This window comes from Entelurus aequoreus, linkage group LG21, assembly GCF_033978785.1.
Source record: "Entelurus aequoreus isolate RoL-2023_Sb linkage group LG21, RoL_Eaeq_v1.1, whole genome shotgun sequence".
NCBI lineage: Eukaryota > Metazoa > Chordata > Actinopteri > Syngnathiformes > Syngnathidae > Entelurus > Entelurus aequoreus.
The window spans coordinates 37,295,606-37,428,299 of NC_084751.1; the positions used below are offsets into that span (position 1 = coordinate 37,295,606).

General features: G+C 38.8%; 4 protein-coding genes across 5 annotated transcripts in view; 3 read left to right on the forward strand and 1 right to left on the reverse strand.

Annotated features, from left to right (window-relative positions):
- sh3bp2 (SH3-domain binding protein 2) overlaps nucleotides 1-39,675 on the forward strand; it is a 63,868-nt gene extending 24,193 nt beyond the window's left edge. The window contains 12 exon segments of the mRNA XM_062031612.1: nucleotides 20,312-20,451; nucleotides 20,604-20,706; nucleotides 22,262-22,379; nucleotides 22,461-22,528; nucleotides 22,638-22,763; nucleotides 22,765-22,868; nucleotides 28,106-28,820; nucleotides 33,837-33,960; nucleotides 35,825-35,880; nucleotides 37,602-37,677; nucleotides 37,846-37,905; nucleotides 38,024-39,675. Of these exon segments, the coding sequence (XP_061887596.1) occupies nucleotides 20,312-20,451; nucleotides 20,604-20,706; nucleotides 22,262-22,379; nucleotides 22,461-22,528; nucleotides 22,638-22,763; nucleotides 22,765-22,868; nucleotides 28,106-28,820; nucleotides 33,837-33,960; nucleotides 35,825-35,880; nucleotides 37,602-37,677; nucleotides 37,846-37,905; nucleotides 38,024-38,146 (1,813 nt within the window). The 3' untranslated portion in view covers nucleotides 38,147-39,675.
- A 15,523-nt stretch (nucleotides 39,676-55,198) lies between these two features.
- Nucleotides 55,199-101,504, forward strand: vldlr (very low density lipoprotein receptor). The gene is made up of 19 exons (XM_062031613.1): nucleotides 55,199-55,355; nucleotides 65,040-65,159; nucleotides 65,327-65,449; nucleotides 68,204-68,326; nucleotides 74,560-74,768; nucleotides 76,815-76,977; nucleotides 77,212-77,334; nucleotides 78,252-78,374; nucleotides 80,347-80,466; nucleotides 80,817-80,942; nucleotides 81,231-81,402; nucleotides 83,997-84,221; nucleotides 84,317-84,435; nucleotides 87,088-87,227; nucleotides 87,426-87,567; nucleotides 90,845-90,994; nucleotides 96,851-96,928; nucleotides 97,401-97,570; nucleotides 100,605-101,504. The coding sequence occupies exons 1-19, from the start codon at nucleotides 55,280-55,282 to the stop codon at nucleotides 100,638-100,640; spliced, it is 2,538 nt and encodes an 845-aa protein (XP_061887597.1). The 5' UTR covers nucleotides 55,199-55,279; the 3' UTR covers nucleotides 100,641-101,504.
- Nucleotides 101,505-108,669: 7,165 nt separating this feature from the next.
- Nucleotides 108,670-121,612, forward strand: kcnv2a (potassium channel, subfamily V, member 2a). The gene is given in 10 exon segments (XM_062032075.1): nucleotides 108,670-108,953; nucleotides 109,069-109,194; nucleotides 114,192-114,341; nucleotides 114,343-114,371; nucleotides 114,441-114,612; nucleotides 118,701-118,901; nucleotides 119,306-119,560; nucleotides 120,959-121,075; nucleotides 121,145-121,270; nucleotides 121,338-121,612. Coding segments are annotated over 10 exon segments (1,584 nt in total). The 5' UTR covers nucleotides 108,670-108,815; the 3' UTR covers nucleotides 121,608-121,612.
- A 7,238-nt stretch (nucleotides 121,613-128,850) lies between these two features.
- Nucleotides 128,851-132,694, reverse strand: part of pum3 (pumilio RNA-binding family member 3) — a 35,489-nt gene continuing 31,645 nt past the window's right edge. Inside the window, exons 16-18 of one of the 2 annotated variants that reach the window (XM_062031615.1) lie at nucleotides 131,718-131,805; nucleotides 129,417-129,507; nucleotides 128,851-129,316 (exon numbers count right to left, since the gene is read on the reverse strand). In XM_062031615.1, coding sequence (XP_061887599.1) covers nucleotides 129,166-129,316; nucleotides 129,417-129,507; nucleotides 131,718-131,805 — 330 coding nt within the window. In that variant the 3' untranslated portion in view covers nucleotides 128,851-129,165. The remainder of the gene's footprint in view (nucleotides 129,317-129,416; nucleotides 129,508-131,717; nucleotides 131,806-132,694) is intronic. The other variant, XM_062031614.1, reaches the window with a different exon arrangement.

Here is a 132,694-nt window from a genome sequence, read left to right on the forward strand (position 1 = left end):
CTTAAAAAAATAAAAATAAAAACTTTGCCCAACACTTGCTTAATCAATGTTTTAATCTTTATTCTTGTATTCATTTTAGAATGAGACACGAGTCTGCTGTTAGATGGCACCGATGCTCAATCTAATCAACAGGCTCCCTGTTCTACCCAGTAGAAGTAGTAAGTGCATAGGGACACATGTGCATAGAGAAAGAGATGGAGAAGCTTGTGACAAGAATAAAAACAAAAAGGGAGCTGTTGTCAGCGGCACTCATTAAGAATGTCACTCACAGTGCGTTGTACTGATAAATAAATACATATTATCAAGTTGTCAATGGTACTTCAATTCTGTCTGAAATGAAATGATTAGAATACCTCAAGTTGAGGGCTTTTGTCAGCATTTTTAGGTGAGATTAAAGAAGACACTATAGATCAGGGGTGGGCAATTAATTTTTACCGGGGGCCGCATGAGCAACCCGAGCACTGCTGGAGGGCCACATCGACAATATTTCAATTACATTTTATTCAATATTATTTTTGATATATACCGTAAGATAAATAATAATAATAATTAATAATAATAGTAATACTTCAACATAGTGTGTGTAACAGCATTTCTTGACTAATATAAATAAATTAACATTAATAATAAATGACAGTAAAATAAGCACACGTATGACTGAGGAGTCATAGTGTAACTTTGTGTGGTGTTTGAGTTGTCCGACTTTTTGTGTGGCCATAAACGCACCAGTGGTTTAGTGCTATGCGTGTTGGTGACAGATGACAAGTTGGTTTTGGCCTGGTTTGTACGGCAGAAAATGACTAGTTTTTCGAGATAGAAGTGTGAAAACTCATGTTTTTGGTGTGATTATGGCCGAATATAAACAGTTTTGCTCAATAAAGTGATCGATATAATTCCTGTCCTCGAAGCATCTCGATAGACGTTACAATAATTGAACGGTGTTCAATTGAACGGTGTTGACGAACACCGTTAGGGCCGCTTGTTGTCACTGTCACTCAAAGTTGCATTACAAAATTACATAGAATAAATATGTTTATTTTGTTTAGAATTCAGATGGGATTTGATTTGGTGCGCGGCATATATTTGCTGCGCGCAGCGGACGCTTGAGCAGTGCGCAATTGCGCAGGCACGCACCTTAGAGGGAACGTTGCTTTGCAGTCCATGTCTTGTTGGAAACACGCCATTCTTCATCAACTTTTCTCTTTTTAGCGTCTCGGGTGTAAACCGTGCATCACTTGTCGCTGCATGTGCACCTTCACTCGCAGGTTACACACGGACACACGCCCATAAATAATACTTTTCAAAATAAAAGCAGCACAGTTGTATTTCGCGCACGACATAGATGTTTTTTCAACTTTATTTTGTAATTTGTGATTGCAGCTGTTCACATTCACTCACAATCACGCACACGCATACGTCCACACGGAAGTAATACAAATAACGATTTTCAAAACAAAAGCAGCACCGTTGTATTGCACACTCGACATAGATACTTTTTTAAATTTATTTTTTAATTTATAATTGGCCTCACGCGGGCCGGACAGGGACGCACAAAGGGCCGGATGCGGCCCGCGGGCCGCAGAATGCCCAGGTCTGCTATAGATGAATTACCGATCACAATTGATTAATTGCTAATTTTTTTCATCACTCAACAGCACTGAACATACTGGGATGTCAAAGTATACTTTGCATAATTGGCCATGACGCATTTGCAAAAAGTGAGTGAAAATAAAACATGAAAAGCAAAACACGTTTTGAAATACAAACAAATAGAGATGTCCGATAATGGCTTTTTTGCCGATATTCCGATATTGTCCAACTCTTAATTACCGATACAGATTTCAACCGATACCGATATATACAGTTGTGGAATTAACACATTATTATGCCTAATTTTGTTGTGATGCCCCGCTGGATTCCTTAAACAATGTAACAAGGTTTTCCAAAATAAATCAACTCAAATTATGGAAAAAAAATGCCAACATGGCACTGCCATATTTATTATTGAAGTCACAAAGTGCATCATTTTTTTTAATATGCCTCAAAACAGCAGCTTGGAATTTGGGACATGCTCTCCTTGAGAGAGCATGAGGAGGTTGAGGTGGGCGGGGTTGGGGGGGCGGGGTTGAGGTGGGGGGATAGGGGGTAGCGGGGGGTGTATATTGTAGCGTCCCGGAAGAGTTAGTGCTGCAAGGGGTTCTGGGTATTTGTTATGTTGTGTTACGGTTCGGCTGTTCTCCCGAAATGTGTTTGTCATTCTTGTTTGGTGTGGGTTCACAGTGTGGCGCATATTTGTAACAGTGTTAAAGTTGTTTATATTTGTACCCTCAGTGTGACCTGTATGGCTGTTGACCAAGTATGGCTTGCATTCACTTGTGTGTGTGAACAACCGTAGATATTATGTGATTGGGCCGGCATGCAAAGGCAGTGCCTTTAAGGTTTATTGCCGCTCTGTACTTCTCCCTACGTCCGTGTACCACTACGTACAGCTGCGTTTTAAAAAGTCATGAATTGTACTTTATGAAACCCATATCGATAATTTCCGAACCGACACCGATAATTTCTGATATTACATTTTAAAGCATTTATCGGCCGATAATATCTGCAACCCGATATTATCAGACATCTCTAGTAATTAATCTATAGTGTCTTCTTTAATCTCACTTAACGGACATCTCCATATATGGTAAAGATTTACCCAAAGACCTTTGCGCGAGTCCACCATTGTAGTCCAACATTTTATTCAAGAAGTTCAATATTTTCTTTTGTTGTGGGACAGATTGGCTCGTACATGCACATGCATCCTCCACTGTTGCTATTTCTAATACAATTTAGCATATATTTATAATTTATATCTGTCAGTAGACTCATGTGGAAGCGTGAAAAATTACAGGAGGCACGTAAATAAGATCCTGAAGAGACGGTCGGAAAGCGGTTTGAAGATGGTCTGTAAAACATCATCTAAAAGATTTTGACCAGAGAACAACCATTCCATGTTATCTAGACCACAATGAAGTGTTTGAATTATAGAAATATCATAATGTAACCCTTTAAGTATGACTGCAGTTGAAATATTAGTTGAAGATGGCGGTGGCGATCACACTTCATATCTACACAATTATGGTGCGTCGCCGCGCAGCATCTCCACCCTGATGATTGATTGCTTTTTCATCTTTTTATCAGTGTTCCGGCTCATCCTCCGTTAGGTCCGATGCCGGTCATTCCTGAGGGTTGACTCACTCTTGCACTTTTAGCTAGAAAGGCCTGAACAAGTTCCCATCAAAATATGGCTCACAGTCCAGCTATGCTCTCTTGGCATTTCAATTGAGTCTCTGATGCAGCTCGATTAGTATCCACTGATTGTTTTCAAATAGTTTGAGGCTCGATCGCCCACCTCGTGTGTTTTTTTACAAAACAAATCTCTGGAATGTGTACCCCACGCCTTGAGGCATGGAGTGGGGTTATCTCTATAAAGTAAACATGCTTTACATTAAGGTGGAACCGCCATCTCCACGAAAACATCTGGGGATTTATTCATTTCGGGAATGTAAAAAAATTAGGATGGCATTAAAAAAATTTCGAATGACTGTGAATGATATTTGTCACCTATAAGGTGTGCTCAAAATGCTTTGGCAGACATGCTACCATACACGTAACATGGGAAGCTCTGGTGCTTTGTTGGTAAAAGTACTCCTTTTTTTTAGTTTTGAAAGTCTGTATGCCACTTTGTGGTATTGTTTTGCAACTCCCAGCCACCGAAGCGGTGCCTCGTTGCAGAAAGACAGCATAAATACATTATTATCACAGTTTAATTACAAAATATTAATATCTATTTTATTGTATGATTAGGGCTGTCAAAATAACAAGTTAACTCATTTGATTAATCACAAAAAAATGTACATTAATTATCTACACCAGGGGTCCCCAAACTTTTTGACTTGGGGGCCGCTGTATATATATAATATATTCCGAGCGCGATGATGTCTCGTTATTGATAAGAAAATGCATTTTTAGACAATATGATTTGCCTCAGCCGCAAGGAGACACAGAGAGTAACAAGCGGTAGAAAATAGATTATAAAGGCCAGATTTTAAAAAAGCTTTTATAATTGTAAAGGACAATGTTTTATCAACTGATTGCAATAATGTAAATTTGTTTTAACTATTAAATGAACCAAAAACATGACTTATTTTATCTTTGTGAAAATATTGGACACAGTGTGTTGTCAAGCTTATGAGATGCGATGCAAGTGTAAGCCACTGTGACACTATTGTTCTTTTTTTTTATTTTTATAAATGTCTAATGATAATGTCAATGAGGGATTTTTAATCACTGCTATGTTGAAATTGTAACTAATATTGATACTGTTGTTGATAATATTCATTTTTGTTTCACTCCTTTTGGTTTGTTCTGTGTCGTGTTTGTGTCTCTTCTCAAATGCTCTGTTTATTGCAGTTCTGAGTGTTGCTGGGTCGGGTTTGGTTTTGGAATTGGATTGCATTGTTATGGTATTGCTGTGTATTGTTTTGTTGGATTGATTAATTTAAAAAAAAAAAAAAATTTAAAAAAAAAAATTAAAATAAAGAAGAAAAAAAATCGATTTTTTAAAAATGAGAATCGATTCAATTGAGTCGCACAACGTGAGAATCGCGATTCGAATTCGAAACAATTTTTTCCCACACCCCTAATATATATATATATATACATATATATATATATATATATACACACACGTGTATGTATATATATATATATATATATATATATATTTATATATATATATATATTTATATATATATATAGAAATATACACGTGTGTGTGTGTATATATATATATATATATATATATATATATATATATATATATATATATATATATATATATATATATATATATATATATATATATATATATATATATATATATATATATATATATATATATATGTATACATATATATATATATATATATATATATACATATGTGTGTATATATATATATATATTTCTTTTCTTTTTTTTTTTTATTTAACTTGGGGCTTCCCGCGGGCCGTAGTTTGGGGACCCCCGATCTACACGCTTGAATTATTAAGCAGTTTATTTTGATCGTACAAGCTCTTTTACTTTAAATGGGAACTGCATTTTTTTGGGAGTTTTGCCTATCGTTTACAATCCTTATGAAAGACATGACGACGAAAAGATTTTTTAAAATGCATTCTAACTCGTACATGAATGTAAATAACAGCACGCTTTTGCGAAGCCAATGTAAGGCCCTCTATTCCGCCCATAAAATCCAATAAAAAAAAAACATCCAAAAAGCGCCAACAATACTCCATTTACATTTTGTGATTTGAATATTAACCAAGTATTAGTGATATTGTTATTACAAGCGCTAGCGCAGACAGATCGGCTGCTTCCTCGCTTCTTTGCTAGTCAGACTTTATTGTAGATTATAAATCATGCATTTCACCTGGATAGAAGAAAAACAAGGGCGTATTCTGACAAGTTGGTACACTTTGACAGCCAATTTAGACCCGGTAATGGCGAGAACGATACGAAAAGACGCTTGGTTTCACCCCGTTTCTTCGCGAGGATTATGAGTACTTCATCTAAACGGGAATATATGAACATCCTAGCAGTTGGCATCCTAATTCAATCTTTGTCTCATCAGACCAGATTAATTTGTTTCTCATGGTGTGAGAGTCTTTCAGGTGCATGTTGGCAAACTGTTTACTTTAAAATGGCTTTCGTCTGGCTACTATACCATACAGGCCTGATTGGTGGATTGCTACAGAGATGGTTGTCCTTGTGAAAGGTTCTCCTCTCTCCGCAGAGGAATGCTGTAGCTCTGACAGAGTGACCATCAGGTTCTTGGTCACCTCCCTGACTAGACTAAGAGGAATGTAGTAATTTACAGAGACATCCTGGATTAAAACCAGCCCTTCCCATCCAACCTGATGGAGCTTGAGAGGCGCTGCAAAGAGGAATGGGTCAAACTACCCAAAGATAGGTGTGCCAAGCATGTGGCATCATATTCAAAATGACTTGAGGCTGTAATTGCTGCCAAAGGTGCATCAACAAAGTATTGAGCAAAGGATGTGAATACTTATGTACATGTGATTTTTTTAGTTTTAATAAATGTACCTTAATATACTCCAAGGTCACATTGTAATGGGAGACGCACTTCATCCTGTCAGTAAGATAGGAGGTAAACCAAGAAAAGGCTAAGTCTCACATACCAATACGTGTTTTGATTAAAGATGTCCGATAATATCGGACTGCCGATATTGTCGGCCGATAAATGCTTTAAAATGTAATATCGGAAATTATCGGTATCAGTTCCAAATTTATCGGTATCGGTTTCAAAAAGTAAAATTGATGACTTTTTAAAACGCCGCTGTGTACACGGACGTAGGGAGAAGTACAGAGCGCCAATAAACATTAAAGGCACTGCCTTTGCATGCCGGCCCAGTCACATAATATCTACAGCTTTTCACACACATAAGTGAATGCAAAGCATACTTGGTCAACAGCCATACAGGTCACACTGAGGGCGGTCGTATAAACAACTTTAACACTGTTACAAATATGCGCCACACTGTGAACACACACCAAACAAGAATGACAAACACATTTCGGGAGAACATCCGCACCGTAACACAACATAAACACAACAGAACAAATACCCATAAGCCCTTGCAGCACTAACTCAAGTTAGTGCTGCAACCCCGCCCACCTCAACCTCTTCATGCTCTCTCAGGGAGAGCATGTCCCAAATTCCAAGCTGCTGTTTTGAGGTATGTTAAAAAAAATAATGCACTTTGTGACTTCAATAATAAATATGGCAGTGCCATGTTGGCATTTTTTTCCATAACTTGAGTTGATTTATTTTGGAAAACCTTGTTACATTGTTTAATGCATCCAGCGGGGCATCACAACAAAATTAGGCGTAATAATGTGTTAATTCCACTACTGTATATATCGGTATCGGTTGATATTGGAATCGGTAATTAAGAGTTGGACAATATCGAAATATCGGATATCGGCAAAAAAGCCATTATCGGACATCTCTAGTTTTGATACGTGCTAATAGAATGTTATAATCGACGGTATCAAAAGCAGCACAGAGATCAAGTAGCATCATGTAAAAGTAGAATAATATGTGCAATCCATTTTGCGTCTCTGTCCTATCTACTATGCAGAATGTATGCTGATCATTAAAACGGCCAAAATACTGGGAGGAGAAAATGCAAATATATTATACAGCACGCGCAATGTGAGTTATCAACAATCGGGAGCATTAGTTTGCGTTTTATTTGGCATGTGTCAGAAGGATGTGCCAAATTCCACACACGGTTGTGAGAGAGAAGTGCTTGCGCTGCAAAGAGACATGATGGACAAAGAATCCTCTGTCGTAAATGTACGTTTCAACATATTTGGACTATCAGAAATATTAGATATATTATATTATATTATCCATCCATAGCCTATCTCAGCTACAATCGGGTGGAAGGCGGGGTACACCCTGGACAAGTCGCCACTTCATCACAGGGCCAACACAGCTACACAGACAACATTCACACTCACATTCACACACTAGGGACCATTTAGTGTTGCCAATCAACCTATCCCCAGGTGCATGTCTTTGGAAGTGGGAGGAAGCCGGAGTACCCGGAGGGACACATTGTCTAATCAGCAACATCCTTTTATGACTTCGTAGCGGTTGGATGACTTAAAGATGAAAACAAATTAAATTGATGCGTTTTGGTGTCATTTAATATTCTTGTAATGGGGCGGTATAGCTCGGTTGGTAGAGTGGCCGTGCCAGCAACTTGAGGGTTCCAGGTTCGATCCCCGCTTCCGCCATCCTAGTCACTGCCGTTGTGTCCTTGGGCAAGACACTTTACCCACCTGCTCCCAGTGCCACCCACACTGGTTTAAATGTAACTTAGATATTGGGTTTCACTATGTAAAAGCACTTTGAGTCACTTGAGAAAAGCGCTACATAATTCACTTCACTAATGACTTTTGTTTTGTCACATAGAGTACGACTTATTGACATCAGCCTATATGATAAAAACTGTTTGAAGTGTGTATTTTTTGCGTATTGAGCACAGCAGTGCAGCCTCCCTCCTATGCACCTTCAGTGGTAAAACAAATTAGTTTCATTGTAGATGCACTGCACGACTGCTTCTAAAATGCCCATAAAAAGTGATACATGTCTGAAAACATAGCAACACACCCACTAATAGTTCACACAATTTTATAGATTGCACACATGGTTTAGTTTGTGGTATTTGGATCTTAGTAAATCAGACCCTTCGTGTCCTATTGTTTACAATAACTGGAGACTATTGGCTGAACTCGACGTTCTCTGAGCACCAGCTGTTTGAAACTTAGATTCGCACAGTCTTACCAACAAAAGAGGCTTCATCAAAACTCTGCCTTTACAAAGATAGCAAAGCTGTGTTAATTCCTGATTTGTATTTGTGGCATGTGGTATGTTGGTTGTGTTGCATCTGACCCATTTTGAGTTCAAAAGTGTATTTGCACCACAGAAGTACGGCAAAATTCAGTGCTGGGTCAGCACCCGAAGGGGGAGTGTGCAGTGCTCGACCCCAACCACCCTCAATCTTGGCTATAAAGGCGGAAGGGGCAGGACTAACTCACAATTAAAAAGGAGAGGAGAAGAAAAAAAAGTGAAGTGAATTATATTTATATAGCGCTTTTCTCTAGTGACTCAAAGCGCTTTACATAGTGAAACTCAATATCTAAGTTACATTTAAACCGGTGTGGGTGGCACTGGGAGCAGGTGGGTAAAGTGTCTTGCCCAATCCTCAGTGCCATGCAGTGTTTTGCTATTGTCAGTCATGTTTGTGTGTGTGTGTGTGTGTGTGTGTGTGTGTGTGTGTGTGTGTGTGTGTGTGTGTGTGTGTGTGTGTGTGTGTGTGTGTGTGTGTGTGTGTGTGTGTGTGTGTGTGTGCGTGTGCGTGTGCGTGTGTGTGTCTGTGTGTGTGTGTATTGAAGTGTTCGCATGCACAAATCCAAGCACATTTCTTAGTTACATACACAGGCGGAAATACATTTAAAAAAAGAACTGGTCCTGTCAGGAAGAAAGTGAAGATCTTTTTTACATTGTTAAAATCAAAAGTGGCCGAGCCAGAATGTCAGGGGAGGGGGGGGGGGTGTTTGCATTTGGTATGACCTTTCTCGACCCCCGTAGGTATCTGCCATTTTTGGTTTGATGACTCCACAGACAGACAGACAGACAGTTTTAACGTTTACTGTTAGGATCCGCTGCTCGGATCACAGTTTGGTTACAGTTTAGTGTCACATGTGTTTTGTTTCTGTTGCCATGACGGCAGATTTTGCTCACCTGCCTCTGGTTAGCGTTTCGGGACGCGCACCTGTTGCCCGAGCGCTAATCAGAGGGCTATTTAGTCTTCGCCCAGGCAGCACTCTGCCTGGCTTCCTAGTTTGTTCTCATGCAACAGCTGACGACCACTTTGCTTCCTGCTAGCTCTCATGCTAGATTATTTTTGCTTGCTAGCTCCCATGCTAGTCGTTTTTGTTTTTCTCTTGTCTGATTTAGTTCTAAAATAAATCATTTTCCTACCTGCAAGCTGTGTCCGAGCCCGTCTGCATCCTTGGGAGAACACCTCGCACCACGATGCGACCAGGTCGTCACAGTAGGAAGCCAGCAAGAAGAAGTTCTCCCGCAGCGAGCACGTCGGAGGAGCTGGACGAAGGTACGTGGGAGGTGTTGCGAGCGATGGAAGCCGAGACGCTTCGCTATTCGACGGAGGAGAGGTCGACTCTCATGTGGGGAGCTGGAGGCTCTCTTATCCCCATCGACTCCCTCTGGTCGGAAGACATCGCCGCTACACCGCAGTACCGGGCGCGCCGGCAAAGACGGAAGCCGGCCAGAAGGTCCTTCCCTCGCCGTCAAGACGCGCCGCTCCCGCAAGCTCCTCCCCCGGACCGAAGCAAGCTACAAGCTTCCCAAGCTTCCCCTCAAATGTTTGGCAACCCAATTGACCACTTTGCCAAACATTTCACCGATTGGGCTGTCAGTCAGCTAGAGACCCACACGGATGACGTCATCCCGCCCACTTTGGATGACGTCATAGACAAAGACTTTTTTAGACATCATGTCAATTCTTCCTGCCAGCCATTTTCAAGTAACCTTAACTCTGCGATTAATCATTATCAGGACATTTTTTTAAGGACTAAATCTAGTCAGTCCCAGTCTCAAGTGTGGGGTGACAATAGACAGTTTGGACAATTTAGAGGAGAGGATTCAGCCCTCCCCCCGACCTCCCTCCACCCACCCTTGAAGACGGTTCCAATCCGCAAGGAGCGCGTCTGGGATCCGCTTTTTGAGGGGGGGGCTAGTACTGGGAGCTGTGCGAGTGGGGTGGCACAACGGCGTGCTAAGCCGCAACCTCCTGCTCGGCCACCACCACCTGTCCTACGGCGTGCTAAGCCGCAACCTCCTGCTCGGCCACCGCCACCTGTCCTTCGGCGGGCTAAGCCACAACCTCCTGCCCGGCCGCCACCACCGGTTTTTCGGCCTGCTAAGCCGCAACCGCCAGCTAGGCCACCTGCACCTCGACTGGTTCTCACACCAGTACCTGCACCTCGGCTGGTTCCCGCACCAGTACCTGCACCTCGGCTGGTTCCCACACCAGTACCTGCACCTCGGCTGGTTCCCGCACCAGTACCTGCACCTCGGCTGGTTCCCGCACCAGTACCTGCTCCACGGCTGGTTCCCGCACCAGTACCTGCACCACGACTGGTCCTCGCACCAGTACCTGCACCACGACTGGTTCTCGCACCAGTACCTGCACCACGACTGGTTCTCGCACCAGTACCTGCACCACGACTGGTTCTCGCACCAGTACCTGCACCACGACTGGTTCTCGCACCAGTACCTGCACCACGACTGGTTCTCGCACCAGTACCTGCACCACGACTGGTTCTCGCACCAGTACCTGCACCACGACTGGTTCTCGCACCAGTACCTGCACCACGGCTGGTTCTCGCACCAGTACCTGCACCACGGCTGGTTCTCGCACCAGCTCCGGCTGCCACGACAGCGACTCCGGCTGCCACGACAGCGACTCCGGCTGCCACGACAGCGACTCCGGCTGCCGTGACTCCGGCTGCCACGACAGCGACTCCGGCTGCCACGACAGCGACTCCGGCTGCCACGACAGCGACTCCGGCTGCCACGACAGCGACACCTGCTGCCACGACAGCGACACCTGCTGCCACGACAGCGACTCCGGCTGCCACGACAGCGACTCCGGCTGCCACGACAGCGACTCCGGCTGCCACGACAGCGACTCCGGCTGCCACGACAGCGACTCCGGCTGCCACGACAGCGACTCCGGCTGCCACGACAGCGACTCCGGCTGCCACGACAACGGCGACGTCGACACCTACCGCTTCCACGGCGACGTCTCAGCGACCTCGAGTGGTCCGGCTGCGCAAGCAGCTCTCTCAGAGGTCAGGTAATGGACGCCAGTGGCGCAAACAGCAGCGACATCTAAGACTTTGTTGCAGGACTCAGAGGCTGCTGAACTTCTGGCGCCACTCACGCCCACCTTCTCAGCGGCCACGAATGTGGCCTTTCCGTGGTCGCCCGCCTCGGCGTTCCATTCGCCGCCGCCACTTGACCCTTCCCCGGTGGATTCGGGGACACGTGGCCTGGCGACCCACCACCAAGTCACCCCCCCGCCCGCCCTTGACTCGTGAACTTTTTGCTTTTTTTTGGGGGGTTCCAGTTGTTTTTTTTGTTTTCAAGGGACATCTGGAATCTGTCCTTTTAGGGGGGGGTACTGTTAGGATCCGCTGCTCGGATCACAGTTTGGTTACAGTTTAGTGTCACGTGTGTTTTGTTTCTGTTGCCATGACGGCAGATTTTGCTCACCTGCCTCTGGTTAGCGTTTCGGGACGCGCACCTGTTGCCCGAGCGCTAATCAGAGGGCTATTTAGTCTTCGCCCAGGCAGCACTCTGCCTGGCTTCCTAGTTTGTTCTCATGCAACAGCTGACGACCACTTTGCTTCCTGCTAGCTCTCATGCTAGATTATTTTTGCTTGCTAGCTCCCATGCTAGTCGTTTTTGTTTTTCTCTTGTCTGATTTAGTTCTAAAATAAATCATTTTCCTACCTGCAAGCTGTGTCCGAGCCCGTCTGCATCCTTGGGAGAACACCTCGCACCACGATGCGACCAGGTCGTCACAGTTTACATCCTTTTCATTAAAAGTGCTAAATTTCATATAAAGTCTGCCGTTCTTAAATCCAATGTTTATTTTTTTCTAGTATTGATCAAATCGATATATTGCCTTTTAAATCAATTTTGGATCAAGGGCCAACTTGCCGATATACAAACCCCAAAACCAGTGAAGTTGGCACAATGTTTTAAATGGTAAATAAAAACAGAATACAATGATTTTCAAATCCTTTTCAAGCTATATTCAATTGAATAGACTGCAAAGACAAGATACTCGACGTTCGAACTGGTCAGCTTTGTTATTTTTTGCAAATATTAGCTCATTTGGAATTTGATGCATGCAACATGTTTCAAAAAAGCTGGCACAAGTGGCAAAAAAGACTGACAAAGTTGAGCAATGCTCATCAAACACTTATTTGGAACATCCTACAGGTGAACAGGCTAATTGGGAACAGATGGGTGCCATGATTGGGTATAAAAGCAGATACAGTCCGTAATATCATCAAAAGGTTCAGGGAATCTGTAGGGATTAACTGCACGTAAACGGCAAGGCCTTGACCTTCGATCCCTAAGGCGATACTGCATCAGAAAGTGACATCAGTGTGTAAAGGATATCACCACATGGCTTAGGAACACTTCATAAAACCACTGTCGGTAACTATAGTTCGTTGCTGCATCTGTAAGTGAAAGTTAAAACTCTACTACGCAAAGCGAAAGCCATTTATCAACAACACCCAGAAATGCCACCGGCTTCGCTGGGCCCGAGCTCATCTAAAATTGACTGATACAAAGTGGAAAAGTGTTCTGTGGTCTGACGAGTCCACATTTCAAATTTTTTGGGGGAAACTGGACGTCGTGTCCTCCGAACCAAAGAAGAAGAGAACCATTCGGACTTGTAGAGGCGCAAAGTTCAAAAGCCAGCATTTGTGATGGTATGGGGGTGTATTATCGCCCAAGGCATGGGTAACTTACACATCTGTGAAGGCACCATTATTGCTGAAAGGTACATACAGGTTTTGGAGCAACATATGTGCCATCCAATCAACTTCTTTTTCATGGACGCCCCTGCTTATTTCAGCAAGACAATGCCAAGCCACATTCTGCACGTGTTACAACAGCGTGGCTTCGTAGTAAAAGAGTGCGGGTACTAGACTGGCCTGCCTGTAGTCCAGACCTGTCTCCCATTGAAGAAGTGTGGCGCATTATAAAGCGTAATATACGACAACGGAGACCCCGGACTGTTGAACAACTTAAGCTGTACATCAAGCAAGAATGGGAAATAATTCCAACTGAAAAGCTTCAAAAATTTGTCTCGTTCCCAAACGTTTACTGAGTGTTGTTAAAAGGAAAGGCCATGTAACACAGTGGTAAAAATGCCCATGTGCTAACTTTTTTGCAATGTGTTGCTGCCACTAAATTCTAAGTTAATGATTATTTTCAAAAAAAAAAATGTTTCTCAGTTCGAACATTAAATATATTGTATTTGCAGTCTATTCAATTGAATATAAGTTGAAAAGGATTGGCAAATCATTGTATTCTGTTTTTATTTACCATTTAAAACAACGTGCCAACTTCACTGGTTTTGGGTTTTGTAATTAATGTGAGCGTGTTTGTAACCATTAAACGTCATAACACGGAACATCGTAAAACGAGGACCGCTTGTACTTACGATCAAGATACAACCAGTGCAACATGTGAATTTTACCTTCATGTTCAGGAGTATATTTTTGTATTTTAGACAGACACACAAAACCATATCTTTTCTAATGCAATGCTATCAAGTTATCATGTAAGAATTCAGCTGGATTGCAACATTCCAAGATGTAAAACATGTCAGTTCTGTACTTTATCAGTGAAAGAAAGTCGATGCCTTCATTCTTTAGACTACACACACATCCCTCCTCCTTCCTCTGGGGTCGCTTGATGCTGCTGATATACTGGAAATTGGTCACGAGCTCATTTCAGGATGAAGGGCTTCACTTAGGATGTTTATTTTGACACAAACACACCCACTTTAACGCAGCGACTCTGAGTTATCCATAGTTTTTTTTTAAATTCAGTTTAAAAGTGTGCTAATGTGAAGACACTAACTTGAGTGGGCAGGGGTTTATGTGTGGGGGGAGAAAAGCGTGCCAGTCAGAGAGGAATAGATTACCTCAGCGGAGCGTAAGAAAACCTCAGAGAGGAAAAAGGAAGAAAGGAGACTGGTTGTGGTTTTGTGATGGACCCCCTGCCAGCATCGGTGTCTACTGTGAGTCTTCTGAGCGACGTCGTCCGAAGCGTAAAAAGAAAGCTTGACAAGAGGTAGGCTGCACCTGGACGGGGTCACACACAGGGGCGTCACTAATTTTGAAGAACAGGGAGGGCTTAGTTTCCTTGAAAACATTTTTGCACTTTTAAGATCTTTTTGCTCACAACTTTTTGGCACTGTATTAGGATTACAAAACAAACACTGAATATATCTAAATGGTTGAAAGTGGAAGTAATCTTTAGTAAGCATGAGATGGCCGAAACTAGGGTTGTACGGTATACTAATGAATCATATTCGGTACTATACCGCCTCTGAAAAGTACCGGTCCGCACCCCCCCCTCCCCCCCCCCCCCCCCCCCCTGCACCCCCGTCGTCGTCACGTCGTGTCATTGCTGGTTTACGAGCAGAGGAGCATGTTCGGCAGCGCACAATCACGGAGTACTTACAAGCAGACACAGTGTGTAGACAGAAAAGGGAGAACGGACGCATTTTGGTTTAAAAACCGACGATAAAGGTGAAGTTATAACACTGAAACGCCCACCGGAAGAGGTGCTTTAAGACATGGCGGCTACCTAGCCATGAGGATTAGTGATTTAGCTACTTCTAAATCACTAATCCTCGCCTCCACAGCGACAAATAAAGTATGTTTCTTACAAGTATCATCCGTGCAGGACGAGGAATAGCTAAACATGCTTCACTACACACCGTAGTTCACCGGCAAAATAAATAAACAAACGCAATGGGTGGATCTACACCTGACAACCACTGTAATGATACCAAGTACAATAGCGTATCTAGTCGATACTACTATGATTATGATATTTTTTGGCATCACAACATCTTCTTTCGTTGTTTTTTTTATGTATATTATGTTTATAAACTCAGGAAATATGTCCCTGGACACATGAGGACTTTGAATATGACCAATGTATGATCCTGTAACGACTTGGTATCGGATTGATACCCAAATTTGTGGTATCATCCAAAACTAATGTAAAGCATCCAAACAACAGAAGAATAAATGATTATTACATTTTAACAGAAGTGTAGATTGAACATGTTAAAAGAGAAAGTAAGCAGATATTAACAGTAAATGAACAAGTAGATTAATAATTAATTTTCTACCACTTGTCCTTAATAATTTTGACAAAATAATAGAATGGAAAATGACAATATGTCACTGCATATGTCAGCAGACTATATTAGTGTCATGATCTGTGGTCTGGATTATGTTTTTGTTAGTTTTGGACTCTTTTAGTTCCTGTTTGCGCTCCCTTGTTTGTTTAGTTACCATGGCGACTTATTAGTTTCACCTGCCTCTGGTGTTCGGGACACGCACCTGCTCTAATCAAGAAGACCATTATTTAAGCCTGTCTTTGCCAGTCAGTGGTCCTGGCGTCATTGCTTAGTTCATGCTGCTCGTTCCATGTCTGATTCCACAGTTATGCTAGTTGCTCCATGCCATAGTTTGGTTAGTTGTTTTCATGTCTATAGTTTCATGTTTCATGTCCTAAGTTTTTTGCCTTAGCTTCCGCGTGCGATAGGCACGCTTGCCTTTGGATTGTTTTCTGTTTTTTTGTACTTCGTTGAATGTGTTAGTTTAATAATTAAATATGTTCCTACCTTCACGCCTTGTCCGGAATAGTCCGATTGCTTCCCGGGAGAACAAACCTTGCAGTTAGCTGCAACCCCCCGTCATGACAATTAGGAGCCTTTGTTTGCTTACTTACTAATAAAAGACAAGTTGTCTTGTATGTTCACTATTTTATTTAAGGACTAAATTGCAATAAGAAACATATGTTAATGTACCGAACGATTTTTGGTTAAAATAAAGCTTATAATGCAATTTTTTGTGGTACCCTTTATTTAAAAAAGTATCGAAAAGTATCGAAATAATTTTGGTACCGGTACCAAAATATTGGTATCGGGACAACACTAGCCCAAACACAATAGGACAGTGTTGTTGCATTGAAAATCTAGCAGTCAACTTGCCAACAGGTAAATGTTGCACAGATGATAGCAGTATAAACACAGCACCACAGAGTTAACCTGAAAAACAGAGGCGGTTCTGGTGAAAAGCAACTTTCTTGCCTGGAAATCGTAGGCTGGATGTCCCCTAAAATAGGCCTATTGACACCAATGGCCACACCTGCAAATGTGGTGCAAAGGAATGTGTGAGATCATTCTTTCAGCGCTCACATAGAGCTAAGAAGGATGAAGCATTTGACACTTGATGTTTGAGATGTGGTCACGATAGGAAGTGGGTTGAAACGTGTGAATAGTGTCTGTCAGCGGATGCAGTCCGACCTTTGTAATTTTTTGATGACACCTGGCTTTACTTGAAATAGTGCATGCCTGCATCGGTGCTTGGAGAGGTGAAATAAGCTACCTCTCTTTGTGTATTATGTATATTTTCTGCTGGATCTACTCTCTATTTTATGCTGCCCTTTTTTTGCTGCAGCTGTTACATATACTGTAATATTGTACATGGTGATTGGGATTTGTTATATATTGTATATAATATATAAAAATATAATATAATATATCAGTATATATTATATACTGTATATATAATATGTAAATACTACATATGTTATATTTATATTGCTACTATGGTACATTTTTAGTCTACTTAATACCTGCATTATCTTCAATCAATCAATCAATCAATCAATGTTTATTTATATAGCCCTAAATCACAAGTGTCTCAAAGGGCTGCACAAGCCACAACGACATCCTCGGTACAGAGCCCACTTAAGGGCAAGGAAAAACTCACCCCAGTGGGACGTCGATGTGAATGACTATGAGAAACCTCGGAGAGGACCGCATATGTGGGTAACCCCCCCTCTAGGGGAGACCGAAAGCAATGGATGTTGAGTGGGTCTGACATAATATTGTGAAAGTCCAGTCCATAGTGGATCCAACATATCAGCGAAAGTCCAGCCCATAGTGGATCCAACATAATAGTAAGAGTCCAGTCCATAGTGGGGCCAGCAGGAAACCATCTCGAGCAGAGACGGGTCAGCAGCGCAGAGATCTCCCCAACCGATGCACAGGCTAGCGGTCCACACCGGGTCCCGACTCTGGACAGCCAGCACTTCTGTGTAACTCCCCCTCCACAAGGGAGAGGGGGGCAGAGGATAAAAGAAAAGAAACAGCAGATCAACTGGTCTAAAAAGGGGGTCTATTTAAAGGCTAGAGTATACAAATGTGTTTTAAGATGGGACTTAAATGCTTCTACTGAGGTAGCATCTCTAACTGTTACCGGGAGGGCATTCCATAGTACTGGAGCCCGAATAGAAAACGCTCTATAGCCCGCAGACTTTTTTTGGGCTCTGGGAATCACTAATAAACCAGAGTTCTTTGAACACAGATTTCTTGCCGGGACATATGGTACAATACAATCGGCAAGATAGGCAGGAGCTAGACCGTGTAGTATTTTATACGTAAGTAGTAAAACCTTAAAGTCAAATCTTAAGTGCACAGGAAGCCAGTGCATATAGGCGTAATATGATCAAACTTTCTTGTTCTTGTCAAAAGTCTAGCAGCCGCATTTTGTACCAACTGTAATCTTTTAATGGTAGATATAGGGAGACCCGAAAATAACATGTTACAGTAATCGAGACGAGACGTAACGAACGCAATAATGATGTCAGCGTCGCTAGTGGACAAAATGGAACGAATTTTAGCGATATTACGGAGATGAAAGAAGGCCGTTTTAGTAACACTCTTAATGTGTGACTCAAACGAGAGAGTTGGGTCGAAGATAATACCCAGATTCTTTACCGAGTCGCCTTGTGTAATTGTTTGGTTGTCAAATGTTAAGGTGGTATTATTAAATAGATGTCGGTGTCTAGCAGGACCGATAATCAGCATTTCCGTTTTCTTAGCGTTGAGTTGCAAAAAGTTAGCGGACATCCATTGTTTAATTTAATTAAGACACGCCTCCAGCTGACTACAATCCGGCGTGTTGATCCTCGAACAATTTTTTCGAAGATTTTCGAAATAAACGGAAGGTGGGACACCGGTCAGTAGTTTACCATGATATCTTTTCCATCCTTTGAAACTGAGCTACTGTGTGGAACAATTTCCCTTGTGGATCATTATATTTTGTCTAAGTCTAAGAAGGAGTGAAATAGTTTATTTGCATGTTGTCCGTAAAATTAATTAGAATTTACTTTTTAAGGGGGTCTGAAAGCTCAACTGCACTTTCTGGGGAATTTTGCTAAAATCTGGTGAATGAAGAGGAAACACAGAAACTATTGCTAGCGACGTACAGCGCATATTGTACAGTGACGTTACCATATAAAAACCTACAATAATACATTGTTTGTGGCTGATTTACTGCAACAAAAACTAATCAGAAGTGCTAATAAAAGATATTATAGAAGCAGACATCATTGTTCACATCCAGAGCAGCCATCTTTGGAACAAACCCGGGGGTGGTGAGAATGCTTTTTTGATTGATTGATTGAAACTTTTATTAGTAGATTGCACAGTTCAGTACATATTCCGTACAATTGACCACTAAATGGTAACACCCGAATAAGTTTTTCAACTTGTTTAAGTCGGGGTCCACGTAATCAATTCATGGACTTTCCGAGCCGGATTGCCGACCTCAAGGGGCGTTCCATTGAAATTGAAATTCCGACTTCCCAGTACAAATGGAACGCACCATCAGTCTGTCACTGCACGCCTTCATCCAAGATGTGCGCTTTGTGTGGAGCAAGCATTAAATGTAGGCATTCCCTGTCGTTCTTGTGATTTTCCCATCGACTTCAATACTATTGTTTTTACGCGCTTCTGAGGCTGGAATGAGTCCAGCACCCCTAGAAGGTGAAACATTGTATTGCAAGTTTGAACGCAGTGTACACCACACGACACTAAATAAAATGGTCAAAGAAACTTACAGAAAACTATCAAATCTATTATGATCGCTTTGATTGAAGCCACGTGGAAACATCCATTGATATGAGGATAAAAGGACCATAATGCCAATCTATATTAACTATCAAAATGCACATTGTTGTCTCGTGAGTGCGGTAGGGGACCGCACGTATATCGGGCATGTTTGAAAATCCTGGTACTAACGGACAGATTGTTATCTACATCTAGCCAGGAAGAAGAAGCTGTTGTATTGTGCATACACACACTACATCACCATAGCCTGAATTGAAATAGCCTTTTCATATTTAAAGTGTAACCTTTTTAATGGAATTCAATCACATTCTTTATCATGCGTAACTTTAAGAGCGTAAAAAACACTTATTCAATTCATTTAAAAATTCAAAAAACCGTATTTGTCCGCGAGGGGGCAATTTGTTTTCAGTACAACCGGTCGAAATAGAACAGGAAAACTGATGAGTCAGCACTAACCAGCGCTCTGTTAAGCGCAAACGGGAGAATAGAGCCTAAAGTGAAGACCACTTGAATAGTCCATCACTATTTTGGCAATATTCACTTAATCGACTATGGGGGAAATTAACTGTCAATTATTATTTTAAGATATTTTCAATAGGAGTATCTGTTGAATGTTCTGATCTCCTGTTTCGCTGCCAGTGTCATAATGAGCAGAATGGTAATCATTATTTTATCTTATTGTTATTGTTGTATTACATTGTTGTACATTAGATTTGATGTTTGTTTGTGAGATTCTGCAAAAACTGCATTATTATCTAAATTTGTGCTACACTCAAACTTGGCTGTGCTGTTAAAAGGAATTTATTGTCACGTTTTTCTCTATATGTGCATTCTCTTCTCCGGTGTTTGATGTCTGTGGCTGACATTCTCCCTCCTATTGGTCTTGTCCTCTTTCCCACAGAACCATGTCATCTCTTCAAATGAGTTGGCCGGTGCCGATGCGAGCCATTGGAGCGCAGAATCTCCTCACTATGCCTGGAGGAGTTGCCATTGCAGGGTACCTCCACAAGAAGGGAGGCAGCCAGTTTAGCCTTTTGAGATGTGAGTAAATGATGACACACTCACGAGACACCCGATTACATACAGTTAGATAAGCGAATGAATTCCAATGCATTCATATTTAATATCTCTTAGTGGGGTTCAATGCAATTCTGCGCAACTTCTAACCACGTTCTATTGTTACTTTTTCGCAGGGCCACTGAGGTACATTATCATCCACAAAGGTTGTGTGTACTATTTCAGGAGTAGTACTTCTCCTGCACCACAGGGGGCGTTTTCTCTGAATGGGTACAACAGGTATGTGGCAGAGTCCTCGCTTTCGTGCGCAGACGTGGGCATAGAAAATGTTTCTTATGAACAAAAATTGTCACATTAAAGTATTGTATTTTTCGGACAATAAGGCTTTTAAATGATTGATTGAAACTTTTATTAGTAGATTGCACAGTACAGTACATATTCCGTACAATTGACCATTAAATGGTAACACCAGAATAAGTTTTTCAACTTGTTTAGGTCGGGGTCCACGTAAATCAATTCATGGTACAAATATATACTATCAGCATAATACAGTCATCACACAAGATAATCATCAGAGTATATACATTAAATTATTTACATTATTTACAATCCGAGGGGTGGGATGTCACCCACTTTTATAGTGAAGTCACTGACTTTCTTAAGGTTGATTTGGGACCCAAATAGGATGGATTCCGTTTTACCTAATTGTATGGATAGTTTATTGTCAGCGAGCCAGGTGCAAATACTACGGAGTTCAGCACTGAGGATTTTTTCCACCTGTGACTTGTCCTTGCCGGATACCAGCAGGGCCGAGTCATCTGCAAACAGGGACAATTCACAGTCGCATGCTGATGACATATCATTGATGTATTATAGGAACAGTAAAGGCCCTAATATACTGCCTTGGGGGACTCCACAGCTTACTGAGAGGGGGGGACACGGTACCGTTCACCTCTACCACCTGTTTCCTCCCCTCCAAGTAAGATTGCATCCAGCTCGATGAGGTTTTATCAAATCCGATTGCTCTGAGCTTATCCAACAGTATAGCGTGGGTATAGGCACACTTAAAATCCTTTTCATTTTCTCAAAAATAATTTTTTCCTGTTTGCGTGAAAAACAGGGAACATTACGTTTTGGCAACTCTTGTGAATGTCGTAAAAAATAATTTGTAGATCAAACTTTGTTTGGTCTGTTATTATAGACACCCTGATGTCATTTGTATTGTCAAGAATTCTGTTTAGTGCAAATGTTTGTGAAGCCGTGATGCATCAGAGGGATTTAATAGACAGCTGTTTATGTATGTATGTATAAGTTTGATATTAAATGTAAAAAAAAAAAAATCAATTGATAGGTGTTACATAAGACAAGATAACATCAATGAGCTTCAGCACACCTGTGAAGTGAAAAACATTTCAGATGACTACCTCTTGTAGCTCATCGAGAGAATGCCAAGAGTGTGCAAAGCAGTAATCAGAGCAAAGGGTGGCTATTTTGAAGAAACTAGAATATAAAACATGTTTTCAGTAATTTCACCTTTTTTTGTTAAGTACATAACTCCACATGTGTTCATTTATAGTTTTGATGCCTTCAGTGACAATCTACAATGTAAATAGTCATGAAAATAAAGAAAACGCATTGAAATAAGCAGGTGTGTCCAAACTTTTGACCTGTACTGTATCTATATATGCATAGATTTATACATACAGTATATATGTATACTGTATACAAACTATACCTTGTATGTGTACGGTGAAATACCATTAAGCTACTGGCTTTGGAGGATGAGTAGCCCTAATATTTGGAATGCTAACTTAGTGTTCCTCCTCTCCCACAGAGTGATGAGAGCAGCAGAGGAGACAACATCCAACAATGTTTTCCCATTCAAGATCATCCACATCAGTAAGAAACACAGGACGTGGCTTTTCTCCGCAGCGAGCGAAGATGAGAGAAGGGTAGGCACAATTACACACACACCGTACGGACGAAGCAGTCACATTAATGTAACGCTCTTAATATTAAATGCCGTCACTCAGAGTTGGATGCGATCCCTGCGGTGCGAGATAAGTCGTTACAATGACAGACAAGAGTCCCATGTTCCAAGGTAACCTGATTTCAATCCACCCAAAGCATATTTGTGTTTCGTTTTACCATGTTTCATTCGCTCTATGTGTATAATCACTGAACGAGAACATCGTTGTTTGTTGCCATAGCGACTCAGATTCCGATGCAGACAGTTTCTACGGGACGATAGAGAGGCCCTTGGAGATTAAAGACCCAATCAATAATGCGGAGAACGGTAAGACTGGGCTTGAATACATGAATAAGAAAATGTATTTACATTTTCCTATCTTCTCTGCATGTAGATTTTTGTGACGATGATGACGATGAAGACGACGAGGACTACGTGAAGCCGGACAGTGAGTGTTTGCCGACATGCTCAGGTAATCACACTGTACTCTTACTCAAGTATGGACACTGTTAGAATTCATATCGGCTTTCTGGCTTTCGCCATGTTGGCAGGAGTAGGAGCAGCTAAAATGAATGGCACAAAGCCTTCAGAGTTTAATGCATATTTTAATAAACACAAAACTTAAGTTAACAGGTTAAACATCCATCCATCCATCCATTTTCTACCGCTTATCCATTTCGGGGTCGCGGGGGGTGCTGGAGCCTATCTCATAACTGACCCATATAATGCATCCAGCATGCTTTTTATGTCTATCTGTGACCCCAACGCAAAGCAGGAAAAAAAATTATAATAATAACAAAAAGAGCACTCAAAAAGGAGTGAGGGCAAAATAACTAAGGAAGCACACTTAAAGTGTGAGGAACAGAAATAGCTCACTTAGTGTGTGACGAAGTAATAATAAACACAACACAGCAACGCCGAGACTGGAGCGATTACGCAGTCAGGAGGGAAATGACTATCAGGTGTGCATGCAGGTGGCCATTCCCCATGACCCAGAAAGCAGGCACTGAAACATAAAGAAAATAGGCTGTCAGTGCTGCTAGATCATGATAGTATCGAGTCAGCCATAATAAAGGACAAAGGTCCAGATCTACGGGATCCAATTTTCCGTCATTCTACAATCCTTAGTGGATCAGATATTGCCCCCTTTCATCCTATAAACACAGCAACTTGCAGCATTCTAGCATTAAAGCAACAATTTAATTTGTTTTACACTGTTAATTGCACCTAGCTGAGTGACCAACACATTTTTAGCTTCTGTGTTTCAGCTGGTTAACTTTACCAAATCAGTCATATGTTAGTTCTAACTCACATTAATAAACAAAAATAAACGCCAGAAATCATAAGGACAGTAAATCAAATATATGATATAAAAGTGTAGAAAGCGTTATATTACCTACCTCAGGACCAGGGTTGGGTTAGTTATGAAAACCAGTAACTAGTTACAGTTACTAGTTACTTTATTTCAAAAGTAACTCAGTTACTAACTCAGTTACTTACACCAAAAAGTAATGCGTTACTGTGAAAAGTAACTATTTAGTTACTTCTTTTTTCCCCCTTTTTTTTAAGGCTCCCATTAATGCCCTTTTAGCCTTCATTTCAGTACTGTTATTGCACTGGAGAATAATACAATCTGTTGATCAACTTGACATGCATTTGCATCACTGAACTCTGCTAAGCAATGTGGTCTACATACAACACACAAAGACAAAGATATGTTTCAAAGGGCCAATTTATTTTAGGCCAGAAAAAATTGACAAAACTATTTTAAATAGCTGCAACATAATGGCACTTTAACTTTAACTTTAAGTAGATAGGATCTTTGATCCAAGACACAACTTACATTTAACTAAAATGTTATTTTCTTTGTGCTCGACAAAAGAAAAGTATTGAGAATGTCTCCATGTTAAAAAACTCGACTTCTGGCTTCGCCATGATGTCTTGTTAGTTGTTATGAGAGTAGCGTATGTGTGTGTGTGTGTGTGTGGCCCTTTAAGATATGACAGCATGTGAGGTGAGTGACGTCAGTGAGTGAGTGGGCGAGAGAGGTGAGGGAGCGGCGACAGTGAGTGCGTGCAGGTGCTCTAGCTTGGTGCATGGCTGCGTGCAATAAAGTCACAAAGTTGCAACAAACCGCCGGGCTCGTCATTCACCCTCAGCTGTAAAGACCCTCTTCCGGGTAAAGTGAAGGTTGTTAGCTCCGAAGTACGGCTCTGGAGGAACTCTCCCCTGCGGGGAGGCGTGCTTTCTGTGGGTGGGGGAAAGCACGCCTCTTCTTTTCCACCGCAGCGCTCCAATAAAACATTGTAACGCGTCAGTCCCAACACTGCTCAGGACTGGGCAATTATTTTGACTCGGGGCCAAATTTAGGAAAAAAAATCTGTCTGGGGGCCAATATATCTATTTTTAGGAACACTAATACAAAACCTCACAATAATGTCTGATTGAATGCTAAAACCGTAATGACAGACCGCCATTTTTTTTATTGAATGAGACACCCAGAATGTACATGAAAATAAAGAATGTGGGATTTACAATATTAACTATGAACAATAAAACACTGAATATTGACAACATATGAACGTTGAATGTAAATAATTCAATGTGATTATCTTGTGGGATGACTGTATTATGATGATAGTATATATCTGATAGTATATATCTGTATCATGAATCAATTTAAGTGGACCCCGACTTAAACAAGTTGAAAAACTTATTCGGGTGTTACCATTTAGTGGTCAATTGTACGGAATATGTACTTCACTGTGCAACCTACTAATAAAAGTCTCAATCAATCAATCAAAACACCCCCTCTCGATCGAATATTTTACAGTCAAGCAATGCGAAGGGTTAAAAAAAAACACCTACGATCTGATAAATCACTAAGCTTTTGAACTTTGTAGTAAAAATCTCCTTCTGCGTCTGTCCCTGACACCCACATTTCAGGCTGGTTGCTCTGGAAACATTCTGTGGAAACGCTCCCCACCCACACTGCTTGGTGCCTCGTCTGAACTGCTGTGACTTACCGTATTTTTCGGACTATAAGTCGCTCCGGAGTATAAATCGCACCGGCCGAAAATGCATAATAAAGAAGGAAAAAAACATATATAAGTCGCACTGGAGTATAAGTCGCATTTTTGGGGAAATTTATTTGATAAAACCCAACACCAAGAATAGACATTTGAAAGGCAATTTAAAATAAATAAAGAATAGTGAACAACAGGCTGAATAAGTGTACGTTATATGACGCATAAATAACCAACTGAGAACGTGCCTGGTATGTTAACGTAACATATTATGGTAAGAGTCATTCAAATAACTATAACATATAGAACATGCTATACGTTTACCAAACAATCTGTCACTCCTAATCGCTAAATCCCATGAAATCTTATACGTCTAGTCTCTTACGTGAATGAGCTAAATAATATTATTTTATATTTTACGGTAATGTGTTAATCATTTCACACATAAGTCGCTCCTGAGTATAAGTCGCACCCCTGGCCAAACTATGAAAAAAACTGCGACTTATAGTACCAAAAATACGGTAGATTACCATAGTAACTAGTATATTATGCAAAAGCACAGATTCCAACCATTGAAATACTTTGCATAGTTCAAGACATACGGTCATTTGAAAACATCACTGCACATCATAATGGCAGCTACAGTTTCCATCTTGAAGATCAAAAAAAATTATTTGGGAATGTCCCGCGGGCCAGATTGAAAATCTTAATGGGCCGCATGCCGCCCCTGGGCCTTAATTTTCCAGGTCTGACCTATCTAATGTGAAGGGTTTCTACAATCCGCGGTTTGAGGGATCCCAGTGCTCAGTTTTTTGCTCGCTTCTAGCATGTTTTATGGTTGTAATCCACCTTTGACATCTTTTGGGATTACGTATGCCTACCACAGTGGCGAAGCTTATCGCGTTTTTTTTCTGTTTTGATTTCGGGTGTTGTCCAGTATGCCGTCTCGGGCCTCTAAGAATATTGCAGTTAGTTTTTTGTCAATTTGTTTCCAATCCATCCTAATCATTGTATTAATAATTTTGTTTTCATAGGTTTACAAACAATAGTTCTTGCTAAGCGAGAAACCACGATAGGCCCTATTGCACCAAAAGTTTAGGACCTCTAGCGCTGCTTTACAGAGAGCCCAGTGAGAAGGCCATTACAGTAGTCCAACCTGCTGGAGACAAAGGCATAAATCTGATTAGTACTCTATGCCTTTGATTTTGGCAAAGTTTTTCAGGTGGTAAAAGCTGCTGATGTTATTGACTCAATGTGATCTGAGGCCATTATTACCTATAGGTTTCTAATCTGACCATTAGGTTTCAGGGAGAGGGTCTCAAGGTAACTAAAAAATAGTTTATATTTGCTTCTGTGGCGACAGAATAATTTTAGTTTTGTCTGAGATTAGCTGAAAAAAAATGTTTTGATCCACACACTTTGATAAGTTTACATCCTATGTGTCAAAGTCAAGAAATTATCGATATTTGATTAGTATCAGAACCGGTCCGCAGGCCACAGCCACTGCTGCTGTTTTGCACGCACCAATACTCCATCAGTGTTGGCGCTAGGAATTTTCAATATGGGGTCCCCGGGACCCCATCAAGTCATAAAAATGGGGTCCCACAGTAAATTTTTGCGGTCCCACTTTTTTGTAAACGTTTTGAAAACAAATGATAAATATATGCATTATCTTGTTATATCTCACATTCTATATTGTGTTTTGGAAAAAGGTTGTCATAAACATTACTTAATTCATAAAAATAAAAATAGATGTTTTATGTATATGTATATGTAAATGTATTCAGTTATAAACATTCATTCACTCTCTTCTTTCCTTCATGGATCTAAACTTTACCGCTGCCAGTATTTTTTTCTATATTTTTATTGTAATATTTTCAGAATGTGTTTGTTCTATTTTTGGCCAAAGTAAGACAAACAAAACAATCCGAAGTTGTCTTTATTTTTTAGTTTTAATGCCATGATTTTAATAGTCCGGCCCGCGTGTGCACAGAGTTTCCTCCCTGCGGCCCCTGAGCTAAAATGAGTTCGACACCCCTGCTCTAAATAATGCTTAAAATGACCAAAGTACTGTAAAAATTACATGACATGATGAATGTTATCATAAATGTGCCTGTTACTAAATTACATACTGTATATACTTACAGTATATATATATATAATACATTGGAGGTTTTCTGGATGTTTTTAGAGGACTTTCTAGGCGGAATAGATTCTATCTCCATTATCTGCGTACTTAGCTGCCTCTTGTGAGCATTGTTCGAGTATTGATTGATTGATTGATTGAGACTTTTATTAGTAGATTGCACAGTACAGTACATATTCTGTACAATTGACCACTAAATGGTAACACCCGAATAAGTTTTTCAACTTGTTTAAGTCGGGGTCCACGTTAATCAATTCATGGTATGCGTATTCTTGTCTCACATAAGGATCATAAGGATTGTGACTGACAGGCAAAATTACAAAAAAATAAAATACAGTTCCCCTTTAAAGCATAACAATTAACCGAGAGACAGCTCTTATCTTAAAATACTCTTAAGTTGAGGTACCACTGTACTATTGCATCAGTCAAATTATTTCTCACAAAAAGAGAAAATAGGTAAAAAACAAAAAACAAACATGCAGAAACATGTGTGATTCATCTAAAACTAAAATAAGCATGTTGATTTTGCCACCCCAGGCAGACCCACTGGACCGCCACCTACCTACCCGCCTCCCCCCGTGCCCATGGTGTCCCAGCGCCACCAAGGCTTCTGTCCAAGCAACCGTAAAGGCAGGCCACCTCCAGTTCCGTCACACAGCAGAATCCCAACAAGACAAAAAAACCTTCCCTTGAAGCCCCCTCCCATTCTTAAAGATACAAACAAAGGTCCGCCACCTCCTCCCCCCTTTGTCCGCCAACTGCACAAGCCATTCTCTGATATCCCGCCGCCCCTTCCTCCCCCCAACATACAGCAGCGACCTCTTAGAAGCATGGCACAGTCAGTGGTTGGGACTGAGACTAATAGAAGCGGCTGGAGGTCTCTACCTCTCCCGTCCCCAACCACCCTGCCCATCTGTGAACGACTGCAGACCAGGATGGTCCTCGATGGTTCAGACCACTGCCCTCCTAATATTGGGGCCAACCGGTCTCTTAGCGACAACCACCTCGGAGCACCTGTGAGCAACCTTCACAGCAAACCAAGCCTATCTGGAACAAACGCTACAGTTTCTGAAGGCCGAATGCCCAAACCTCACAAGCCATACCCTCAGGCATCTTCCAGTCACCCACCGCTGCCCTGTAAACCGCCTCAAGCGCCTCATCTTCAAACTGGACTGAGTATGCCTAAAGTTCCACCAGCAGTCAAGCCTCCACTGCCAGTCACCAGACCCAGACTGTCAGGCGCCCCCCTTCAGTAAGTGGGACTCACAAATACAATTTACACTGCACACCAAATCTGATTTGAATTTTTCTCAATTGACACAATCGGATTGTTTTTGCCAGGCTAAACTCTAAAGAGCTTCAAATCTGATCTTTTAGAATCAGATTCAGGTCAGTCCTGAATCCGATTGGAATCCGATCTTTTCAAATGTGACTTCAGTCTAAACGCAATGTGACCCGAATGTTATGGTTTGACTAAGGGAGATGACGGCTCACACACCAGGAGGCAGTAATGTTCAAGGATTTATTATATATATATACACTACCGTTCAAAAGTTTGGGGTCACCCAAACAATTTTGTGGAATAGCCTTCATTTCTAAGAACAAGAATAGACTGTCGAGTTTCAGATGAAAGTTCTCTTTTTCTGGCCATTTTGAGCGTTAATTGACCCCACAAATGTGATGCTCCAGAAACTCAATCTGCTCAAAGGAAGGTCAGTTTTGTAGCTTCTGTAACGAGCTAAACTGTTTTCAGATGTGTGAACATGATTGCACAAGGGTTTTCTAATCATCAATTAGCCTTCTGAGCCAATGAGCAAACACATTGTACCATTAGAACACTGGAGTGATAGTTGCTGGAAATGGGCCTCTATACACCTATGTAGATATTGCACCAAAAACCAGACATTTGCAGCTAGAATAGTCATTTACCACATTAGCAATGTATAGAGTGTATTTCTTTAAAGTTAAGACTAGTTTAAAGTTATCTTCATTGAAAAGTACAGTGCTTTTCCTTCAAAAATAAGGACATTTCAATGTGACCCCAAACTTTTGAACGGTAGTGTGTACGTATATACATCAATATATATATATATATATATATATACATATATATATATATATATATATATATATATATATATATATATATATATATATATATATATATATATATATATATATATATATATATATATATATATATATATATATATATATATATATATATATATATATATATATATACCATATATAAATAACAAAACAATAATAATATAAACTAAGGAAATGGAGTGTGAACTAGATCCAAAAGTGTATGTGGTGTGTGAGGCTATGTGTGTAGTTAGCTGAAGTGTGTGTTACCAAGTGTTGAACGAGAGACGAGGAAGTCCAGGGGAGAGGGAAGTCTACAGGTCAGAGTCCAAAGCGGGGGAAGTCAAGGATCGAGGGAGGCAGTCAGAGTCCAGAGGGAGATCTGGACTCTGTAGAGCAGGGGTGTCAAAGTCAAATGGACGGAGGGCCAAATAAAAAATTTAGCTACAAGCCGAGGGCCGGACTGTTCGAATGTTCATTGAAAAATTTTTAAATGACGCATATAGTCTAGTGAACCTAATTGAATCTACTGAAAACCTAACAAATATATTCCAATATGATCAGATAAATAAAGCAATATTTTCTTATGGCTCTGTCAGTAATCTTTAATTTTCAACAGACACAAAAGACAAATTTCCTTTATATAAAAATCCCCATAACATGAACATTAAATGAAAGAAACCGGTATTCAAGGCACCATCAGTAGCCTATATTTTCTATTTTAGCAAAAGTGGGCTAAATTTACTTCAAAGAAAAAAACAATAATAGCAATTTTCTATCATCCACTCAACTGAAATATTTTTAAAATATAATTAAATTGAAATACAATAAAATAAAGTGCAAAAATCTATAAATCAAAAACAACACTTTGTTTAAGGAGAAGTAACATGCAGTGAAAACAAATATTAAACTTTAACTTTTAAACTTGAATTGAGTAAAAACTCTTAAATATGTGATTGCACAGTAATGTTCACATTAAACCCCCCTCCTCCCTCCGTGGGAGGGAGGCGAGTTGGGTGCCCGAAACCCCCCGCTGGTTTCGGCCCGCCCCTTGGCGCGCGTGGCACGGCGGGCTCCGCGACCCGACGGCTGGCCCTCGTGGCTTGACGGCGGGCGCGTCCCGACGGGCCGCGCGTAGGGGTCAAACGCAGAAGTCTCAGGGCCTCGTGGTGAGGGGGTGGCCTGCGGGTTTCGGCCCGCTTGACCCCCCGCTCCGCTTGGCGCGCGCGGCACATGACGGGTTCCGCCACCGACGCTCGGGCTGCAGCCCGACGGTGGTGCGGGCCCGGCGGTGACGCGCGGTTTGGGGAAACAAAGCAGAAGTCTCAGGGCCTCGGGGCCGGGTTTCGGCCCGCCCCCTTGGCGCGCGTGGCACGGCGGGCTCCGCGACTGACGGCCGGGCTGCAGGCCTTCGGCCGGCAGGCGCGTCCCGGCGGGCCGCTCGCCCCCTTTCGGAACCTTGGACCGGCATCCGCTTGGTGCGTGTAAAAGATCTGCGGTCTAAAAAGAAAAAAAAAAAAAAAAAAAAGATCTGCGGTCTGCGGGCCGGTTCTAATAATAAATCAAGATCATCCCAAGGGCCGTAAAAAACCTTCTCGCGGGCCGGATATGGCCCGCGGGCCTTGACTCTGACATATGTGCTGTAGAGTAAAGAAGACAAAAGTTCCTATGACATGATGACATTAATTCACTCATTCACTCCTGGCCTCGCTGACAACAGGAAGTGTCCGTGTGATTTCATTCGCCGGTGGGCGACGCACAGCTCACTTTCCAGGCGACGGAGGATACTGCGGGGACGACACAAGAAAACACACACTGAAAACACGGAGGGGCAAAACACAGAGAGAGCAGGATTGCATCAAGCAGGACGTGGTTTACTGTACGCGAACAGAAGGTTATATTCCGGCACAGCATGGCAGGTTGTGCGGGCTTATAAAGGCAGCTCGTTTATCCCAGGCAGGTGCGCTGATTGCAGATCTCCTGCAGCCGTGCGGAGGTGCGCCCGCAGCGGAGAGGGAACGCCCGTGGGCGTGGCCCGCGGTGCTCTCACTGGAGCGCACAGATGGATGAGCGCCGGTGGCAGGAGTCTGAGCTGTAACACCGAATGTGACTTTTTCGTCAGCTTGTGGCGAGCTACGTCACTCGTGTGCGCCAGAAAGATGCAGTCGCCGGCGGAAATTTTCAGTGCATCACTTGTCAATAGTGCGCAAATAATAGGCTATATGTAATACAGTGGCGGGGAGTGCGTTTCCCACCTAGGCCTTCAGTGATGTCTGACTTCAATGGTTACCTCTCAAAATACCATCATTACTGGAGAAATACTATCCAGGAACACATTTACGCACTACTATTGAATCACCTCAACAGTGTACAAAACTGGTTATTTTCTGGCGCATTTAAAAATCAATCAACGTTGTCCCAATTTACAAATACAACTATTTTGCAATGTTGTTTCAGAGTCAGTTTTAAAGACATTTATGTACAAAACCCAAAACCAGTGAAGTTGGCACGTTGTGTAACTCGTAAATAAAAACAGAATACAATGATAGACTGCAAAGACAAGATATTTAATGTTCAAACTGAGAAACTTAATTTTTTTTTCTAAATAATCATTAACTTACAATTTAATGGCAGCAACACATTGCAAAAAAGTTGGCACAGGGGCATTTTTACCACTGTGTTACATGGCCTTTCCTTTTAACAACACTCAGTAAACGTTTGGGAACTGAGGAGACCAATTTTTGAAGCTTTACAGGTGGAATTATTTCCCATTCTTGCTTGATGTACAGCTTAAGTTGTTCAACAGTCCGGAGTCTCCGTTAATGTGCTACCCATTTTCAATGGGAGACAGGTCTGGACTACAGGCAGGCCAGTCTAGTACCCGCACTCTTTTACTACGAAGCCACGCTGTTTTAACATGTGCAGAATGTGGCTTGGCATGTCTTGCTGAAATAAGCAGGGGCGTCCATGAAAAAGACGTTGCTTGGATGGCAACATACGTTGCTCCAAAACCTGTATGTACCTTTCAGCATTACTGGTGCCTTCACAGATGTGTAAGTTACCCATGCCTTGGGCACTAATACACCCCCATACCATCACAGATGCTGGCTTTTGAACTTTGCGCCTCTAACAGTCCGGATGGTTCTTTTCCTCTTCGGTCCGGAGGACACGACGCCCACAGTTTCCAAAAACATTTTGGAATGTGGACTTGTCAGACCACAGAACACTTTTCCACTTTGCATCAGTCCATCTTAGGTGAGCTCAGGCCCAGCAAAGCCGGCAGCGTTTCTGGGTGTTGTTGATAAATGGCTTTCGCTTTGCACAGTAGAGTTTTAACTTGCACTTACAGATGTAGCAACGAACTGTAGTTACTGACAGTGGTTTTCTGTAGTGTTCGTGAGCCCATGTGGTGATATCCTTTACACACTGATGTCGTTTTTTGATGCAGTACCGCCTGAGGGATCAAAAGTCATCGGCTTGCCACTTACTTGCAGTGATTTTTCCAGATTCTCTGAATCTTTTGATGGTATTACAGACCGTAGATAATGAAATCCCTAAATTCCTTGCAACAGCTCGTTGAGAAATGTTGTTCTTAAACTGTTCGACAATTTGCTCACGCATTTGTTCTCAAAGTGGTGACCCTCGCCTCATCCTTGTTTGTGAATGACTGAGCATTTAATGAAAACTGCTTTTATACACAATCATGGCACATTCTCAGTCTTTTTGCCACTTTTGCCAGCTTTTTTGAAACATGCTGCAGGCGTCAAAGTCCAAAAGAGCTAATAATTGCAAAAAATAACACATTTTCTCAGTTCAAACTTTAAGTATCTTGTCTTTGCAGTCTATTCAATTGAATATAGGTTGAAAAGGATTTGCAAATCATTTTATTCTGTTTTTATTTACGATTTACACAAAGTGCCAACTTCACTGGTTTTGGGTGAAGATGCATGAAGATAGTTTGACAATACATGTTGCGTAAAAGCACATTATTGTAAGTACGACGTTGTAAACTGTATAAATATAATTTTTTTTAAAGTTTAAAATTTAATTCAAAAATGTTCATTAACTGTGAGAGGGAATTTTTATGGGTGTGTCAGTTGTTCTTATGTATGAATTTACATAAGGTTTACTTTCTTGTGGAAGCAGACCGACTATGTGTGATGTGTTTTCCCACCAGAAGAGCATCTCCAGAAGGTCAAAGCTTCCGTTCATCCAGAGATGAGACAGATGTGGCAATCAAGAAGAAACAAGACTTGACCAAATGCAAAGAAGGAGACGTTTCGGACGACGATTATGATAATGTAAGGAAAAACATTCACTTATTTTTTTGCTTACTTAGTACAGTACAGGCCTATAAATTACTATCAAAGGTCTGCCTGTTTTATAGGATGATAAATTGGAGTATTGTACAGTATCAATATGTCACATCAATGACATGATGACACACTAATCCAGGGGTGTCAAACGTATCAGGCCCGCGGCCCGGATGAGTTTGCTAAGTATAAAAATTAGCCGAAATTTTTGAATGAAATAAATTCATTCTTTCTAGTGTCCACTAGATGTCGCAATAGCAATTCTCTGTATTTTTGTAGATGATGCTACATATGTAAAAAAAAACATATGTTAGTGCACCAGTCGAGGAAAATGAGCAAACTACTTAAATAACATCCTGTAATTTGATTTTGATATTATTTTTTAATCTTGATAGATTGAAAATGAACGCCAGTCATCATCATTAATCGTTATTGCAGACCTTAAGATCCATTAAACATATAAAAACACAATACAAAACATTAAAAATAAAACATTAAAAACAAAACAATAAAACATAAAGCCCAAATGTCAGTTTCTGACATACAAACATGTGTGCCAATGGTTCCACAGTCCAGATGAGTACCTAACAGAACTGCGGCCAGGGTTCGTTATCACAGTGATTATGTCATTTTCAGACTCAGATGCCCTACACATAAACTTATACATAAGGTTGCGTAGCAACGCTGAGAAAGTGGGCACCCCAACACTAACAAACATCTTGCTTGCACTGGAGATCCTTGGAATTCCCAGGAGCAGCCTCATACAATCATTATAAGCAACCTGCAGCTTCTGTATGCTTTTCTGCTTATACTTTACCCACAGGGGGGCAGTATACAGACGAGTGCAATAGGCTCTGAATAAGTTTATCTTTACATCATCCGTACAAAAATAACATTTATTTCTCAACATGTTGGCTTGGGCATACAGCATACGCCAATGTCTGTATAGGTCATCATCATCACCCAATAGGTCAGTAATGATGTGCCCCAGATACTTAGTTGTACCAGTGAGTTGACTGAAGAACATTATCACATAAATTATTCAGAAAGTATAAATAACGACAAATAAAGATATATTAACCGCAACATATAAGTGTAAAAAAAAAAAAAACATTATGATTTGTACATTTTCAGAATGTGCTTGTTCTATTTTTAAACAAAGAAAACAATCTGAAGTTGTCTTTGTTTTTAAGTTATCGTGCCATGATTTTACCAGTCCGGCCCCACTTTGGAGTAGATTTTTCTCCATGTGGCCCCCGATCTAAAAGGAGTTTGACACCCCTGCACTAATCTAATTAAATATAATCGTTTTTGAAATGGAGGTGATATTTGATTTGGCTTTGTTGGTTCAGTATTTAGGCAGCACGGTGTTACAGTGGTTAATGCTTGTGCACCACAATAACATGGTCTTTCTGTGTGGAGTTTGCATGTTCTCCCCGTGACTGTGTGGGTTCCCTCCGGATCCTCCGGCTTCCTCCCACCTTCAAAGACATGCACCTGGGGATAGGTTGATTGGCAACACTAAATTGGCCCTAGTATGTGAATGTGAGTGTGAATGTTGTCTGTCTATATGTGTTGGCCCTGCCATGAGGTGGCGAGGCGACTTGTCCAAGGTTTACCCTGCCTTCCGGCCGAATGCAGCTGGGATAGGCTCCGGCCACCCTCCGCGACCCTGAAAGGAACAAGGGGTATAAAAATGGATGGATGGATGGATGTTAGGTATTTGCTTTTAGCATTTTTGTAGAAATAATGTTTGATTCCCGAATAAACAATGCATTGTACTGTCACGATAAACCCCAATGTAAACCATGGTCAGTGCATTTGGTTTTTAATTAAGTGTTTCTCTTTGCAGGTGCTTCTGCCAGACTCTGTGTACATTGACACAACGGAAACAAGCATTGTAGAGAAGTACGGGATTCTTTATTCTCTATTGTGTTAAGCTGTTCATGGAGAAGAGCGATATCTGCTTTCATGTAAAAGTCTCCAATAAGACCAGAAAATTACTCGAGATTTGTCGCTCGTCACTTTTTTTTTTTAATTGAGTGATCTGAATAATTGCTAAGTTGGCAACACTGATCTCTCATTCTGCTATGTCTTCTTATTCTCTGGCAGAGAAGGTGCATATGAGATGTGTTAAGCAGAGTTATTATACAATGCCATCTTCTGTACGGAGTTGTAATGGCAGGCTGCATTCACAGACAGTCCCATAAAATGTGTTTTTGAGCATAGCCAGGAGCACCAAATCAAATTGTGGCAGTCCAAATGTAATGTTTGGGAAACACTGAATACACTTTTTAATAAGGTGTACGATATTGATAGTTCATGCGTAACATTGGTTAATATACAATACCCAAAACCAGTGAAGTTGGCACGTTGTGTAAATAAAAACAGAATACAATGATTTGCAAATCCTTTTCAACCCATATTCATTTCAACCTATAGCCGTTTATCAACAACACCCAGAAACGCCACCGGCTTGGCTGGGCCCGAGCTCATTTAAGATGGACTGAAGCAAAGTGTAAAAGTGTTCTGTGGTCTGGCGAGTCAACATTTCAAATTGTTTTTGGAAACTGTGGACGTCGTGTCCTCCGGATCAAAGAGGAAAAGAACCATCCGGACTGTTATAGGCGCAAAGTTGAAAAGCCAGCATCTGTGATGGTATAAGGGTGTATTAGTGCCCAAGACATGGGTAACTTACACACCTGTGAAGGCGCCATTAATGCTGAAAGGTACAGACAGGTTTTGGAGCAACATATGTTGCCATCCAAGCAACGTTATCATGGACGCCCCTGCTTATTTCAGCAAGACAATGCCAAGCCACGTGTTACAACAGGGTGGCTTCATAGTAAAAGAGTGCGGGTACTAGACTGGCCTGCCTGTAGTCCAGACCTGTCTCCCATTGAAAATGTGTGGCACATTATGAAGCCTAAAATACCACAACAGAGACCCTGGATTGTTGAACAACTTAAGCTGTACATCAAGCAAGAATGGGAAAGAATTCCACCTGAAAAGCGTCAAAAATTGGTCTCCTCAGTTCCCAAACGTTTACTGAGTGTTGTTAAAAGGAAAGGCCATGTAACACTTGTAACTTTTTTGCAATGAGTTGCTGCCATTAAATTCTAAGTTAATAATTAGTTGCAAAAAAAAAGTGTTTCTTAGTACAAACATTAAATATCTTGTCTTTGCAGTCTATTCAATTGAATATAAGTTGAAAAGGATTCGCAAATCATTGTAATCTGTTTTTATTTACCATTTACACAACGTGCCAACTTCACTGGTTTTGGGTTTTGTAGTTAGATAATCACAAGTAGTAGACAATTACTCAAAAGTCGTATTTACTGTAATTTTCGGGCTATGGAGAGCACCAATATTTAAGCCGCACCCACCAAATTTTGAAATAAATAAATATTTTTACTACGACTGTCAAGTGATAATTTTTTTAATTAGATTAATTACACTCTTGAACTGTGATTAATAATGATTAATCACAGGTTATTACTTGATTACCGGTACATGATTAATGCGATATTTTAAGACATGGGTTTTTTTTATGTGGTGTATTTTTTTCATGCATCTTTTATCACTTCTACTGCAAAAACCTTTGTTGACATTTGCTCCATCTGCTGCAGGTTATTCAAGGAGTGCTCCAACCTTCCACAAGATGGCCTTTATGGAATCAGAAACTCAGGAACCAAAACCTCAAAGGTAGAAATAATTAAAAAGTTGTAGAAAGTTTAAGCTAAAAAAAAAAAAAAAAGGAAATATTCCCCAAAATATTGAATGTTATGTAAAATATTGCCCATCTCAATGTTTTGCCAATAGTTACCACTTTCAGATGATGTAAATGTCTAACAGACATACTGTGTTGTGCAGGTGCTGGTGGTGTGGGATGTGGCCATAAGCAAAGCCAGAAACTACCGTTTGTTTGAAGAGGTACACAAAACATAAAGTCTCTTTTTTTTATCAATATAAAATACAAACATATAATTGTTTCATGGTGAACTATTTATTGCACAGTGACATTAGAGATTCGCTCGAATTGTTTCAACAGGCTGACCGGGTGTATCTGGACTCGGATGTAACCTTTCCCAGTCTGTCATCTATGGTGGAACACTACTACAACCATCCTCTGCCTCACCATGGCTCCCTTTGCCTGCAGAGACCATACTCGTGAACACTAGGGATGGGCGATACTGCAAATGTTGGTGCTGATTTGATGCCTCGTAAAGACAGGGCCGGTATCGCCAATACCAATTACTTGAAAACCTCTCAATTTGATTTGCCTTTAATTTTTTAATCATGAATATTATGAGAATAAAAAAACAGGGCAAAGATTTTAGGCCCAAAATTATTGATAAAATATGTAAATAATTTAACAATATGTAAATACACTATAAGACAATGTAATATATCACATATTATTTGTATTTTAAATGTATATATATTAAAAAATGTACATAGATTATTTATTTATAATTTTTTTAAATAATACTTTTAGAATAATACAATTGGCTCTCATTTAGATCCCAACCCAAGAGTGTCAAACGTACGACCCGGTCCGCGAACAGGTTTTATCTGGCCCGCGGGATGAGTTTGCAAAGTATAAAAATGAGCCAAAATTTTTGAATGAAAGAAACTGCTGTTCTAAATGTGTCCACTAGATGTCGCAATAACAATTATTTGTATCTTTGTAGATTATGCTGCATATGAAAAAATAAATAAATAAACCACATGATGTTAGTCCACCAGTCGAGGAAAATGAGCAAATTACATAAATAATTATCCTGTAATTTGATTTTGATATCATTTTTTTAATCTTGATAGATTAAAAATGAACACCAACGAGTTGACTGATGAACATTATCACATAATTTAATCAGAAAGCATAAATAACGACAAATAAAGACAGAATACTATTAATCGCAACATGTAAGTGTAAAAAAAAAAAAACAACAACATTATGATTTGTACAATTTTAGAATGTGCTTGGTCTGTTTTTATACAAAGAAAACAATCTGAAGTTGTCTTTATTTTTAAGTTATCGTGCCGTGATTTTACCAGTCTTGCCCACTTGGGGGTAGATTTTTCTCCTTGTGGCCCCCCATCTAAAATGAGTTTGACACCCCTGTCCTAACCCAAAGTCCTCCTGTGGCCTAAGAATGTATTACCTGAGTTTGTAAACAACATAATAATATATCAATATCAACAATGTAACAAACAATACAACAAAAAAAACATTTGTGGAAAAAAATCGAAAAAAACTACAAATTATAGACCCTTGGTATCAATACCGTTGTTCTGTTACAACTAAAAGTTGTAAACTCTTGTTGTTGAAGTGTGTTGTGCTTATTGCTTGTTATTTAATAAACATTATTACATGTGTATTTGTCGCCATCATGTGGTCAGGGCAGTTACTACATCTTTGAGATGTCTGTACTTTAAAATCAAACTTTACTAATCGGAAGTTGCATAAGCCAAGCAGATAAATCTATGGTGCCAGCACGTACTTTATGGTGGTTATTTTCGAAGAAATACTGCATATATCTTTTGTTCAAGGCTGCATCGCCGGTATGTATCATAAGTTGAACTTTGAAACTTGGTTTTTGTCTAAAATATTTCTAGCTAAATTTACGATTTGTATTGAGATCTTTGTCATGCTCATTATCGATAATTTGCGATGTCATCTAAGATGGCGTCGTAGTACAAATTCACTTTTGTTTACCTTCTCATGCCTTGTAAGGCAGCATTACAGCATATACAAACCCCGTTTCCATATGAGTTGGGAAATTGTGTTAGATGTAAATATAAACGGAATACAATGATTTGCAAATCCTTTTCAACCCATATTCAATTGAATGCACTACAAAGACAAGATATTTGATGTTCACACTCATAAACTTTATTTTTTTTTGCAAATAATCAATAACTTAGAATTTCATGGCTGCAACACGTGCCAAAGTAGTTGGGAAAGGGCATGTTCACCACTGTGTTACATGGCCTTTCCTTTTAACAACACTCAGTAAACGTTTGGGAACTGAGGAGACACATTTTTGAAGCTTCTCAGGTGGAATTATTTCCCATTCTTGCTTGATGTACAGCTTAAGTTGTTCAACAGTCCGGGGTCTCCGTTGTGGTATTTTATTCTTCATAAAGCGCCACACATTTTCAATGGGAGACAGGTCTGGACTACAGGCAGGCAAGTCTAGTACCCGCACTCTTTTACTATGAAGCCATGTTGATGTAACACGTGGCTATGGCATTGTCTTGCTGAAATAAGCAGGGGCGTCCATGGTAACGTTGCTTGGATGGCAACATATGTTGCTCCAAAACCTGTATGTACCTTTCAGCATTAATGGTGCCTTCACAGATGTGTAAGTTACCCATGTCTTGTGCACTAATACACCCCCATACCATCACACATGCTGGCTTTTGAACTTTGTGCCTATAACAATCCGGATGGTTCTTTTCCTCTTTGGTCCGGAGGACACAATGTCCACAGTTTCCAAAAACAATTTGAAATATGGACTCGTCAGACCACAGAACACTTTTCCACTTTGTATCAGTCCATCTTAGATGAGCTCAGGCCCAGCGAAGCCGACGGCGTTTCTGGGTGTTGTTGATAAACGGTTTTCGCCTTGCATAGGAGAGTTTTAACTTGCACTTACAGATGTAGCGATGAACTGTAGTTACTGACAGTGGGTTTGTGAAGTGTTCCTGAGCCCATGTGGTGATATCCTTTACACACTGATGTCGCTTGTTGATGCAGTACAGCCTGAGGGATCGAAGGTCACGGGCTTACCTGCTTACATGCAGTGATTTCTCCAGATTCTCTGAACCCTTTGATGATATTACGGACCGTAGATGGTGAAATCCCTAAATTCCTTGCAATAGCTGGTTGAGAAAGGTTTTTCTTAAACTGTTCAACAATTTGCCCACGCATTTGTTGACAAAGTGGTGACCCTCGCCCCATCCTTGTTTGTGAATGACTGAGCATTTCATGGAATCTACTTTTATACCCAATCATGGCACCCACCTGTTCCCAATTTGCCTGTTCACCTGTGGGATGTTCCAAATAAGTGTTTGATGAGCATTCCTCAACTTTATCAGTATTTATTGCCACCTTTCCCAACTTCTTTGTCACGTGTTGCTGGCATCAAATTCTAAAGTTAATGATTATTTGCACAAAAAAAAAATGTTTATCAGTTTGAACATCAAATATGTTGTCTTTGTAGCATATTCAACTGAATATGGGTCGACAATGATTTGCAAATCATTGTATTCCGTTTATATTTACATCTAACACAATTTCCCAACTCATATGGAAACGGGGTTTGTATATATGAATACATTTGCATAACATATGTATATATTGACTGTATTGTTCGTCTTTTTAGTTTCCCCCTTTTGAATGGCAATAAACCTGCTGACAACGCTCATCGGTCTCCAGAGTCGTGACGTCAGAAAGGTGTTAAACAGCCCTTGCATCAGACATGCACCCCTAACGGCATCCAAGCAGACAGAGGTAACGCAGTCGTCGCACGCTAGAGTGAAGCTGACCACTACTACGCCACAACGCAAACGGCATAGAGCAGTGATTCAGCAGTCGTCACCTAGTCTACCCCACCATGTTCAGCAAGGCGGCATCCTTAAAGGCTTCGACGGACTATTCCATAGTTCTAAAGCTTAGTGATGTATCAGATATATCAAATTGTAGGTGGGGTTTTTTTTTAGCCTTCGCGTTCATATTTGGCTGTTTTTTTGCATTTTTGTTGCGTTTCGCTTGATAGTAAAATATGTGGATGGAGAGGTGGTGTGACGTTCATATGCTGTCAATATTCAGTGTTTTATCGTTCACAGTTAATATTGTAAATCCCACATTCTGGATTATAAGGCACACTGGCGATGAGCGGGTCTATTCAGGTCTTTTTTCATACAAAAGGCACACCGCATTATAGGGCGCATTAAAGGAATTTTTTTATTTTTTTTTCTAAATGTAAAACACTTCCTTGTGGTCTACATCAGTGGTCCCCAGTGGGGGGATGTTTTTTTTTGGTCATAAAAAAATACAATCATGTGTGCTTACGGACTGTATCCCTTGCAGACTGTATTGATATATAATGTAGGAACCACAAATATTAATAACAGAAAGAAACAACCCTTTTGTGTGAATGAGTGTAAATGGGGGAGGGAGTTTTTTTTTGGGTTGGTGCACTAATTGTAATTGAATCTTGTGTTTTTTATCTTGAAATTATTATTTTATTTTATTTTTACATTTCTTGTGCGGCCCGGTACCAATCCATCCACGGCTTGGTGGTTGGGGACCACTGGTCTACATAACATGTAATGGTGGTTCTTTGGTCAAAATGTTACATACCGTATATTACCAAATAGTAGTATACATTTTGGAGACAGGCGTTTAAAAGAAGCAGGCGGTTATTTGCACAAGGCTTTTATTTATTTTTACACCAGCCTGCACCAGGCCATTATTTGGTTACAATGGTTACTGTCCAGTATTTTTTTTTCGTACAAAAAACTTTAAATGTAAAAGCTATTGTAAACATACAAACAAAAAAACAAGAGATCAACACGAGGTAGGCTATCAAAAGACAAGAGATCAACAAGGCCTCAACATGGCAGTAGTGCAACAATTGTCAAATAGAATACCAATACTAGAAATAAATAAACTTTTTAAATAAAGCACTCTACCGTGAAAAATAAAATTATGGTACCAAGTACTCAAGTATAAAACCCACCATCAAAACAGAACAATAATACTGTCACTTAAGTAAAATAAAGGCTACAGTACTCCAAGTTTTAAATAAAGCAGCATACAGGAAAAATACAATTATGGTACCAAGTACTCTATAAAACCATCAAAACAATAATACTGCAGCAAACGCAACCCCAGTAGCATTTTAATCTAAATTATGCAAATAACAGCCCATTGGCGGCTATTTGGACATAGGCGGTTATTAGGAAGAGGCGGTTAATTCACAAAATGGGGTCAGACCCCGGGCGGCTATTAGGACATGGGCGGTTATTTGCCCAAGGGCGTTTATTTGGTAATATACGGTAGATTATGTTTTACAGATAATCTTCAAGCCGCTTTCTGACAGTCGCTTCAGGACTTGCAATTTCGTGGGCGGTCTTATTTACGTGGCTCACCTTCGACAGCGTCTTCTCCCCGTCATCTTTGTTGTAGCGGTGTAGCGTGCAAGGACGGGAGTGGAAGAAGAAAATGAATATATACGGAACACAAGAAGTCAGTGCACTCTGTTGTTGAGTGTTTTTTATTTATTTAATTTCTGCTTGTATTTCTTTTATTTGGGTTTTATCGTTGTATGGTTTCTTTTTCTGTGATTATGGATCCCCCTATGTCTGAAATAAAATGAGTATAACTCGCTCCGGAGTATAAGTCGCACCGGCCAAAATGCATAATAAAGAAGGAAAAAAACATATATAAGTCGCACTGGAGTATAAGTCGCATTTTTTGGGGACATTTATTTGATAAAACCCGACACCAAGAATAGACATTTGAAAGGCAATTTAAAATAAATAAAGAATAGTGAACAACAGGCTGAATAAGTGTACGTTATATGAGGCATAAATAACCAACTGAGAATGTGCCTGGTATGTTAACGTAACATATTATGGTAAGAGTCATTCAAATAACTATAACATATAGAACATGCTATACGTTTACCAAACAATCTGTCACTCCTAATCGCTAAATCCCATGAAATCTTATACATCTAGTCCAGGGGTCGGCAACCCGCGGCTCTAGAGCCGCATGCGGCTCTTTAGCGCCGCCCTAGTGGCTCTCTGAAGCTTTTTCAAAAATGTATGAAAAATGGAAAAAGATGAGGGGGAAAAAAATATATTTTTTGTTCTAATATGGTTTCTGTATGAGGACAAACATGACACAAACCTCCTTAATTGTTATAAAGCACACTGTTTATATTAAACATGCTTCACTGATTCGAGTATTTGGCGAGTGCCGTTTTGTCTTACTAATTTTGGCGGTCCTTGAACTCACCTTAGTTTGTTTACATGTATAACTTTCTCCGACTTTCTAGGACGTGTTTTATGCCACTTCTTTTTCTGTCTCATTTTGTCCACCAAACTTTTGACGTTGTGCGTGAATGCACAAAGGTGAGTTTTGATGATGTTATTGACTTGTGTGGAGTGCTAATCAGGCATATTTGGTCACTGCATGACTGCAAGCTAATCGATGCTAACATGCTATTTAGGCTAGCTATATGTACATATTGCATCATTATGCCTCATTTGTAGCTATATTTGAGCTCATTTAGTTTCCTTTAAGTCATCTCAATTCAATGTATATCTCATGACACACTATCTGTATGTAATATGGATTTTAATTGGTTGCGGCTCCAGACAGATTGGATTTTTTGTATTTTTGGTCCAATATGGCTCTTTCAACATTTTGGGTTGCCGACCCCTGGTCTAGTCTCTTACGTGAATGAGCTAAATAATATTATTTGATATTTTACAGTAATGTGTTAATAATTTCACACATAAGTCGCTCCTGAGTATAAGTCGCACCCCCGGCCAAACTATGAAAAAAACTGCGACTTATAGTCCGAAAAATACGGTACTACTACTACTACTACTATACAGTGTGTACCGCCCAACAAGTGAGATGATGCTATCAGCTGAATTCAACAAGTGTCGCTGTCTCTGGTGCTGAAGTATTTTCAATAGAATTGGAAGAAGACTGGAAGTAAAAATCATCATTAGTTGTGATTTTATCAACCAAAAGCACACATTGACATCACAATCACACTCATATTGTAATTAGCTGACAATATGCTTTATGTCATCTGGTTACTGGAGCCATTCTCACCAAATTATAAAATGTGCACACAGTGACTTCCTGTTCAGTGCAAAGTAAGCTTCAAAATAAAAGCATGGTAGTATTAACTTAGATTCTCCCGCTGCAAATAACACGATTTAGACTTAGATTTAGACTAACTTTATTGATTGTTCCACAAAGTAGCTCAGTTACAACAAAGGATGGAAAGGATCCTGCACACAAGTGTTAAATATGGCGGGGGAAGGAGACGACACAACAGCAAGAATCAGGTTGCTGGAGAGAAACAATGAGGTCCGTGTCCAAACAGGGGTCGAGGATCGAGGGAGGCAGTCCGGAATCCAGAAGGAAGTCGAGGCACACCGCTCGATCACGGGAAACAGGAGAAGCACTGCGGGGAAAAGGAAGGGCATAAGACAGGGGAATAGGGAAGTCACAGAGAGAGAGCAAGTACGCAGGAGGGAAGCCAGAGACGGGATGCTTACTACGAAGAGTGAACTACGTTCCGACACTGGATCTTCGGGTCCGCTGGTCTTTATGCTGCCTGTCTTCATTAGTCCCAAGTGCACTGATTACTGATTGCCTGCAGCTTTGCCGGCGTCAGCCTTTCAACACATAGTCATTTTGATAGTAGGCTAAAATAGCTAATATAGACATTTAAATAATGCGTTACCTTCATTATAACGTCATTATTTTTTTGCAACTCCAGACAGATTTGGTTTTTGTAATTTTGCTCCAATATGGCTCTTTCAACATTTTGGTTTGCCGACACCAGGTCTGGACCAAATCTATTTATATTATCACTGAGTGGAAACTAAACTCATTCCGCCGCCACAGAAGGCAGACCAGTGTACCACTGTAGTATTAGTAATATGCATGTTAGTATACCAAACATAATATTCAATATTTTTCATCATCATCACCATTAGATCTGGAGAGAATTGGAACACATACAGAATTGTGTTTTCCATGCAATGTAAAAAATCTGGGACAGAACAAGCTTTAGGGGATATCTTCAGCCATCGGTGAAGATGAGGTTCAATCCTCTGATAAGAACTGAGTCTATGAAATCTGGCAGCGAGCAACCACTGAAACAGTCAGAGGCCCCAGTGATCAAACTGGTGAGCTGAGGAATGGTTTCAGGAACTGAAAGGGCAAAAATATAAAAGCTGTGTGTGGTTCCAATACATTCATTGTTTACAAAGGGAAAATCCACATTCAATGTTTTGATACTGAGTAGTGCGGAATATGAACAAACTCAGTAAACATCCATGCCTGAAAAGGATTCATTTCAATTTGTTACGCAGATAATTGAAGATAACGACTCATTTCTGCACTATCTAATGATATTTAGCAGAGGAGAGGAGGTTGGAGGAGTGTGAATTAAATAACCGTTTTACAATTGTCATCGGTTTTATAGCAGAGAGATCATTTTTGTAATGGTGCAGTTGGACCCCAAAGACCAAGCATGCCGGCGTAGGATTTTACTTTAACAAGCTCGACTAAAAGAGCAGGGAGCTTCAAAAACTATAAAAGATGAAGTACAAACAAAATACAGAACAAGAGCTCAATCTAAAATCAGACAAGCAGTCCAAATTATGGACAGAAACTAGAACACAGACGTGGCTCGGCAAGGAGCTGGTATAAGGAGCAATAAGGTACCGTGTTTTCCGGACCATAGGGCGCACCGGATTATAAGGTACACTGCCGATGAATGGTCTATTTTCGATCTTTTTTCATATATAAGGCGCATTAACCCTTGTGTAATGTTCATATTGTTGTTACTCAGCCAGCGTTTGTGGGTCTGATGGACCCGTTGCATTTTCAATCAATCAATCAATCAATGTTTATTTATATAGCCCTAAATCACAAGTGTCTCAAAGGGCTGTACAAGCCACAACGACATCCTCGGTACAGAGCCCACATACGGGCAAGGAAAACTCACCCCAGTGGGACGTCAATGTGAATGACTATGAGAAACCTTGGAGAGGACCGCATATGTGGGTAACCCCCCCCCCCCCCCCCTCTAGGGGAGATTTTGTGGCTTTTAATGCCTCACAATCAAACACTTTTATGTTAAAATACTGAACAGATGTTTACACAAACGCTGGCTGAGTAACAACAATATGAACGTTGCACGGAAAATGTATCTGCCAGTTTCTGCATCCCACAGGGATTCTTCTTTTGTGTTTCTGCACCTGCGGTTCCCACACAAGGTTGCAACATTGTTTGTCAACACTGTCTGCTCTCATTTTCTCGCACATTTTTTTTTATTTTATTTTATTTATTTTTTTATTTTTTTATTATTATGAATTTATTAATCAATCAACAAAACAATACACAACAACACCACAACAATGCAATCCAATTCCAAAACCAAACCCGTCCCAGCAACATTAAGAACAACAATAAACAGAGCAATTGAGGACAAACAAATCCAAATGTAGTGAAACAAAAATGAACATCATCAATATTAGTAACAACTTCAAAATAGCAGTGATTAAAAAACCCACATTGATATCATCATTAAAAACATTAATAAAAAAATTTGAAATGAACAATTGTGTTTTCTCGCACATTTGACCCTCTGATGTTCTGTGTACCTACACTCTGTCCTCCTCCTGTCTAGGCCTGCTGTGTGTGTGTGTGTGTGTGTGTGTGTGTGTGTGTGTGTGTGTGTGTGTGTGTGTGTGTGTGTGTGTGTGTGTGTGTGTGTGTGTGTGTGTGTGTGTGTGTGTGTGTGTGTGTGTGTGTGTGTGTGTGTGTGTGTGTGTGTGTGTGTGTGTGTGTGTGTGTGTGTGGTACACAGAATATCAATTTCCACACTTCTATTAGCCCCGGGTCCAGTGGACCCGGACATCTTATATGTAACAGAAATGTGTAGGGGGGGTGTAGATAGATAGATAGTACTTTATTAATTCCTTCAGGAGAGTTCCCTCAGGAAAATTAAAATGTGTATGGTGTGTGGTCATTAAATATGTTTTCTGATATATGTTCTTCACAGAAAATGAGCCAAAGTCAGTGAGTCTCAGTTTGAAAAATTAATTAATTGTATCATTTTTCTTTTAATAAAAAATGAAAATGGGTCCCACAGACCCGAACACCACACAAGGGTCATATTTATTTTTTTATTTTTTTTCTAAATGTAAAACACTATCTTGTGGTCTACATAACATGTAATGGTGGTTCTTTGGTCAACATGTTGCATAGATTATGTTTTACAGATCATCTTCAAGCTGATTTCTGACAGTGGGCGGTCTTATTTACGTGGCTCACCTTCGACAGCGTCTTCTCTCCGTCATCTTTGTTGGAGAAGAAGTGTCAAAAGATGGAGCTAACTCTTTTAATGACATTAAGACTTTACTTAAATCAATAACAGAGCAGCATCTCCTCATCCGTGGCTCACTAGGGCAACAACAACGCCGGAAATGTGTCCCGTGGAAAAACTTCCTACCAGAACTCTCTAATAACTAAAGTTCCTTGGGTGAATAATATAAACTCACTACACCGGTATGTTTTAGCGCTTTCATGGCGTGTTTACTGACAGATATAAGTAAGAACTTTACACTACTTTATATTAGAAATGGCAACAGCAGAGGATGAATGTCCCATAACAAGAAGATAGAGAAAAAGAAGAAGCTTATCGACTACGGAGTCAGCACGGACTACTCGCGCAATTTTTCAGGATTTATGCAGATCCCAAATACAGATCAGCAGGTACCAGAAGGTAAGAAAAGTTGTTTTTACGTAATATTGCGAAACAAAACGCCAGATAATGTCTTACCTTATACTCACACCATAATAATACTCGTATGCTTAATGCACCGACAATCCATCAAGCAGTGCGGCTTCATAGCTTACCAAAGTCGTACTAAAACATTTTGAGCGCCGTGTGTAATGTTCTATATTTACAATGGAACATATAAAATGTTGGTGTTGTTCACTTGAGTCATATTGCCATCATAGTGCAGTCTACACGTATCTCTTATGTTTGACTGCCATCTACTGGTCACACTTATCATTACACTACGTACCAAATAAAATTGCTTCGAGGTCGGTAAGCAAAACCAGAATGATTCCGTACATTAGGCGCACCGGGTTATAAGGCGCACCGTCGAGTTTTGAGGGGGAAAAAATGATTTTAAGTGAGCCTTAAAGTCCATAAAATACGGTAGTCAAGAATGACACCCAAACCGGTAGGATAAAAAAATCTAATGAGGTCCAAAATGGCAAACTATTATAAACACCTCACATTGTATCTGATGAGATTAAAAACAATAGTGTAGTTTTCTTTGGTTTAGTGGCAGTGAAAAGCAAAAAGATGGAGACATATAGGAAATATGACATTGTATTTGTAACAGGGGTCATCAGGCCCCATACATACATGCTGTGCTTCAACCAGGCTCCACAATCTCCACTGATTAACAGTTATTTAAGCAGGGCTCAAGGCTCCTAAGGCTGTTTGGAAGTGAGGTTTACGCAACATACTGTCGCACAGGCACGCTAGCTGGCATCCATTACACTCGCCCTCCAAAACTTCAGTCTAATCCAGGCCGAGCAGTCCTAGCCAATGAGCTATATAAGCCACGGGCCCTCAACTCATTGTCCAGCACAGCTTTTAAGGCATAAGGAAGTGAGGTTTACACAACATACTGTCGCACAGGCACACTAGCTGGCATCAGTTAAAAGGGGAACTGCACTTTTTTTTTGGAATTTTAGCATTTGCCGATTGTGCAACACAGTTGTGACGCATCAGGGGTTAGGAGTTAGTTTGGATAGGCTGCAGTTTATGCATATAGAAAATGAAAACGAAATGTTGAGGAGAGAATGGGTCCGCAGTAAAAATAAATCAATGTAAATTCACAGCAAATTGTTGGCTAATAATTGCATTACGTTTACGGTAACATTTGATTTACTGTAACTGCAAAGCTGTGATTTCACAGTGAATTACAATAACGTTGCAACTATGCTCTGCAACTTCACAAATGTAATTTTATAGTTAATGTTTCAACAGCATATTGCCATTTATCGTACAAACATATGCAACATAGAAGTTTATGAAACTCCTTAAGAGACACAAATTTGTTGAGATAGTACATAGTACTATGATTACAGTATTTTACTGTAAAATAATTAATTTCTTTACAGATTTCCTCATTTTTAAGTCATTTGTTGTAGTAGTGATTCCTGATTAAAGTATTTTACCGTGAAAAAAATACTGGCAAATGCTGTGGAAACCTGTTTTTGTTTTTTTTACAGTGTACAACTGCTCATTGGGGTGGGCGATACCGCAAAAGTTTTTTTTGTTGTTGTTTGTTTATTTTGCTTCTCAAGTGGCAGGGCAATTGTGGTATTTTGTGCAGCTTTAAAAAAATATTATCATTGTGTTTTATTTCAACTAGAGTGCTGTTAAGTACCCCGGTGCCAGGGTACTACACAATTAAAAAATGTTGGGTTAAAAAAAAATAACCCAAATTTAACCCAAGTGCTGGTTCAAAAAAGGACAAGACCCTTATTTGAGTTCTTTTAACTCAACATTTTGGGTTCATTTTTTTCAACCCAACTTTTTTCGTTGAATTACTTAGACCAGGGGTCCCCAAACTTTTTGAATCGGGGGCCGAATTGGATTAAAAAAATGTTTTATAATAATAATAAAATCCCCTGAAGAGCAGGGGATTTTTCGCAGGTTTCCCTGCTCTTCATTATATATTGAGTTTATTTTAATGGAATAAAAATAATTTTGATCAGTAGTTGGGAAGAAGTAGGACAAACCAGCAGTAAAATGCATAATTTTTAACCAACTATTGGGTCAAGGAGCGCTAAATTGCGCAACCCAATAGTTGGGTTGGGAATAACCCAACATTGTAGTGAGCATAGCTCAGCTTTTGTGTTAAGTAAATTAAACCCAATAGTTGGATTATGAATCAACCAACATTGAGTTAGCATAACTTAACTTTTGGTCTAAGTCAGGGGTCCCAAAACTATATATATATATACACTACCGTTCAAAAGTTTGGGGTCACATTGAAATGTCCTTATTTTTGAAGGAAAAGCACTGTACTTTTCAATGAAGATAACTTTAAACTAGTCTTAACTTTAAAGAAATACACTTTATACATTGCTAATGTGGTAAATGATTATTCTAGCTGCAAATGTCTGGTTTTTGGTGCAATATCTACATAGGTGTATAGAGGCCCATTTCCAGCATTTATCACTCCAGTGTTCTAATGGTACAATGTGTTTGCTCATTGGCTCAGAAGGCTAATTGATGATTAGAAAACCCTTGTGCAATCATGTTCACACATCTGAAAACAGTTTAGCTCGTTACAGAAGCTACATAACTGACCTTCCTCTGAGCAGATTGAGTTTCTGGAGCATCACATTTGTGGGGTCAATTAAACGCTCAAAATGGCCAGAAATACACAACTTTTGTCTGAAACTCGACAGTCTATTCTTGTTCTTAGAAATGAAGGCTATTCCACAAAATTGTTTGGGTGACCCCAAACTTTTGAACGGTAGTGTGTATATACATATATATATATATATATATATATATATATATATATATATATATATATATATATATATATATATATATATATATATATACATATATATGCCGAGCGCGATGTTGTCACGTTAACGATAGGAAAATGCATTTTTAGACGATATGATTTGCTTGAGCGGCTGGGAGACACCGAGAGTAACAAGCGGTAGAAAATGGATTAAAAAGTACAGATTAAAAAATTTAAATAAAATACCTCTTTATTTTATTTTATTTTTTTAACTTGGGACTTCCCGCGGGTCGGATTTTGGACGCTGGTGGGCCGGATCCGGCCCGTGAGCCGTATTTTGGGGACCCCTGACTTAGACCAAAAGTTAAGTTAGGCTAACTCAATGTTGGTTGATTCATAACCCAACTATTGGGTTTGAGTTATTTAACCCAAAAGCTGAGTTATGCTCACTACAATGTTGGGTTGTTCCCAACCCAACTATTGGGTTGCACAATTTAGCGCTCCTTGACCGAATAGTTGGTTAAAAATGATAAATTTTACTGCTGGTTAGTCCTACTCCTTCCCAACTACTGATCAAAATTATTTTTATTCCATTAACATATACTAAAAAGCAAGATACGAGTGACTTTTTTTTTTACAAGAATTGCCGTGTATTGTCATAGTAGTCCGGGGGTCAACAACCCGCGGCTCTAGAGCCGCATAGCGCCGCCCTAGTGGCTCCCTGGACCTCTTTCAGAGATGAGTGAAAATGGAAAAAGATGAAAAAAAATACAAATTTTTTGTTTTAATATATTTTCTGTAGGAGAACAAACATGACACACACCTTCCTAAGTGTTATAAATCCCACTGTTTATGTTATACATGCTTCACTGATGAGAGTATTTGGCAAGCACTGTTTTGTTTTACTAATTTCAGCAATCTTTGATTGTAGTTTGTTTGCATGTACAACTTTCTCCGATGCTGCCACAGAAAGACGTGTTTTGTGCCACTCCTTTTTCGTATCATTTTGTCCACCAAACGTTTTATGCTGTGCGGGAATTCACAAAAGTGAGCTTTGTTAATTATATTGATTTGCTGTAGTGCTAATCAGGCATATTTGGTCAATCCATGACTGCAAACTAATCGATGCTAACATGCTATTTAGGCTAGCTGTATGTACATATTGCATCATTATGCCTCGTTTGTAGGTATATTAGAAGAAGACTTTTGAGTCGCAGTCCACACGACGGTGAGTTCAAGGGCCGCTGAAATTAGTAGGACAAAACGGCGCTCGCCATATTAAACAGTGGGATGTCTAACAATTAGGAAGGTTTGTGTCGTGCTTGTCCTCCTACAGAAACTATATTACAACAAAAAATATATTGTTCATCCCATTTTCTTTCCCCATTTCCATACATTTTCATACATACAAAAGATCATCGGGACTCCTCTTCCTCCTATCCAGGAAACTGCAAAAAAGCCGCCGCCTGACCAGGGCTCAGAAAATCTGTAGAGACTCCTCCCACCCCCACCAAGGGCTGTTTTCACTGCCGGACTCTAGAAAGAGGTTCCACAGCCTCCGTAGCAGAACCTGTAACAGCTTCTTCCCCCAGGCCTAAAGACTCTTGAACGCATCATAATAATCCCCTCAATTCCCCCCCCCCAAAATGTATTAACTCGCTGGAATATAAAAGACAATCTGGTCAGGATGCCACCCGAACGCCTCCCTAGGTAGGTGTTTCGGGCACGTCCGACCGGTATGGGGCCACGGGGAAGACCCGGGACACGTTGGGAAGACTATCTCTCCCGGCTGGCCTGGGAACGCCTCGGGATCCCCCGGGAGGAGCTGGACGGAGTGGCTGGGGAGAGGGAAGTCTGGGCTTCCCCGCTTAGGCTGCTGCCCCCGCGACCCGACCTTGGATAAGTGGAAGAAGATGGATGGATGGAATATAACATACATCCGTAAACGAGGACGCTTATGCAAAAGTGCAATATATTTATCTGTACGGTAATCTATTTATTTATATCTGCACCTTGTTGCTCTTTTATCCCGCACTACCATGAGCTAATGCAACGGAATTTTCGTTCTTATCTGTACTGTAAAGTTCAAATTTGAATGACAATAAAAGGAAGTCTAAGTCGAACATTTTTTAAAAAGCTACATGGAGTCACCTCATAAATTGGGTTATCAAAAGAAGCCAGCATTTTCTAGTGTGCAGTACCCCCATTTGACACTTACTGGTAGAGATGTCCGATAATATCGGCCTGACGATATTATCGGCCTGACGATATTATCGGCCGATAAATGCTTTCAAATGTAATATCGGAAATTATCGGTATCGGTTTTTTATTATCGAATTATGTTTTTTATTTTTATTTTTTATTTTTATTAAATCAACATAAAAAACACAAGATACACTTACAATTAGTACACCAACCCAAAAAACCTCCCTTCCCCCATTTACACTCATTCACACAAAAGCAGGGGTCCCCAAACTACGGCCCGCGGGCCGAGTCCGGCCTGCCAGCGTCCAAAATCAGGCCCGCGGGAAGTCCCAAGTATAAAAAATAAATACAATTCTGTCTTTTCTTATCAACTTTGCACCGCTTGCTACTCACGGTGTCTCCTAGCCGCTCAGGCAAATCATATTGTCTAAAAATGTATTTTCTCATCAATAACGAGACATCATCGCACGCGCGGACAGTGCGCTATATATATCTAATATGTATAATATATATATATATATATATATATATATATATATATATATATATATATATATATATATATATATATATATATATATACAGGTATATATCTGATATATATATATACAGTATATAAATACTGTATATATATTATATATATATATATATATATTTATTTATATATTATATATATATACTGCATATATATATATATATACATATAGATATATATATATACATATATATAATATACATATATATATATATAATATATATACATATATATAATATATATACATATAGATATATATATATACATATATATAATATATATATATATATATAATATATATATATATATATATATATATATATATATATATATATATATATATATATATATATACAGCCCGGCCCCTGGCCAAATTGTTTTAACCCAATGCGGCCCCCGAGTCAAAAAGTTTGGGGACCCCTGCACAAAAGGGTTGTTTCTTTCTGTTATTAATATTCTGATTATATATATCAATATATATCAATACAGTCTGCAAGGGATACAGTCTGTAAGCACACATGATTGTGCGTGCTGCTGGTCCACTAATAGTACTAACCTTTAACAGTTAATTTTACTCATTTTCATTAATTACTAGTTTCTATGTAACTGTTTTTATATTGTTTTACTTTCTTTTTTATTCAATAATTTTTTTATTTTATTTATTTATCTTATTTTTATTTTTTTTAAAAAGGACCTTATCTTCACCATACCTGGTTGTCCAAATTAGGCATAATAATGTGTTAATTCCACGACTGTATATATCGGTATCGGTTGATATCGGTATCGGTAATTAAGAGTTGGACAATATCGGATATCGGCACACAAAAAAAAGCCATTATCGGACATCCCTACTTACTGGTGTAAAATATGTTAATTTGTCAGGTTGCGAATGAAAGCCAACCGGAAGGCGGACAAGCAAGGGTTAACAAAGAATAGAGGCGGGAATAATTCACCTTGGCGTTACGGGAGCTAATGTCGGAAAATATTTGTGCCGCAAATGAGCAACGCGGGTCGCTAAGAAACGCAGGTGCCGAGGCGCGTGACCATCACCCCCGCGTTCATTCCGCGCCAAGCGCGAGTCCGAGTGTACGTGCGGGAGCGCGCGCGTCTTGCGTCTCTGCATATATATGTGGTGGGCGCGTGAACCGAGCAGGGGCGGCGCGAGCATTTTTTTTTAGTGCTCGGCTAGCAAAGCAAGCACACACACGCACCTCCGCCATGGTTCCCTCCACGCCCGCTGTCCTCCTCCTGCTCCCGCTGCTCATAAGCCTCCAACACTTCACGGACGTTCACGGTAAGTCTTTGGGCATTTTTGAGTCTGGCAAGCCGTTGTCGTTCCGCTTAAATGTCGGCAATGTTAGCCTCGACACCTGTCTTGGCGCTGCCTCCTGATGAAGGTGTCGCCCCTGCTTTACTCTTGGTGATGAATAATGTCGTGTTTTCCTCCGCTCCAAACATTACCGACATATTTAAATAATAGACCTAATTGTCTTGACTCGTTTTGGAACCAATACGTCGAATGGGCCTGGTTCGTCCGTGTCGTTCCGTCACGTATTCGCGTAATTAAAATTTGCGGTTAATCGATTTCCTCCTTCCCAAAAAAATAAAACCGTGTAATCTTCCCCTAAATTGGTGTGCTTTTATTTTTGTGACCTTTTATCTACATCCGTTTGATGTTGGTTTGGAGCGTATTACTATCAAATTGTTGCTGGTGCAGACAATTTAGGTCACCTCCACAGGTGAGTTTAATCTAATCAGGATTAGCGTGGTTGCATTTAGCGTCTGTAAAGATTTTAAAGGAGACAGTTTTGATTGTGTGAATGCTCTGGAGCATTCACACCGTTTTCTACACCAAAATTCATCTATTTATTATTATATACTATACTAATTGTGTGAATGCTCAAACATTTACACACTGTGTTCTACAGCAATATTAATCTGTGTGAATGCTCCAAAGCATTCACACATGGTTTTCTACACCAACATTCATCTATTTATTATTATATACTATACTAATTGTGTGAATGCTCCAAAACATTTACACACATGGTGTTCTACACAAATTCATCTATTTATTGAGTGGACCCCGACTTAAACAAGTTGAAAAACTTATTCGGGTGTTACCATTTAGTGGTCAATTGTACGGAATATGTACTTCACTGTGCAACCTACTAAGTCTCAATCAATCAAAAAACGAATGCTCGAAAGCATTCACACATGGTTTTCTACACCAAAATTCATAGATTTATTGTGTGAATGCTCCAAAGCATTTACACATATGGTTCTCTACACCAAAATTCATCTATTTATTATTATTATTAAACTAATTGTGAATGCTCCAAAACATTCACACATGGTTTTCTACATCAAAATTCATCTATTGTGTGAAATTGTGAATGCTCCAAAGCATTCACACGTGGTTTTCTACACCAACATTCATCTATTTATTATTCAACTTATTCTTCTTCAGATTTTGGCGCGTTCTACCTTCCACATTTTTCACCCGATTCAAACCGTTCCAACTTCAAACTATTTAGCCTATTCAGGAATCACGGGCTTTCCCTTGACAAATTCCAGGTTTTCCTGGACATTCATCCCCTTTCAAAATGAATTGGCCATTTTTTTTCAAACTACCATTTCCACATTTTTCAAACCATTTCACCATTTTTGAAATTCAAACCCTTTTTTTCCAAGTTCAAAAAATTTCCAGGATTTTTCCAGAATTCCTGGTCTTTTAAAGCTCATTTCCACCATTTATTCTGGCAACTTTTCCTTCCACATTTGTTGACGCATTTCTAATGTTCCACCGTCAAAACATTCCTCTTAATCAGGACAAAAAAGTTGTTTAACTGGAAAAATTCCAGTTTTTCCAAAAATTCCAGGAATTACGTAATACCATTTCTCAATTCAACATGTTACTACTGCAGCATTTCTCAACCGATTCGAAATATTTCAACACCAACCCTTTCAACTCATTCAGAGCATTCAAGTTTTTTGTTTTTTTTATCATTTTCACAAAAATTCCCGCTTTCCCCGAATTTTCCAATTGTCTTGACTCATTTGGAACGAATACGTTGAATGGGCCTGGTTCGTCCGTGTCGTTCCGTCACGTATTCGCAGTAATTAAATTTGCGGTTAATCGATTTCCTCCTTCCCAAAAAAATAAGTGTATTCTTCCCCTAAATTGGTGTGCTTTTATTTTTGTGACCTTTATTTTTGTGACCTTTTTAATCTACATCCGTTTGATGTTGGTTTGGAGCGTATTAATATTAAATTGTCTTCAGTCAACATTTGCTGGTGCAGACAATTTAGGTCACCTCCACAGGTGAGTTAAATATATTCAGGATTAGCGTGGTTGCATTTAGTGTCTGTAAAGATTTTAATGGAGACCGTTTTGATTATTCTAATCTACATTTCACACAAGGGTGTCAAACTCATTTTAGATCGGGAGCCCACATGGAGAAAAATCTACTTCCAAGTGGGCCGGACTGGTAAAATCACGGCACGAAAACTTAAAAATAAAGACCATTTAAGATTGTTTTCTTTGTTTAAAAATACAAGCACATTCTGAAAATGTACAAATAATTATTTTTTTCCACTTACATGTTGCGGTGAAAATATTGTCATTTATATTCTCTGAATAAATTGTGATCATCAGTCAACTCATTGGTGTTAATTTTCTATGAAGATAAAAGAATATCAAAATCAAATTACATGTTTATGTAGTTTGATCATTTTCCTTCGCTGATGTACTTCATGTACAAATGTAGCATCGTCTACAAAGATACAAATAACTGCTATTGCGACATCCAGTGGACACATTTAGAACAGCTGTTTCTTTCACTCAAAAATTTCAGGTTAATTTTTATACTTGGCGAACTCCTCCCGCGGGCCGGATAAAACCTGTTTGCGGACCTGATCCGGCCCTTGGGCCGTGCGTTTGACACCCCTGGTTTAACACAATTCCTAGTAGTTTAGAAATATGTATTTAATATGCTTTGCCATAATTATGCTTACATATTATTCCAGCCATATTTGTAACCAGATTTCTGAGTTTCTTCAAACTAAAACATTCCCAGATTGCAAATGAAACCCTTCTCACTCCACCCTCAAAGTATCCACATTTATCCTTTGAGCAAACAGGGTCATCTTGCGCTCAAACGCCAAGATTTCCTCCAGCATCTACAGGGCTGTGCCTCCTTTTTTCCTGAAGACCTTAAGTGTGCTGTCATATCCACCATAAAGTGCAGCTTTTCCAGCCACTCGGGCTGATCTAGCTCAGGAAATATGAGCCCTTATCTTTTCAGGAAAGTTTTTACGTTCCGCAGACACAACTGTTTCAGCGCCTCCCCTCTGGACAGCCACCAGACTGTTGTGTTGCAGGAGATCGGAATATGTTCAACTTTTTCCAATAATTAACGGAACTGTCGGTAGTTTAACCTTTTGCCATTATTTTGTTCACTGTCTGAATGACGAGATTGATCTGTCATTGCTTGCTTACCAGGGGGTTGACGGCTAAAAACACAATTGCTCGGCAGCAAGTGATGACCCATAGGGGGTGTGACGTACGTTTATATAGACAAAATATTAAAAGGTTTTATTTTTATATTACAAGATAACAGAGCCTGCCATAATAACTTGCATTGAATAAAATAAATACAAATAGCCATTATTTATTAACATTTTCTTTCAAAGCTAAGGAGCCAGGGCAGAGGCATGAAAGAGCAGCATGCGGCTCCAAAGCAGAGGGTTGCCGCCCCCTGCTCTAGACTAACTAATCTACTTGTTAATTTACTTTTAATAGCTGCATACTTTCTGCTGTAATGCGGTTCTGTTTACACTTCTTAAAGGGGAACTATTATGCAAAATTTATTATTATTTTTTTTACTTGATTGTACCAGCTGTTTATTTGGGATCTGCATAAGTCCTGAAAATTTGAAATCAAACTATGGAGGCATTGCGGAGATATTAATAAAATCTTGGCTTCTTTCTTAATGTCTGCCAAACGAGCCGTTTGAAATTTGCTACATGTCTGACGTTTTGTAAAAGTGTGATGTCTGCGGATTATCCATATACTGCATAGTAAAAATGTACCCAGAGTGCCTTGCATGCGTCTGCCATGTAGTTCGCACTGTAGTCGATAAGCTTTTTATTAAATTTTTGCAATCCTCTTGTTGTGGGGCTGATTGACTCATACATGCATCATCCGCTGTTGCCCTTTCTAATACAAAGTAGCGTATAGTTCAAACTCATATCTGTCAGACTCCCCATGGAAGTGCTAAAAACAACAAAGTGGGCATGGAGAAGACAGTCGAAGTGTAAGCATATAAATAAGACCTGCCTACAAAACTTTGCATTCCAGAGCCGGTCAGAAAGAGCTTGATAACTGTCAGTAAAATATAAGCTGTGCACAATTTTTTTTGGGTAAATTTGAAGCTAGCTTAGCGTTAAAGTTGGCTATTAGCATGCATGCTTGTGGTCTGTGTAACATGTTTAACTTTGTCCTGCGGTGAAAAAGTAACTTGATCATGATACTTGAGTATATGAAATGCAGTTTATTTGCTGTAATGGAGGTGATTTATTTCACACAGTGTACGAAGACCCATAATTAGCTGCTAGCCGCTTGTCAGCCGTGGGACTAAAAATACATGGTGTCAGCACTTGTGATTGCATTAATTGGCAAAGGCCAAACACAATTTTTTTTAACGGAAATTGTCATATTGATCAGCATAGCCCTACTGTAGTCTTATATTTCTTGTTTCATCAAACCAAGTTGTATTGTCACACTGGCACTCTTTTCCGTCTGTGTTAAGCAGCTAGAAGATGGAACGGCACTTGTGTTTCCACTTCAAAGCGCAAAAAAATTCCTTTCTTTCATCCCGCAGCACCTGCAGCGAGCGAATTCATCCAAAAGATGGCGCCATAACACAAAGAATAATACACTTTTTCAGTGACTTTGCTTCTATTTTATGAAATCTATTTGCCTTCCGCCCGAGTGTAGCTGGAATAGGCTCCAGTGGCCCCGAGAGGGACAAGCGGTAGAAAATGGGTGGATGGGTACTTGCATTATGGCCGTTGGCGAAGAAAAATTAATAGATTTGCCGCTCAGATTTATAAAAATGCGGGGTTTAAAGCTTGTTTAGCTATGTTTGAATCCAAGTAGACTAAGAACGCCACATGCTAAAAAGAGTTGGCTGTCTCTGTAGCAGAGGCTCCAGATCTAAAGGATCACTAACTTAGTTTCCACTGATTTTTGGTGGTGTTTGTAATATTTTAATGTGTTTAAATTACATATGCTTTTGGTTCTTGTGCTTATGATGATCATCAGATATTTAAACCCTTTATTTAATGAATCAAAAATACTGAAATTGAACAATATAGTGGATTTGCAAACAGCCAAAATTATGCACAAAGCATACTGGACTTTCACTGATGTGTTGGATCCACTGTGGACTGGACTTTCAAAATATTATGTCAGACCCACTCGACATCCATTGCTTTCGGTCTCCCCTACGGGGGGGGGGGGGGTTACCCACATATGCAGTCCTCTCCAAGGTTTCTCATAGTCATTCACATTGACGTCCCACTGGGGTGAGTTTTTCCTTACCCGTATGTGGGCTCTGTACCGAGGATGTCGTTGTGGCTTGTGCAGCCCTTTGAGACACTTGTGATTTAGGGCTATATAAATAAACATTGATTGATTGATACTATAACCTGCTACCCAAGAACGTAAAATTCCTCACAAAAGAGAACAGTAACTTAAAAAATGTGTATGTACGCACAACACTTAAAACCTTTTTAGTATGTGGAATTAATTTGTGGAATAGACTACGTAAAGAAATCAATGTACTAATATGATTAGTTTAAAGCGGAACTGCACTTTTTGGGGAATTTTGCCTATGGTTCACAATCATAAGACATGACTGACAGCAGATATTGTACAGTAAGTGATGTTTATTATTTTTGTTGGCTCTTAAAGTCTGCAGTGATTAATAATAATCAGTGGTGATTTTGAGGGGGGGGGGAAGCTAATGTCGTGATGCATTTTGAGATTAATGCACCAGGTATGCTTAAAATGAATGAAATACGTAAATGCTTGATATAAATTTGCCTTTCACAACATTACATGTACACTTGCAGCATGTACATAAAACCTTAATGCAGGTTAATTTTTTTTGAAAGGCTTTTATAGGGAGAATAGAGCGACTCCAATTAGCTTAATTGTAAGCGTACCTTTTTATCGCATTTATTTACTATTTAGAATGCATAAAGAAAAACGTGTTTGTGGATTGTTAATAATAGGCAAATTCCTAATTGTGTACAAATTGAGAACCGGAAGTGAACAAAAATGTTAGCAATTGCTGTGAAATATGTATGTATGTATGTATATATATATATATATATATATATATATATATATATATATATATATATATATATATATATATATATATATATATATATATATATATATATATATATATATATATATATATATATATATATATATATATATATATATATATATATATATATATATATAACTCTGCTTCTTCCTACTCCTTTTCAAGCATGTTAAAAATAGAAACTAAATATTGTGATGTATCATTTTGCAATTGTATGCATGTTTGAAATCAACTTAAACCATAGAGAAAGATAGCAATTGTGGTGAACTAGTTTGGCTATTTATAAATACAAACTACGAAGTAATTTTTTTTTATTGCTGGTTTATGTATCAGTGATGTCTAAATTGTATATGGAGGTTTAATTCTTAAGTATTTTGTAAGTCAGTGTTATTTTACTTTGTATTTATGCCATTGTGTATACAAAAGTTTGTAAACTTGGAGCTAACAGGTTTCTCTCCAATGGAATGTGTCCAAGTCATGTCACTTAAAGCGTCTACTTTGAGAACATTCTGACATTTAATAGTTTTTTCTTTCCCTTATTTACTTTAAAAATATTGATGTATTTTATCTTGTGTATCTTTTAATTTGTATGGTTGTTGGTGTAAACATTAGTACACATAATTTGAGTATGTGTGCACTATTAAACCTATCAAAGCTTCTACTGTGCATACACTCTTAACATACCAACCACCTCCTCTTCTTTTTCTGCCAGGACAAACAAACCCACACAAGTACTCACTCGCATATCAAAATTGTACAAATTTCTTTGAAAAGGCGTCAGGCAAATAGCAGCAAGAGCGATGTCACCTACATTGGCCTGATTAAAATGGATGGAGCTTCCCTCCACTGCTACTGCAATGGCATACTAGACCTAGATCCTTGGCTACACAAGCACAGGCTGTGTGGGGGTGCATTTGGCTCCTGAAGTAGGCGTTGTGGTGGACTTGAGGAGGAGGGGAAATGCACAACACTGTTTCTGTTGCTGGGTAAAATTACATGAACGTGACCTCCAGTGCGACAGCATTTATATAAAGCACAATAGATTTCCTTTTTTTTTTTGTGAGCAAGGTGTTAAAAGCAAGTTGGTGCTTGCTGTAAATTTCAGAAATGTTTCCCAGTCTGTTTTTGTTAACAGTGCGTTTGATGCACATATTTTGACATGAAACAGTTGGAGTGAAATAACTTGGTTTTCTTTCTTGGCATTAAGTGTAGTTCCTTTTTTTCCAGGAAATGTATTGGTCATAGTCAGACTTAGTTTTTCGTGCTGAATGTTCAGTTTCTTGCAAGTCATGAGTATACTGCTTAATCAATCAGTGCATTATAATTGACATACACTTTGTCCAACTTGTCTGTCACTTGCATGCCTTTGTTTTGTAAGCATTTGTTTGAAATGTAAATCGCTTGGCATTATAATGTATAAACATACTTATTTCAGTATTATAACTTGGTTGCAATGAAAGTGCTGTAGTTGTGCTACTGCAAAGGCTTAAAAGTGGTAGACTGGAACCTTTTGTTCAGCTTGTCATTTTATTTTAGTTGGTTTTGAGGAGAATAAACAGTTTAAATGTATGAAAGAACCAATGTATCCCCCTGAATAGTGTTTGGCCTAAAACAGTCCTTCTCAAATAGTGAGGTGGGCGTGATGCGATGCCAGGGGGTGCACATGTGACCTTGTGGAACGTGTGATCCCCCCCCCCCCCCGTGCCAAAATGTGATTAAGCGTATGTAGCACTTGGCTTTACTGTAACCACGATGGGAGACAAGGAAAGACCGGTGTGTTGTATTCTTTTTAAAGTTAATAAGCTTACAATGTTATGCAGAGTTATAGTTATAACAATTTCATTGACAAATTATACTTATGTGGGGGGGAGAGAAATATGTTCTTCTTCTTAAAGGGCTGCAATAGAAAATATTTGAGAAGCACTGGCCTAAAGCAAGAATCAAGGTCAAATGGGGTTATAAGATCTTTAGTCAGTCACCTCTAGTATGACAGGCACACTTGGTGCAAAAATAGTTCAGAGATTTGATTCTTTATTTTTATAGTTTAAAAAATACCAGCTGTGTACCACTCAAACAGGGAACACATGCAATTCAACTGAAAATTACAGCTACACTACTCCTTTAAAAAAAAAAAAAAAGTGTGGCTATTCAGCTTTCATTAAAATTTCACAATGAAACAATACTTTTATGTGAACTTAATTTGACCTTCACTAAACTTTTGAATGCACAAATCCAACTGTTTCTCTACTTTGTGCACAACTTACTGTTCTAACAAGGAGCTGAATGGCTGCATTATCAAATGTAACATTGTCTTTTCACAGAAAGTATGACTGTTTCCAACTGAAGGACATTATTTCACACCTGTTTCAATTTTGCCATTCAGCCCTTCGTTAGTTGTGGATTAAAAGAAAAAAAAGGTACCAAAACAAACAAAATGCATGTAAAAGTTTAGAGTGTCAGATTAATTCCTTTGTCAATGTTGTAGTACATTTTAGCTTCATCCTGAAATTTCACCACAAAAATCTGTTATTAGCAATGTTTTGTGAGTATGTTCAATGCATTTACTGCAAAGTGTATTAGTTCCAGCAAGCAAATTAAAACTTTGACCAAATACCACTTTCGATCAGGGGGTCAAACGTACGGCCCGTGGGCTGGATCAGGCCCGTGAACAGGTTTTATCCGGCCCCCGGGATGAGTTTGCGAAGTATAAAAATGTACCTGAAATTTTTGAATGAAACAGCTGTTTTAAATGTGTCCACTGGATGTCGCAATAGCCACTCTTTGTATCTTTGTAGATGATGCTACATAGGTACAAAAATAAACCACATATTACATCAGTTGAGGAAAATGAATAAATAACTGAATTTTTTTTTAATCTTGATAGATTGAACATTAACACCAATGAGTTGAGTGATAAACATTATCACATAATGTATTCAGAAAATATAAATAACGACAAAGTATGTATATATATATATATATATATATATATATATATATACTATTAACCGCAGCATTTATTTTTAAATTATCGTGCCGTGATTTTACCAGTCCCGCCCACTTGGGAGTAGATTTTTCTCCATGTGGCCCCCGATCTAAAATTGGTTTGACACCCATGGTTTAAAAACATTCATTTGCAATGTTAATTTGATTAGTGCATGCGCTGTGCACAGTGATGCCGCAAGTACTCACCGGTGCGATATTGTGCTCTAATACTAACTGGTGGGCCCACGGTATATAAACAAGACTTTTTGATTCCTGCCGTATTGGAATCATGCTCTGTTATGTTTATTTAAACTCACTCGGGCCCTATGATTTTCACGTTAACAGAAATGGCCAATAAAAACACTTATTAAACGCAGAATATCACGAAAATTTAAGTTTTTGCATTCAACAGTGGACATTTTATTGATTACATGAAAAGCACACTCTATGGTGGTAAAATACTGAATGTGTAAATAAAAACTATTTGGAATTTGTAAAAAAAAAATAAAAATAGCTGATAGCATAGGGCTCAAATCCTTTGTGTAAAGCCTATTTTATAAGCTTCTGTTTTGTCTGAATCTCTGCAGGAACCAAGACCGAATGTGAGGCCAACCAGTTTCAATGTGAAAATGGGCGGTGCATCACATCTGTTTGGAAGTGCGATGGAGACGAGGACTGCTCTGATGGCAGCGATGAACGTTCATGTGGTAAGCAACTGCAGCATTCAACTCTGTTCTACATGGAGTCAAAGTAATACTATCAATGTGCATTTTTATTTATTGGGAAGTTACAAAAATATAGTCTCACATTTGTATTACCTTGTCAACTTTTCTCCCTCTCTGAATGGTTGCCTGTCTTTTCTCTCCGACGCCAGTTAAAAAGGTTTGTCCAGCGTCTGACTTTGTATGCAATAATGGTCAGTGTGTTCCAAAGCGATGGCACTGCGATGGGGAGCCAGACTGCGAGGACGGGTCAGACGAGAGCGTAGAAATCTGCCGTAAGTACAGATTTTGCTTCCTTCCACAAATTCTAAATAAGTTTTGCTAACCGGGCACAAAGAATGGATGACTTAACACAAGGACTTGTATTCACTTTTATGAATGTCACGTTTTGATGCACTTGTTTGGCTGTTACAGCCATTATATGAATGGACATTTGAATAAATGTCCTTTTTTAATTGAGAAAATTATCAATTTGATTTCATTCCAATTAATATATAATTGACTATCAACTCCCTATTGGTGACATGTATATCACAAGTGAAACTGAATCGACAGTGCACCTAGTTGTAGACAAATGGTTCTCTTGATTTTTCTGTTTTGTTGCATTGATGCGTTTATCAGTTTTACCCTATCAACCAGTATTTTTTTCATTACTGATCTATACTCATTATTGTGAATTGGATCATTTAATTTTAAACATCCCTTACTTTTACTTTAATAACTGTTATAATAAATCATGAAACTTTCTTTGTTCAACTGAAGGTCTTAGCCTTGCTTATTCTATTTATGTGCGTGTGATTGAGTTCTTAGCATACCTGCACTGTACACCGATTTAGACACACGTACAGCTACTGTTTTTTATAGCCCTATTCTATTCTGCTGTTCCATTCTTGACCATGGTAATACTGACTTGAAATGAATTGATTTTTAGTAATCATTCTGACCCAAACAATTTGAATAGCTTGATACAACAAGCTGACATTATTGTTCTTTTTGTAGGGTAAATGTGTTAAAATTGGGCCCTCAAATATGAATAAATGTTTAACCAACTTTATTTAAAATAGTAAAATTTTTGTTTAATAATTTCAGGGCTTTTTGATGGTGGATAACATTATGATTAGTAGCTAAATTGCAGGTCTGTCAACCGATTAACATTTTTAATCTCCATGTTATCGTTGTCAGCTCATGATTAATTGTGTTTTTTCATGATTTCTTTAATTTAGACATGTTTTGCTTTTATAGTAATGCAGGAGCGGATATGTATGCTTGCTTTAAACAAATGGTTGGTAATTGTTTTTTAAGTGATCCAGAAAAAAATGAATGTTTTCAACGATGCTTTAACAGTATGCTGCTGTATTAAAAGTGTAATGGAAAAATATATTTGAAATATCCTGAAAATGAAATCTCAATGTTGCTTGTTAAGTCTGCTGACCTATGTACCGGAGTAATTTTTAGCAAAATAATGTCCAGATAAAATGCTTTAAGCAGCTCAAAACAATTGTGTACAATTGTTGAAGTTTAGCCTGGCAGAGTAAAGTTAAAGTAATGAAATATATGGCTGGCAATGGGAGAAAAAAAAACCAATTTCAAATGTATCGATCCGATAAAAATTATCTTATTGGAATAAAGTGCAAATGTGAGTGTGAATGTTGTCTATCTGTTGGCCCTGTGATGAGGTGGCGACTTGTCCAGGGTGTACGCCGCCTTCCGCCTGAATGCAGCTGAGATAGGCTCCAGCGACCCCGAAAGGGACAAGCGGTAGAAAATGGATGGATGAATAAACTGCAAACACTTTAGGTTGAATTAACACAAGGAAACCTTCGGCTCACTTTCAACATTCAAGACATTTTCAATACAACTACAGTAACCAACATTTGAAGAGTAGACTTACCTGCTAAATAACGTTTCTAGACCGTATCTGGCATCATGAATGAAGGTCAGCATCCCAGGTGTACGTATGCATGTATGCCCCCTCATCCCTGTTGATGGTGTTGACCCCTTTGCTTCATAATTTCCATGACCTCATTGATCAATCTCTTGTATTGATTTTTTTCTTCTACAAAGAGAAAAATCCAGACCAGGAAGCATATATGCTCTATTACTGAGAGCGTACTTCCTAGAAAAACATAAAACTGACAATGAATGGATCTGTAGCTATCTTACTATTTCCTAGTGTCTTTAGTGTCCTGCATGCCCACCGCGTATTCGAGCGGGTAAATGGCGATCAAGACAAACGTTCGTCAGATATTGTCAGCATCTGGCGGCATGAAGCTAAACAAGTTAAAAAAAAAAAACATTTAGAAATTAAACATGTTGTTGAAAAAACTTCTCAAATGCTGTGCCCAATAGAGCAATTTTAACAACACAGCCACATTTTATTTCCATTTTGCCGGTTTCAGTTTTGACTTAAGTCTGTGAAACTTGGCTAATACTTTTGTCGAGAGGCCAGCATGTGCTGCACTGATGGGCCATGCAATGATTGTTGCGTTGCGTGACGTACACCTCCAAAATAATTAAGAGAAAAGCAATTGGAGAGCGCAGAGCTCCATCAGGCCCGACCTCCCAATAGTCGTGAATCCACACAGTGATCTGACTCGCCCCCGAAATGTAATTTATTTCTTACCTCATTTCTGACATTTCACTGTGCCATCTATAGCGGAAGAAATAAAACGGGAAAAGAGGTTTGTAATGTAAACAAAAGATATTGTAGTAGAAATAATCCAGATGAGGCCCAAAATCTAACAAATTATTTTGTTCAATTTCATACATTTTCTGAAAGTTTAATGAAAATCTGCCCATAACTTTGAGTTATGTTTCTCACTTCACAATACAATAAACTTCCTTGCAGGGGTAATAAACTGTTTCAATGTGGGGTTCAATAATATTGAGTGCAACTCTACCGTATCTATTTCAATTATCACGAGTTATCCCAATGCATTGTCTTTGAAGGGCATCATTTAAATCAAAGTTATGAACACAAACTGCTGAATAAAACTGATTAAACTTCCTGGATTTTTGTAATCCTGCAGACATGCGAACATGCCGTTTGAATGAGTTAAGCTGCGGAGCAGGCACCACTCAGTGTATCCCCAACTTCTGGAAATGTGATGGTGAAAAAGACTGTCACAATGGAGAGGATGAAGTTGGCTGTGGTAAGTGAATGCTTACAAATATCTACACCATTGGGTGGCCAGTCAGTACGTGTGTTTTGAATATAGTGTTTAGATTTCTTAAGATTATTTCTGAAACTATGGACAGGCATTAATTACGGAGTTATGCAAAGCTATAGTTGTGTGCTGGAGGCCATTCACTTAGTTGTTCTACTTATTAGTTGTTCTACTTATTGTTATTCAAACAGTTTTTCTTTTGTCATTGCTCAGTCCTATCACCTATCTTCTGATATGGCATAGCATATGCTGACATGGAATGATGTAAAATCACTACAGATCAGCCTTGGCACTTTTGGCACTTTGTGCTTCCTGTGAAGTGCCATTCTGCAATCTGTTTGCATTCAAGCCATTTTGTTAATTTTAAAATGACTACCGTATTTTTCGGATTATAAATCGCAGTTTTTTTCATAGTTTGGCCGGGTGCGATTTATACTCTGGAGCGACGTATGTGTGCAATTAACACATTACCGTAAAATATCAAATATTTATCTAATTCACTTAAGAGACTAGGCGTATATCTGCAATCATCAGACACGTCAACCAATAAAAATTTGGTGGGGGCGGGTCATGGCAGAAGTGCATTGTGGGTCATGGCAGACATTCATTGTGAAAAAAAGATGCTACCTGCTACTTCCGTAGCTATGAAAATGGATCATTTCAACATTGGCGGTAACTTATAAGAACTGAGAAGGGCTGAACAAAAATGGCACCGAAAAGGATATCCTATACTGCAGGTTATAAGCTGGATGTAGTGAAATATGCAGCAGAAAACGGCAAGAGGAAGCGGCGCATTGTCTACCTTTGGAGTTGGCAGAGTTGTTTAGAAGCGACACAGAGGAAGATTTCATCGGATTTAGCGATTAGGAGTGACAGATTGTTTGGTAAACGTATAGCATGTTCTATATGTTATTTGAATGACTCTTACCATAATATGTTACGTTAACATACCAGGCACGTTCTCAGTTGGTTATTTATGCGTCATATAACGTACACTTGTTCAGCCTGTTCACTATTCTTTATTTTAAATTGCCTTTCAAATGTCTATTCTTGGTGTTGGATTTTATCAAATTTTCCCCAAAAATACGATTTATACTTAAGTGAGACTTGTTTTTTTCCTTTATTATGCATTTTCGGCCGGTGCAACGTATACTCCGGAGCTACTTATAATCCGAAAACTACGGTATATATGCCTAACCTCTTTCAGTGCAGTGCTATGTAGGCCCGGGCCTTTCTTTGATAGGTTAATTAATGGAACGATAAATTTTTATTTATCGTTCCATTAATTAACCTAACTCCAACATTGCCAGCCTTCAAGATCATTCACTCATCGATTTCAGCAAATGTGTGCATTTCAAATCAAACTTAAAGCGCTTTTCATAAATGAAATGAATGCAACACTAGACGCTTTACGGACTTAAAAATAATAGATTACTCACATGCCTATGCACCAGTGTGGGATTATTTTGGTTTAAAACCTTTGGTACAAGATGAGCCTATCAACACTGGGCCAATTTGCTGAATGTGCTCAAGAGTGCTGTCAACAAAAAATCCAATAGGACAAACTTGCATTCCCACTTAAAACTCAACCACCCGTCTCACTATCTCCAATTGGGTGAAAGACATTCACGTAAAAATGCAGATTTGTCCCGACAGTCCACACTTACTGAGGCGCTTGAACAAGGTCAGAGCAAAGGAAACTTAATAAAATGGTGTGTGCTCACAGAATGTGTGGTTCACTAGATCGCTAAAGACATGCTGCTCTTTAAAGTACCAGCAAATTGGAAAAACAAGTTGCCTGTATATTGAAGATATTATCATAAATATTTGATGTATGACACCGAAAGACTTCTCACCGAGATTCCCCAGCCATTTTGAAAGATAATGAGCTTGCGAGACATATTTTGTTGATCCTGAATATAAGGAGAATGAGTTACACATTTTAGAAGCTCTGCTAAACAGGTCTAGCTTTAGTGAAACACTAAGCATCATGTAGAAGTATTGTTAAGTGCTAAACAAAAAATACAAACTAAAAACAAACTATAGCTTACTGTACAATGTCTGCTCTTACTTTGATGAAGACTGATGGGATGTCCATGTCTTCCCGTTTTACATGAAGAATTAATCATGATGCACACGAAGGGTTAACAAGGAAAATTCCCTACAGACTGTCTTCTGTTGAGTTTGTCTCCATCTCTGGGTATGAATTGAATGTCACAGATGAACAACTTCTAGATTTATGGCTGAATCCTCCTAATATCCAATTAAGAGCTATTCGTTTGCGTATTTCCAGTGTGACTGTTCTGATACTATGGTCAGAGTGCAGAAGTGTTGCTATAGTGATGTCAATCTACGGAAATTATCAAAGATGTTGGGCGAGGAATATTCAAAACGACTGGCTGAATTTGTGGTGTTTTGATGTTTAGACTTTATTTTTATATACTTGGTGAATTGTAAATATAATTGGATATGGTTTAATGGATAGAATGAAACACAATTAAGCATATCAAGTCAACTTGTTTTTCTTCTCTACTGGTCCTTTAACACTGTTAAAACTAGCGTTTGGAAAATCACTGCAAACGTGTGACAGACATTTATCATGTCAAGTTAGTGTTCCTCGCTCGGAATCTGCTACACTTAAGTTTGTTTTGCATACAACCTGTTATTAAATCTGCTTATACTGTAGTATTTGTTGTTACTATGCACATTTGTTTACAAAGGTCCTAGCTTGATAGTTAAGTAATGTAAAACTGTACCTCTAACTACATGTTCAATATTAAAATGCAACATTGTCAATACTTTATTTAGCCATATTTGTTTTGATTGTGTGTAATTGAGAATCCCCCACCCTAAACTTATTGTATTGCTTTTGGTTGTGATTTTTATTCACGTACAACATTTTGCTAACATACGGAGTACAGTGGAACCTCAATTTGCTAACTTGATTGGTTTCTTGGACATGGTTTGTACAAAAGTGTGTGTATAGTGAAGCAGTTCCCCATAAGCAATGTAATAATAAATGTATTCTGGCCTCTACGAAAGTCCACATTTTAGTGAAAGTTTGTACACTTTGCTATACTGTACTATATATCAAACAAATATAAGGATGTGATGGATCAACTTGACATTTAATAATTGCTGTATGTGCTGCCCTGGCAACATGTGCGTGCATACTCTCAAACTTAAACACCTAGAGTCAAATCCAGCCATATTAACATGATCAACAAGGATCTCAAGGAAAAAGCAGCTGATAGTGACAGACCGAAGGGAGCAAGCGAGCGAGACCATCCCCCATCCCTTTCTGTGTGTGCCTGTGTCTTGTGCCGCTGGAGAGGAAATGTTCTCTACCTGTGCAATAAGTCTCCTGGCATTGTTTGCCAGTGAAGTCCAATCTCTTTACAATTAACATGCTTTGGTACTGAGCCTTCCATATGCTTTGCAAATACTGTAAGTTATGTTTAACTCCACATGGATTCGCTCCATTTTGCCACTCTGGTCTGTTGGCTTTTTAGTGTGAAGTGAATTACATTTATATAGCGCTTTTTCTCAAGTGACTCAAAGCGCTTTACATCTTGAAACCCAATATCTAAGTTACATTTAAACCAGTGTGGGTGGCACTGGGAGCAGGTGGGTAAAGTGTCTTGCCCAAGGACACAACGGAAGTGACTAGGATGGCGGAAGCGGGGATCGAACCTGCAACCCTCAAGTTGCTGGCACGGCCGCTCTACCAACCGAGCTATACTGCCCCAGGTATAGCTCGGACTCCTATTGAGTTAGCAAAATGGAAAAACTTGTCAACAGGGTAAAAACACACAAAAGGCACATGCATTAAACTACTGAGACGTGACTAGAAAGTCTCCTCTGCTGAAGTGAGTGGGAGGCGCCACCTCCTCTACAATGTGTCTCTCTGCATGCTGCCTGCCAGGCGTTCTTGCACATGGTTTGCACGCGGAGGCATAGGCGGCTTAATCAAAAGGTTCGTAAATAGAAAAATTTGCAAATAGAGAGGTTAGTAAATTGAGGTTCCATTGTATTTGTTTTATTTACAGTAACTTGGAGATTAGAAAGTTTAAATCCCAATTACAGTGTTAAATTATACACAAAATACAGGCTTATTGCACTTGAAAGGGTGCACTTGTATTAACTTATTATTCGGACTACAAGGTACACTTAATCCTTTCATTTTCTCAAGTCGACAGTGTTTTATGCCTGTTTAATGTACAGATTAATTCTGATTATGCTTACTGACCTCATAGCAATTTTATTTGGTACATGGTGTTGTATTGGAAATGTTTCTATTCAAGTATTCAAACAAAATTGTCCTTAGATTTAAGAATCTTGAGGATCTCAGGCACGGTTTACATTTATAGCAAGTATGAAAGGAAAAAGGTGCAGAGTGAGAGGTGTCATTCTTTATATACTGAATACAGTCTGGGAGGGGTAGACTAGGCTCAGTTTGGAGGGGGGAGCAGGTTTCAGCTAGAAGAAAAATACTACTGGCAATATCGTTTCTTGGCAGTTTGTAGGTCAACGTATCGTAGAGCAAAATTTATCAGCCCAGGCTTAGTGCTATCCTGATTGGTGTTACCAAACAATTTAGGCATTGCCATGTTACATTGTAATTTGCATGACCTAATGTAATTTTGCTTCTGCCTCTGATTAGCTTTCTTTACTTGGGGCTATATTCTAGCAAGTTAACTGTTGGCCTTTTATCCATTGTCATGCTGAGAAGTAACTAGAATGGTTTGCATTAGTTGACAAATGTAAAAGTAGTAAACATGTAGCTAATGTCAATATATTCTGCTCTTTCTGGACTATCTTTAATGTTTTTAGAAAAAAAAATTACCTTCCATAATTTCACATTCTGTTACTAAAAGTCAATTCCTACCAAGTGCACATTTTTTGGCCAATTCAAACCATTACAAATTCTAAATGTGTTTTTATATTTCTACAGCATTTCAACTTCAGCATTCACCTGTAATTTTCTACAGAAATTGCTTCCTCTTGTTGACTTGTAATGTTTTCACGTGTCTGACTGCCAAACTCTCGTGTTGCTTAAAGGGAACTGCACTTTTTTTTTTTTTAAACCACTAAAAAATACTTTATTTACATTTCGTGATTTAAATATTAACCAAGTATTAGTGCTATTATAAGCGCTAAGACAGACTGTTTACAGCGGCGCCGTGATCACAAGCTTGCGTGCCAATGTTGACATGAGCTGCTTCGTTTTCTTGCTCATCAAACTTTATTGTAGATCATAAATCATGCATCTCATTTTGAAAGTAGGACAAGGACGTATTCTGACAAGTTTGTACACTGACAGCCAATTTAGACCCGGTAATGGCGAATGATACAAATACACGCTAGGTTCCACCCCACTTTTCTTGGCGAGGATTAAAGTGAAGTTAGTTAAAGTCCCAACGATAGTCACGCACATTTAGTGTGGTGAAATTATCCTCTGCATTTGACCGATCCCCATGTTCACCCCCTGGGAGGTGAGGGGAGCAGTGAGCAGCAGCCGCAGTGGCCGCGCTCTGGAATCATTGAGTCATTCTTCATATAAATGGAAATATACTGTATGAACAGCCTAGCAGTCAGCATCCTAATGACAGCAGACATTGAGCAGGTAGTGATATTTTGTTTGTTGGTTGTCATAAAGTCTGCAGTGAGTCGTAATCAGTGATGTAAAAAAGCAAATGTGATGTTTTTTAAATGAGTGCGCAGCGTATGCTTAAAATGATCAAAATACGTAAGTATTAAACGTTATAAATGTGCCCGTTTCTATATTACATATACTGTATATTTGCATCATGTATATAAAACCCTAATGGAGGTGTTGGGGTGTTTTTTTGGGTGGGATTTTTATAGGTAGAATGGAGCGGCTCCCATTGCCTCCATTGTAAGCAGACTTTTGATCGCATTTATTCAATGTTTAAAATGCATTAAAAGTACATCAGTCGTCATGTCTTTGGAGATAGTGAATAGGCAAAATTATCCCAAAATAGTGCCATTCCCCTTTTAAAGTAAATAAACTCACCAAGTTGTAAGACATGATAGTATTACTAATCTTGCATCAAAGAACTTTGGTTTTCATTGTTGTAGGTAAATGTAAGAAATATCTAAATACAAATCGAGTGACCTGCAGAGAGCAAGTAATTACTATAGATATATAAATGTATTTTATTTACAAACGAAAACATGTGATTTTTGTCCCTCAGGTAACATAACTTGCGCTCCAAATGAATTCACTTGTACCAGTGAACGCTGCATCTCTCAAAACTTTGTATGCAATGGCGAGGATGACTGTGGTGATGGCTCGGATGAGGTGGCGTGTGCGCCGTCTTCCTGTGGTCCCAGTGAATTCCAGTGCGGAAACTCCTCATGCATCCCTGTTAGTTGGCTGTGTGACGATGATGTTGACTGTCAGGTAAGAGAAACTTTAAAATGGCAAGTAAATACACTAAACCCAGACCATATGTTTACTCCGGGTTAATGTCTCCTGCTTAAAGTACCAGAATGGAAAAATTAGGTGACTTTGGATGCTTAATTGTGCTTCTTTGTATCCATTAACCCATATCCACTTGTATCTACAATGCCACAGTTTCAAATGGCCATTTTGAAAATGTTGCTTTGAATTTATTCAATTTTCGTATTCAATAGTCACGATGGGAACGCTCTGCACTCTGACCATATCAGTCATACTGGCAATTTGCAAAAATTAGAAAGATGTGCTGTCTATCCTTCACGATTCCTATATAAGACAAAACATGTTTAAAAAAAATAAAATGTTATGCATTATAAGTTGTAATAAGTCCGATAACAATTTAGTCAATGTGGGCAGAATAGAGCCCACAAAACTGTCAATACCCAAACTAAACCTGCCAACAATACTCTATTTGCATATTGTGACCTGAATATTAACCAAAAATTGGCGATGGTCTGCGCTAGAGCTTATAATAACATCTATTTTTTAGCAACGCAATGTTAACAGATGGTTAAGTAACCCTTTGATGCTGTACTGTGAGCTGGCCGATGTCCTGCTACTGCTGCCGCATCATCGCGTCTCTGCTCTGTAGGATAGGAGGATCTAGCCCTAAATCTAGATGTTGTTCATCTGTGACATTCAATGTATACCCGAAGGTGGAAATACACAACCGAAGACGGTGTCTGCAGGCAGAAACGTTTCATTTTAACCCTTTGTGTATTATGTTTACTTCTTCATCTAAACGGGAAGATATTGCCATCGCGGTGAGAGCAGACGTTGTACAGTCAGTGATCGTCAGCTTCTAAAACTTGTAGCTCATCCTCTATATTCAGGCTCAAAAATATAAAATACTGGGTCATTATTTGTCCCAAAGTTATCGTCGTTGGCTTTCACAAAGCCTGCATGATTTGCATTGTTGGTAATTGGTGAGGCATCTGTGGTTCCCATCTCTACGCCACAGATTGTAACTAACTAACTAACTAGTTCATTATCCCTCAAAATGACTCGAATGTCTTTGAGATTGATACTAAACTGCTCAAAAAAATAAAGGCTACACTTAAACACAATGTAACTATAGGTTAATCAAACTTTCTACTTGGGAAGCAACATTGACAATCAATTTCACATGCCGTTCTGCAAATGGAATACACAGCCCAGCCTGTAGTGTTTTTCCCCTTCAATTTTGAGTGACTCCAAATCCAGACCACCATTGGTTAATACATTTAATTTTCACTGACAATTTTTTTTTTTTTGGTCAGCACATTTAAGTATGTAAAGAACAAAAGTATCTAATAAGAAATTCATTCTAATAGTATTTTATTTTGTTGTTTTCTGTATTTTTTTGGAGTAGTTTATTTTGAGCAAATCTATTGACTCCCAAACTAAGTCTTTTGGTGTCATAAATCATATATATATATGACTTCAATACAGAGGCGACTGTTTTTTTTAAATTCTACTGGTACTTTAATGTGGAATTGCACATTTGCTTAAAACTTGCTGTAATGGTGAATGATTTTTTGACAATGGATGCCATGCATAAAAAATGTTATGTAACTGCTTTATAAACGAGTGTAACAAGTAATCTAATACGTTCCCGTATGTTACGACTTTGCTGATAAACGTGGCACGCTACTTTTGGTTTGCTTGTATTGCAATAAGACTTCATCAGAAGCACAGCAAGTGTGTGTGAGACTGAGGGAGGAAAAGTGGTATACGGAGTTGATACGAGCCACTGTAGATTAAGGACTAGCAATCAAAATCAGCCTGATTTCTAGGCAACAGTGGAACAAAGATGGTTTTATAAAGCGTATGTGACCTGGACACCCAAATATGTGAAACTTTGCAAAGCATTTTTATATGGAAAATTGTGCAGAGGATATTTCATAGCAACGGACTTTATAGGAAATATTTCAAGGAATCTAAAGGAATCCAATGTTTACTGTACAGGTATGTGTAATATGCAAGTCATTGTTAAACTAATGTTTGCAGGATCAGTCGGATGAGTCTCCAACACGTTGTGGGCGTCACCCAACACCACCAGCCAAATGCTCAAGCAGTGACATGCAATGCCGTTCTGGAGAGTGTATTCACATTAGATGGAGGTGTGACGGAGACTCTGACTGCAAAGATGGCAGCGATGAAGCAAACTGTCGTATGTACAAACTTTACTTCTTTTATGCTCCACAAGTTTGAACATTTTCTCTATTACAAATCTACGGTATGTTTATGTATATAAAATGTACAGCAAGTCAATTTTAAAACTGGGTACATGTTTAAAATTCTGACGGATGTGAGATAAAAAATCTGACTTAATTTTTATCAGTCCAAGAGATATCTGACGAAGATTGGGGGCACATTTTTATTTTTTCTGTGTGGCCATTGTCAGCTGTACGCACCTGTGGAGCAGATCAGTTCAAATGTGATGACGGGAACTGCATTCTGGGCAGCAGACAATGTAATGGCATCAGAGAGTGCACCGATGGATCAGATGAAGTCAACTGCAAAAACTGTAAGCACTCCTTGAGTTTTCTAAGCTCAATTCCAGTATCTATATGATCTTTTCATGATTCAGTTTTTATGTTCCATACACAACTTGGACTCAACTTCACTTTATTTTTAAGTATGATACTCCAGAATCGAACGTATGTGTGTTGTTAAACATATGGTTCTTATTGCAGTCAAATAACAATTTTAGAAGATTTGTATACAAAATTAAAATGCATTAAACACACTGGGCTTTTTTGTTGGACTCAAAGAACAATTTTATATATTACATATTGCCTTTCATAATTTAGATTTAGGTTAGAATAGAACGCTTTGACATTGATATATGGTTGCCACTCTTGGTCTATGCTTTAAGAAAAATACAATTAGTAAATACTAAAAACAATTCTATGGCTAAAAGTACACAAACATGTAGCGGGTATAACACACTTAAAGATAAAACGCAAATTGTAGAAATTTGTTCCAAAATGTAGTAATTTGATTTGCATTAGTTTAAGTTGCGTGCACGAGTGGTTTGGACTCTATTTGGCATCAAGCCAAGCAGCTGTGGGCGCTTTTACGTATATATGCGTGCACAGCAAGGGAGCTAGATAATTACATTACCTGTTGATCTGTCTACTTATTTAATTGTTTAGCTAAGTTTGACGCATAGGTGGGAATAATGTAATCATGCCACCTTGGGCGAGGCATATTTTAAAGCGGTGTTTGCGGCATGGTACTTCTGTGTTTAAAGTGTCATCTTTATCAATAGTTTTGAAGCCTAAATGCTCTGTCACTGCAGTATAGCAGTATAGTACAGTTTTGAATTCATTCGTACTGCGGTAATTTTATTGGTACCGGTATAAAGTACAACCCTAGTAGAGAATTACATTTTTCAGAGGCATGCAGAAAAGAGTAATGCAAAATTTTTTTTCTCTTCAGTGACTCAGTGTAACGGACCAGAGAGGTTCAAATGTCGCAGCGGGGAGTGTATCGAGATGAGCAAAGTGTGCAACAAAGCCCGAGACTGTCCTGACTGGAGCGACGAACCTATCAAGGAATGCAGTAAGTTCCTGAATAGATTTTGCTTAGCACTAGGATTGCTTGATTTTGAGAAAAAAACCTAATTGCAATTTTTCTCAAATTGCAATTCACAATTTTTATATTTTATACATGAAAATGCTTAAAAAGCAAAAATAACAAGTGCTATTTAGACTCAACATTCTTTTCTCAAGGTGCCACACATTAAAACGATATGCAATAATTTACTTTTAAAAATATCTGGCTAGGAGTGTAGGGCTGAGCGATGTGGCAACATTTTTTTTTCATATCCAGTTTCAACGTCACAATTTTAAATTTTTTTTGTTAAAAGCAGATTGTCCCCTGCAGGATTACTGAGTACTGTTTGTAACCGACATTTCCACCATGTTTAATCCAGGTAATATATGCGACAGCAACAGCTGACAATTGTCGTTTACTTCATATTGATTGTGTTTATTAGATGTGCAACGGTACAGGTAACCCATACTACGGTTTGTACCTTAGTTTTAGAGCCGTGGTTTTGCTTTTTCGGTGCATTTTTTTGGGGGCAAAGAACTTTTTTCCTCTGGAAGTTTTACTTGTCATCACAAATTTTTTTCTGCAGTAAAAGTATCAGTGGTGGACTGAATACTATATATGCGCTACATTGAGATAAAAGTGTTTTGAATTACAAGCTCGGTCATGGAACCAATTGAGCTCGTAAATTGAGGTACTACTGTATATAAATGGTATATCTTTTATTGCAATTGGAGGTAGTATATTAGATTGGAATCTCGCACACACATTCTGTTTGCATGGATGATGCATTAATTAAATATGGTTCAGGATTGGCATAATTACAAGTGTATAGAGAATTGTCCAATTGCATTAAATGGATTAGGCTGTTAATTGTTTGTAATAACTATTAAACTATTGTCCATTTAAAAGGACGGTGCAAAAAATAAAACAAGTATTTTTTGTAAGAAAAATATAATTGTATTGATTTAATTAACATATCTAATAGATTGTATGTTTAATCTTATACCGGCACATTGGTGTCTAGTGTGTGTGCATGTGGTTGCATTTATTATACCTTTCTTCATTGCATTGCAAATTGAAGCTGCTTTAAAAAACTACCTAAATTGATTTAGACAGTTAAGCTGGCAGACTTTGTCTCACACTTGTTAGCTAGCTCGCAAAGGTACAAGCTAACAATCTTAGAGTTAAGGCCGCATCCTCCAGATGACTGACATTCCTCTGGAATGATTGTCTTAATCCGTGTCACAAAAATATGCTTTTCAAAATAAGCAAGGTATTAATAATTTTAACGAGGAAATATTCCCACACTTTGCGTGTTTTCACCTGGGATGTTGAGGTGAGTGGCGCTGCTGACTCGTGTCCTCCAGAAAAACAGGAGTGATGGGGTCGCGCCGATGTCAACAAGTTTGTCGGCAACAAATTTTATTGTCGACGAATGGTTGCATCCCCACACTCATGTGCATTATTGTGAGAATGAGAGTTTTGTGTTCTTTCTTAATCCATAACCATGTTTAATGCAGCTAGTATTTTCCTATGTAGTGCGTCTTGACGTGACCTTACTTTTATTTTATGTCCGTGAGTAAACTTGTTTTGTCTTAAGGGCTTCTGATTGTCTGCTCACAGAGCTGTTTTGGCCAGTTCCTTATCTCTCCTTTCAGGGTGTAAGGGGATGTTTTCGCTCTACATAAACTGACTTTTTGTTTGGCTTTAGACCTCTTCTTGCTGTTGTCTCATTGTAAGGGCTGGTCTCCGGAAGCTTCAGTTATACTTGGTATTGTACCATTCTGTCTCTGGGGTCCTTATTTACTCATGTCATCCAAAACAACTTTGGATCAACCAGCGTGTTTTATTCCCTGAGAGGAAGACTGGTCGTGCGCAACATTACTCATTAGCCAGAAAAATACAAATTGATGCTCTTTTTCTAATCAAATTGAATTGTTGCAGCCCTAGTTCCAACAGTCTTGTTTGTGTGCTTCAGATGTCAACGAGTGCCTAATGAACAATGGTGGTTGTTCACACATTTGCAAGGACATGGTCATTGGCTTTCAGTGTGACTGCATACCTGGACTGCAACTCATCGACCTCAAGACCTGTGGCGGTATGAAACACAAGTGACCTTTTTTTGTTTTATAAGATACTGTAATACTGGCTGTCATTTGTTGCAATAGCACGAGAGTCTAAACACAAATCAACACTTAACATTGCTGTCCAGGGTTTTAGAACTCTTTTTTTCCTCCCTCAATTGATCTGAAATAGATAGAAACACAGCCACAGATCTGTAAGGACTTTAAAGTTACTGAATTTAATATGGTACATACACACCAGCAATTGCATGGTGCTTTGATATTTAATAATATGAACAAAATCTCAAGCCAAACCAAAAGCTAGATATAATTTATTTTTTTTAACCGATTCCACCTACTTAAGCTCCTTTTTATTTTCCTCTAGACATTAATGAATGTCTAAACCCTGGCATCTGTAGTCAGATCTGCATCAACCTGAAAGGAGGATACAAGTGTGAATGCCACAATGGGTACCAGATGGATCCAACTACAGCGGTCTGTAAGGCTGTGGGTGAGTAAAGGCCTGATTTTGTCAATCTAATCCAATACTCACATCTAATCTAGTGCCATACTGGAAGCATTCAACCTTAAAAATTGCACATCAATCTTTTAATGACTTTTTTTCCCCTACAATTGCCAGTGTTACAAAACAGTTTTGGATTTAGGTGCCAGTTGAGACTCGTTTGTGTGTACAGTGTGTTATGGTTTTGCTGTGTTTTACATTGAACATGTTTTAAACTACGGTAAACCAATTTAACTATGAGACTTTGTTGTTAAACAATTGCCTTGCTATTCTTAGGTAAGGAGCCCAGTCTGATTTTCACCAACCGCCGTGATGTCCGTCGTCTGGGTCTGGAGAGGAAGGAGTACACTCAGATTGTGGAGCAGCAGAGGAACACTGTAGCTCTGGATGCTGATTTTGGCCAGCAGATGATGTTTTGGGCTGACCTGGGACAAAAGGCCATATTGAGGTAGCTTGCACAGCATGTAGCGCACAGCTGGCGGTGTTTTTGTCAGTGTCAAAACGTTTTCTTGCTGTGAAGTAGGGCTGCAACTAACGATTATTTTGATAGTCGATTAGTCAACAATTATCTTAACGATTAGTCGACTAATCAGATAATAAAATGACTAATTTTTCCATCAACTTTCAAATGCAGCTTAAGTTATTTTAGGCATGTGCTTACTAACAAAGATGACTAATTCCTTCATAAATGTATTTGTACTGTAACTGTGCTGCTCATTCAGCTGTTGCAAAAATTAAAATGTCAGTTTAAAAGAAAGGAAAGGTAAAGTGTTAAATTTAATGTGTTAATATATTTAAAAAAACAAACTTAAGATAGCTTCAATGAAAACAAACAACAAAATCTAACTTCCTCAAAAGGAAAAAAATATTTTGTGGTGTTGAAAAAGCGGCACACTAGTATATTTACTGTTCTTATTTTAGCACTCTAATAGACTCAATGTGTAGAATTCCATCTTACATTAATTCTTAACGTTGGCTATTTAATAGATTGTTTAATCTTATGATACCTCGGCATTGGTGCCAGTCTGTCTTTTTGTGTGCACGCGCGGTTCGCGTTAAAGTGCCTTTTTTACGGCACTGCAAAAACTCATTGTGTAAAATTCTATATTTGATTTCTTAATGTTGGTTATATTATAGATTGTTTAATCTTATGATACCTCCGTATTGGTTCCTGTCAATGTGCACACGCGGTTCGCGTTTGTTAAAGTGCCTTTTTTACAACATTGCAAAATGACGCTGCTTTAAAACATACTTGAGTTGATGTAGACAATGTTTAGCTGGCTGACTTTGGCTAAAATGATAGTTATTTTTCACACAATTTTGTTTCACTCCTGTTACCTTCTCCCTTGCTATCTAATACTTACGAGGTAAATGAGACCCTCCAAATGTCCGACATCATGTCTCCGCTTTAAATGCTTGCGTACCACAGATATATTGCCATAAAACAAGGTCCGCTTTGCAACATGAGCAAGATATTCATATTTTTAACTTGAATAGGAGGAAATATCTTCATACGTTATCACTGGCGATGTTTTAGCGAGTGACCCCCTTCCGCCCGGAAAAACACAAGTGATGGCGTTACGATTATTCTCGACAAATATAAATGTCTGTGTCGAATTTTATTGTCGATTAATCGTTGCAGCCCTACTGTGTAATGGTCTGACAATTTTCTATTCCTGAGATGTGGCCCACAAAGTTTACTTTTGCTTTCAATGTGTTTAAACAAAAATAACTTGTGAACAATGGTATCAGATCACAGTATGATCAATGGAGACCTTTTGTTGGTGAAAATGATTCAGCCCTTCTCCAAACTAATACCAGTGATGGTGTATCCGTTACACTTTGCTGCTACATCATCAAGGATCACATGTTTATCTGATTGCCTTGTAGTTGATGTGACAAACTTCACTGGTTGCACCTCCGTCCCCTGCCCTTTTCCAAATATTCTCATCAGTTTTTCTACTACGTGGGTTTGTTAATCATTAAATGCCCTTTGTCTAAGCGCAAACATTTTGGTTCAAGAATGTATGAAACTGAAAACGTTTAGCAGCATGGATCCTAAGAGTCCAGAATTTTAATTAAATAAGGATATAGATCCATATAAAAGTTCTTCAACTGTTATCTTGTTGCGTGACATGCTTCCATCTCCATTTTAATGTTCTTCACCACACTGCTGTTTTCCCAATTATTTTGCTGCTTGGCATTCGACTGTTGCATTGTCAATGCAATGTTTCATTCTTTCAGCTTCTCCTCCCTTTTTAATGCTATCTTCATTTAGAATCTTTGTTTCTTCTCTGAACTTTCTGAATTTCGTCATTAGACTCCTATGTCTGATTTGTTTTTTTGAAGATCTGCAACATCTTTATGTACACCTGTTATGTTCATAGATATTGACATTGCTTTGTAAAGTACCTATTAACACTTAAGTCTGGTTCCACCTCTGGTAAGAGTGTATTGCTCAGTTGATGGCTTCTTGTCGTGCAGCGAAGTGAAGCCGTTGGTGTTTGCTTCTGTGGCAAGCAGCGGCTCTGTGGTATTTTTTGGGACATACTAGAGCTGTCAGTCTTTCTTCTAGATCACTTGTGTGGTCATAAGCCTCTTAAAATATGTCCAACTCTTTCGGTTTTGTTTAACTTTGGGTTGATATGCAACGGCTTTGAGCTTGTATTTAGCTAGTTAGCCCCCTGCTTTTCAGCGCCTTCGGTTCACTTACTGTAGCGAATCTGTCCCTCACAATCAGTCAGGAATTCTTTTTTTTTTTTTTGGTCGAAACTGGTGTCAAGAGCAGAGCTCTTCTGGTTTACAGCATCCCTCGGAAACGGCCATCCAAGACGTGTGTGCACGTATCCGTTGATCATATTTTAAATAGTTTGATGATCACCTTAAGTGTCTAATACACTATTTCTGTCCCAGGATGTCAAAACGTAGCCAATATGCACAGTCACTTTGCCTTCTTTGCCATGGTTGCACCCTTCTCTTCCACTTAAAGAGACACAGCAGTTAAACGATTTGCATTTTGAGATTTTCTTGTTTGTTTTTTAGCACTATGCTGGACAAACGAGGCGATGTGAGCATCCACCACAAAGTGATTGAAAACGTCCACTCTCCTGTGGGAATTGCTGTGGATTGGATATATAAAAACTTATACTGGTCTGACCTTGGCACCAAAACAATCTCTGTAGCAAACTTTAATGGAACCAAGCAGAAAATTTTGTTTAACAGAGGCCTGAAAGAACCAGCTTCCATTGCTGTGGATCCTCTCTCTGGGTATGTGTTCATCATGAATTTTGAAGACCATATCAATATACCTTCAATGTGTGGTTTGTGTCCTACAGTTTTTTTTCTGCATCTTTGCTTTGTAGGTTTCTATACTGGTCTGACTGGGGTGTACCAGCAAAAATTGAGAAGTCTGGTATGAACGGAGTAGATAGGCAGATTCTGGTAGCAACAGACATCCAATGGCCAAATGGAATAACCCTTGGTAAGAACACACTTACTGCATATTTGTCAACATTGCTTGTTTACATTTCTATGCCAATATCAGTGTTTCATAATTTTACTGTTATGAGTAACGCTTTTTAACATTGAAATGTTTTTGGAGAAGTTGTTAGAAAGGAAGTAAAATCTACAGTATTAATGTTCCTGTTAAGGGGAGGCCATTTGTACTGCACTTCATTACACACAGTCGGGGAGAGCGGGCATGCCTTGGGCTGGGTGATAAGTCCTTGTATTTGTTCTATTGTGAAGTGTGTTATGAATAGCTTGAGGGGATATCTTATTGCAGTCATTCAGTCACGGCCATGTTACGCCACGTGCATGCAATTTTGTCGTCCCTTTTGCACCTATCTCAATCAAGCCGAAGGAGGTGAAGTGTTGAATTTGAGCACAGATCAGCGCTCTTGTACTCTCCAAACATACCAGACTTTGTGTAGTGGGCACAAGCACAGTATGAATACCCCCTTAGTTACAAGTATGGTTAAGGTGTATGAACATGCAAACATTTACAGTATAATGTCATATTTCCAGTTTCTCATTACATGTCCAAAAAAAGAGTAGGAAGAAACAGCTTATTTGATAAATGAGTAAGTAAATATTAAATGCATAAATAAGGTTCTCATAAATAAGCTATGATTCACATGAGATTCATACGATTATCTAGTTTCCATCCTTTTTCTACCGCTTGTGAGGGACTAGAGCCTATTCCAGCTGCATTTGGGTGGAAGGCGAGGTATACCCTGGACATGTCGTCCCCTCAATAGTTGCATATGGTTATCAGGACTCTTCTTCCTTGTACTTTTAACACTTTGACCTGTTTCTTAAACTGGATCATATTAGTAAATAATTAATTCCATGATTTAATTCCACATACTGGTTTTAAGTTTTGTATGTGCTTAAAAAATGTAAAGTAAAATTTTTCCCTAAAGTTACGTCTTTTGTTGGGAAGAATTGTTGTACATTCTCGGGTAGCAGGTTATAGTTTACTTTGTGTATAAAAATAGCTATTTGTAAACGCACCAAATTTCAATTTATATATTTTTAAATCAATAAATACAGTTTGAATGTTCTTCATAGCCAATGTTATGTATTATTCTAACTGACCTCTTGTAGTTATTTCACCACATTGCTCTACATTGACTTTGATATGGTAACATATTTAGCATTGTTCATTATTGAAGTATTTCTTGCTCTAGTATGTTAATGAGATTTCCAGTTCATTTTATCTTCAGTGTTGGAGGACAAGTAGTAGACTATCAATATAGATATCACTTTAAATATTGCCAAATATAATATAGAAAAATTACATGTTTAAATCATAGAAGCAACACCCTGAGATCGGAAATAACCAATTCACTGATTATTTTGTCAGTCTCATTTGCTTGCACTTGTCTATATGGAATTATGACTGCCTAAATTGATGACAATTTGTGACTACATCTTGTAATGCTGCTTTTCGTCATTATAAAATAATTGTAAGGTTGTCAAAAAATGTATTTGTTCATACCATCATGATACCTGGTTGTTTTTTTTTTCCACGGCAAGCCATGTCAATTCTTGGCACATAAGCACTGAGTCAAAGCTGGAAATGGCTGCTGTCTTTATATAAAATAGTGTTTCCTATTATATTTGAGAGCATAAGACATGGCAGAAATTATCTGTGATCAACTTTAGCGGCTTTGCTGCTGTATTTAGCAAATGGAGGTTTATATTAAAAGTGAAGAGGTATTTCTTATTTGGTGATCAAATGTTAAACGTCACAAAGTATTCACTGCGTGAGTGAAATCCGCCACCACAAGCCTATTGAATTACCACAGTGTGCGAAAAATCTACAGATGTGTGCAACCCAAACTTTATTACTTCAAAGTGCCAAAAAAACAAACCTTAGTCACTCTTCCGTCATTTGGCAACACTTTGAACGCCACTGGATTACTTATTTTACTAGTAAGGCAAAGTGTTGCCTGGGAGCCATTTGCTGTATGCAGCTCTTTTATACCCATGGTACATTATAGCAAAACAAACAAGAACGGCCAAAACGTGAACAGAGCAAAAAGGAAGAAAGTAACCTAGAAAAGGCTGAAATGTTGATACAGTGGTACCTCAACTTGAGAGTAATTTTAAGATACGAGCAGTTTCTCTGCTTTTTGGAATGTTTCAAGTCATGAGCATCCATTTGAGTTACAAGTATGTTGTGTTCCCCCGCCATAAAAAAGAGCTGTTACAAGCCTCCCCCAAAATCTGATGACCTTACCGAGAAGGAGGGAGAAAAAAGGAAAAAAAACACGACAGACTGTGTAGCTCTACCAAGCAGTCGGCACCCAAGTATAAATGACCAGTGTTCAGAGAGACACTCCTTGTGCGAGCTCCCTGCTCAATGAAAGAGCAGTCCGGGTACAATAAGGGGGATCTGCCACTGTAGCTATGTAGGCGAATATCCAACAACCAATGTGAGGTTTACACACTGGCTGGCATCTGCTACACCAGCTGTGAAAATTTAGTTTCTAGCAGAAGTGGACACTGTGGTAGAGGATCATGGGAAATTAAGTTCCAACAAGTTATCAATCTTTCAACACTATTTCTGTACCTTCACTCTTGTATGCCATGTTCTTCTAATCTGTTATCTTTGTCTTGATCATAGATCTAATCAAAGGCAGGCTGTATTGGGTCGATTCAAAGCTACATATGCTCTGCAGTGTTGACCTGAACGGAGACAACAGGAAGAAAGTACTGCAGTCTTCAAACTACCTTGCTCACCCCTTTGCTCTTACGGTTTTTGAGGTGATACTGTGTTTTGTCATTGTTACAATTTTATTACAAATGTGATTTTATAACTTTTAATGAAGCTTTTAAAATGCAAATATTTTTTCAAACCTTATTTAATGACCCCTTTGTCAACAAGCCTGTGCTGGGTTTTTTTTCTGTTCTTTTAGTTTGTTATTACATCTGTTTTTTTTGTTTTTTAAATCTTATTTCCAGGATCGTGTCTTCTGGACAGATGGTGAGAAGAAAGCTATTTATGGTGCAAACAAATTCAGTGGCTCAGATGTTGTGACACTAGCCAACAACCTGAATGATCCACAGGACATCATAGTGTATCATGAGTTGATCCAGCTATCTGGTAAGTGTTTGCTTCTCAAAATATTGAAAATCTGCCCTCTTTCTGCTTGATCTATATTAAATTTCTCATTGTGTAATCAAACAAAACAATTAAAGAATTACAAACAAAACATTTTTCGCCAAAATACTATTTTGTTTTAAAATTGTCAAATTATTAAAATATTTAATCGCGATTAGTCTAATTTTTGTTCATTAACTCCAAAATAATCGCAGATAGGTATAATTTTTCATCAATAAATGTACCCGAGACACAATTTTCAAGGGGGGTGGCATCATATTGCTGCATGACAATGTTTTAACACTCTATTAGTTTAAAAAAATGTAATATTGAGCCTGCTAATCATTGTAATCTAGGACTTGACCAAACATGATTTACACAATATTTCAACCGGCCAGAAAAACCCACCTCACCCCATATTCCTAAACAGGTGTACTAGCATTTCTTTAAGGTGCAAATATCAGAATAACATTACAAAACATATCTGACAATGCATGATCGTAATGTAAGACATTTTTATTTGGTTAAGTTTCCCCTAAATTGCCAAAATACCTGTGGGGGGGTGGTCAATGTCGTCGCATGATTTGCTATGATGCATATATTTAAGAAGGCAAAAGTGAATATACTTTTTTAAAACAAATCTGTTAAGTATAGTATTAACATACTTTTCTTACATAGTGTTCTATTTTTACAATTGTTGCTGCTTATTGGGGGTTAGGGTTAGTTTAAGAATTTTTGGTTTTTATCTGTTTTTTTGTAACTTTTTCTGTAATAAAAATGATTGGCAACAAATCGAGCATCTATTTTTGGTATTATTGAGACTGTACTCGTGTTTTGAAACTGTTAAGATTCTGTCATGTCCGTGACGAAAAACGAATTGCAGAGAGCTTAGTCACACTTGCTTGAAGTTGCTGGCAGCCTTTCTCTCATTAAAAGCTGCCAGTGTCATTGTGAAGATCGCTGTTCGTGGGTATATCTCGAATATATTAAAATATGTCCACAGCGCGGACATGCAGCCTCCGCTCCAGACAACCCTGTGCGTATGGCTGGTGTTAATGTGTGTTATGGTGGTCATTTCACACATAGTCTGTGAACACAGTGTTGGCGGAGAATGAACAAGTGTGTGTCCAGGAGTAAAGCACGGAGTCCATCGGTGTGAACGGAGGAAATACTTGTTGGAATTGGGACCGTTGTTGGCATAAATTTGCAACAAAAGTAAAAAGAGCGTCAGACTTTTTCTTCTGGACTCTACAATACATTAAAGTGTGGTGGCTAATATGAAGCCCGTACATTAAGGAGAAACCCCAAACGTAGTTACCCGAATGGATAGCGTAGCGCTTCTATTTTGAAGCCGGATGTTTGAGAAAATGTCTTGACAGGTTTTGATGTTGGATCGACTCTTTGCGAAAAGTCTCCTTTTGACTTCCTCCCGATTGTCTATCATTTCTGTTGAGCTTTTGTCATCGTACTTACTGAAGCAGTCACATTCCTTGTCCATTTCTGCTCGCTTGTGGCTCATTAGCAACTGAACTGCAGTCAAGTTCCCCCGTTACGGCATGGCACGGCCCAAGGGTCAAAAAGGAAGTGTTCGCATTAATCAACCATTTAGAAAATGTGCAGTTATTGAAATTTAAAGTTGATGTGTTATTGCGATAACTTTGACAGCCCTAATCATGATACAATGCAATTTTTGTTTCCTGAAGTTTATTAAAGTTTTGGTTGCATTTTCTGAAATTGTGTTTGTGTACCCTAATTTTTGGTTGTGATTTAACTTAAATTTTGCGGGCAGGGCCTCCCGAATAACATGTTAACCTTTTTATTGATCAGTCGAGAACAGGGTTGTCCAATTATTGCTTGAGGGCCGCATTGGGCTGAAAGCCAACTGCAGGGGCTAAATCTTTGTTAAAGAAGCATCTAAATATTTAAAAATCACTACACTAACCAGTTTATTTGTTACAACTGTGTGCTGTCTCTGTGATCACGTTAAAACAGCTGTTTTTACATGTAATTGGCGAACGCAATGCTTTAACGTCTACATAATTTCATTAATGAGGGAAGTTTGCTAAACATGTGAGAATACAGTACAACCCGCAGTAAAACCATATTTTTGAAGGTAATCTGTACAAATTGCCAACATGCTGTCATATGGATGTGCGTGCACTCACATACTCAGACATGCATGCACGAATACACAGATTACGACACTTTTTTCGCCAGACATCAGAGCGTCGATTGTAACAGTCATTTGTACCAAAAAAAAACAACCTTCGGTTTGCATTGATTAAAGCAAGCTATAACAGACTGAACGACACAACTTCAACTTTAACACCCCCCTCCCCCTACATTAGACCCTGACGACAATGTAATATAAAGTATAAACAAAACCTTGAAAATTAAGTGTGAAATTTCGACTCCTTGGTTTCTTTGACGACTTCCTTAAAGTTTTGTAATCATTCAGAAATATCAAGCAGCTAAAACGTGCCAAACATGGGAGTGTTTTGCCTATAACTTATGACTGACTTCTTTTACCCTTTCTAGATTGGCTTGACTTGTAGGACAATTATATTTGAAGTAGTTCAGGATCTTTGTTTTACCAAGTCAATCATTAAATATGTAAGATCTACTACAAATATAACTTGATTTGTCAAGTTTGGATTTTCTAGTCTTGTCAAGAGCATGTTTACAAAAGGAGCAGGGTTGGCAACAGATGACCAACACATCAGTTTAACTCACTTGTAAAGACCAATCTATTACATTAAATGAAGACTACAAATGTATGTTATTGAAAACAGTTGGTTGTTAAATGCAGGTATGAAGGCTGTTAGAAAATCAGTGTTACATAGTAGCCTTTGAATGTATTTTCAATTCCAAAGCATACCAGTAGCTCTAACGCAGTTACCTTGGCTATATATTCTGCTAAAACACAACCAGCTTCTGGTACTGCAAAAATCCTGCTTCATAGTACAGGCCCCTAATCTCATTAGGGCGGAAGTAGACTGTAGTCACGTCAGCATTTAAGACTGAACAATATTAGAAGCCTCTTTATTGAGTAGAGGAAACCCCGCTGGCAAGATTGAAGTTGATTTACAGCCAAAAAGAGACTCAAACAAAATGTTTAGTTAGATTTTGTTTTGTAAACAGAACTAGTATTTTTTTTTTTTAATGTTTTTTAAATCCAAATCTATTTGTGTTAAATTATTCAATTGTAAACTTGATTGCATAAAAAGGCATATTTCTCTCCATTTACATGTTCGACTAAAGCCTACTTCTGTTTTTGAAGGAACTAACTGGTGTGCAGAGAGAGGTGAAAACGGAGGATGTAGCTTTATGTGTCTGCCTGCACCACAAATCAACAAACACTCCCCCAAATATACATGCCTTTGTCCAGAAGGGCAGGAACTCACTGCTGACGGCCTACGTTGCAAGCCTGGTAAGTTGAAAACATCCTTAAGAGATGCATTGTTTGTATATTCATGGTTTAATGTAATACCATTGCTTGCAAAGTTGTAGTTATATTCTGTAAAGGGTAAAGCTCTGTAGTTCTTGCCATTGTTGCTTGAGTATTCATACCATTTTTCTAATTATTTGTATTCTGACAGTGGAATAGAAACTGAAGTGGTCCTGTCTTAATTTTGGCCTTCTTGAATGTGATTTTAGCGTTCTGTTAATTGAGCTGTATTGATTGTGAACAGTACCATAAATGATTAGTATGGATTTGTGGTCAATTCAAGTTAAGTTGGTTAAGTTCTGTCTGTCATACAATGGCATTCTCCCTTAGAGTTGTAGTGTGTGATTAACTTTCAAGCCTGTGGTTATAGAAGTTTGTAACATGAAATGCATTGATTTGACACATTGTTGGATGAAAAAGAAACAAAGCCAATAAAATATGCAATTTTTAAACGGGAGCTGAAAACCGTATTAAGATTTTATTTCACCATTATTTTGACTGAAGTCAGGACCATTATATTTATATAGCGCCATTCATAACCACACTTTGTCTGTCGCCAGGGTGGTAGATGGAGAAAACTGGGTAGGGGGTTTTCGATTCGAAATGGGGATAGGAAAGTGTTAACGCTGTAACAATTAACGGCACAATTTTGATGTTCTGTTCCCAGCATTACTATCACGAGTGGTCACTTTACCACCACAAGCAGTGACCATTTTGTCCATTTATTCCCAAGAATTGCGAAACAGATGATTTAACTGTACTCTACTGAGACAGAAGGAAACCTAGCAAATGAATTGTGGGCATATTGTCTCCTGTACTGGAACACTGCAACTCTCAGTACCACTGCACTCATGTGTGAGTGAACACACTGGTCTTTGAATTTGGTACTTTAAATTGGTTGACATGACTAGGCAAAACTAAGGGGTAAGGGCAAAGCCAAGAGGAAGTTAAGTGGAAAATGGGGAGGCTTTTCACCATCTCTCCAAGTTGGGTTCCAGCTAGGGCTGGGCGATTTTTAGGCCATATCGTGATACACGATAGCTCAATATTTTGCCTTATCCTTGAATGAACACTTGATGCATATAATCACAGCAGTATGATGATTCTATGTGTCTACATTAAAACATTCTTGTTCATACTGCATTAATATATGCTCATTTTAAACTTTCATGCAGAGGGAAATCACAACTAAGTCAATTTAGCAAAACTGTATTAAGCAGTGGCATGAACATTCATGTCATTTCCAAAACAAAGTGCAAAATTGTCAGACATTTTAAAACAAAATAAGTGCACTTTTGTGCATGATGACACAAGATATTTCTATAAGTCACATAAAAATGAGCTGCATATCAAATAGTATGTCCTACGGTGTTGATGTGGAAATAGCTGCTTCGGCATTTAGTTGGTGTGGCACCGAACGGAGATGTTATAATGGGTTGTACTTGTATAGCGCTTTTCTACCTTCAAGGTACTCAAAGCGCTTTGACAGTATTTCCACATTTACCCATTCACACACACATTCACACACTGATGGCGGGAGCTGCCATGCAAGGCGCTAACCAGCAGCCCTCAGAGGCAAAGGGTGAAGTGTCTTGCCCAAGGACACAACGGATGTGACGAGGAAGGTAGAAGGTGGGAAATGAACCCCAGTAACCAGCAGCACTCCGATTGCTGGCACAGCCACTCTACCAACTTCGCCACGCCGACATGTAAAGACATATTCCCGCTTGAAGCCAAACCACCGTCAGACGATGGACCCCGTGCTGTTTTTCTTGGGAATTAATTATTCCTCCGTTTGTTACCAGATTCGCACATTTCTCTCGTATTACCACTCAAACCACACGTTAGCTGTTAGCATCACAGCTAACGTTACCATGTCGCTACCTGTCTGCTCACGCGGGAGCGTGTGATGTTGCTCACGTGACAGTATGTGACATACAGGTATATAAGAAAATGCGCTTGGTTTAAGTCTCTGAGGAGACCAGAAAGAGTGAGAAACGCATGCAGTTTAATGCCCCGCAGCTAAAAGCAACTGCGTGAGAACGTATACTCTATCATGATAGTCATTTTCTATATTGCACAGAGACAAACCCGCGATATATCGAGTTTATAGATATATCGCCCAGCCCTAGTTCCAGCCAAATGCTTTTATGCTCTTTGCTAAGCCTCTACCAAACAAATGTATCCTATTTGTTCAGCCTTTGCAGCTGCATCAAATGGAACTGTGAAGCATTGTGTTGAAGGTTGGCTTGCCTCTAATCTTGTTAGTCACAGAAGGTGATAAGAAATGTGATTTTATTTCAAGGTTGAGTCTGAAACTTTAACAGAACTATGCATACTCTTAAAGGGGAACAGCACTTTTTTGGAAACGTGTCTATCATGCGTAATCCTTCGGGACAGAACAGGTCTTTTTTTTTTTTTAATGCATTCTAACTCTTAAAAAGTAATTGCATCTATTGCGCCCATAAAACCCACTAAAAAAACATCCAAAAAGTGCCAATACTTTACATTTTCACCTGACTATTTAAGTATTGGCAATTATATAAGCGCTAATGTTTAGGCACCTACTTTTAGCTGCGCATTGATCAGAGAAGTAACTAGTTTATGCTGCTATATTGACATTGTTAGCTCTCGCCTCTGAGCTGGTGAAAGTTAATTCTAGATTATATATCAAGCCTCTCACATTGATAGTAGATGGGATGTGTCCTTAAACTGAGAAGTTGGTCAACTTTGACTAAACCCTGAGATGTCAAAGACGCTTGTTTTGCACCCACCTTATTTTTTTTTAAGCCCTTTGTGAGGATTATGAGTAATTAATTTAAACCAGAAGATATGAGCATCTGAGTGAGAGCAGACTTTGTATTGTAAGGGCATGATTTACTTAGAGTTTGCATGAACTAATACTCGTGCAAACCTCATTGCACACGCATAGCTGATCTACTAAACATGTGCAAAGTGGATTGCGTTGGTTAGGTGAGCAGAATAAGGCAGGTAATCCATATTGCGTCAGTCTTCATTAATATGCACAATGTATGCTTATCAAAATGTCCACAATACTGGGAGGGGAAAAATGCAAATATATTATACAGCACATTACGTTTTGCGTTTTATTTAGCGCGTTTGAAAAGGACATTTGTACATTGTTTGGATTCTAAAATATTAGACACATGGTCAATTCAGCAAGTTTTTGAAATATGCATTTTTTTGCATATTGAGCGCAGTAGTGCAGCCTCCCTCCCACGCACCTTCAGCGGTACAAAATACTGCAGTCTTTGTAGATCACACGCAGCACACCGACTTAAAGTACACACTATTTTTATAGCTTACACATGCTGTTTAGCGTGTAATATTTAGATCTTAGTAAATCAGGCCCCAAGTGTTGGTATTATGATTGTCTCCCAAAAAGTATGCCCTGAGTAATAGTCCGTATTGTTGAAAGAAAAAGTGAATGTAATGAGTCTGAGCATATAGTGCCGATGCTTAAAATGAGCAAGGTACCTAAATATTACATATTCTGAATGTTCCTATTACTCTATCACATATATACCTACAGCATGTATATAAAACCTTGATGTAGGTGTCTGGATTTTTTTAGAGCACATTATAGGTGGAATAGAGTGACTCCACTGTTAGCTGACTTTTGCCAGCGTTTATTTACGACTTAGAATGCATTAAAAACTAAAAATGTGCTGTCTTATGAAAGAATTGTGAATGATAGGTAAAAGTGCTGTTCCTCTTTAAAAGAAACCTTTTTTTAAGATTGTCTCTGAACCAATTGACTTAAGTGTTTTTTGTTCCTATTCCCTTGTCTTTTTTTTTTTTAATAAACGAGTGTTTTGGCATATACAATTACATGTACAATTACATTACCCTTGACTCTTTGCAACAGACCCTTTTTACTAAAACTCCTTTGAAAGATGGGAAAGCTCTAATACTGCCCTCCCCTGGTCAAATAGGTTGCCTGCTCATTTTCCTTACACTGAGCTTACAGCCAATGACTCGTTTTAAAACTTGCTTTTAATAATTGTGCCTTCTGGCTGCTTAACTTTGACTGCTTTTAGAAAAACAGTTTATTTTTGTAGCCCTATAAATTTTTAAGTAATTTATGCCAGCTGTTCTTTGCTCTTGTTCCTCTTAATTTATACATGATTGAACCTTGTTTGCTGCTTTCTTTTTTTCCCTGATATCCTATTTTCACTTCAAACCAAAACCCAAGCAGGTTTTAGTTTGGTGGGGTGGCTGGGTCTGTTGGAGGGGCAACTGGGTATTTTGTGTCTAGGTTTTCCCTTTTTATATTAACTTTTAGGGATGCCCAATATTCTTCATAACGATACAAATAACTTAAGTTATATCTGTATTGATAGCATTATCAGTTTTAACTTGGGTTTGTGCACCTTTTTTGAGGCAGCTTCATTATCAACACATCGATGCTGTTTAAAGGGGAACTGAACTTTTTGGGGAATCTTGTCTATCCTTCACAATCCATTACAAAAGACGGAAAAAAAATTGTTTAATGCATTCTAACTCGTAAATAAGTCAGCTTACAATAGAGCAATAGATGGAGGTCCCCTATTCAGCCCATACAACCCAATAAATAGCATCCAATTTACATTTCGTGACTTGAATATTAAAGTATTGGTGATATAAGCGCTAACGCAAACAAACTATAGCGGTGCCATGATCACTAGCTTGTGTTGACATCGGCTGGTGAGCTGCTTTCTCGTGCCTGAGCTCGTGGAAGTTAATTATAGATCATAAATGCCTCATGCCTCACCTTGATAGTAGGATGAGGACATAATCCAAAAAGTAGGTACACTTTGACAGCCAATTTAGACCCAGAAATGGCAAACATGAAGACGCTTGGTTTCACACACACACAGCCCCTTTTTTTTTTTTTTGCGAGGATTTTGAGTCATTCATTTAAACGGGAATATAACAATATTCTATCAACCGGCATCCAAATGACAGCAGACATTGTACAATAAATGTTTTATGTTTTCTCTCAGGTCTGCGTGAGTAATCAATGTAAAAGAAAAAAGAACGTGATGCATTGTTTAAATGATGTATGCTTAATCTTATTATAAATGTGCGTGTTACTACATTAAAGGTTTGCGTCATGTACTGTATAAAAAGTCTTAATTGAGGTGTTTGGATGTTTTAAGGGCTTTATAGGCAAAATAGTGACTCCCATAGGCTCATTGTAAACCGACTTTTGATTGCATTTATTACTATGTAAAATGCGATCGCATAAGTTTCCAATAACAAAAATGTGATATTAGATATTCTATGTCTTGAGGATGAGGTAATAATTTGTGGATCCCTTGGAAATTTAATGGGTCCCCAATTAAATTATTTTGTTAGATTATCCTTTCTTGAATTGTATCGTTAAACTCTTTTTCATATTATGGTTATAAATACATGTATTAAAATTCTATTTTTAAATGCCGTCTGAGCGTAACAAACATTGACCGCCATTCAAAGTATGTTTCCTCACTGCCTGCGCAGTGTTTTTTCATTTTGTTACAGCAAGTCCCCTAAACATTAAAACCCCATCGACATGAATGAGCACAGCATTAAGCAATGGAAATGTGGGTTTATTTACTATGATGTTCATGCTTTCAATTGTTTAAATGAAATCTGTGGTGACTGGATAGTTTTGGTAGCGGCTAAACAAGCATGTTGTGATCTTTGTGTGTACTCCGCTGAAATCTTGCCAAATTAGGCCAAGGATCAAATAAATTCCTGCTTTCTCAAGGTTCATGAAATTATCATTACAAAATCACTTATTTTATTAGTTTCTTTTTCTGCAACTATTTATTTAATTCTATGTTCTTCCAGAAGCCGATGTGAGTACATCAATCCAGGTAAACTCCACAACCAGAGGCTCTGCGGCAGCTTGGGCCATAGTACCTGTGTGTAAGTCATCAATTACTTAATATCTAAGTTATTTTTTTTATTTATTTTTTTAATAATCTTATGAGAATGGGAAATTGTGCTGTGTGGAAACACTTTCTAATCTTGACTCCTACAAGCCAAAGACTGGTTTGTTTCATGGTTGTTTACAGTTGCGCTTCCTGTCCTCTACTGGGAGAAAAAAGATGACAAATACATGTACTGACACGCCCCTATGATATCAATAATTTAATATGATCATCTTTAGTCTAAGTGCTCAGACACCCACTGTGTGGCCTGCTGGTGACCAGTCCAGAGTGTACTCTGCCTTTTGCCCAAAGTCAGCTGGGATAGGCTCCAGCTCACAATCCTAATGAGGAGAAACATTATAGAACATATATGTATGTCCTTGTTAGGTATGATACGAAGGACAATGTAGATGTCAAAGCCAAGAGTGGGTTATCTCTAACCTCATACTGGTTGATTTGTCCTTCAGTGATGTTTGCCATGGCGGCGGCAGGTGGCTATTTAATGTGGAGAAACTGGCAGCTAAAGAACCAAAAAAGCATGAACTTTGACAACCCAGTCTACCTGAAGACCACAGAAGAAGACCTCAACATAGATATCACACGGCACAGCACAAATGTGGGGCACACATACCCAGCGGTGAGTAAAAACCTTTAGTAGGTAAACCATGTTCAGCAATCAATCACATCCCAGAACATGCGCTCAACCGCCGCGCTCAAGTTGTCTTTTATGAAAGCAGATCCTTTGCTAAATGGAGTAAATGGTAGGGATGTAACAATATAAAAATGTCATGGTGCGTCTATCACGGTATTAAGGCGATATTATTGTGGAATTGTCAGTGGCAGGAATGTTAAGGATGAACACTATTTGAACACAAACATAATGTTCAAATGTTTTAATCACATTTATTACTATTCTAACATGTATTTTTAAGTGCAAAGAATAGCGCAGGCACATCCAATGTTGCAAACAAATATTTTAAAAACTTCCATTTGAGTGTTTTTAAACTGAGAATGTAAACCTAGTCTGTAGTAAGTGTAAGACAATGTTCAGTTTAAGGTCATTACACTTTTAATTGAGGAGCTGTGGACATGTTTAATTTTGGAAAATGCTGCTTCTCAGAAAAGTTAACTCAAAATTTAACTTAATGGAAATACAGTGGAACCTCGATCTACAAACTTAATTGGTTAGTCAACGTGGTTCGCCAACCGAAATTTTCGTATAGTCTGAGTTCCCCACAAGAATCAATGCAAACATGAATAATTGGATCTAGCCTCTAACTCATTTTTTAGTAAAAAACTGCACACTTTAAAGACACTAATTTCCATTCATCCATTTTCTACTGCTTGTCCCCAAAAAAGTATTTAGTCAGCCACCCATTGATTGTCAATGGGTGGCTGACTAAATACTTTTTTGCCCCACTGTATATATATATATCTCAAACAAATAAGGGGGTAATAGCTCAACAATCTTTTATTCAAACACATTAGAGCAAGCTAAAATGTCAACACTGAACACAGACACAGAAGTCTTGTTGCGCTTAGAAGAAGAAAAACATTTTTTTTAACCTTCTCTGTGAATATGGCATTGTTGAACACTCCGGGAGTTTCAGAGTTGTAAACGAGCAGCGTTAGCACAAACTAGCAGTTTGAGGCAACCAGTCAGCGGCTTTTGTCCAAGTATTGCCTTCTCCTTCGCTGTAATGAAGGTCCGCCGTGGCATCGTTCAGTGTCATCACAATTAAAGACTTGTTAAGGAACACGTTTTTATTACTTCTGCCAAATAGGTTTTGTTTTCACTGGGTTTGTTTGTCTGTTAGTCAGTTCCCGTGTCGCGGTCTAGTCTAGAAGGGACGCTTAACATTAAAGACAAACGCTTTGGACTTACTTGTTCTTCTTGAACAGTTTATTTAAAAAAGGAATGTTTGTACAAGTTATAGTGTCGCTAATACAGCGAGTCGTGACAACATACACATGTGTGCGTGGCGGAGTGGCTGTGCCAGCAACCTTAGGGTTCCTGGTTCGATCCACAACTTCTACCAACCTAGTCAAGTCCATTGTGTCCTTGAGCAAGACACTTCACCCTTGCTCCTGATGGTCGTGGTTAACGCCTTGCGTGGCAGCTCCCACCATCAGTGTGTGAATGTGGAAATAGTGTCAAAGCGCTTTGAATACCTTGAAGGTAGAAAAGCGCTATACAGGTATAACTCGTTTACCATTTAATCAGCTGGGCTGGCAAATCAAGAGAATCACCTAACATATGCGCAGACTTGTGGAGATGTACTTTAGTTTTTGTCTGGCACTTTTGCATTGGCTGGTCTGAAAATACTTAAGTTTTGGTTGATACGTCATACATCACATAATTGTGAGGCTTTTGAAATTGCAATACCGCGGTATCTGCACTATTTATTAGGGATGCAACGGTATTGTAGAGTGTTTGTACCGACTATTTAAATAACTTCATCACAGCGGAGATTGAGATCTCATCTGGAGTATGCAGTCTTCCGTAATCCCCCATAATTGTATTGTTGGCCATCCTCTGAGCACACACACACACACACACACACCCCTGTACACAGATTAAGCAGATTAACCCTCTTCCGCTGCAATATCCAAGATGGGACATGAACTTCTGTCACCCTCACAGTTGCTGACACAAGACTCATATAAACAAGACAACACAAAGTTGTCTTTTTGTGAGCATCAACAAATGTTTACACAAATATACTGTAACTGCCATGACCATAAGGCAACTGTGCTTAGACGTCAGTCACACACAGCATGGTAATTTTTTTCCCCCACATACTGTAGAACTGAGTGACGGATTTGTCGCAAAAAACAAGTAATTCCTCTTTATAAAGTTAAAGTACCAATGATTGTCACACACACTAGGTGTGGCAAAATTATTCCCTGCATTTGACCCATCACCCTTGATCAGACGCGCCCGGGAATCATTGTTGGTGATTTTAACCCCCAATTCCAACCCTTGATGCTGAGTGCCAAGCAGGGAGGTAATGGGTCCCATTTTTATAGTCTTTGGTATGACTCGGCCGGGGTTTGAACTATAAGCATATTCGTAAATTATACAGTATCCATGCAATAATAAACCATTACGTATAACCTTTATTTTTCTGTTAAAATAAATATACCATTAAAAAATATAGGTTGTCTTTTTAAGGGGGTAAATTTACAAAATCAGCAGGGGATCAAATAATTGATCATGAGTTAGGTGTGTCAGCATCCCGCCATCATCCCTTATATTACAAGCAGCCACCCAAATTGGCCATCATACAATAAAACATTTCAAGAATGTAAGGGACAAGCGGTAGAAAATGGATGGATGGATTTCCTAGATTTACAGGTCGTAAAAAAAAGTTTCAGTTCAACTTTGTTGAATATTTCAAACTACTGATTCATGCACTGATCAAAATCAATCACTGCAAAAACACAGACCAACTGAACTTAAAACATTGAAAAAATGTTTAGATTTTTATATTTGAGTAAACTGCAAATCTGTTCTCAAAGAGAACTGAGCTGTTGGAAAGACAATCGGGTCCAGACAAAGACCCACTCATCAGTTGAGAATGTAAAAGGATGTCATTTAATTGCATATTGTAGTTTATTTGGTGCATGGTATGGTTTTTAATTATTTGTCTCTGTCTCCCTTTCTTCAGATTTCAATAGTGAGCACAGAAGATGATTTATCGTGACCTTCTTGGTGTATTTTTTTTTTTTCCTTTTTGTTAATGGTAGCTCATGGCAGCACATGGCGCCTCCTTGTTCCCATGCCAATGGTTGTCCAACCAGCCGCCTGGCTCTCACAACAACCATACGCACCATGAAGTGCATTATGTATTATCTGTGGTGAAAGTAACCGAAAGAAATGTTATTTATTATGTAAATACTTGGATTTTCTTTCTCCCAATCTTGTTTGAGCTTCTGGTAATTGCCCATCTCTCTTGCACTGCTGCTGACTTTAAGGGGTTTGCAGCAGATGTCAGAGTTAGTTTCTCCAGTTTGATCTTTTGTTCACAGCTTTTGGAGGTTTTTTTGGTCTAATGGATAGAGGCTTCATCCTCCTCACTTGATAAGTCTGCTGGGCAGGTTTTACAATTTGATTACATCTTTCAACCCTGGAGGCTCAGTTGCTTATTCAAATCATGTCTTCATTTCTGCTAGATAGTCAACTTGTTCATTTTTTTCTGCCACTTTAGTGTTTTGGGCGATTTCAGAGTCACCACCTTTTCAGCATTTGTAAACCTTGTACATTTTAAGCTGTCACCTCAGAGACTTGATTGTCAATCAGGATTTTATTCAATGCACTTTCTGATGAAATGTTCTCTGTAAATAAGATTGTATACATTTGACATGAAATCTTTTTTGCTATAATTGGGGTTAAATTTCAAATGTATTTAACGGAAAGGAAAAAAAAAAATTTGGTAAAACTATTTTGTATGCGTGCTGTGGATGTGGACCTTTTCTATCCTTGTACAGTGGTTTAAATACTTGAAAGCTCTGTATCTGTGTGGGGGGGAAAGGATTTCAAATGAAATTAAAATCAAAATCAGATAATTGTTCCACTCATGGCTTCCTGACTCAGCAGTGTGCTTGTTTTATCGTCTTTTCCCAAAGGATTGCAACCTATTTGGTGGTGGGTATAGGTGACGTCGTCTTGTAATTTGCCATAAAACACATTCATGTAATAATGGACACTGGGGGAGAGGAATAACCTGCCGACGAGACAGTGAGTAAAAAAAAAAAAACAAGCAAAAAAAATGTTCTCAATTGTCTTTTTTTCACCACAAGACTGAGTACTGACTCAGTACTTTTTAGATAGGGGAGGAGCTCACCGCTGCAAAGAGTTGGCAACACTGATCCTTCCTGCTCACTCTTCTTATTCTCTGGCAGAACGGGCCTCATGTGCTAAGCTTGCATACCCACAAAAACAAGTATGTATCTAGTCTATGGTAAACTCAGCGTGTATATGTGCGGTGCTTCACCAATGCACATTTGTAGAGGCTGTGGATACTTTGGCGACACACAGAGGCGGTTGTTCGGACTTTGACATTTGATTTAAACGTTGTCAAAAAAATCCAGGCAAGGACACAAAATTTACTTTTTCGCCAGTGCATTTAATGAGTAATTTACATATTTGAGTACTGTGTTTTTCGGCGTATAAGTCGCTCCGGAGTATAAGTCGCTCCGGAGTATAAGTCGCACCGGCCGAAAATGCATAATAAAGAAGGAAAAAAAACGTATAAGTCGCATTTTTGGGGGAAATGTATTTGATAAAACCCAACACCAAGAATACACATTTGAAAGGCAATTTAAAATAAATAGTGAACAGGCTGAATAAGTCTACGTTATATGACGCATAAATAACCAACTGAGAACGTGCCTGGTATGTTAACGTAACATATTATGGTAAGAGTCATTCAAATAACTAACATATAGAACATGCTATACGTTTACCAATCTGTCACTTCTAATCGCTAAATCCGATAATCTTAAGTCTAGTCTCTTACGTGAATGAGCTAAATATTTGATATTTTACGGTAATGTGTTTATAATTTCGCACAAGTCGCTCCTAAGTATAAGTCGCACCCCCGGCCCAACTATGAAAAAGAACTGACTTATGTAGGGGATCATTTTGCTACCTATTGCTGTCACATGTTCCTGTGACTTCAGCACAGTCAGTTAGGTGGACAGCAGCCGGTGGTGGTACGTTAATGGCACTAGGGACGGCGAAGTCCTCTTCTGTTATAATTAGAGATGTCCGATTGGCTGATAAATGCTTTAAAATGTAATATCGAAAATTATCGGTATCAGTTTCAAAAAGTAAAATGTATGACTTTTTAAAACACCGCTGTACGGAGTGGTACACGGACGTAGGGAGAAGTACAGAGCGCCAATAAACCTTAAAGGCACTGCCTTTGCGTGCCGGCCCAATCTTATAATACCTATGGCTTTTCACACAAGTGAATGCAAGGCATACTTGGTCAACAGCCATACAGGTCACACTGAGGGTGACCGTATAAACAACTTCAACACTGTTACAAATATGCGCCACACTGTGAACCCACACCAAACAAGAATGACAAACATATTTCGGGAGAACATCTGCACCGTAACACAACAGAACAAATACCCAGAACCCCTTGCAGCACTAACTCTTCCGGGATGCTACAATATACGCCCCCCCAACCCTGCCCACCTCAACCTCCTCATGCTCTCAGGGAGAGCATGTCCCAAATTCCAAGCTGCAGTTTTGAGGCATGTTAAAACAAAATAATGCACTTTGTGACTTCAATAATAAATATGGCAGTGCCATGTTGGCATTTTTTTCTGTAACTTGAGTTGATTTATTTTGGAAAACCTTGTTACATTGTTTAATGCATCCAGCGGGGCATCACAACAAAATTAGGCATAATGTGTGAATCCCACGACTATATATCGGTATCGGTTGATATCGCAATCGGTAATTAAGAGTTGGACAATATCGGAAAATCGGATATCGCAAAAAAGCCATTATCGGACATCTCTAGTTATAATCATAAATTTAGTCATCAAACAAGAGTCAAACTCTTTTGTATCCTTTGTGATATTGCTGGCATGTTTAAATTTGAAATATTTCAAACCAAATACAACCGACCCCTTCTGAAGTTTAGAGTATCATTACAGTGACTTTCTTTTTTTCAAACAGGGTGCAGCATTACTTTTATTTCCAATGCTCACGTCTGTTTTGGCCATGTAAATCATCATCTTTGTAACCTTTTCTGAATCTCCATTTTTTTATTTAAGCTTGTGTGCAGTTTTCGGAGCCCAGAGCATTTTATCGCAATTTCAACCCTTTCGATTGCTGCACCTCATACTGAATCTTGATTGGGCGGAGCGTGCTGATCTCAGGCACATGGCTAAATTCAATATGATTTGTGCATTTTTAAGGGAGCATGGTCTCTTATCTGCAAATAATTCCGAACAAAACAAATGTACTTAGTGTGCCTGCATACTTAATTTTTTTTTTTGCATACGCTGTTTTCTGGGTTTGAACTTATGCCAATTTTTAGTAAATCATCAAACTCTTAATATGTGAGGGCATTATGATGGATACCGCCATTTGTACAAAGTTGTAAGGACAAATTACATTTACAATTGTACAACCCTTTTTAAATAAAATAAAAAAATGTAATCCCCATACTTGGAGGATGTTCATTCAGTTGATTGATTTTTGTAGAAAAAAAACTTTCTGGTTTTAAGAAACACTAAAAGAAATCTAAACTGTGGTAGTGACGTTTTCACTTTTAGATCAAGCGGAGTGAAGAAATTTATGGAATCACACAATTTCTGAAGAAACAAATATTGAATTATGAAAAAAATTACAACACTTCGTTGCACCACCTCTGGCTTTTATAATTGCTTGCAGTGTCTGAGGCCTGGACTTAATGAGTGACAAACTGTACTCTTCATCAATCTTTCTCTGATTGCTGTCGACAGATCAGCTTCGCAGCTTTGAGTGTTGTCATGGACCATTTTCTTCAATTTCCGTCAAAATTTTTTAATTTGGATTGAGATCCAGACTATTTGCAGGACGGGACATTGAGCATGTATTTTTCTTCAAAAAAAATGTATACAGTTTTTGTTTCATGGCAGGATGCATTATTTTGAAAAATGAGCTCATCCCCAAACATCCTTTTTGATAGATGAAATAAGTGTCCAAAATGTCAGTGAACTTTTGCATTTATTAAAGCTATGTCAGCCATCTCCCCAGTTCCATTACCTGACATGCAGCTCCATATCATCAATGTCTGGAAATGTACATGTTTTCTTCAGGCAGTCTTCAAAAATCTAATTGGAAAGTCACCAAACAAAAGTTCCACCATCTTGCCCAGTGCAGATTTGCAAGTAATAACTAAATGCGCATGGTGCACCATTGCTTTGCCTTGGTTTTTCCGTTTAGTTGTTGACTGCGTTTAACGTTTCTGTATTTAAATAATTTCCTTTTGACTTTCTCAAACTTTGGTCACAGACGGTGACTCCTGTTTCCGCCCATTTGTTTTTCTATTTTGCTGTGCATTTTCTGCTTTCAAGACCTATTGCTTAGTTTTCCTTGCCTTTTACAACTATCCAAGCTATTGCAACATTGCATAATGATTTAACTTAGTTTTATAATCCTCCTTTGTTTCAGTTCACATCTCTCGTGTTGAAGCCATGATTCATGTTAATTCACCTGGCACAACAGCTCTCTTACACATGAACACTCCTTTTTTTAAATCCAGACTAATGAACAAAGTTAATCATATGCAAGTATTAGCTTTAGAAATTAACTTTTAGGGTGCTTCCAAAAAAAATTCTCAGATTTCTGTGGTTCCATATTTTAATTTTTTGCTTGAAATCAAAATGGAACTGTACAGACTACCACAAAGTATTTTCTTGGTTTCTTTTCATGTCCTAAAGCCAGAAAGTTGCCATTTGAAATGACCAACTGTAGTTTTGTCATGTCTGACATCTGCCTTCTTTTTTACAAAATTAAACAACTGAAAGAACATCCAAGTCTGGTGATTTCCTATTTTTTTGCTGGGGATTGTATATATGGCTACATGACACAAATGTATGGGACACAATGCAAAATACGATGGAGTATTAAAAGAGCCATAATGTAAAAAAGCAGTCCAGAAATGGTACTGCAATCACAGTCAAAATTCTGTAGTCCCTTCCCCCTCTCCCTGAGGTTGCTAGATACGCAGCCGAATCCAGCTCGATCGACTGGACTACTCCAAGGAACTTCAAACTATCCCTGCCTCTTACTAGGGGTAGAGGTGCTGGGACCATAATCGCTCAATAGACAAGTGTTTTGTCAATAACAAATCCCTTACCTACACATTTTGCACAGAAATTGGGCTATTTTCAGGAAGAAGTACGTCATGCCTGCGTACAATATCACAACAAATGGCAATCATATGGGTATTGTCAGTACTATGGGAAAACAAAGACTAAAACGAACTATAACCAACACTAGCAATGCTTATACTGGTGAAAATAAGAGCATCCTTAGCAGCCTAATGTACGCCCAAAACTAAAGAGACATTTACCAAGGTATGCCTATAGGCTACTGTTTCAGATTTCCATATAACTTGGTACATGTAGTCCACAATATGCAAACACTAATTATTTTATCGTGTGATTTGGCTGTCTCCATGTTTCACATTGCCTTGCTAATGTTGGAACCCATTTCTCCTCAGCGTATCAGCATATTGTGGACGAAATAGGCACTGACACTACCTATATCCACAAGTTTTATTTGTCAAATATATTTTGCCCTGTCAGTTCGAATACACATCGACATACATGCTAACGGGCATATATTTCCCCCGTTAGCCTCTGTCGATGAGTCATTGACCGGGCTAGCATGCTAAGCAATACACTACTAGGAGCTAAGCACCATCACATTAAGGATTTGTTGCATGAACATACTAGCTTTGTTAGACAAGATCATAGACTGTATTGGACAATATAGTTTACATATGAAATGTCCACTTCCATTTATTACCGTATTTTTCGGACTATAAGTCGCAGTTTTTTTTCATAGTTTGGACGAGGGTGCGACTTGTGTGAAATTAACACATTACCGTAAAATATCAAATATTTAGCTCATTCACGTAAGAGACTAGACGTATAAGATTTCATGGGATTCAGCGATTAGGAGTGACAGATTGTTAAACGTATAGCATGTTCTATATGTTATAGTTATTTGAATGACTTACCATAATATGTTACGTTAACATACCAGGCACGTTCTCAGTTGGTTATTTATGCCTCATATAACGTACACTTATTCAGCCTGTTCACTATTTATTTATTTTAAATTGCCTTTCAAATGTCTATTCTTGGTGTTGGGTTTTATCAAATAAATTTCCCCCAAAAATGCGACTTATACTCCAGTGCGACTTGTGTTTTTTTCCTTCTTTATTATGCATTTTCGGCCGGTGCGACTTATACTCCAGAACGACTTATAGTCCGAAAAATACGGTACAGGTAATAGGCAAGTAAGGCATTTACGTTTTCTTATCAAGGAGGAAATTAGCAAGTTTGGCGTCAGAGGAAAAAAATCTTCTCCGCCTTCAATCGTCTCCGTCTTTCGAAGGCATCCCCGATGCAAATCCTAGTTTTGTTCCTGACTTTGTCATAAATAAGTTGAGAATCGTAACGACGCCTTTTAAATTTACTAAGGTCTGACATGTTTAGTAACTTTACCAGTGGTAGTAGCCAGACTAAGATGCCAGTGCGTAACTGGCAACTTGGATGTGACACTCAAACTTTCTAATTGGTCAAACTGTGGAGGGCGTGACATCGAAATGAAAAGATTTCGGGGCTGTAAATCTAATTTTGAAATTAGCATATCCTGGCTGAACTACCATTATCAGTTAGGTATTTGAAAAGAACATGATTTATTAATGCCTTTTGATCTATCAGGGCCATTCAATGATGACTCGACATGAAATTATTACATATGGCTCCTTTAACTTCGAACTGGGCTCTTTGGATGCTATTTCAGGGTTTTGAAAGCTATCGCCTTTTTTGTTAAGTGTTTATGAGCTCAAACGGTAAATTTAATTGTTAATGTCTATCTGTTACATCTGCTATAACAATGCAAAATGAGTCTAGTCAGAGAAAATACATCAACTTTTGGTACATCAGTCACGTCATCTGAATACCCTTTTTTTTTTTTTTTTAGAGTTCAAGGGAATTCAGCGTTCAATAAAATTGTATGACCTTGAAATTTTTGTGGTATCAATTTTTTCCCTGAGCCTTGACCATGTAGTGAAACTTTACTTTGTGTTGTATTCTTTGCCACAGTCTGTAGTTTCCTGTATCGGTTTTCATCTTTGCATAACCACAAAGCTCCTTGGCTTTTGAGCTGTAAATGAAAAATATAGACCTGTATTGAATTTGTGCACTGCAAAAAGTCAGTGTTCAAAAACAAGAAAAAAAGAAATACAAAAATTTGGGGTATTTTATTTGAACTAAGCAAAATTATCTGCCAATAGAACAAGAATTTGGCATGTCAAGACTTTCCAAAACAAGTAAAATTAGCTAACCTCAATGAACCAAAAAATACATTAAAATAAGTATATTCTCACTAATAACAGTACTACTATATGAGTACATATTTTCTATTGTTTCATTGAAAATAAAACAGCAAAGTCCATTTGGCTGTCATCGGTTTTAATTGAGACACAATTGTGTCAAAGTCAGGATTTTTTTTTGTTCATGCTTGAAATCAGAAATTACTTTAAAAAAGTAGTTTTATACTTGTGAGTGTTGATGACACAGCTTTGCAACGGTTGATATTCTAGTTTCAAGCATGTTTTACTCAATATAGGTCATAAAATCTCAGCAACAAGCTGTAATATCTTACTGAGATCATTTAGGACCAAAACCCTTAAAACAAGTAAAACACTAACATAAAATCTGCTTAGTGAGAAGAATTATCTTATCAGACAGAAAATAAGCAAATATCACCCTTATTTGTGATATTTAATCTTAGATTTCAGTTTTTGCAGTGTGTCAATTTAAGGTCCATTGTTTTTATGTGTAGTATATTAAAATTCCATATTAGGCACCTCATGCAGTCCCAGTCAACTGGATATGTCAAGTAGAGTGACGGTATAAGTAGGGGGGCAGGGATTAAGAAAGGATAATACCATCTAAAGCACCCAGATCATCTGCAGCAATCAGAAATACTGCTTGTCATGGTCCTTTTGTGTCTGCCATGATTGGAATGCTGATGTTATGCAAATGCAAAACAACTTTTTGCTCTTATTTAGGGAACTGGCCTTACCTGCTATATACCAATTGTGAGTTTGGTAGTTTGACAGCCTTCAAGCATGTTGCAACACCTGAGAGCTCGCAGCAGGAGTTTATTCCCAGGCTACAAGCACGGCAGCCACACTGCGACCTTTAGAGAACTGGATGACTTTTTGGATCTCACAAAGATTTTTGTGAAGCCATGGAATTCTATGCAGGTCAGACTTTTTATTTACTTTTAGATTATTTGTATTTCAAGTTGGCTTATTTTGCTTGTGGGAGTGTTTATTTTTAGCTGTCAGTTGCCTGTCTTTTTTTCTCTTTTTTGTAAAGGACTTAGGCACAGACATGTATGATCTTTATGCCGAGGATGACGAAGAGGAAGAAGATGCATCCTTAACTCGCATGCTACTGTCTCCTGCAAAGCACTTCACACTAAACATCAATGTTGGTGGAAGCGTAAGTTTCTTACCACTTACATCTTCAACATTACTATGTTCCAAGGGATGACTAAACAAGAGGACCTAGATTCAGGATTGCATCCACCTACACTTATAGAGATTATTGAAACAACATCAAAGAGTGTTGAACAAGAAAATATGGAACTAAAAAATGTCTGCAACAAAGATCACAAAAACCAGGATTTGGAAAATGATATAAGTCCAGATAAAAACATTAGTAATTGTTTTTATTATACAGATGAACAATATAATAGCAACATTAAATGTGATAATAAATTGTCTATTAATTTTAATAGCAGAAGCTTGTATGCAAACTATAACAACATTAAGAACTTTTTGTAACACAACGAACCCTTCAAAGTGATTGCTGTCACAGAAACATGGATTGATGATAAAAAAAGGAATAGATTTTGATCTGGAAGGATATGAACTAAACTACATCAATAGAACCAACAAAAATGGAGGAGTAGCCGTGTACGTGATGGAGAACCTGAAACATTATTGTGATTACTTATGGAGTATATTGTGAATAAATTGAGAACAGGAAGTGAACAAAAGTTTTAGCAACTGTTATGTAAAAGAAAAGGGGTAGGATTAAATAAGCTCTGCTTCTTCCTACTCCTTTTCGAACATGTTGAAAAGAGAAACTGGAATTTGTGATGTATCATGTTGTATGCTTGCATGTTCGAAATTAACTCAAACTCAACAACTTTAGGATGGTTCAGTCTAGATTGTCCTGATCAGTGTTACTATTGCTTGTATTCCGACACGTGACTTCTTACCTTAAGTGGGGGGGAAAAGTGGTGGTCAACCAAGCTAAGATGGCTGTTGTGCAGCAAAAGGAGTACACAAGGGGCTGAGATCTTCCTGCAAAAACCAGATACTATGCAATGAAATAGATCCAATCAATCAATCAATCAATCAATGTTTATTTATATAGCCCTAAATCACAAGTGTCTCAAAGGGCTGCACAAGCCACAACGACATCCTCGGTACAGAGCCCACATACGGGCAAGGGAAAAACTCACCCCAGTGGGACGTCGATGTGAATGACTATGAGAAACCTTGGAGAGGACCGCATATGTGGGTAACCCCCCCCCCCCCCCCTCTAGGGGAGACCGAAAGCCATGGATGTCGAGTGGGTCTGACATAATATTGTGAAAGTCCAGTCCACAGTGGATCCAACACATCAGCGAGAGTCCAGTCCATAGTGGGGCCAGCAGGAAACCGTCCCGAGCGGAGACGGGTCAGCAGCGCAGAGATGTCCCCAACCGATGCACAGGCTAGCGGTCCACTCCGGGTCCCGACTGTGGACAGCCAGCACTTCATCCATGGCCACCGGACCTGTGTAACTCCCCCTCCAAGGAAGAGGGGAGCAGAGGAGAGAAGAAAAGAAACGGCAGATCAACTGGTCTAAAAAGGGGGTCTATTTAAAGGCTAGAGTATACAAATGAGTTTTAAGATGGGACTTAAATGCTTCTACTGAGGTAGCATCTCTAACTTTTACCGGGAGGGCATTCCATAGTATTGGAGCCCGAATAGAAAACGCTCTATAGCCCGCAGACTTTTTTTTTGGCTCTGGGAATCACTAATAAACCGGAGTTCTTTGAACGCAGATTTCTTGTCGGGACATATGGTACAAGCACCTAAATTCATCATCGGCACTACTATGTTCCAAGGGACGACTAAACAAGAGGACCTAGATTCAGGATTGCATCCACCTACACTTATAGAGATTATTGAAACAACATCAAAGTTTGTTGAACAAGAAAATATGGAACTAAAAAATTTCTGCAACAAAGATCACAAAAACCAGGATTTGGAAAATGATATAGATGCAGATACAAATTTTTTCTCCCAAATCAGTAATAGTTGTTTTTATTATACAGATGATCAATATAATAGCAACATTGAATGTGATAACAAATTGTCAATTATTCATTTTAATAGTAGAAGCTTGTATGCAAATTACAACAACATTAAGAACTTTTTGGAACACATCAACGAACCCTTCAAAGTGATTGCTGTCACAGAAACATGGATTGATGATAAAAAACGAATAGATTTTGATCTGGAGGGATATGAACTAAACTACATCAACAGAACCAACAAAAATGGAGGAGGAGTAGCTGTGTACGTGATGAAGAACCTGAACTACAAAGTGGTAAAAAAACATGTCATTTGCCATAGATAATATCTTAGAATGTATAACCATTGAAATATGTCAGGAAAAAAGCAAAAACATATTCATCAGTTGTATATATAGATCACCTAAGTCAAGTATAGAAACATTTGAAGAATGGATCAAGGCAACTTACATGGACAATGGTCAAAGAATAATGTTCTTATGTGGTGACTTTAATATTGACTTATTGAACCCCAACAAGCAAAAGTCTATTGATGACTTCATTGATACAATGTACAGCATCAGTCTATATCCTAAAATCACAAAGCCAAGCAGAATCACAGGACACTGTGCCACGCTTATTGATAATATTTTTACCAATGATTTTGATAATAACACTACAAGTGGTCTACTTATAAGCGACGTTAGTGATCATCTGCCAGTTTTTACAATATATGATGGAAACTACAAGAAGAACATGGAAGACAAAAGGACATTTCGAAGACTGCGCACAGAGAAGAGGATGACTGCCTTCAAAATTGAACTACAAAAGCAAGATTGGGACAATGTGTACAATGAAAAAGAGGTTGATGAAGCAAATGAACATTTCTTAAACAAGTTCATAATACTTTATGACAAACATTGTCCATGGATACAACTCAGTAACAAGCAGAGAAAGAATAATCAACCATGGATGACAAAAGGATTAAAAAATGCTTGTAAGAAGAAGAATACACTATATAGAACATTTATAGCACAAAGAACTATAGAGGCAGAAATTAAGTACAAAAAGTATAAAAACAAGTTAACAGACATACTACGATCATGTAGAAAAGAATATTACAGTGAATTATTGGACAGGAACAAAAATAATATGAGAGCAACATGGGGCATCCTCAATAGCATTATTAAAAATGGAACTAAGAGGGACTACCCTCGATACTTAGATGAAAATTAAAAAAAATGACAACATAAAGGAAGTAGTTGAAAGCTTCAATAATTATTTTGTAAATATTGGACCAAAATTGGAAGAAAGGATTCCAGACCTAGTTCCAATTGAGGACTATAATGATACCATAGAGCGAAATCCCAACTCCATGTTCCTCAGTAATGTGACACAGGAGGAAATAGTTACAATCGTGAAAAAATGTAAATCTAAGACTTCAACTATTGTTCACTTCAACTGTTTTCTCCGGATTCCCCAGCTTCCTTCCACCTCCAAAGACATGCACCTGGGGATAGGTTGATTGGCAACACTAAATTGGCCCTGGTGTGTGAATGTTGTCTCTGTTAGCCCTGCGATGAGGTGGTGACTTGTCCGGGGTGTACCCCGCCTTCCGCCTGAGTGCAGCTGGAATAGGCTCCAGCACCCCCCGCAATCCCGAGAGAGACAAGTGGTAAAACATGGATGGATGGATCATTTTTGTCCTGTTATGTGCTCTGACACATGTCTACGATATAAACAAGAGGGGAGACAAAAGTACCTTTCCTGACAAATTATCATTGACTTCCTGGTTTTTGTTTGTTAAAATTAAGATACAAACCATATCAAGATTTTTCTTCAATGGGAAATACTAACTGAGTAAAGTATATTAAAGGCCTACTGAAACCCACTACTACCGACCACGCAGTCTGATAGTTTATACATCAGGGGTCACCAACCTTTTTGAAACCAAGAGCTACTTCTTGGGTAGTGATTAATGCGAAGGGCTACCAGTTTGATACACACTTAAATAAATTGCCGAAAATAGCCAATTTGCTCAAATTACCTTTAACTATGTTATTATTAATAATTAATGATATTTACACTTAATTGAACGGTTTAAAAGAGGAGAAAACACTAAAAAGATGACAATAAAATGTTGAAACATAGTTTAACTTCAATTTCGACTCTTTAAAATTCAAAATTCAACCGAAAAAAAGAAGAGAAAAACTAGCTAATTCGAATCTTCTTGAAAAAATAAAATTTATGGAACATCATTAGTCATTTTTCCTGACTAAGATTAATTTTAGAATTTTGATGACATGTTTTAAATAGGTTAAAATCCAATCTGCACTTTGTTAGAATATATAACAAATTGGACCAAGATATATTTCTAACAAAGACAAATCATTATTTCTTCTAGATTTTCCAGAACAAAAATTTTAAAAGAAATTCAAAAGACTTTGAAATAAGATTTAAATTTGATTCTACAGATTTTCTAGTTTTGCCAGAATAATTTTAATCATAATAAATTTGAAGAAATATTTCACAAATATTCTTCGTCGAAAAAACAGAAGCTAAAATGAGGAATTAAATTAAAATGTATTTATTATTCTTTACAATAAAAAAAATAAATTTACTTGCACATTGATTTAAATTGTCAGGAAAGAAGAGGAAGGAATTTAAAAGGTAAAAAGGTATATGTGTTTAAAAATCCTAAAATCCTTTTTAAGGTTGTATTTTTTCTCTAAAATTGTCTTTCTGAAAGTTATAAAAGGCAAAGTAAAAAAAATAATGAATTTATTTAAACAAGTGAAGACCTAGTCTTTAAAATATTTTCTTGGATTTTCAAATTCTATTTGAGTTTTGTCTCTCTTAGAATTAAAAATGTCGGGCAAAGCGAGACCAGCTTGCTAGTAAATAAATAAAATTTAAAAAATAGAGGCAGCTCACTGGTAAGTGCTGCTATTTGAGCTATTTTTAGAACAGGCCAGCGTGCTACTCATCTGGTCCTTACGGGCTACCTGGTGCCCGCGGGCACCACGTTGGTGACCCCTGGAGTAGATACTTCAAATATTTCAGTTCTATCAAAATGCATGTGACAAGGAGTTAAAATTACCTTACCTGAAAATATTTAAAATGTATTCTATTGCTTTCTTCTTTTCAGGTGTACCGTCTGCCCTACAGGTTAGCTGCCAGGTATCCAAAAACTCGGATTGGCCGCCTGGCCGTGTATACTGACCACTGTAAGAAGCTGGACCTGTGTGACGACTACATGGTTCACAGTAATGAGTTCTTCTTTGACCGGGACCCCCGCTATTTTCCACAATATCTTTAACTTTTATAGGTAAAACAAATTTGACTGAACAAAGTAAAAATCAAAAACCCTTAACTCTGGGATTTTTCATTCAATCAGGACTGGGGTGTTGTGCATTAAAGAAGAACTTTGCCCCCGCAACTTCCTGGAGGAGATCAACTACTGGGGTGTCCGAATCAAGAACAGCCAACGCTGCTGTCGCATCTCGTTTGAGGAGAGACAAGACGAACTGAACGAGCAGCTGAAAATACAGAAGCAGTTGATGGCCGAGGTGGGTGTTTTTAATATCACGCTACGTTACGGGTATTGATGGGCACCTTTCACATTCATTTTACCATGAATTAACGTGGACCCCGACTTAAACAAGTTGAAAAACTTATTCGGGTGTTACCATTTAGTGGTCAATTGTACGGAATATGTACTGTACTGTGCAATATACTAATAAAAGTTTCAATCAATCAATGCTAATGCCCTTTTTAACATTGAACTCTGAGCTGATAACTGTGCTGTCCAGTTATCATATTTTGATTCCTTACACTTCTGGGTTTCATTTGCAAGTATGCATTAAGTTCAGTTTGTCCTGGGTGTGTTGTCGTAGCCAGGAAGTAGTCTTTGCCATTGATTTGAATGTGCCAGTCTTGTCTTTTAAGTCTTAGTGTGTTTAAGTGTTTATACTGTAAGTATTGTACTTATTAAACCGGAGCTGTTAGATTGTAATGTGCATCTAAGTTGTAGTTTTCATTACCAAATTAAATCTCCATATAAAATCAGTAATGCTAATCAGTAGCATGCATATAGCATATCCAATGCAAATTAGCATCTCGCTAATTTTTGGAAAAGTGGAGCATTACTTTTGAGCACTTGCTATCAGGCATACTTTCTGTTAGAATAATTGTTTGTAAGTTATCACAAAAAACTGTTGAAATGAGTTCCAGGCAAAAGGACAGGGGCTGTCTTTGAGGCCTACCAAGAGTAAGGCTCGTAAAACTCCACTGTGTAAGGGGGTTTTCTCTCATGTATGGTAATCAACAGAAGGATGTTGTTCTGGCCCAAGGACTTCAAAGCAGAGAGATGACAGGATCTGCCCAATTTCCAGACTAACTCTTTTTTTAAATATTTTACAAACTCTTTTTGAACTGACCTTTTCTGTGAATTGTTTACAACCTTTTCTGTGAAATTTTTGCGACCTTAGTCCTTTGGAAACAGCCGTGGCCATGTGGTCGGGGAGGGTCCAAAATAAAAGAAGGAGGCATACACAATCTTTTGGCAGAGCGTGCTGGAGATTGTACCAGAGTACAGTGTCCGGGCGACTCTCCTCAATATATTGAGTCCAAATTGAATTCTGTCTGTTTAATTCTTTGCCTCTTGTCTTGTTTAATAGATGTCATTAGTGTTTGAACCTGACACTTTCTTTGTTGACATGGAAAATTGCAACATTACCTAAAGGCAATGTGTTACAAACACACCTGTTTGGCTGCCAAGCCGGTGTAAGAAAAGTATCGAAATATGGTACCGTGTGTGTGGTTTACCTGGCACAACAGACGATATTCAGTCAGTAGTTATAAAAGTACCAAATTCGTTAGTTATCCCTAATTACATATGTCCAAAAATTATATTAACGATGGTTCTCATCAATACACGTCATAAAATCTAAGGGCCAAGGGGACGAGACGGGGTATGCCCCTACGAAACTAGACACCGCTGTGAGCTATGGCACTGCTAATTGAGCAAAAATAAAACCATTTTAAATGGAACTTCATCCGAACATTAAACTCTGAATTATGCAGACTCTGTGTGACTACAAAATGTCATCTAATCTAATCCTGCTGCACTCTTTAGTCGTTTTTACCCAATCTGCGTGCTGACCGTGTCTGACCTAAATCAGTGCTGGTCTTGACAGATGGTGTGTGGAGAAAAGGCTACTTCTTGGCACACTTTCAACCACATGTTCTCATCCCACAGGTCCTCCGCCTCAAGATGCTAGCAGCTTTGTGGTCAATTATACAGTGCTGTACCAGACATGGAGAGAATTGAAGAAAAAAATGACCCACAGCGCAGAAAGAAAAGAGTCAAAAATCTAAAATACAAATCATAAAAATTATAAAACCTGTGCATGACCCTAGTTGGTCTTGTCATTGTTGTCGGTCTAGAAAGCGGTGAGGTTGTTAATCATTCCTTGGGAGGGATGGGCACTGATGAGATCATGCATTATTTTTTTCCTAATATTAACTATACACAATAAAACTAACAAAATGATGTGTCACATGAATGATTTTTAATGTAACACCTTTGTGACATGACAAAAACACAAGAAATTTAAATTTACTTTTTGATATTAATATAAAACTCAAAGCAGTTTGGCTAATGAACATGAAGTCTAATAAACAAGCTTTGTTCTTCTCCAACAACGCCTCCTTGTAGTTCAGTGCAACAGTTTGGCCAATATAAATAAAGAGTGACACCTCTCACATCGAATACACAATCTTCACAGCCATTGTTCAATTCGATGAGATGACAAAACATTTTAGCTAGTCTTGATGCTATTTGAACATTGATACAGTTTGCAGTTAAATAAAGGACGAGTAAACATCCCAGTCAACAAACTAAAGACTTTATAAACCAGTTGTGACAACATTCACGACACATCGCCTGCTGCATGTTTCCTCACCTCATTAACTCTGTCACAGCAGCTGATAAACGCTGTATTGAGAAAATAAAATCAACATCAAATAGTTTTCTCCTTCACTGTATACTTTTAGTATGGGGACAACTGCGTTTTTCTCGAATATTGTCCACACCTGTCTCCATCCAAACACAGCAGTGCGCTCTTAAACGCCAACGGGCAGCGAGGGAAAACGACGTTAAACCAAGCGCTTGGATCCGTTTACTCCAAGGGGAAATCTCCGGAGCGAAGTCAGTGTAGCTTGTCCGCCATGATTATCAAGTCAAACGACGCTAGTGCGCATGCACCTGACTTTGTGTTGCCTAAAATGCATTAATAAATTAAAATGTTACTTATAAAATTAGACAGTATTACTAACCGTCTGGAATTTTAGCGTGAATTATAATTTTACCATTACGTCCCTCTTCATTTAACAAGTAAAAAGTCAAGGGTGGTCATGGCATGTTTCGGTTGTTACATTTTTTTTTAGGGCATTACGGCAAGTCACAAGGGCGGTCGCGGTTTTTGCCGCAGTTCCCGTGGTTAAATTCGAGCCCTGCTGAGTGGTCAATCGCGATGGATGTGTTGGCCCCAAACTGTGTTATAAAATCTCATGACTTTGGGGGGAAAAAATTTGTGGTAGCGCTCCTTCCTACACTTTGGATGCAACGGTCTTGTGGCTGAAGGAGCTACTCGATCTCTGCAGCAGAGATTTGTAGCCCATGATGGCTTAAATGCGCGGTCACAGGCTCTGTGGATCGCAACCATCTCGGAAATGTTCTCCCCAACATGGAATAAAAGCTCTGTGGACTTTATCTGTGACCATTAGCTTCTGCTTTGGCCGGGTTGTGATTAAGTCGTGTGAATGTGGTGGCATCAGAAATAAACCTCTTGGTGTAGCATAGGTGCTTAGTAGCCTAGTCTTTGGTAGTGAAACAGTCCTGGAGAGCGAGAACAGGTTGGTAATCTGTTAGAATAATTGTTTCTAAGTTATCACAAAAACTTTGTGTTACATTGAGTGCCCGGTGAGAAGCAAAAGCTGTCTTTGAAACCTACCAAGAAGAAGGCTTGTAAAACTCCACTGTGTAGGGGGGAAGCAACATGAAGGTGTTCTGTTTTCTTTCGTGTATTGTAATCAACAGAAAGATATTGTTTCAACCCAAGGACTACAAAGCGGAGAGAAGGCAGGATCTGCCCAAGTTCCAGACGACCTCTTTTTTAACTGTTTTACGACCTTTTCTGTGAACTGTTGTAACCAAAGGCTATGGCTGTTTACGACCTCGTCCCTTAGAAGCAGCTGTTGTCATGTGGTCAGAGAAAGTCCAAATAAAGGGGGAGGCGTGCAATCTTTTGGCAGAGCGTAATGACACTGTGCAAGGGTACAGATAGCCAAGCGTTTCTCCTCAAATTGAGCCAAATTGAATTCTGTCTGTTTAATTCTTTGCTTCTAGTCTTGTTTAATAAATGTCATCAGTGTTTGAACCTGACATAATCTTCCAAGATGTGACCTCCAGAGGACAGTAGATTTAAAACATGGCTGATCGTAACAAGATTGTCGTTGAACATAATGAGGAACGCTGACGTCAAGCGGCGGTTCAGTTCCATTTCTTAGTTGAAGACAGGAAATGACCAACTTCAGTGTTCTGGATTGCGGTAGAACTCTTGTGAGCCATGTAATGGTCTTCTGTGTCCTGCAGGTGGAGATGGTGGAGTTGGAGGAGGACGAGGCTTTGTATCGCAACATGGTCTTTGGCCACACCCGCTGGAAAATCTGGAACATGATGGAGAAGCCCTTCTCCTCCATTGCTGCCAAGCTGATAGCGGTGGCGTCCTCCATGTTTGTGCTGATTTCGCTGGTTGCCATGACGTTGAACACAGTGGAGGAGATGCAGTACACGGTGTGTTTATTTTTAAACAAAAAATACCTACGGCAAACTAAACCCAACCTTAACCTCGAACATAACCAACTGTAGATCTAACCTGCTGTTTGTCACAAATGACAGTGGGATCCCAATCCCTGGCATGGTATTGCGATTTTCCGTATGTCGGCATTTCTGGAAAAACTGAAAGAATATTCCAAGTCTTTGAACCACACAGGGATTTCTCTGCACCTTCAATCAGATTCGAGCACCCAACAGCTGAAGGCCTGACCACCAGGCGACTCCCTTGACCTTTGGGCGAGGTGTCGGACCTCAGTCTGGCCCGTCACCAAGAATCACTTAGACTTGGGAAACCCTGACAATATCACTCCTCAATCACTCGAACCAAAAACAGGAAGAAAAATGTACTTTTCTTCTTCTAGACACCATCGGGGCAGCTCAGTGGAAAGTCCCACGGCGAATGTGTGGAGACTTTCTGCATCACCTTCTTCACCTTGGAGTACGCCCTCCGCCTGCTGTCCACCCCCGACATCCGATGTTTCGTACGTAGCGTCCTGAACTCTGTCGACCTGATCGCCATCCTGCCGCACTACCTGCAGATGGCCCTGGAGTTTTTAGACGAGGAGGACGCACACCTGCAATCTGGAGACATTGAGACCATGACGCGTGTTGGGAAGGTAAAAACTTGTGGCTATTTCCTACTAAAACTCACACCCAATTGTATGTCAATGTACAAAACCCGAAACCAGTGAAGTTGGCACGTTGGGTAAATGGTAAATAAAAACAGAATACAATGATTTGCAAATCCTTTTCAACTTATATTCAATTGAATAGACTGCAAAGACAAGATACTTAACGTTCGAACTGAAAAACTAAACTTATATTTTTGCAAATAATCATTAACACATTGCAAAAAAGTTGGCACAGGGGCATTTTTACCACTGTGTTACATGGCCTTTCCTTTTAACAACACTCAGTAAACGTTTGGGAACTGAGGAGACCAATTTTTGAAGCGTTTCAGGTAGAAATCTTTCCCATTCTTGCTTGATGTACAGCTTAAGTTGTTCAACAGTCCGGGGTCTACGTTGTGGTATTTTAGGCTTCATAATGCACCACACATTTTCAATGAGAGACAGGTCTGGACTACAGGCAGGCCAGTCTAGTACCCGCACTCTTTTACTACTAGTTTCCAAAAAACAATTTGAAATGTGGACTCGCTAGAACACATTTACTCTTTGCATCAGTCCATCTTAGATGAGCTCGGGCCCAGCGAAGCCGGCGGCGTTTCTGGGAGTTGTTGATAAATGGCTATCGCTTTGCATAGTAGAGTTTTAACTTGCACTTACAGATGTAGCGACAAACTGTAATTACTGACAGTGGTTTTCTGAAGTGTTCCTGAGCCCATGTGGTGATATCCTTTACACACTGATTTCAGTTTTTGATGCAGTACCGCCTGAGGGATCGAAGGTCACGGGCATGGCCACTTACGTGCAGTGATTTCTCTAGGTTCTCTGAACCTTTTGATGATATTACAAACCTTAGATGGTGAAATCCCTAAATTCCTTGCAATAGCTTGTTGAGAAATGTTGTTCTTAAACTGTTTGACAATTTGTTCACAAAGTGGTGACCCTCGCCCCATCCTTGTTTGTGAATGACTGAGCATTTCATGGAAGATGCTTTTATACCCAATCATGGCACCCACCTGTTCCCAATTAGCCTGTTCACCTGTGGGATGTTCCAAATAAGTGTTTGATGAGCATTCCTCAACTTTCTCAGTCTTTTTTTTGCCACTTGTGCCAGCTTTTTTGAAACATGTTGCAGGCATCAAATTGCAAATGAGCTAATATTTGCAAAAAATAACAACGTTTACCAGTATCTTGTCTTTGCAGTTTATTCAATTGAATATAGGTTGAAAAGGATTTCCAAATGTATTTTGTTTTTATTTACGATTTACACAACGTGCCAACTTCACTGGTTTTGGGTTTTGTACTAATTGCAGTATGCTTCACATTCTAGTTGCTTCTGTCCATTTTCCCCCAAGTGTTTGATGCTAGCAGCCGTCTTCCTCTCTGCAGGTGGGTCAGGTTCTGAAGATCATGCGTCTGATGCGAATCTTCAGGATCCTGAAGCTGGCTCGCCACTCCACAGGCCTTCGAGCGTTCGGCTTCACGCTGAGACAGTGCTACCAGCAGGTCACACGCTGTGGAAAAGATCTGCCAGTTTTAAATGGACGTCATTAACTCACGTGTGTTTTTGTTTAGGTGGGCTGTTTGTTGCTCTTCATCGGCATGGGGATCTTTGTGTTTTCAGCCATGGTGTACACGGTGGAGCACGACGTTCCCAACACCAACTTCACCTCCATGCCGCTCGCCTGGTGGTGGGCGTCTGTGAGTTGACTTTGACCGCTACGCCAACGTCGCTGCCCCGCTCACTGACATCTCCTTCATGCCTCAGGTGAGCATTTCCACGGTGGGATACGGCGACATGCTCCCAGAGACCAACCTGGGCCGCATCTTCGCCTTCGCGTGCATCTCCTTCGGCATCATCCTCAACGGCATGCCCATCTCCATCCTCTACAACAAGTTCTCAGACTACTACGGCAAGCTCAAGTCGCACGAGTACGCCGCCGTCACCAAGGCCCGCGGCGACGTGCACTTCGCCCGCAGGGCGGCCAAGAAGTTCGCCGAGTGTTGCGAGGACGCCGCGCAGTCCAGAGCGTCCTGACCGCCGTGTCACCACCTTTCCAACAATTCCAACCCTTGATGCCGAGTGCCAAGCAGGGAGGTAATGGCTCCCATTTTTATAGTCTTTGGTATGACTCGGCCGGGGGGTTTGAACTCACAACCTACCGATCTCAGGGCGGACACTCTAACCACTAGGCCACTGAGCAGGTCAAGGTTAAGTAATAAATATCGATTTGGGTGAAACTGGTGATAGATTAGATTGATTTAACCGTATTACCCATTTTTTCATAGGGCGCACCGGATTATGAGGTGCACTGCATATTTGATCTTTTTTCATGTATAAGGCGCACCGGATTATAGGGCACATTAAAGGAGTCATTATTTTCATAGTTTACCAAAATCGCACCAAAACATTTTGATAGATTTTTGAGCGCCGTGTGTAATGTTCTATATTTTCAATGGAACATATACAATGTGGTTTACGTGAGTCATATTGCAGTCTACACGTATCTCGTATGTATGACTGCCATCTACTGGTCACACTTATCATTACACCATGTACCAAATAAAATAGCTCCAAGGTCGGTAAGTAAAAACAGAATTATTCTGGAACATAGGGCGCACCAGATTATAAAGTGCACTACCGACGAACGGTTTATTTGAGCTTTTTTCATATATAAGGTGCACCGGATTATAGGGCGCATCAAAGGAGTCATTTTCATAACTTCCCAAAGTCGTACTAAAACATCTTACTGTATTTTCCGCACTATAAGGCGCACCTAAAAACCTCCAATTTTCTCAAAAGCTGACAGTGCGCCTTATAATCCGGTGCGCCTTATATATGGACCAATATTGAGCCACAACAGGTCTCGCAACTACGGGATGCATAACGTAACCCCAGCCTCTACTGTAGCGTCTATTCTATGCGCCTTATAATGCGGTGCGCCTTATATATGGACAAATATTGAGCCACAACAGGTCTCGCAACTACGGGATGCATAACGTAACCCCAGCCTCTACTGTAGCGTCTATTCTATGCGCCTTATAATGCGGTGCGCCTTATATATGGACCAATATTGAGCCACAACAGGTCACGCAACTACGGGATGCATAACATAACCCCAGCCTCTACTGTAGCGTCTATTCTATGCGCCTTATAATGCGGTGCGCCTTATATATGGACCAATATTGAGCCACAACAGGTCACGCAACTACGGGATGCATAACGTAACCCCAGCCTCTACTGTAGCGTCTATTCTATGCGCGGCAGAGTGAAGAGATAACATGACGGAAATTTCCGCAAGAAAGCGTCGGCAGCCACGATGAACAACCACTAGGTGATGCAAGATAAAACATACCGTGTTTGTTCCGGACTATAAGGCGCACTTAAAATCCTTTTTTTCCCCCTCAAAACTCGACAGTGCGTCTTATAACTATGCGCCTAATGTCCAGAATATTTTTGGTTGTGCTTACCGATCTCGAAGCTATTTTATATGGCAAATTGTGTAATGATAAGTGACCATGAATTGATTAACGTGGACCCCGACTTAAACAAGTTGAAAAACTTATTCGGGTGTTACCGTTTAGTGGTCAATTGTACGGAATATGTACTGTACTGTGCAATCTACTAATAAAAGTCTCAATCAATCAATCAAACCAGTAGATGGCAGTCAAACATAAGAGATACATGTAGACTGCAATATGATGGCAGTAAACAACACCAACATTTTATATGTTCCATTGAAAATACAGAACATTACACACGGCGCTCAAATCTATTACCGTATTTTCCGCACCATAAGGCGCACCGTATTATAAGGCGCACCTTCAATGAATGGCCTATTTTAAAACTGTCCATATATAAGGCGCACCGGATTATAAGGCGCATAGAATAGACGCTACAGTAGAGGCTGGGGTTACGTTATGCATTCCGTAGTTGCGTGACCTGTTGTGGCTCAATATTGGTCCATATATAAGGCGCACCGGATTACAAGGCGCACTGTCAGCTTTTGAGAAAATTGGAGGTTTTTAGGTGCGCCTTATAGTGCGGAAAATACGGTAAAATGTTTTAGTACGAATTTGGGAAGCTATGAAAATGACGCCTGTAATGCGCCCTATAATCCGGTGCACCTTATATATGAAAAAAAGCTCAAATAGACCGTTCGTCTTATAACTATGCGCCTAATGTCCAGAATATTTTTGGTTGTGCTTACCGACCTCGAAGCTATTTTATTTGGCACATTGTGTAATAAGTGTGACCATGAATTGATTAACGTGGACCCCGACTTAAACAACTTGAATAACTTATTCGGGTGTTACCATTTAGTGGTCAATTGTACGGAATATGTACTGTACTGTGCAATCTACTAATAAAATAATCAATCAAACCAGTAGATGGCAGTCAAACATAAGAGATACGTGCAGACTGCAATATGATGGCAGTAAACAACACCAACATTTTATATGTTCCATTGAAAATATAGAACATTACACACGGCGCTCAAATCTATTACCGTATTTTCCGCACCATAAGGCGCACCGTATTATAAGGCGCACCTTCAATGAATGGCCTATTTTAAAACTGTGTCCATTTATAAGGCGCACCAGATTATAAGGCGCAGAGAGTAGACGCTACAGTAGAGGCTGGGGTTACGTTATGCATTCCGTAGTTGCGTGACCTGTTGTGGCTCAATATTGGTCCATATATAAGGCGCACCGGATTACAAGGCGCACTGTCAGCTTTTGAGAAAATTGGAGGTTTTTATATGCGCCTTATAGTGCGGAAAATACGGTAAAATGTTTTAGTACGAATTTGGGAAGCTATGAAAATGACGCCTGTAATGCGCCCTATAATCCGGTGCGCCTTATATATGGAAAAAAGCTCAAATAGACCGTTCGTCGGTAGTGCGCTTTATAATCCGGTGCGCCCTATGTTCCAGAATAATTCTGTTTTTACTTACCGACCTCGAAGCTATTTTATTTGGTACATGGTGAAATGATAAGTGTGACCAGTAGATGGCAGTCATACATAAGAGATACGTGTAGACTGCAATATGACTCAAGTAAACCACATTGTATATGTTCCATTGAAAATATAGAACATTACACACGGCGCTTAAAAATCTATCAAAATGTTTTAGTACGACTTTGGTAAGCTATGAAAATAATGACTCCTTTTAATGCGCCCTATAATCCGGTGCGCCTTTATACATAAAAAAAGCTCAAAAAGGCAGTGCGCCCTATGAAAAAATGGGTAATATGGTAATATCAATCTAATCTATCACCAGTTTCACCCAAATTGATATTTATTACTTAACCTTGACCTACTCAGTGGCGTAGTGGTTAGAGTGTCCGCCCTGAGATCGGTAGGTTGTGAGTTCAAACCCCGGCCGAGTCATACCAAAGACTATAAAAATGGGACCTATTACCTCCCTGCTTGGCACTCAGCATCAAGGGTTGGAATTGGGGGTAAATCACCATAAATGATTACCGGGCGTGGCCACCGCTGCTGCTCACTGCTCCCCTCACCTGCCAGGGGGTGATCAAGGGTGATGGGTCAAATGCAGAGAATAATTTCGCCACACCTAGTGTGTGTGACAATCATTGGTACTTTAATTTTAACTTTAAGTTGTTGAAGATCATTGACTAATTATTTTTCATTTGTTGATAATTAGAAGAATTTCTTTAAGGAACAAATGTTTTAGTTTTTTGTTTTTTAAACATTGTTGCCAATTTTGTTAGTAATTCGTTCCAGAACATCGGACGAATTGGACGGAAACATTTGTCATTACCGTATTTTTCGGACTATAAGTCGCAGTTTTTTTCATAGTTTGGCCGGGGGTGCGACTTATACTCAGGAGCGACTTATGTGTGAAATTATTAACACATTACCGTAAAATATCAAATAATATTATTTAGCTCATTCACGTAAGAGACTAGACGTATAAGATTTCATGGGATTTAGCGATTAGGAGTGACAGATTGTTTGGTAAACGTATAGCATGTTATAATAATAAATGATCTATATGTTATAGTTATTTAATGTTCTATATGTTATAGTTATTTAATGACTCTTACCATAATATGTTACGTTAACATACCAGGCACGTTCTCAGTTGGTTATTTATGCCTCATATAATGTACACTTATTCAGCCTGTTGTTCACTATTCTTTATTTATTTTAAATTGCCTTTCAAATGTCTATTCTTGGTGTTGGCTTTTATCAAATAAATTTCCCCCAAAAATGCGACTTATACTCTAGTGCGACTTATATATGTTTTTTTCCTTCTTTATTATGCATTATCGGCCGGTGTGACTTATACTCCGGAGCGACTTATACTCCGAAAAATACGGTATTTAATATTATGGACATTATCACATTACACACAGTTTGAACAGTAACACTGTGTTTGAGTGGAGGAAAATAAACCACTGTATTTAATTAATGAATCAAATCTTCAGCATACCATTAGTGGTACAAATATTTATGGTTTATGCATTTAAAAAAGGCTTTGAAGGTGTTTTATGCAGTGAAGTGTTGCTGGCAAAGGCAACAAACTAAAAGGCACAACACACCTTGTTAAATTCAATAAATGTTAGTGTGGTATCCACCCCTAACCATTTAGTATTTAATCTGTTCCTCTTTTCAATGTGACCACAATCCTCAATTATGCTCCATGTTGAATTTTATATATAGAATATCATTCCTTGAGTGGTAATAATAATAATCAGACTGCAGGCAGCACTTTGGACATCTTTGTTGTATGACAAAATACACAACTAATGTCAACAGTAATGACAAATACAAGAAAAGTGAAAAAAAAAAAATTGCTTTACCTTTTAATGGCGAGGTGACCACATTTTCTTCAGCATGCGTACAGTAGGAACAGGCGGTCCTGCAATTTTTAATATCGATCTGAAAGTAGAACACAGTTTTGATGAATTTTTGCGTCAAACTAATTAGCTAGCTAATAATATCAAGGTTAGCCGTGTTACTCTAGAACACAGGTGTCAAACTCAAGGCCCGGGGGCCACTTCATTTTATTTGGCCCTCGAAAGCCTGGAAATATGTATCAAAGTACTGTAACTTTTCTTACTAAATGTATTCTTTCTATTTTGGGAGAAAAAAAAAGATGTAATTGCAAATTATGTCAACTTAAATATTGTCTATTTGTGGAAAAATATATTATCAAACATTCAAACCATTTTTTAAACGGAAATAAAAACTAATAAGTTCAAAGCAAGTTAGGTGTCAAATTGTGCAATGTAAAAGTAGCAATAGATTTCATTGTAAAATTGTGAAAATTACTGTGGTTTTTACAGCATTTTTCTCTAAATGAAAAAAACTTTTTTTTTTTTTTTTTACTGTAAAACTGGTGTTTGGCATTTACAGTAACACACCTTAAAATCTACACTTGAATTGTGGTAAGTACAAACAAACTGGCAGTTCAGGTGCCAAAATTTTACTGTAAAGTTGCAGTTTTATTTACAGTTTAAAAAAAAGTCAATTTTACAGTAAAATTGTGGCAACTGAGTTGCCTTTTTTTAACCATAAAAACATCAGTACTGTTTTTCCATTTACAGTAAAATAGACTCAACTTTGAAGTGAAATTATTGCAACTTACCATTTTTTTCAATTTTTTTTTTTACATTTTATTTTTTAAAAAACCTACTAATAAAATGCATTAAAAAAATGTGTAATAGTAGAAGCGACCCAAACATAACTGCGATGTGAAAACGACTTTGACACCCCTGCTCGGCTGCTCCTGGAGGTTTGATTTGATTTTTATTTTTATTTTTATTAGGGATCCCCATTAGCTGGTTGCCTCAACAACCAACTAGTCTTCCTGGGGTCCACAATTCAATACAATTACTAGTAAAAGCATATAATTATAACTACACAATACAGGAAAAAAGTCAAATATAACATTTTAGGTGAGCGCTGCCCTCTAGTGGTGAGATGTTAGTCTGACAACCAACCCTGTTCTCCCCTACAGTATACATGACTTGGACGCAAAATATAACATTTTCATTAACGTTTAAAGACAATTTATGCTGCAAATTAAAAAACTTGTAAACTTTTTTTTTGATTGATTGAGACTTAGATTGCACACTCAAACTCATGTTTGAATAGTTTTTATTTTACTAAATGATTAGTGAACATGTTTTCACCACTACCCCTCTAGGTCAGGTGTGTCTATGGCACTGCTTCTCAATGATGTAATACCCCACTCGGAAGAAAACATTTTGTGCATGAAACTGTTATAAGCACACCTCTGCAGAACATTATATCCTTAATAGCAAAAAAAGAAAAATATTTGAATGAACTTACAACAAACATTGTTTTTTAGTCTAACAAAATATTTAAAGTGCATCAATTTGCCTGAAAATCTAAATATATCATTTAAACTATACACGTTTTTGACCAACTTAAAGCCACTGGATGCTGAATTAAAGTAGATGAACTCAGTACAATAAATAAGACTTTAACCTACAAAATAATGAAGTGGTTTTTTTTTTTACTGAAATGAAGTCAGGAGTAATTGCTACAATGGGCCTGTAAGTACGTATATTATATAATGAGGAGGCGACTTGTCCAGGGTGTACCCCACCTTCCACCTGAATGCAGCTGAGATAGGCTCCAGCACCCGCCGCGACCCCGAAAGGGACAAGCGGTAGAAAATGGATGGTTGGATACTGATAAAGCATTATGGATGATATACCAGTTACTATGGTAATCTAATTAGTTACTATGGTAATCTACGTCACAGCAGCTCAGACGAGGCACCAATCAGTGTGGGCGGGAAGCGTTTCCACAGACATGGTAGGAGATTTTCACAACAAAGTTCTAAAGCTTAGTGATATATCAGATTGTAGGTGGGTTTATTTTGTACCCTTCGCGTTCATATTTCACTGTTTGTTGCGTTTCAGTTGATTGTAAAATATGTCGATCGAAAAAGGGTGTGACATTCATATTTTGTCAATATTCAGTGTTTTATCCATCATAGAAAAATGTAAAATTCCATTATGGTTTTTTTAAGGCGGTCTGTCATAACGTTTTTAGCATTCAATCAGACATTATTGTGAGGTTTTGTATTAGTGTTCCTAAAAATAGATATACCGGCTCCGAGACATTTTTTTCTCTAAATGTGGCCCCCGAGTCCAAATAATTGCCCGGGCCTGCTCTAACCACTGAGTAAGTATCCCTTTGAAGGTGTAACATCCCGTGTTAGATACCCGTCTTAGTGAAATGGTTTTGTTGTGGACACACTCAAAGCACATTTAATCTACTAAAGTGTTTCAAATATTTATTTTTGTAGATATTTGGACGTTTTAACAAAATGTCACTAAAAACACAAAAATCCTCAAAAAGGTTCAAATTTCAGGAATCGTTTTCTAAAAAGTTCTGTTCTTTACATTGCAGAACTCATCTTGAATCATTTTTCCCCCGTAACTTTTGATTCATCACATAATTTTGTTTGGATCTGCTTTGAACATAATTGTGTGACTTTATGGATCTTGTTCACAATCATCTCTTATTCAACTGCACAAAAATGTTTTTTTACACAACAGTGACAAAAAGTTTGCTCATCAGCATCTCAGTCCTGGTTAGTGTCTGTCGCACTGCACACTTTCAAATGCTCCATCAGAATTTCCGCTCCTTTCCTGTGGTTGCAGTTGTCCAGTTGAAAGAACTGCAGCGCAGCTTTCACTTCTGCAGCCACAGTCTGGTCACAGCTCCTCAGGAGGCTGCGTGCAGAAGACAAAAACAGCATTTGACATCCACAACACTTTCAAACTGCATCTACTTGCACAGAATAAATGAAAGTAACAGAGAATCAAGTCTGACCTGCAGAGCACGATTATTCCTCTGTTGACTTGGACCCACGTCTTCAGGTTGTCCAGGTCTACAGTGTCCATCAGGATCCTGGCAAAGCACTCTAGGACAACACAAAGTGCTTACTCAGTTTTCGGTGGCCAGCAAGTGTTGTTCTGTCAGGAATCTAACAGTTTTATGCCGTTCTTTATACCTTTTTAGAAGTACAAATACTGTAAAGATTATGGGTGTAACAATTCATAATCTACAATGATTTATATTTGTAAGATTCAACTAGTACACTGCAAAAGCTGAAATCTAAATAAGATTAAATATCTCAAATAAGGGTGATATTTGCTTATTTTCTGTCTGATAAGATAATTCTTCTCACTAAGCAGATTTTATGTTGGAGTTTTTTACTTGTTTTAAGTGTTTTGGTCCTAAATGATCTCAGTAAGATATTACAGCTTGTTGCTGAGATTTTATGACCTATATTGAGTAAAACATGCTTGAAACTAGAATATCAACTGTTGCAAAGCTGTGTCATCAACACTCACAAGTATAAAACTACTTTTTCAAAGTAAAAATGTCTTATTTCAGGCATGAAATAAAAAATCAAGAATTTGACACAATTGTGTCTCATAATTAAAACAGATGACAGCCAAATGGACTTTGCTGTTTTATTTTCAATGAAACAATAGAAAATACGTACTCATATAATAGTACAGTTGGCACAGTACAGTAAACTGACCGTTAATATTTAAACATTTGACATTTCTAACAATTTTGAACAGAAATAGTTCATGCACATTCAGATGAATTCTTCAAAATTACAATTAAAACATTTTTGGCCGGGGGCCGGGCTGTATATATGCGCACTAATTGACTGAAAGGGCACCTACTTGGCGCGATGATGTCATGTTATCGATGGAAAAATGCATTTTTAGACAATATGATTTGCCTGAGCGGCTAGGAGACCCAGAGAGTAACAAGATGTTGCCTTGTTGCCTTTCCATTAAGAACAATAAATTAGTTTTTAGTATAAGTTTGCTGGTTTCAAGAAATGTAATGCCGAGCGCATATCATTATGTCAAGATAATGGCACTAGCGTTTACTTCATTTAAGAATATTTTTCAACTTATTGAGCAAAAAGGTCTCTTTTTTTTCTACCAAGAAAAGTGCACTTGTTATTAGTGAGAATATACTTATTTTAAGGTATTTTTGGGTTCATTGAAGTTAGCTAATTTGACTTGTTTTGGAAAGTCTTGACAAGCCAAATTTTCTTGTTCTATTGGCAGATAATTTTGCTTAGTTCAAATAAAATACCCCTAATTTTTGTATTTTTTTTCTTGTTTTTGAACACTGACTTTTTGCAGTGCAGTACATCCATCTGTGCTCGGCAAGTTGGCCATACAAAGATATACAGTACATGTCAAAAGTTTGGACACACCTCATTCACAACACAACTGATGGTCCCAACACTATTGATAAAGCAAGAAAGTCCACTAATCAACCCTGATAAGGCACACCTGTGAAGTGAAAACCATTTCCGGTGACTACCTCTTTGAAGCTCGTCGAGAGAATGCCAAGGGTGTGTGTCAGAATAATTGTATCTAAGTTATCACAAAACTTTGTGTTTCAATGAGTTCCAAGCGAACAGACAAAAGCTGTCTTTGATCTTACCAATCAAAAGGCTTGTAAAACTCCACTGTGTGGGATGGGAAGCGACATGAAGGTGTCGGTTTCTTTGATGTATTGTAATCCACAGGGAGATTTTGTCTTGACCCGAGATCTACAAAGCGGAGAGGAAGCAGGACCTGACCCCCCTCCAGGCACCTTTTCTTTGAACTGTTTTGTAACCAAAAGCGACGGCTGTTTACGACCCCCTTCCTTTAGAAACAACTGTTGCCATGTAATCAGGGAAAGTCCAAATAAAAGAGCAGGCGTAACAAATATGTTCTCACTAAATGTAATTTTGACAGAAAATATATGTACTGCTTGAAATTGCATGCCTTTTAAACTTTAATAGTATTCAATACTGCAACAAATATTACAGTATATTATCATTTCCACAAAAAAAAATTCTAAATAAAAATAAATACTTAAATATCTGCTTGATTTATGAGTTTTGAGTCAGCAAACTACCCAGCAAATTAATGAAAATGACAATAAATGTAACAGTGTTCTTTATAGCATATTACTGTAAATTGAAAAAAACTACACATTTTTTGCGTAAAAATTCTGGCGCATGGTCAGGATTGTAAGACTTCTTCCTGAATATGAGTCAGGAGTAGAACCCATTTTAGGAATGAAATAAAATATGAAGACATTTACCTTTTTTGCCAGCCTGTGCCTGCATGGCGTCCTGCTCAATGAGCCATTTCAGCACTAAGTGTCCAGCTGGATGTTCTGCCATGTGGAACTGGAAAACAGACACTTGTTTAACTGTCAATATCACTCAACATACAGAAATTTAAAACAAAACTACAGTTAATACATGTGATCAGCATCGTTATCTGCTGATCTCTCTCATTGGTAATCGGTAGAGATGTCCGATAATATCGGACTGCCGATATTATCGGCCGATAAATGCTTTAAATTGTAATATCGGAAATTATTGGTATCGGTTTCAAAATGATCGGTATCGGGTTCAAAAAGTAAAATTTATGACTTTTTAAAACGCCGCTGTACGGCGTGGTACACGGACGTAGGGAGAAGTACAGAGCGCCAATAAAACTTAAAGGCACACAATATCTACGGCTTTTCACACACACAAGTGAATGCAAAGCATAATTGGTCAACAGCCATGCAGGTCACACTGAGGGTAGCCGTATAAACAACATTAACACTGTTACTAATATGCGCCACACTGTGAACCCACACCAAACAAGAATGACAAACACATTTCGGGAGAACATCCGCAACGTGACACAACATAAACACAACAGAACAAATACCCAGAACCCCAAGCTGCTGTTTTGAGGCATGTTAAAAAAAATAATGCACTTTGTGACTTCAATAATAAATATGGCAGTGCCATGTTGGCATTTTTTTCCATAACTTGAGTTGATTTATTTTGGAAAACCTTGTTACATTGTTTAATGCATCACAACAAAATGAGGCATAATAATGTGTTAATTCCACAACAGTATATATTGTATCGGTTGGTATCGGAATCGGTAATTAAGAGTTGGACAATATCGAAATATCGGCAAAAAAGCCATTATCGGACATCTCTAATAATCGGTATTAGAATCAGTAGCATGAACCCCTGATTGGAACACCGCTAATGTATACCATTGTTGCAATGC

Bases quoted from the DNA above. Each gene is read 5' to 3' on its own strand.
- vldlr (XM_062031613.1), top strand. From the start codon at position 55,280: ATGGTTCCCTCCACGCCCGCTGTCCTCCTCCTGCTCCCGCTGCTCATA. The intron at 84,222-84,316 runs GTATGTGTTCAT...TTTGCTTTGTAG, and splicing joins GCTGTGGATCCTCTCTCTGG to GTTTCTATACTGGTCTGACT. The intron at 87,228-87,425 runs GTGATACTGTGT...TCTTATTTCCAG, and splicing joins TTGCTCTTACGGTTTTTGAG to GATCGTGTCTTCTGGACAGA.